Source organism: Hemiscyllium ocellatum, chromosome 3 (assembly GCF_020745735.1).
Source record: "Hemiscyllium ocellatum isolate sHemOce1 chromosome 3, sHemOce1.pat.X.cur, whole genome shotgun sequence".
Classification (NCBI taxonomy): Eukaryota; Metazoa; Chordata; class Chondrichthyes; order Orectolobiformes; family Hemiscylliidae; genus Hemiscyllium; species Hemiscyllium ocellatum.
In genome coordinates, this window is record NC_083403.1 from 22,661,113 (window position 1) to 22,805,291 (window position 144,179).

Below are 144,179 nucleotides of genomic sequence, written 5' to 3' on the forward strand. Positions count from 1 at the left end.
ACATAGCAGGTACTCGTGTGACTCAGCCAATGCTGCCTATCTTATACGTTGCAGGCAAGGATGCCCGGAGGCATGGTACATTGGGAAAACCGAGCAAAGGCTACGACAACGGATGAATGGGCACCTGACAACAATCAACAGACAGCAGGGTTCCTCCCAGTTGGGGGACACTTCAGTGGTCCAAGACATTCAGCCTCAGACCTTTGGGTGACCATCCTCCAAGATGGACTTCGGGACAGGCAGCAGAAGAAAGTAGCCAAGCAGAGGCTGATAGCTAAGTTCGGTACCATAGGGTACCTCAACTGGGACCTTGGGTTCATGTCACATTACAAGTGATCACCATTGCATTACACACACACACACACACACACGCACGCACGCGCGCGCACACACACACATACACACACACACACACACATTCTCACACTCACAACCCCCACCCCAGACAAACACACACAGACAGACAGATAAAGACCCACATGCACACATATATTTTGTGGGGTGAATTTGTATTGCAGAGTTACATTGGACTTTGCTCAAAAACTGCATACATTCATGTAGAACTCTGAGCTCAAAAACTGCAGGAATTTATATAAAACTCTGTTATGTCACTTTTTAGATTAGAATCAATCTAAACATCAGGTCATAGACAGAGAACACAGGGGGCTAACACCTTCAACGTATTGTCTAGCTATCACCATTGTTAACAGCTAACCCGAGAATGCAACTTTTTTAAAAAAAGGTTTTGTGATTTACACATGAAAGAAGTGAAACTATCATTGTATTCTAACAGATGAAAGGTTTAACAGACAATCAATTTTTCAATGTATAATTTCAGTTACATCACACTGCAAATTTTTGCTATAAATCCTGTGTTATGATCGAGCCCTCCACAATCACCTGATGAAGGAGTGTCGCTCCGAAAGCTAGTGTGCTTCCAATTAAACCTGTTGGACTATAACCTGGTGTTGTGTGATTTTTAACTTTGTATCCCCCAACTAAACACACTCTCCACACACGACCATGCCTGACTCTCCAATTCAACCCCCTCCAACCTAGGACTTATAGGCACCATACTCTCCCCCAAACCCTAAGCTGATTTGAACCTAGACGATATGACATCCCGACCTTCTGACCTGACCCCACTGAGGCCAACACTACTGCCTCACCCTACCCCAGCCCCTGACCACCAAAGGCACTCATTCGCCTAATACCCCACACTCTCACCTATCTGCCACCCTAACCCCTTACCCAACTGGCAGTGTAAGCCTACCCCCCACTCCAGTGCCAACCTAAACTCCCATCCTCCTGGCACCATAGCCCCTTACCCACCTGTCAATCTAACCAGTCATCCACCTGGCACTCTAAACTCCCATCCATCTGACACCATAATTCCCATGCACCTAGCACCCTAACCCCTCACCAAACTGCCACATCACACTCTCACCCATGTGGCACCAGAAGTCCTCTCCCACTGGCCACCTCACACTTTTACCCACCTGGCACCATAGCCCCTCACCCAAATGGTATCCTAACCCCTCACTGAACTACCTTCCAAACCCCCTCAGATACCTGCCAACCTATATGCCACACTTAGTTGGACACCTCCTTTCTCTCAGTGCAGTGCAGTGTGACTGCAGGACCCTCAAAATTGCAGAATCCTGCATTTACCGCTGAAAGACGAGTTTCAGCTTCCTCACTGATCCTCTCCTCTCCTGTTTCCATGAATTCCTGGATTCATCGATGCTTCTTCTACTGGCCACAGAATTTACAGGGAGATCAATCTAAAGTTGAATTTATTTTGTTTCTGATCTGGATCAGAAATAAGAAATATCTGGGCCAATATGTATTTGAAACTATGTAAAGCTATGAAGAAACAAGCCAGCTACATTACTTGAGCTGGCAAGCTCAGGATTCATTTTAGTATTTGAAAGAAATTTACTCAGTTAAAAGTATAAATATTATTTAAAAAGTCAAACTACTCCAACTCCCATGACACATTAACATGCAACACAGAACTGATTGAAGGGTAAGGGAGGTGGCGTTGAAATAAAATCAAAGTCGATATCTAAGGCAATTCGATGTCCTTGATGTGATTTTGAGGTTCTGGTGGAGTTGTGGCCAAGGTAAGCTGGTTATTCTCCCACAGACAGTCCTTTTGTAGAGGGAGTGCTGGCGCACTTGAAATTTTAACATTAAATTTGTGAACTCTGTGATGTATACCAACTTGCAACAGAGTTCAACCTTGAGAAACCTGTTGAGAGAGAGCTGCTGTACAATTAAAACTACAGAATATAGGTCATAAGGTCAGAGGGGAAATATGTAAAAGGGATGTAAATGGGACAACCTTTTCAGATAGAGGGTGGTGCATGTATGGAATGGGCTCCTGGATGAGACGTTGGAGGCTGGGTATATGGATGAATATATGAACAGGAAGGGATTGAAGGGTTATAGGCCAAATGCTGGCACATGGGACTGGATTAACGTAGAATACCTGATTGGCATGGACGAGTTAGACCAAAGGGTCTGTTTCCAAGTTGTACAACTCTATGACTCTATTCCATTCTGCATGCTTTCTTGGTGCTTCAGGCAGACAAGCTTGTAATGTGAATTCTTCCCGAGCCCTCAAATCAGGTTTTGATTAAATGGCATTTGTCTATTGGCACACAACAGAGGCAAGCACAGTACTAAAGAGTTCCAACCTTCCATTGTCAAAGCTATCAAGGTCTCATTGAAATAGATGGAGGGGTATTCTCAGACCTCTGTTTTTATAATGATAGATTTTCCTTGTCTCTGATTGCTGCAGCAGATGAGAGATCATTTTCAACTATCTTAATGGAGATCAGTTCTTTAACTGCTATTCACTGTAGATCTTGCAAGTCAAGTGGTGTCGGCTATTTAAAACACAATGTCCTGGTTTATGTATGGATGCTTCTTTCCAGACAGAGATTCAAGCATTAAGTATGTCAATGGAATTAAAAATTAACAGCCCATTTAATATCTCTTAGGCTGCCACTATGAAATGGGCTGAATGGCCTATATATGTGCCATAATTTGGTTAGTTCCATGGAACCACATTTAATGCCTCAGGATACCACAAGATGCATAAGACCATTCAATAGAGGAGCAGAATTAGGTCATTCAGCCCATTGAGTCTGCTCCATCATCCTTGCTACTATGTTTCTCAACCACTTCTATCCTTGCTTCATAACACTTGATGAGCATACTAATCAAAAACCTATCTATTTCTCTCTTAACACACTCAATGACTTGGTCTCCACAATCTTCTGTGGTAATGAGTTCTGTAGATTCAACACCCAATGGCTGGAGAAGTTCCCCTTCATCTCAGTTCTAAAGGGTCATCCCTTCACTCTGAGGCTGTACCCTCAGATCCTAGTCTCTCTGACCCGTGGAAACATCGTCTTCAGGTTCACTTTATCCAGGCCTCTCAATATTCTGTAAGTTTTAATCAGATCTCCTCTCATTCTTCTAAACTCAGTCAAATACAGACCCAGAGTCCTCAACTGGTCCTCATATGAGAAGCCCCTTATCTCCAGGATCATTTCTGTAAACCTCCTCTGCAGCCCCTCCAATGCCAGCATATCCATCTTTATTTACCCCGGACTTCCTCGGAGTGACAATAGCCGACAATCTGTCCTGGACTCCCCATGTAGATTCTTCCTCAGGTGGCTCAGGAAACTTGGCATGTCTATAAAGACCCTCATCAACGTCTACAGCTGCAACACTGAAAGCATACTGTCCAGGTGCAAAAAGACCTGGTACAGCAACTGCTCTGCCCAGGATGGTAAGAAACTACAGAAGGTGGTGTGCACAACCCAGACCATCATGGACGCCAACCATCCATCCATGGACTCCATTTGCACAGCTCGCTGCTGCTGCAGAAAGCTTGCCAACGTATCAAAGATCCATTAAAACCCGGTAATGATCTCCTACAACCTCTTCCATCAGGCAAAAAATACAGAAGCCTGAACACACACTCCAACAGGTTCAGGAACAACTTCTTCCCAGCCATTATTAGACTGACGAATGGACTCTCTAGTCTCAAATAATGCTGGCCTTGCTAACGTTCATGTCGCCTAGGGCACACCCTGTACAATGTAACCTGTATGCCTCTGTCTAAGTCTTTTTGATCTATACATCCTTGCTTACTATGATTTGCCTGTGCTGCTTGTGAACAAAGCTTTTCACTGTACTTCAGTACATGTAACAATAAGGCACAGTAGTAGTGCCTCCACCCCTGAACCAGGAGGTGCAGGTTCAAATCCCACCTGCTCCAGTTGTGTGTAACAATATCTCTGAACAGGTTGATTAGAAAAATAGACATCTGGTGTACTGTGCTCTTTTAGGGCGGCTTGGTGGCTCATTGGTCAGCACTGCTGCCTCACAGCACCAAGGTCCTAGGGTCAATTCCATCCTCGGGCGATTGTGTGGAGTTTGTACATTCTCCCCGAGTCTGCGTGGGTTCCCTCCAGGTGCTCCGGTTTCCTCCCACAGTCCAAAGATATGCGGGCCAGGTGAATTGGCCATGTTAAACTGCCCATAGTGTTAGGTGCATTAGTCAGAGGGGGTGGGTTGCTTTTCAGAGGGTCTGTTTCCACACTGTAGGGAATCTATTCTAATCTAATTCAATCAATCAAACCAGGGTCTTATTCAACCTCAGAATTATATCCCTGCTCTTGTATTCTACCCCACTTGAAATGAATGCTAACATTGCATTTGCCTTCCTTATTGTCAACTTTACCTGCACGTTTATCTTAGAGAATCCTGAATTAGGACTCCCAAGTACTTTTGTGCTTCAGATTTCTGAAGCCTTCCCTCATTTAGAAAATTGTCTATGCCTCTATTCTTCCTATCAAAGTGCATAACTTCACACTTTCCCTCATTGTATTCCATCTGGTACTTCTTTGCCTAGTCTCCTACCCTGTCCAACACTCTCTGCAGCCTCCCATTTTCTTCAACGCTGACTATTCCTCCACCTACCTCTGTATCAAACCTAGCAACAATGACTCAGTTCCTTTGACCAGATCATTAATGTATAATGTGACTGGTTGTGGTTCCAAGACTGAACCCTCCGGAACTCCACTAGTCACCATCCTGAAAATCCTTTTATCCCCATACTGTCTTCTGCCGGTCAACCAATTCTGTATCCCTGGCAGTACCTTGCCCCCTAACACCATGGGCTCTTATCTTTCTTTTAGCAAAATTACTTTTTGTGTGTGTGTGTGTGTATGAGTTCCTAATCCTGCCTTGGTAAATTCAATTCACTTAATCTTCTGATTTATAGTTTACCATGTACATACTCATATAGTTACGAAAAGCACAGCTATTTTGCTAATGGCCTTTGGATAAGAGATCTCGACACACAAAACAGGGTCACTGCCAATATCCCAGAAGCAAGTAAGGTTGGGCAATAAATACAATCTTGCTCATTCTGCCCACAGCCAAAATAATAAAAAAACATGTTATGATTCTGCTGATTAGCTGCACAAGCCTTCCACTTCACATCAATCATGCTGGCTCTCACTCATCACAGACCTGTCATTGAAAGTTGAGTTACAGCAAAAAGAATATTTCCAATGGTAACTTCATCTGACAAACTGTACTGTTTTACACACACAGCACTCATTATCATAATATTATAGTGTGAAGGCAGGCCATTCATTGACTTCAGAAAGAAAGGAGAACACACCCCATTTACCTCAATAAAGTTGGACGTTGAGAGGGTTGAGACTGTCAAGTCCCAAGGAGTGACGATAACCGACAACCTGACCTGGACTTCCCACGCAGATGCAATGGTCAAGAAGGCACAACAATGCTTCTTCTTCCTCAGGCAGCTCAGGAAGTTCGGCATGTGCATAAGGACCTTCACCAACTTTTACAGATGCACTACTGAAAGCGCACTATCCGGATGTATAGCCGCCTGGTATGGCAACTCCTCTGCCCAGGACTGGAAGAAACTACAGAAGGTTGTGTGCACAGCCCAGACCATCACGGAAGCCAACCTCCCATTCATGGACTCCATTTACACTTCTCATTGCCACGGAAAGGCTGGCAACATAATCAAAGACCCCTCCCACCCCACCCCTCCTACAACCTCTTCCATCTGGCAGAAGGTACATAAACTTGAACACATGCACCAACAGATTCAAGAACAGCTTCTTCCCCATTGTTATTAGACTGATGAAGGGACTCACTAACTTCAAATAATGTCAATCTTGTTAATGTTGATCTTGCCTTAAACACCTCCAGTGCAGTATAACCTGTATGCTTCACTCTGTCGAAGCACTTTATGATCTGCATGTCCTTTGCTTACTATGGTCTGCCTGCACTGCTCACTAACAAAATTTTGCACTGTACTTAGGCACATGTGGCTATAATAAATCCAATCATTCAGCCCATGGAGTCCACACCAGCCCTCCAAAGAGCATCCAACCCAGATTCACCCCATCCCTGTAACCCTGCATTTCCCATGGCTAATCCACCCAGCTTACACATCCCTGGACACTATGGGCAATTAAGCATGGCCACTCAGCCTAACTGCAAATCTGTGGATTCTGGGAGGAAACCAGACTACCTGGAGGCAACCCATGCAGACACAGGGAGAATGTGCAAACTCCACACCAACAATTGTCTGAGAGTAGAATCGAGCCCAGGTCCGTAGCGCTGTGAGGCAGCAGAGTTAATATGGTGCATTGATAACAACCTCTCTCTCCAGGTTGGCAAAGTTAAAGAACTGATCATTGACTTCAGGGAGAAAGAAGGAAAGCACGCCTGCATCTACATCAATGGGGTGAGCATTGAGAGTGTTGAGAGCGTCAAGTTCTTAGGGGTGACAGTAACCAACAAACTGACCTGGACCTCTCATGTAGCTGTGATAGTCAAGAAGGCACAACAATGCCTCTTCTTCCTCAGGAGGCTCAGGAAATTCAGCATGTGCAAAAGGATCTTCACCAACTTTTATAGATGCACCATAGAAAGCATACTGTCTGGGTGCACATAGGCCTGGTATGGTGACAGCTCTGCCCAGGACTGTAAGAAACTGCACAGCCCAGACCATCACAGAATCTAACTTCCCATCCATGAACTCCAGTTACACCTTACATTGCTAAAGAAAGGCTGCTAACATCATCAAAGACCCATCCAACCTCAGTAATACTCTGCTCCAACCTCTTCTGTCAGGCAGAAGGTAGAGAAGCATGAATACACGCACCAACAAATCCAAGAACAGCCATTATTAGCCCAATGAATCGACTCTCTAACTTCAAAGAATGTTGATCTTGTTAATGTTGTTCTTGTCTCGCACACTTCCTGTGTAATTTAACCTGTACAACCTCACCCTGTCCAAGTTTTTTTCATCCTAGGTCTGTATGTCCATTCTTATTATGATCCGCTTGTAATGCTCACAAAGCTTTTCACTGTACTTACCTGCACACAACAATTAATCAAATTAATCAATCAATAAATCAACCACTGAGCCATTGCACCACCTCAAGTTTGCCAATTTGTCAATTTTATGTGTTTGATACTTGATGGTTGCTGGACTGTGATGATTATAAAAGGCGAACATGTCATTCCAAAGCACCCCTCGACCAATCAATGTGGTCCTGTGGGAAAACACACACCAAAATGATCGGGATGTTTTAACAAAAATGTTTTCAGGATGTGGCCAAATTGGCAAGGCATTAATTGTCCAGCTGCCACTGATAGCCTCACCTCAACCTTCCTCAACCATTGGTAGTGACTTTGAAAGTTGTTCCCTAGATAGACAGGGTGGTTAAGAAGGAATTTAGCATGCTTGCCTCCATTGTTCAGACCATTGAGTAGAAGAGTTCGGAAATCATGTTAAAGTTGTACAGGATGTTGGTGAGGCCGCTTTTGAGTACTATGTACAGTTCTGGTCACCCTGCTATGAGAAGGATTGCATTAAATTGGTAAGGATGCAGAAACGATTAACCAAGATATTGCCAGCCCTGGAGTCTTTGAATTATAAGGATAGGCTGGTCTTTTTTCACTGGAACAGAGGAGCCTAAGGGGTGACCTGATAGAGGTTTATAAAATCTTGAGTGGCATAGATGAAGTGAACAACGAAGGTCTTTTCTCAAGAATAGGTGAGTTCAAAACTAGGGGACATATTTTTACAGTAAGAGGAGCGAGATTTAAAAAAGACATGGGGGCAATTTATTTTTACACAGAAGGTGGTTTGCATGGAATAAACTTCCTGGGGAAGTGGTGGATGTGGGGACAATTACAACATTTAAAAGATATTCGGATAGGTACATGAATAGGAAAGGTTTGGAGGGATATGGACCAAATGCAGGCAAGTGGCACATGTTTAGTTTGGGAAATTTGGTCAGCATGGACAAGTTGGACCGAAGGGTCTGGTTCTGTCCTGTATGACTCTATGAAGCTACTCATAGTATTCGTAGCCTCTGGCCTGTTCTTGCAGGTGAGTCCAATTGAGTTTCTGATTAATATTAACCCCAAGGATGTTAATAGTGAGGGATTCAATGATAGTAATACCATTGAATGCCAAAGGGAAGACGTTAGATTGCCTCTTATTGGAGATGGTCATTATCTGGTAGTTGTGTGGCAAAACAGTTACTTGCCACTTGTTAGTCCAAGCTTGCATATTGTCCAGATCTTGTTGCAGTTGAATGTGGACTGCATCAGCATCTAACAAATCGCAAATGGTGCTGAACATCGTGCGATCTTCAGTGGACATCCCCACTTCTAACCTTATGATGAAAGCAGCTGGAGATGGTTGGGCCTAGGACACTACCCTGATGAACTCCTACAGAAATGTCCTGGAGCTGAAGTTACTGAGCTCTAACAACTGCAACCATCTTCCTATGTACCAGGTGTGATTCCAACCAGCAGAGAGTTTGACCCCTGGTATCCATTGATTCCTGTTTTGCTAGACAGATATCAGATGGAGATTTTGCCGAATCTCACAAAACTATACAGCCATGTTGATATGGTCAATAGGTGATGAATGGCTTGTGGCTGTTGGCTCCCAAGTGAAGGGGAGTTCAAATATAGAGGGCATGATTTTAAGGTGAGAGAAGAAGTTTTAAAAGGGACCTGAGGGAAAATGTGTACATGGAGCAAGCTGCCAGAGGAACCAGTAGATGTAAGTGCAGTTACAACATTTCAAAGTCATTTAGTCATGTACAAGTCCACATCACCCCTCCGAAGAGTAACCCACTCAGACACATCCCCCAATCCTATATTTACCCCTGACTAATACACCTAACACTAGGTGCAATTTAGCGTGACGAATTCACCTGACCTGCACATCCTTGGATTGTGGGAGGAAACCGGAGCACCCAGAGGAAACCCACACAGACTTAGGAAGAATGTGCAAACTCCACACAGACAGTTGCCCGAGGCTGGAATTGAACCCAGGTGCCTGGCGCTGTGAGGCAGCAGTGCTAACCACTGAGCCAGCATGGCTGAGGACATGGGCCAAATGCAGGTAAATAGGAACATAGAACATAAGAACTAGGAGTCGGAGTAGGCCATCCAGCCATTCAAGCCTGCTCTGCCATTCAGTAAGACCATGACTGATCTTTTTGTGATCTCAGCTCCACTTACTCACCCTCTCACCATGACACGTAATTCCTTTACTGTTCAAAAAAATTATCTATCTAAACTTTAAAAACATTGACTGAGGAAGCCCCAAATGCTTCACTGGGTGGGATTCACAACCCACTGGGTGAAGAAGATCCTTCCCAATTTAGTTCTAAATCTGCTCTCCCTAATTTTGAGGCTATGCCCTCTTGTCCTAGTTTCAGCCGCTAGTGGGAACATCCTCTCTACTTCTATCTTATCTATTCCCTTCATAACTTTATTTGTTTCTATAAGATCCCCCCTCATTCTTCTAAAATCCAATGAATATAATCCCAGTATATTCAGTCTCTCCTCATAAGCGAAACCCCTTAACTCTGGAATCAACCTCATGGACAGCTTCTACACCCCGTCCAGTGCCAGTACATTCTTTCTCATGTAAGGAGACCAAAACTGCATGCAGTACTCTAGGTGTGGCCTCACCAGAACCCTGTGCAGCTGCAAAATAATCTCTGTGCTTTTAAATTCAATTCCTTTAGTCATGAAGGACACATTTTCATATGCCTTCTTAATTACCTGTTGCACCTGCAGACCAACCTTCTGCGAGCCATGCACAAGGATACCCAGGTCCCTCTGCACAGCAGTGTACTGCAATGTCTTACCATTCAAGTAATAGTCCTTCTTACTGTTATTCCGACCGAAATGAATGACTTCATGTTTATTAACATTGTACTCCACCTGCCAAACCTTTGCCATCTCAATGAAACTATCTATGTCTCTTTGAAAAGTTTCACAGTCCTCCACACGCTTTGTTCTACCACTCATCTTAGTGTCATCTGTAAACTTTGACGCACTACACGTGGTCCCCAATTCCAAATCACCTATGTAAGTTGCAAATAACTGTGGTCCCAACACGATCCCTGAGGTGCACCACTGTCACCGATTTTCAACCAGAATAGCACTCATTTATTCCCTGTCTTTATTTCCTGTTGGTTAACCAATTCTCTATCCATGCTAACACATTACCCGTAACGCCTTGAATCTTTAATTTATGCAGCAGCTTTTTGTGCAGCACCTTGCCAAATGCCTTTTGGAAATCTAGATACACCACATCTACTAGGTTCACTGTGTTCATAATATCTTCATAGAATTCCAAAAGATTAGTTAAGCATGACCTGCCCTTCATGAACCCATGCTGCATCTGCCCAATGGGACAATTTCTATCCAGATGCCTTGTTATTTCTTCCAAGATAATAGACTCAAGCATTTTCCCCATTACAGAAGGTAAGCTAATTGGCCTATGATTCCTCATCTTTTGTCTACCGTCCTTTTTAAACAGTGGCGTCACATTTGCTGTTTTCTAATCTGCTAGATCTGCCCCAGAATCCAGTGAATTTTGGAAAATTACCACAAGTGCATTTGCCATTTCTCCAGCCATCTCTTTTCGTACCCTGGGATGCATTCCATCAGGGCCAGGAGACTTGTCTACTCTTACCTCCATTAGCTTGCCCAACATCACCTCTTTCATGATTATGATTGTTTCCAGGTCCTCACCTACCTTCGTCTCTTTGTCAATTACTGGCATGTTATTAGTGTTCTCCAGTGTGAATGTGTTGCTGGTCAAAGCACAGCAGGTTAGGCAGCATCTCTATTCCTGAGATGCTGCCTAACCTGCTGTGCTTTGACCAGCAACACATTTGCAGCTGTGATCTCCAGCATCTGCAGACCTCATTTTTTTCTCCAGTGTGAAGACTGACACAAAATACCGTTCGATGCCTCAGCCATTTCCACATATCCCATTACTAATTCCCCTTTTTCACCTTCTAAAGGACAAATGTTTATTTTAGCCACTTTTTTTTTGTTTTATACATCAATAGAAACTTTTGCTATCTGTCTTTAGATTCTGAGCTAGGTTTTTTTAATCATAATCTATCTGACTTTTCTTTATAGCTCTTTTGTGACTATCTGTTAACCTTTAAAACTTTCCCAATCTTCTAGTTTCCCGCTGATCTTGGCCACTTTGTATGCCTTCTCTCACTCAATGTGATCACCTCCCTTATTTCTTTAGACACCGACGGCAGATTATACCTTTTCATACAGTCCTTCCTTTTCAAAAGTATATACTTTTGCTGACCATTTTGAAAAATTGTTTTGAAATTCTTCAACTGCTCATCAACCATAAAGTCTTTGTTTCCAGTCTACTTTAGCCAACTCCTCCCTCATCCTTTTGTAGTCTCCCTTGTTTAAGCACAGAATCCTGTTATTGGATTTTATCTTTGCACTTTTCATCTGTATTCTAAATTCAACCATACTGTGATCGCTCCTTCCAAGAGGATCCCTAACTATGACTTCACAAATTGGACCAAAGGTCCTATTTCCATGATGTACGACTCCATGACTTAATACAACTGAGTCTGCCATATAGTCATAGAGTTATATAGCACAAAAACAGACACTTTGGCCCAACTCATCCATGATGAAGGGCTTTTGCCCGAAACATCAACTTTCCTGCTCCTCGGATGCTGCCTGACCTGATGTGCTTTTCCAGCACCACTCTAATCTTTGCCAGGCTTCCTAAACAGAACTAATTCTAACTTAATTTGCTTGCATTTGGCCCATATCCCTCTAATCTTTTCCTATCCATGTTCCTGTCCAAAAGTCTTTTAAATATTGTAACTGTACCTGCCTCGACCACTTCCTCTGGCAGCTTGTTCCATGTACTCACCACCTCTTTGTGAAAAAGTTGCCCCTCAAGTCCTTTTTGCTATGTTGATGTTGGACATGTCTCTCAAGGGCTAGTAGGGAAGGACTTCAGCACTGAAGTTAGGTTTTTTTGTGACAATCCTATAACTTCATGGCCACTCTAACAGATAGACTGATATCAATAATTTATTTCCCAGATGCAATCAATGTGGAATTCAAGGTCACTGAATTATTAAGTAAAAGCCTCTGGATTATGGACCCTGGAAACCATGGCCACATCATATGTCCACATGACCCATGTAAGCCAAGTCTAACATATTCTGGAAAGAAATTCTTGCGAGCAGCAATTGAGCAGGCAAGTTCCCACAAGCACTACATTTAGTGGTATCCATGACTCCTCCAGGGTGGGAAATGAGATTTGTGTTGAAAGAATTTTATGCTGTGTATCAAATAAGGAGAATCTCTTTGTTCAGTTCTGTAAGTATGAAACAATTAGCTTCAGAACTATGGCCTTTTGTTTCTGAGTCAGGGCTGTGGTCAAGATATTTTTAAAAAATTGTCCTGCTTTCTGCACAGCTTCAATGTAAGAGACGTTGCTTTTTCTTATCTTCAAAGAGAGAAAGTGGAGCACTGCTGTCTGTCAGACATAGTCAGGTGCTTTGATCTGTGGATTAGTTTAGGATGCAAAAATGTTGGCGACGGTACTAATCCAATTATTCACAGTCAAAGCATTAACAGACTGTGAGGACACAAGGACAAGTTGCAAACAGTGTGCTATCGAGGGATTTTGTGCACAAGTTGGAGTATCATATTCCCATCTTGATTGATTGTGAGCTTTTTATTCAAAGGTTTTTTTTAATATGAGAATATATTAAAGAACAAAGAACAACGAACACGACAGCACAGGAGCAAGTCCTTTGGCCCACCAAGACTGCACCAACACATGATGCCTTTCTAAACTAAAAATCATTTCCCTGAACATGATTTGTACCCCTCCCTGCCTTACCTATCCGTTCTTCATAGAATCAAAGAATCCCTACAGTGTGGAAGCATTCAGCCCATTGAGCCGACACTGACACTACAAAAAGCATTCCCCCCAGACCCACCCTATCCACGTAACCCCAGATTTCACATGGCTAATTCACTTAACTTGCACATCCCTGGACACTATGGCAATTTAACATGGCCAATCCATCTAACATGCACATCTCTGGACTGTGAGAACAAAACTGGAGCACCCAGAGGAAACCCACACAGGCACAGGGAGAATGTGCAAGCTCCAGGCCCTGGTGCCGTGAGGCAGCTATGTTAACCACTGAGCCACTGCGCTGCCCCTGTCATATGAAAGAATGGGCTTCAGACTAAACATTCAGAAAAGGTTCTCTACCAGACTCCTCCTGCCATACGACACTGTCCTCCACTTCTGAACATCTGATCTAAGACAAGCCCCTGGACAACGTGGATCATTTCCCATACCTCGGGAGCTTCCTGTCAGTGCAAAAAGACATTAATGATGAAACCCAATATCAACTCCAATGCAGCTTTTGAATCCCTGAATGCTCAAAGTCAGAGACCTCAGTTGATGGTCTACAGAGCAGCCACGAGGTTACCACCCTCCTGTATGTACCAGAAATATGGACTGTGTAGAGCAGATACCTCAAATCCATGGAGATCACCAGCCCTGCCTTCATAAAATCCATTGGCAGGGTAGTGTCCCAATGTGAGTGTGCTCTCTCAGCCCAGTATCGAGGCACTGTTCACATACAACCAGCTGTGTTAGGTGCATGCCTGACACATGGCTCCTGAAATATGTGCTGTATTCTGAACTCTGCAATGGTAAACGATCTCTAGGAAGACAGAGGAAATATGACAAGGACACCCTGAAAGCCTCCCTAAACAAATACAACATTCCCATTGACAGGTGGGAGTCAGTTACCCTACATCACACAAACTGGAGGAGAAGCATTCGCAAAGACACCAATTACTTAGAGCATCATCACCTGGATCACAGAAGCCAAGTGTAAGTAGCAGAAAGACCGTGCAGAATCCAGAAAGGCCCATCACACCCTATCCCACAAATCCCACTGTGGCAATTCCAGGATTGGAATATTCCACCACCACAGAATGCATACCCAGGAGTGGAAGCAAGTTCAACCTAGGAAGAACTGCCAAAGAAATTCAAATGGACTCATCACATAAACACCGTGGCTATAAGAGAAGGTCAGAGGGTCAGAGGCCAGGAACGTTGAAGCATGTAACTCACCCCTGGCTCGCCTAACCTTTTTCATCATCAAGAAGGCACAGATCAGGAGTGTGCCTGGATGAGTACAGCTCCAACAACACTCAAGAAGCTTGTCACCATTGAGGATAAAGCAGCTTGCTTGGTTGACGCCACATCAACAAACATCCATTCCTTCCACCACCGACACACAGTTGCAGCAGTGTGTACTACTACGAGATGCACTGCTGAAACTCAACAAAGATCTTCAGACAGCTCCTTGCAAAACCATAACCATTTCCATCTAGGAAGACAAGGGCAGCAGATACATGGGAACACCACCACCTGTAAGTTCTCCTCCAATTCACTCACCATCCTGACTTGGAAATATATAACTTGGTCTAACCATAGCAAGTGATTACAGTGATTCAAGAAGGCAGTTCACTCCCCCTTCTCAAGGGCAACTCGGGACAAACAGTAAATGCTGGCCCAGCCCATGATGCCATGTCCCATGAGTGAATCTAAAATAAAGAAAGAAAAGATTTCAAACATATTGCTGAACCATTATCAGCAGTATTGTATGCTTGTGTTCAGTGAAAGTCCATCTCATTGAAAACCAGAGCAAATAAATATAGATAAAATTTGCTATTTTGTTGCCTCAGGCAAGGTACAAGCATGATAAAGTGGAGCAGGTCAGGTAGCATCCAAGGAACAGGAAATTCGACGTTTCGGGCATAAGTCCTTCATCAGGAATTCATTCAGGCTTATGCCCGAAACATCGAATTTCCTGTTCCTTGGATGCTGCCTGACCTGCTGCACTTTTCCAGCAACACATTTTCAGCTCTGATCTCCAGCATCTGCAGACCTCACTTTCTCCACAAGCATGATACCTGTCTCTTGTGAACCCTTTGAAGTTAGATTCATTGGACCTTCTCATGATAAAACGCAATTATATTAATAATGCAGTGAGTACTCCAGACAGTAGAAAGAATCAGGAATTGGCATCATGTCATCAGGTTAAAGAGACATTATGCCAGGGAAAAAGGTCTGGAGAAAAGTGTATTCATGATAATAAAAGCAGTAAAAGGTGAAAGAAAAATATCAGAACAAATTAAGAATGAATAAGAAGTTGTAAATTCTAAAGTTGACCCTCTAGCAATCAGATAGGATAATTTTGAGGTGCTTAAAAGGTTAAACAACATCTTTCAGAAAGTTATCTAGATGACTAAGTCATCAATTAATTTGTGTGAAAAGGTGAGAAAAAAGGTTTTGTCTATTCATGATGTTATCCTGGCAGAGGGTGAATCCACAAAAACAACATCCTTATAGGCCCAATCCAGAGATATTTTCCCAAGTAAGGGAAGAGATTGAGTTGATGATGGCTAATGACATTATTGAACAGAGTCTCAGTAGTTGGAGATCATCTATCATGATGGTGCTGAAATTGGAGATGTCACAATGATTTTGTGTTGTTTGCAGCAAAATCAATGTAGTAACAAGAGTGGACTCATATCCAATTCCAAGATTGGGGCATTACAGTGAATGAATTGGCAGGCATGATTTATCAGAAAATTTGATTTGCTGAAAGGATATTGACTCTATTGATTGATAGAGTCAAAGAAATATCAGCTTTTGTACCATCAGTTGTAATTTATCAATGTAAAATAATGCATTGAAAGGAAAAGTATGCCAGCAACATTCCAACAATGAACCAATAAGGTAATTGAAGATCTTGTATGGTTTACATCAATAATTTGGTTAAATTTTGCCAAATCTTGGAAGAACATTTATAAGATTCAACTGAGATCAAGGGAGTGTTGCTGAACAAAGAGACCTTGGAGTACAGGTTCATAGCTTCTTGAAAGTGGAGTAGCAGGTAGATAGGATTGTGAAGAAGGAGTTTGGTATGCTTTCCTTTATTGGTCAGAGTATTGAGTACAGGAGTTGGGAGGTCATGTTGCGACTGTACAGGACATTGGTTAGGCCACTGTTGGAATATTGCGTGCAATTCTGGTCTCCTTCCTATCGGAAAGATGTTGTGAAATCTGAAAGGGTTCAGAAAAGATTTACAAGAATGTTGCCAGGGTCGGAGGTTTTGAACTATAGAGAGATGCTGAATGGGCTGGGGCTGTTTGCCCTGGAGCGTTGGAGGCTGAGGGGTGACCATATAGAGGTTTATAAAATCATGAGGGGCATAGATAAGGTAAATAGACAAGGTCTTTTCCCTGGGGTGGGAGAGTCCAGAAGTAGAGGGCATAGGTTTAGGACGAAAGGGGAAAGATATAAAAGAGACCTAAGAGGCACTCAGAGGGTGGTAAGTGTATGAAATGAGCTGCCAGAGGAAGTGGTGGAGGCTAGTACAACTACAATATTTAAGAGGCATTTGGATGGGTATATGAATAGGAAGGGTTTAGAGGGATATGGGCCAAGTGCTGAGAGGTGGGATATCTGGTCGGCGTGGATGGGTTGGACCGAAGGGTCTGTTTCCGTTCTGTACATCTCTATGATTATGACTCTATAAGTTGTTGATTGGCTACAAAAAGCCAATTTGATTGTAAAGCTGGTTAAGAGTGCTCTTGCCAAAAAAACCCTATTTAGGTTACATTGTGGAGTAAGGGTACAACCAAAGAAGTGGAACTAAGGGCTATTTTGGAATTTCCCTGATATTGGCATGAGTGGATTTTTTTTTTGGCCTGAACTATTGTTACACCTTTAACAAATTTGTTGAAGAATAGTAGAAAATTTGAATGGACTGAAGATTGTTAGAGTGCCTTTGAAACCTTTGAAAGCCGCATTGATAATCACACCAGTTCTAGTCAGACCAAATTAAGCTGGCTGTTGATACCAGTGACATTAGAATGGGGATTGTTTCACTGCAAGATGACAAGCTGAGGATTGATTGGCTTGTCAATTATTTTTGAAAGAAACTGACCACATGTGTGGCAAATATTTGACGACTAAGAAGGAGACATTGAGTCTTGTACATGCTCGACATCATTTTGAAATAAACTTTACAAACAATATGAAAGAGATCTCGTGTATATGAATCACAATCCTTTGATTTTCTTTGAAACACTTAAGGACAATAATTTACGATTATTCCAAAAGAGTTTAATTATCCAATGGTATAATTTGAAAGTCATCCATGTTCCTGGAAAAGGGAAGTGCTATTGCTGATGCTTTATCAAAGGCATGCATAAAGGACCCTGGATGCTGAGATGCCCATAGACTCACATCAAGTGTGGTTGCTGTAAAACTCTTTGTATATTTTATGTCATTTTAGTATTCATTTCAAGAGAGCTAGAATACAAAAGCAGGGATGAACTGCTGAAGCTGTATAAGGCTCTAGTCAGACCACATTTGGAATTTTGCAAGCGGTTTTGTGCCTTGTACTTAAAGAAGGATGTGCTGGTATTGGAGGGTATCCAGAGGATGTTTGCATAACTGACCTTGGGGATGAAGGCTCGTCATATGAGTAACAGTTGAGGACTCTATGTCTGTACGCGATGCAGTTTAGAAGGGTGTGGGAGTATCTAATTAAAATTAACAGAATACTGAGAGGCCTGAATAGCGTGGATATGGAAAAGACGTTTCAACTGATAGGAGGAACAATGAGAGCACAGCTTCAGATTGAATAGACAATCCTTTACAACTGAGATAAGAAGGAATTTCTTCAGCCAGAGGGTGGTGAATCTGTGGAACCCATTGCTTCGTTGGGCTACGGATGACAAGTCTTTGAGTGTACATAAGACAGAGATAGATGGGCCCTTGATTGGGAAAGGGATCAAGGGTTATAAAGCACAAAGAAAATTACAGCACAGAAATAGGCCCTTCAACCCTCCAAGCCTGGGCCAATCCAGATTCTCTATCTAAACCTGTCACCTATTTTTTAAGGGTCTGTATCCCTTTGCTCCCTGCCCATTCATGTATCTGACTAGATACATCTTAAATGATGCTGTCATGCCCGCCTCTACTACCTCTACTGGCAACCCATTCCAGGCACCTACCACCCTCTGCATAAAGAACTTTCCATGCATATCTTCCCTAAACTTTTCCTCTCTCACTTTGAATTCATGACCCCTAGAAACTGAATCTCTAACTCTGGGAAAAAATTTCTTGCTATCCATCCTGTCTATACCTCTCATGATTTTGTGGACCTCAATCAGCTCACCCTCAACCACTGTCTTTCTAATGAAAATAATCCTAATCTACTCAACCTCTCTTCATAGCTAGCGCCCTCCATACCAGGCAACATCCTGGTGAACCTCCTCTGCACACCCTCGAAGCATCCATATCTTTTCAGTAGCATGGTAACCAGAACTGTACGCAGTATTCCAAATGTGGCTGAACCAAAGTCTTATGCAACTGTAACATGACCTGCAACTGTTGTACTCAACACCCCCGTCCGATGAAGGAAAGTATGCCGTATGCCTTCTTGACCACTCTAACAACCTGTGCGGCCACCTTCAGGGGACAAAGGACCTGAACACTCGATCTGTCTTAACATCAATTTTCTCCCAGACTTTTCCATTTACTGTAGTTCGCTCTTGAATTGACTCTTCCAAAATGCATCACCTCACATTTGCCCGGATCGAACTCCATTCTGCCACTTCTCTGCCCAACTCTCCAATCTATCTATATTCTGCTGTATTCTCTGACAGTCCCTTCTCTATTTACTACTCCACCAATCGTAGCGTCATCTGTAAACTTGCTAATCAGACCACTTATACCTTCCACCAAATCATTTATGTATATCACAAACAGCAGGAGTCCCAGCACGGATCCCTGTGGAACACCACTGGTCTCAGGTCTCCATTTTGAGAAACTCACTTCCACTACAGCTGTCTATCTCCTGTTGCCCGGCCAGTTCTTTGTCCATCTAAATAGTACACCCTGGACCCCATGCGACTTCACCTTCTCCATCAGTCTATCATGGGGAACCTTATCAAACACCTTACTAAAGTCTATGTATATGACATCTACAGCCCTTCCCTCATCGATCAACTTTGTCACTTCCTCAAATAATTCTATTAGTTTAGTAAGATGTCCCTGCACAAAACCATGTTGCCTATCACTGATAAGCCCATTTTTTTCCAAATGAAAGTAGATCCTATACTTCAGCATCTTCTCCAGCAGCTTCCCTACCACTGGTATCAGGCTCACCAGTCTATAATTACCTGGGTTATTCCTGCGACTATTCTTAAGCAAGGGGACAACATTAGCAATTCTCTAATCCTCTGGGATCTCACCCATTTTCAAGGATGCTGCAAAGATATTTGTTAAGGCCCCAGCTATTTCCTCTCTCACATCCCTTAGTAACCTGGGATAGATCCCATCTGGACCTGGGGACTTGTCCACCTTAATGCCTTTTAGAACACTCAACACTTCCTCCCTCCTTATGCCAACCTGACCAAGAGTAATCAAACATCTATCCCTAACTATCCCTCTTAGCTAGTCTCACTATTTCACCAGACATATGTGGATCCATAATCTTGCCATTTATATCCCTCATTTTCACACCAACATGTCTCTCCTGCATTCTAATCAACCTCTCTTTAAAAGCCTCCCACATATCAAATGTGGATTTACCTTCAAACAGCTGCTCCCAATTCCTCAGCTCCTGCCAAAATTTGGTATAGTTGGCCTTTCCCCAGTTTAGCACTCGTCCCTTAGGACTATTCTCATCTTTGTCCGTAAGTATTCTAAAACTTACAGAATTATGATCATTATTCCCAAAGCAATCCCCTACTGAAACTGCAACCCCTTGGCCAGGTTCATTCCCCAACACCAGGTCCAGGATGGCCCCTCCCCAAGTTGGACTATTTACATACTCTCTGGAAAACCCTCCTGGGTGCTCCTTACAAATTCTGCTCCACCTCGACCTCTAACGCTAAGTGAGTCTCAGTCAATGTTAGGAAAATTAAAATCTCCTATCGCCACCACCCTGTTTCTCCTACATCTGTCCATTCTCTGTTTACATATATGTATCTCTATCTCACTCTCGCTGTTGGGATGCCTATAGTACAGCTCTAACATTGTTACCACAATCTTCCTATTTCTGAGCTCTGTCCATATTGCCTCACTGCTCGGTTATAGAGAGAAGGTAGGAGAATGGGTAGACAAATATATCAGTAATGATTGAATGATGGAGCAGACTTGATGGGTCTAATTCTGCTCCAATTTATTTTGGTCTTATTATCTAATATGTTACTAGTGTTAATGTGACATGTAAACAGCGTTAAGGTATTTTGGAGGGTAATGAAAATGCCTCTCAAAAATACATTTTTATTCTTCTTTGGGAGAAGGTGTGATGCAAGATGTATGATGTGTACATATTTTAATATATAGTTTTGAGTTTGGATTTTGAACTAGTGGCATATAGATTTTGGTCTGTTTGTAGGGGAGTTAATGATTAACTCATCAATATTTCTGAAACTTTTTTTTAATTATACCAGTATGAGAGGTAGAGTTCCTGGGTGATAATATGGATTTGTTTACATTGAGAGTTTTCCAAACAGAATAAGCATCAAGGATCGTTAGCTTGCTGCTGTTCAAAAGGATCAGGAATTGAATTCTTTTTGTTTTAGGAAAAACCCATAGCTTTGAAACATTTGCTTGTCAGTTTGCAGAGTTTTTGATTAATTTTCGAAGCATGAAATAGTTTCTCCTGTAGTAAGGAATTAGCTTGAAACTATTAGGAAATAGGTTACCTCTGTGTAATGATTTTAGTCTGAATGTTGCAGACCAGGCATGTTTAGTTAGAGCCCCAAAGGGTTTATTCAAAGCTGGGAAGGTCTAAGCTTGGTCGCATGAATACTCAAGAAAGTGTCTATGAAACTCTCTATGAAACTCTCAACACTTGGAATTGGAAAAAACAGTTAAGTCAAACCTTTGAGACTTGAAAATAAAGGGAATTCCTTCTATTGCTTGAGTCCCGTAATGTGATAGTGTTTGGATATACAAGATTGTAGTTTTGCTGCGCATTTAGAATTTTTTAAATATTTGTTATATGTAAGTATCTTGGGTTATTCTATTTTACCTTTTATTTTGTGCAATAAACTTCTTTTTGATTGTTAAAATCAGATCTGCAGTGTTGTGTGCTATGTTGCACTGAAAGATCACTTTGCTACACTATGTTAAGTAACAAAAAAACAGAATATGACCAAATTTTGGCTTGGGATTTGACTTGTCCAGTAATAACATCAACTGGGATCACAACTGCCTTTAACATAGAAAACAACACAAAGCACTTCTAAAAATGTTTAATATCATTAAATGTTCGCCGCTGAGCAACATGACAAGATATGAGAAGTGGTGATGAAAAGCTTAGGCAAAACATGATAGAGAGACAGAAATAGTTAAGAAGGTCTTTCCAGAGGCTAAAGTGTCTTAAATCCTGGACAGTTGAAGGCATGGCCACCAATAGCAGAAGTGACTAGAATTGGAGGAGCACACAGATCCAGATGAAATCATGGAAGGATTTGAAAATAACTTTGAGAATTGAGGCAAACGTATTGGAGGATTTTACTCAACAACACTTCAGTAGATAGCAATGTGAAGTACTGAAAATACTGCATTTGCAAACTGTGGGCCAGCTGCTTGCAAAACTGTAGCATATAAAAAGCAAGATATCATGAGGTATGTGTTGTTGTTTTAGGTATGACCGCAGGTTATTTTGTGGAAGCACATTTTGTACTTAGAGAGCACTGGAAAAAATCTCTATCTCCAGGCACAATAAAGACGTGAAATAGCTTGTGTTCCTGGCAGGAACCATAGCTCCTACTCTGGTTTGTGACAGCATTTTACATTTCTGTACTATGGGAACGCTCTCTGTTTATAAAGAATGTGGCAGCCATTCAACAAAATCTGCAGTTTGTTGATGGTTTCTATCGAACATGTCAAAGCATGCTACCATACTTTTTAACATAAATCAATATTCAGTTGGGTACCCATCTGATATGTGGAATTCTAATCCATTTAATTTCCAATAATAATCCCTTCATTTCCCGAAAGTCTAGTCTTCCAAGTGATTTTCCAAATTTATTTTAATATCTTTGAATATCACTTGCACTTCCATTGTTATGTATCTTATATATTTTTACATCCTTTACTATTGCATGCCTTTATCTTATACCCTTCAATTTATATGTATACATTTAATATTTTATATGTGTGTTAGGAAAGATTCTAACCAAAATGAGGGTTATAAAGTTAAATGAGTTAAATTCCAAGAAGTCAGGACTTAGAGAAGAATAGTTTTATTTTCCTGAAAGGGCAAAACAAAGTTCATCTTGTGAATTTTGAATAATCATAAGCTCCTGCATGAAAACATTTCTCTTAAAAACTTAACTCTTGATATGATGGTTTCACTCTTAAGCCAGAAGCTTACCATATGTTAAAACATTAATAAAACAGCTGTGGAAGGCTTCATGGCATAATATTTTTAAAACAGTTTTTTGATAATAGTCCTAAATTTGTGGGAACTAACAAACCCAAACTAAATTATAACCAACTCAGCTATCTTGACGTTTTGTATTTGTAGCTGTTATTTACAATTTATATCAGCACTTTAAACTTTGGAATCAGAGACACAATTTCTAATTTTAGAGATGACACCAAAGTGGAGGGAGACTCAATATTGAGAAGGACTGTGACAAATTTCAAGAGGAGGTTTATAAACTCGCAGGATGGGAATAAAATTAGTAAATCAATCCTAATCTAAATGAGAGCATTAAAGATATTTACAGCATAGAAGGAGGCTATTCAGTCTATTGAATCTATGCGGGCTCTCTATGGAGCAGCCTAGTCAGTCGTATTCCCCTGCTCCAACTCTGTCAGCTATTTTCTTTCAAATCTCATTCAATTTCCTTTTGAAATCCTCTATTATGTCCTCAACAAGTACTGGATCACTAACACTGCTTAAAAAGATCTTTCTCACTTTGGAACAGTGGCACAGTGGTTAGCGCTGCTGCCTCACAGTTCTAGGGACCTGAGTTTAATTTCAGCCTTGGATGACTGTGTGTGGAGTTTGCACATTCTCCGTGTGTGTGCATGGGTTTCCTCTGGGTGTTCTGGTTTCCTCCTACAGTCCAAAGATATGCAGGTTAGGTGGATTGGCCATGCTAAATTACTCAGTTGTGTCCAGGGATGTGCACGCTAGGTGGATTAGCCATGGTAAAATGCAGGGTTACGGAGATAGGGTGGGATGCGCTTTGGAGGGTGGGTGCGAACTTGATGGACTAAATGGCCTCTATACAGATTCTACAATTTCCCTGTCTTTCTTGCCTAAAACTTTAAACTTGTGTCTCTAAATTTAAGGTATTACATTTTGGTAAGAAAAATAAGGAAGTCATATATTCCTTGGAGGTCACAAAGAAACCTACTATTCATGAGATGAAAGGCCTTCACTATGAAGAGAGATTGACTAGAATTGATTTATTTGTCTGGAGATTAGAAGAATGAATGGTGATCTTGTTCAAACATATACAATTCTGAGAGTTTTTGACATCGCATTGTTGAAAGGCTGTTTTCCCTAGCTAGAAAATATAAAATGAGAGGTTTTAGACATAAGGTACTAGGATAAGGAAACAGTTCTTTATGGAGCAGCTCTTAAATCATTGGAATTCTCTACCTCAGTAAACAGTGGATACTATGAAATTATCCCTCCATGTTAAAGTAAAGATGCTTAGTTCCAGCTCTATAGGGCATAGCTTGAAAGTCCCACATGTAGAGGGACAACATCATGAGCCTCTGCTGCTGTCTCCTGTCTTTTCCAGACAGTAACTGGGATGAATGGATGTGGAGTTTAGGGGATGCACTTGTGACACACATGGTCTTCTTCTCTTGTTCATTATAGATATAGACCTGGGCATTAATTGGTTTCTTGATATAAAATGTCCTCCTCCCCACCACCTCTCACAGACCACTGCCAAACCACTAGGAAGTGTGCAGTTTCTTCAGGCAGGTCAATAGCATTTCCTACCTCCTCTATTGAGCCCAGGGAGTTGTCACATTCTCCAACAGCCTAACCAATGGTGACAGCTGGAGGAGCCAAAATAAGCATACAGGATACTGTAATAAACTGGTGGGTGGAATCTTATCAGGCTCTAAGTGACGTAGGCTCTGGTGAGATAATTGGTGGAATTAGGTGAGTTGGTCATTTCACCACAACATCCCCTATTTGCTTAAGTCACTTGGGAAGATTCTCAGTAGGGAACAGTGGGTTCCCAACATCAGTGTTTGTTAGACTGCTTGTTCACAGCTGAAATTTCCATTGATTACAATCTAACTAAAACCAGCACACAAAATCAATCTGGTTCAACTTACAATTTGTTTGCTCCAAACAAATCTCCATTTTGCACACTGGGCACCAACATCTCAGACTCTCTCCATGGGCACCAACCACATGCACACCACATCCATGTCCATTGGCATCTGACTTGTTCCAGCCTTTAAGAACCCACATGACACATCTCCATTCCACTCACAGGCTGCCTCTGCACTTCAATCCTGCACCTCGGGCTGCACCAATAACTCATTGTATGCTGCAGCAAGGACACTGTGTGCTCAGGGACACACACCTAGAACTTGGACTGGACCTGACTCTTCACTCACTGTCAAAGAAATTACTCACTCTGAGGCAACCTAGATGTTCACATCATCTCTCCCTTTCATTGCCTACGGGGCACAGGCCCCTCAACCAGATATACCTAGTACTTGTTAGTACCATTTTGCCATGCTGATTAGCACAGGCACAAAGCTTGTCAACAGGCCACATTCCAGTAACGGGGGATAGCATTTGCACAGGGGACCCCAGCACAATAATTCAAGGACAGCCTCTGATAGACCCTGCTTGTGGCAGTCAGTCAGGATCTTCTCATAAGGAGATGAGGAGCTGGATAATAGGCAGCACACCACCTGTCTTGACTCTTTCTGCCCTTCTATAGGCTGTTTTGCACTTGGAATGCACCTGGGGCACGCGGAAGATGAAAGCAGGTAGCACAGTAGGCAGTGCTGAGTGCATGCACAGTTAATGCTGTCAGGTATTGCGTTGGGGGTACTGCAAATGGGTAAGATGCTATAGGTATTAAAGAGAGAAGTTGAACATGAGCCTTGGTAGGAGCTGGGGGCATTAGCAGAGATAAAGTGAGTGCGAGGTATTGGAGAGGAATGGTGGGAGTGGAGAAGGACATTGATCTTCTTCCTGCAGTACTGGGCATTTCTCCAGACATCTGAGAATCCTTCAGCAGAGGTGGCAATCTCAATTCATACTGGCATGATCTGGTGTCATGATCTTTCTCCACTGCTGGCCTTGAGAGGAGGGAAGTCCACATAAACACACCCCATCCAGAAGTATCAAGTGGGTACTGCCCACAAAGTGGGATGCTGATACACCGTGTCTGGAATAAATGCTAGGAACTGTGCAGGGTTGGTTCAGACTGACAATGCTTGTTCAGGTTCACAAATGGCTTTGTTTCTGGGGAACAGTATGTGTTAAGATGGGACAGAAATATGGTATGGCTATCACTGCAAGAACTCAGACAGCAATTAAAATAGTAAATTTGGTTAGATACAATGAGAAAACTCACTCAGCCTCGGGGTGGTGATCGCTTTCCCAAACTCGACACAAAATGGAAAGATTGCACACTGTTTTCTTTCTCGCAAACACATTCAGAGTGAAGACAATTATTGTATCAGTATCCCCATTACAACCTGAGCTTCAGTAAGACATGTGGAACCTTGTTGTGTTGTTTCTCTCTGAATTCTGTTTCCTCCTGAGATAATATCAGAATGTCACTGGATTAGTAAGAAGAGGCTGAACTTAAAGCATCACAGACATGGACTCAAATGCCATCAAATAAGCCAGGATTCCTGAAGAAGGGCTTATGCCCGAAACGTCGAATCCCTTCATGAAGAATATGGTTTCTCAATTACAAACATATAAATGAGGAGCAACAGTCAGCCATTCAGCCCCTTAAGTCTGTTACATCATTTAATGAGATCATGGCTGATCTGATTGTAACAACAAATCTGCATTCCCGTCTACCCTGGTAATCTTGGTTTGCAGTAATGAGAAAGTGAAACCTTGAGTAAGGAAACTGGGTTTCTCTGCAGCCCACAGATCCCACTCCCAAACCTGGACAAAGAGAACAAGTAGAACTTCTCATTGCACCTTGGAGGAGAAACAGTCAGGACCCTCAGAGGGTCGATGCACTTTCAAGCCTTTCTTTTGACTGTCCACCAGCACAGGATTTTGATTACAGGGAATGTATCCAGAGCCAACTCAGCATCACATTCTCTAAAGCACAACACTGACAGAGGCCTGCAGCTAGAATAGTCACTGTGGAGATCGCTGGAATTTGGAGAATTGCTGGAGAGCAGTCCCCTTGTTGAGCTGAATACAGAATATAAGCATCTGGACTTGGCCATTCATGAGCTAACGGAGATCCAGTGGCAGGTAATAGAGGATCTACCGGTAGTGCCAAGGATCATGCATGGAGAGGAGTGAAGGGCAGAGGAGTCTGTTTGATGCCACCATGGACTAGGTGACAATGGTGACCTGTCTTGGAGAGCCAGGTCCAGTCAGCATCTGCTGGATATGCACTTGGATTTTTAATTCATCTATCTACACATGAATTCATTCACTGGCTTTGTAAAAGGGTGACGAGGGACATTAGCCTTCTATCAATTGCCCTGACAGGTGACAGAAGTTCAATTATGAACTGATGTGTCTGCTACCCTTTCTATGTGGTAGAAGTCGTAGATAGAGGTGCTGTCTAAGAATCCTTGGTGAATATCTTGTAGATGGCATACACTGCTGCTAGTGTGCATCAATGGTAGAGGGAGTGAACGTTGAAGGTGATGGAAAGGGTGCCAATTAAGTGGGCCATTTTGATGAGAATGGCATTGAGTTTCTTTAGTGTTTTTGGAAACACAGCTTGGATTCTATTTTCAGGTTGTCGACTTGTATCAGTGCTGGCAATACAACTGTTTACAGTATTTATCAATGACATGGTTGAAGGAAGTGAATGGTGGAAAGGTAGGTTGCGAGAGGGGTACAAACAGTTTGCAGAGTAATATTGATAGGTTTTATGAATGGGCAAAAAGATGGCAAAAGGAATATAATGTGGAAAAACTTGAAATTGTTCATTTTGAAAGGGAGAACATAAGAACAGAATATTATTTAAATGGTGAAAAACTGCAGAAAGCTGCAACACAAAAGTACTTGTGCATGAAATACAGAAAATTAGCATATAGGTACAGCAGGCAATCAGGAAAGCTAATGGAACATTGACCCTTATTTCAAAGGAGTTGGAGTACCAGAGTAGAGAAGTCTTGTGACTGTACACAGTGCTGGTGAGACCACATCTGGAGTTCTGTGAGCACGCGGGTCCCCTTATTTAAGGAAAGATAGCATTTCATTGGAGGCACTTCAAGCAGGGTCACTAAGATGATCCATGGTGTGGAGGGATCATTTTAAGAACAAAGGCTAAAAAGGTTGGGATTCTACTCATTGAAGTTTAGAAGAATGAGAGCTGATCTCATTGAAACATATAGGATTCGGAATGGTCTTGACAAGATTAATGCTGAGAGGATGTTTCCCCTCATAAAGAGTCTCAGACCACAGGGCCTAAGGTGAAGGGTTGAAAATGTGTTGCTGGGAAAGCGCAGCAGGTCAGGCAGCATCCAAGGAGCAGGAGAATCGACGTTTCGGGCATGAGGCCTTCTTCAGGAATGAAGGGCTCATGCCCGAAACGTCGATTCTCCTGCTCCTTGGATGCTGCCTGACCTGCTGCGCTTTTCCAGCAACACATTTTCAACTCTGATCTTCAGCATCTGCCGTCTTCACTTTCTCCCATAGGATGGAGGGGTACCAATTTAAGACTGAGGAATTTCTTCTCTGAGACATTTGTGAGTCTTTAGAACTTCTTGCCACAAAGAGCAGAATCCTTGTGAGGATTTAAGGCTGTGATAGATAGATCCTTGATCAGCAGGGGAATCAAGGGTTATGGGAAAAAAGCAGGACAGTGACATGAAGACTGTTGGATCAACTGCGATTCTATGGAATGGTGGAGTAGGCTTGAGGGACTGAATGGCTGATACCTATTTCTTATGGTATTAAGACAAACATCAGCTACTTGAACCTGATCCATGTGCAGACCTCATTGATACAATTTAGTATGTTAACTGCACAATATTATTTGTGTAATGTGTTAGCTCTAGGTTTGCTTGACATCTAGTCAAGGCAATTGTGTCTTCCACTGCCAGAAATGGACACAGCAGCAAGATCAGAGGAGCTGAGTATAAAATATCCACCTATTGGCTTAATACTAGCATCCACAATACTGTCAGCAGACATCTCCTGAGGCTATGAAGGATGGTAGCATACAAGCCCTTTGTTTTTAATGGAATTAATTGCTACTATCCATATAATTCATGTAAACACTTGAAATGAAAATATTTCAGAATTGGGCACTAAATTAATAATATTGGGTGAATTCAATTTGAATTTTACTAGTTGACACATGAATCTACAATATTTCACAACTGCCTGAAAGTCTCATGGTAAAAGTGAAACCAGATAATTCTTGGCTATTCAATTCTTGGTGTTAAACACTGAAGGTTGAACTTCCTACAGGTATCTCCTGCTACACTGCCATAATTGTGGACCAAAGTTAATGGAGTCCATCACAATTTAACCATTTCAAAACAGGCTTCCCCACCAATGCTATGAGGAAACGGTTGATGCAATCAAAACTCCCGAATCATTAGTAGACAACCAGATTGAAAGACTTGTAAATTAATGCCACTGTTTTAAAAATCAAATGGGCAGGCAGTGAGCCCCGTGGGTTCGTGTGTATGAATCTTTGAATATGCCAGGTTATATTTAGAGAGTCATTCATAAAATATTAGTGATGCTCAGCTTTATAAATAGGGGCATTGAGGACAAAAGCAGGGAAGTTACAATGAACCTTTATAGAGCTCTGGTATTGTGTCCACTTTTGGTCATCACATATTAGGAGGATGATCAGATCAGGGTACAAGGAAGACTAAACTAAAAAGAAACAGAGAAACAGACTTTTATCGATACATAATTAAGAAGGGACAAGTGAAGGTTAGCATATGTTCATTAGAGAAAGACACAAGTGAAATTACAAAGGAGGATGCGGATCAAAGACATGACAAACACATCAAGCAAATACTTTGTATTTATTTCTGTGACGGAAGGCACAAAGTTCCAGAATGAATAAGAAACCAATGGTCTAATGAAAAAGAAGGACTTAATTATATTTTTGCAATGGCTAAGAAATAATACTGAAGAAATTATTTGCACTAAGCTAGAACCTTCTAGCCTCCATCATTCGATTCTAGAAAAGTGACAACAAAGATACCGGGTGCATTTGCTTTGATCTTCAGAAATTCCATTGATTCCATAACAAACCCAAGGACTGAAAAATAACTCCCGGCCGGGGGCAGCATTAAAAATTGAACTGTAGATCATGCGTTTATTCTTTATGATGTATATCCACAAGGGTAAAGGCAGCATTGATTCCTCAAAAATGAAACAATTTGGGTGGCACAGTGGCACAGTGGATAGCACTGCTACCTCACAACGCCAGAGACCTGCATTCAATTCCCGTCTCAGGTGACTCTCTGTGTGGAGTTTGCACATTCTCCCCATGTTTGCTCCAGTTTCCTCCCACAATCCAAAAATATGCAGGTTAGGTGAATTGGCCATGCTAAATTGCCTGTAGTGTTAGGTGAAGGGGTAAATGTAGGGTGGTGGGTTGGGCTGAAGGGCCTGTTTCCACACTGTTAGTAATCTATTTATATACTGTTTTCACAATCAGTGGGCACTTCAAGCTCTTTACAACAAACCAAAGTATTTTTTATTACTATTGGAGGAAAATGTGGAACCAATTTACACACAGCCAGGTCCAAAAACAGCAGTTTGATAGTGACCAGATAACACTTTTTTTTGTGATGCTGCTTTGATGGATCACCATTGACCGGGGTACTAGGAATACCTTTTCTTTGATGTAAAACCAAGTGACATTTTACATTCACTGGATCAGGCAGATGGGGCTTTGGTTTAATATCTCATCCAAAAGGCAGTAAAGCATCCACTAAATATTATACTGGGAATTTTGCCGTAACCTTTGTGTTCAAGCCTCTGAGTAGTAATTAAACTAAGAATGTAACTATTCAGGACACTAGTGCTACTTTCCAACCTAGCCTTTTATTCCTGCATGCATTACACTTACATACCTCATCTAAGTCATTGATATAGATGGTACGCAACTAAGGTCAATGCACAATCCTTACGGAATCCACTAGTTAGAGTTTGCCAGTTCAAAAATGATCAGTTTATTTCTACTTGCTGTTTTCTATTATTCTCAACCCTCATCGATCCATTGCTCCCAACAACCTGAGCTAAAGTTCTTTGAAACAATTTCTTGAACAGTATGCTATTGATCATTAACAATTAACACAATTGGATTGAGATAGAAACCAAAAGATTGTTAACAAACATTTTCTTAAAATACAATTTACAAATGTGGATATCTCTGTCTCAAAATGGAAAAAAAATTGACAGTCCAAGATTCCGAAATAATTTTTTTCAGAGTTAGTGAAGATGTCCAGGACTGTGTCCTGTTAAAAATCCACTTACACCTCATGCATCATTTATTTTACAGCATTAAGCATGGGCGTTCTTGATGGTTCAGTGATTCTTAATTGATTGCAATCTTGAGGAATTTCAACATTCACTGAAAGCAATTCCTGGTTTTCCATGGGATTCTTACACATGTGAGAATAGCTAATGCTGACAGTTTCAGAGTCACTATATGAATTTTAGGTCTTTACCTTGAAAACTTTATAACGGGATCATTTTCATCTTCTCAACCAAGGTAGTTATCACCTACCCACTATAAAACCAGGCCTATTTTGATCCCTACAATAAGCTGACTCTACAACAGATAATGAATCTACCTCCTTAAGTACACAATTGTACTCCACAACCACCTGATGAAGGAGCAGCGGTCCAAAAGCTAGTGCTACCAATTAAACCTGTCGGACTATAACATCGTGTTGTGTGATTTTTAAACTTTGCACACCCCAGTCCAACACCGGCATCTCCGAATCATGACAAAGGAACAGGTTTGTGGCATTATACTGCCATCAAGTGATGTTTGGGAAGTACTGCTTGAAAACCACACAAAGAAAATGACATTTTGCACAGGTTTAGCCACAACATGTTCAAGTTAGCTTAGTTGTGAGTTAAAGAGCAACAAATGGAGGCACAGGCCAGAGAAAGAGGTCTGGATTTTACCTGTAGCATCATTAATCTGACATTGGGGCCATTTCAAAAGCTAATCAAAGTTACTGTGTGACATCTGACAGGATTTAGCTGTCAGTGACTAATTTATAGCTTTCCTCCACAATCATCATCTAACTTGAGATACCGACTGAGTTCAGCTCCCACAAACATTTAAGAAACTCCATACTATCCAGGACAAAGTGTGACTGTCCATCCATCACATTAAACATTCACTCCCTCCAATATAAACACTTAGTGGCAACAATGTGTACCATCTAGAAGATTCATTGCAATACCTCACCGAGGATCCTTAGACTACAGCTTCCAAACTCACAATTCTCACCATCTAGAAGGACAAGGGCAGCAGATGCACAAAAACACCACCACCTACAGGTTCCCCTCCAAGTGAACACACCACCCTACTAGGAAAAGTCAGCACAGTTTTGTGAAAGGGAAATTGTGTTGAAACAATTTATTTGAATTTGTTAGCATGCACTGTGAATAATGGGGAGCTTGTTAAATTAGTGCTTGGATTTCCAAAAGGCATTTGACAAGGAGACACTTAAAATGCTATTGCACAAAGTAGATACTCATGGCATGAAGATAGTATCGTAGCTTTGATAGAAGATTGGCCAGCAGACAGAAAACGGTTTTCAGATTGGCAGGATGTGTTGGTTGGGCTCCCACAGGAGTTTGCACTGGGCCCTCAGCACTTTTTTAATTATATGAATGACTTACATGAGGAGAATGAAGGTAAATGGCTGAAGTTGTAGATGACACAAAGATAGTTCAGAAAACATTTTGTAGAGAGGACATGAGGAGGTTGCAGAAGAACATAGATAGGTAAAGCGAATGGACAAAAATCTGGTAGAAAAAACAGAGGTGGGACAATGCAAGGTCATTCTTTTCACAGGAAAAATACAAAAAGCAGTTATTTGAGCAGAGAATGACTGCAGAATTCCAAGGTGCAGTATAATCTCCCAAAGGTAGTAAATGAATATTTTACATCTGTCTTTGCTAAATTAGAATATGGTGACAATAATCTAGTTGAAAACATGGGTTGAGTTACTGAACAGTACATTGATAGATAAGGAAGAGGTGTTAAAAAGGCATCCATGTTGAGACGTTGCCAGGCCCAGATGGGATGTATTCTAGATTACTGAGAAAGTTAAGGGAGCTAATCATAGAGCCGTTGACAGAAATTTTCAAGGCCTCTCTAAACACAGAATTAGTCCCAAAGGACTGGAGGTTTGCAGATGTTACACTGCTGTTAAAGAAATGGACAATGGATAACCCAGGAAACTACAGACCTGTCAACTTGACGAGTTGGAAAATGGATGAAGGTCGTAACACAGGATAAGGTAAACGCACACTTAGAGAAACATAAGTTAATACTAGACAGTCAGCATGGCTTTGACAAGAGCAGGTCATGTCCGACAAATTTAATTGAGTTCTTTGACAAAGTGACACAGGCGCTAGACAAAGGTAGTTGAGAGTGTGTTGCTGGAAAGGACAGTAGGTCAGGCAGCATCCAAGGAGCAGGAAAATCGACATTTCGGGCCAGAGCCCTTCATCAGGACCATTCAGAGACTTGTTGGGACCATTCCTGATGAAGGGCTCCGGCCTGAAACATAGATTTTCCTGCTCCTCGGATGCTGATTGACCTGCTGTGCTTTTCCAGCAATACACTCTCAACTCTGATTTCCAGCAGCTGCAGACCTCACTGTCTCCAACTGGACAAAGGTAGTCCTGTGTAGGCTGTATGTCTGTGGTTTCAGAAAGCATTTAATACGGTGCCACATTGTAGGTTGTTTAGCAAATTAGAAGTATTTGAGATTGATGGGTCCTTGGCAGCATGGATTATAAGTTGGTTAAATGATAGGAAAGAGAGGGTAGGTAGAGATAGTCATTTCTCAGATTAGAGATGAGGTGAAAGTGCTGTTTCCAAGGATCAGTGTTGAAATCCTTGCTTTTTCTGATTTGTATAATTGATCTGGAGTTGGATGTTGAAAGCAAAATATATAAATGTGCAAATGCTGCTAAGCTAGGGAAATAGTGAATTGTGAGGATGATGCTGACTATCTTCAGAGGGACATTGACAAGTTGGCCAAATGGGCAGAAACACAAAGAAAATACAGGCTTAATGGTGCAAATTTGAGGGGAGTACAGATACAGAGGGAAATCAGAATCAAGTGCATGTTTTTTCTGAAAGTGGCCAGGCAAATTGGAACTGTTGTTAAGAAGGTTTTATAATATAGGACTCTTGGGTTTATAAATAGATGCATAGTGTGTAAGGGCAAGGAAGTGATGCTACATCTCTATAAAGCATCGATGAGACCACATTTAGATACTGTGTTCAGTTCTGGGTGCTTTTTTAAGGAAGAGTTCAAAGTAGATTTAACTGCTGATGAATGAATGAAAGACTTTAGGTACAGGGAAAGAATAAAGATGTTGGGGTTATTCTCCTTGGACAAGATTAAGAGGTGACATTACTGAGGTGTTCAAAATTGTGAACAATTTTGACAGGATGAAGAAGGTATTCTGTTTCCACTAGTTTGTATGTAATCAACTAGGGATCACAATTTCAAGAATGTCACCAAGCGATCCAGGAGTGAGATGAAGAGAAACTTCTTTAGTCAGAGACTTGTTAGGATTTGAAATGCACTGCCTGGGAGAGTGGTGGAGGTGGATTCCACGGGAAGCTTCAAAGAGAGCCAGATATATATTTGAAAGTGATGAAATTAGAGGGCTACGAGTGGGACTTGCTGGGTAGTTCTTTCAGGGACTGGTACAGACATGATGAGCCAAATGGTCTATTATTGCACTGTAAAATTCTGATTCTATGACTGTTCTCGTGTATGGATCACAAACACTTAATATGCAGTTACAAGAAGTGATTAAGAAGGCTGATGGAATGCAATCCCTTAATCCAAGAAGAAGTGAAAATAAATATAAGGCGGTCAGATTTTGGATATAGAGGCCATTGGTGAGATCACACCTCGAATGCTATGTGCTGTTTTGGTCTCCTTTTCTAGGTCACAGTTGAGAGGAATTTCTTTCTTTCAAGAACAGCTTTGCAACTCTCTGCCTCAGATGACGATGGAACGGGCTCACTGAATATTTTTAAAGCAAAGGTAGATCAATTCTTGTGAGACAGGGGAACAAAAGATTATTGGCAGTAGATGGAAATGTAGAATTTTGAGCACAAACAGACCTATTGAATGACAAAGAAGGCTTAAGAATGGTAAATGGTACACTTCTACTCCTGATTTGTACATTTGTGGGTAACTATGTCACCGTTCATCCAGTGTCACTGGGTCAAAGTTCTGGAAATCCCTCTGTACCAGCTCTGTGGGTCTCCCTACACCAAATGGAGTGCAATGGTTCAAGAAGATGTTGCACTACTAAGGGCAAATAGGGACCTATCACAGAAGGCTGGTGGACTCTGCAAACCCTTCACCATGGATGCAGATGTAACCACAGAAGAGGGGTAGACAATCAAGTGTTACAATTCCTCCATGGCCTGCTACTTTTACCTGTTGATGCCCACCTTGGCCAAGGCCAGGAGCAGGTTCACAGGGAGGTTCTCTGATCTGCCTCCTCGCCCTCTGCATGGGATGCCCATCAATCATGGAGACAGGCTGAAGTGCAACAAAAATTTAAAAGCAGCCTCTTCAAGGAAAAAAAAGAGAAGCTGCAATTGAAAAATACAAAATTGTTTCTTTTCAATTACAACAACTTCATATGGCTTAGAACCCAGTAAGCCTATTTCATGCTTAATTGCATGGGATTGTTACATGTAACATTATCATTATGAAAAGAGGGAAGACACCTTTCTAGAGAAGCCACCATTGGGGATCTCCATCACTGGAAGGTAAAACATTACGCTGATACATATCCAATGAGCAAAGGTGAGGAGGTATTTTTAAAATTTATTCAGTTTGTTCTCAAGAATGTGGTGATGATCTGCCATCTTGAACCACTGCAGTCCATGTGTTGTACATACACCCACAATACCCCTGGGGAGAGCACTCCAGTATTTTGACCCAGCGACAATGAAGGAACAGATACATTTCCAAGTCAGGCTGGTGAGCAGCTTGGGGGGGGGGGGGGGGGGGGGGCGGGGTGGGTGGGGAGGGGCGTGTGGATCTTGCAGGTGTTGGTGCTCCCATGTATCTGTTGTCCTTGTCCTAGGTAGAAGTAGTTGTTCATTTGGAACGAGCTATTTGAGGAGAATTTCTGCAGAGAATATTGTAGATGGAACACACTGCTGCTGAACATTAATGGTACATTCCTAGACGTGATGGTACAGAGAACACCGAACGGAGAATTCACCACAAAGGTATACAGGAAAGCAACACACACAGACCAAGTCCTGAACTATGAAAGCAACCACCCCAACACACACAAAAGAAGTTGCATCAAGACACTGTTCAAAAGGGCCACAACACACTGTAGTACACCAGAACTGCAAAAAGAGGAAGAAGAACACCTCTACAATGCATTCGCCAAAAATGGATACCCCTGCAATTTCATCAACAGGTGCCTAAGGGAAAGACAACGGAACGAGGACATGCCGCAACCCAAAGGACTAGCCATACTACCATACATCAAGAGCATTTCCGAACTGACAGCCAGACTGCTGCGACCACTAGGACTCATAACAGCACACAAACCAACAGCCACTCTCAGTCAATAACTCACCAGGACAAAGGATCCAATATCCAGTATGAGCAAAACCAACATAGTGTACAAAATCCCATGCAAGGACTGCACAAAACACTGCATAGGACAAACAGGAAGACAGCTAATGATCCGTATCCATGAACACCAACTAGCCACGAAACAACACGACCAGCTATCCTTAGTAGCCACACACGCAGATGACAAGCAACATGAGTTCGACTGGGACAACACTACTATTATAGGACAAGCCAAACAGAGAATAGCCAGGGAATTCCTAGAGGCATGGCACTCATCCACAGATTCTATCAACAAACACATCGACCTGGACCCAATATACCGGCCACTGCAGCGGACAGCTGGAACTGACAACCGGAAGTTGCAGATTCAAACCACTACAAATGCCGGAGGAAAGATCACAGAAGTGCTTCACAGGAGGCTCCCAAGCACTGAGGATGTCACCTAGACAGGGGACAAAACATCTGCAACACAAATTCCCAGCTCGGCGAACAGAACCACAACAACGAGCACCCGAGCTAGAAATCTTCTCACAAACTTTGAATTAATGGTATGGCCCTGGGAAGAGTTGCCGAACAAAGGGACCTAGTGGTGCAGGTTCAAATTTTCTTGAAAGTGGAGTTGCAGGTAGACAGGTTGGTGAAGAAGGCATTTGGCATACTTACTTTCATTGGTCAGTGCCAGCAAGTGTGGCACTACAAAAGCACAGCAGATCAGGCAGCATCTGAGGAGCAGGAGAGTTTCAGGTATAAACCCTTCATTGAGAATGTTGGGGGAGCCCAAATGGGCTGAGAGATCAATAGGAGAGGCGTAGGGCTGGACGGTGGCCAGGAAGGCAATAGGTGGATGTAGGTGGAAGGTGATGATGATAGGTCAGAGGGGAGAGTGGAGCGGATAGGTGGGAAGGAAGATGGGAGAAGTTCAAGATGGCAGTACTGAATTGGTGGGCTGGATCTGGGATTAGGTGAGGGAAGGGAAGATAAGGAAACTGGTGAAATCGACATTGGGTGCCGTGTGATTGGAGGGTCCCTAGGCTGAAGATGAGGCATTCTTCCTCCAGCCATCAGGTGATTTGGATTTGGTGGCGATGGAGGCCTAGGACGAATGTCCTTGGTGGAGTGGGAGGGGGAGTTGAAGTGGGTTGTTAGATGCGTGAGTCCCAGAGATGTTCTCTGAAACGTTTCGCTAGTTGGTGTCCTGTCTCCCCAGTGTAGAGGAGATCACAGTAGATGAGGTGCTTGGATGTGCAGGAATATCTCTGCCAGATGTGAAAGGATTCTTTAGGGCCTTGAATAGAGGTGAGGGGGGTGATGTGGGTGCAGATTTTACACCTTTTGCGGTGGCAAGGGAAGGTGCCGTGAGCGGAGGATAGGTTGGTGGGGGGGACCTAATGAGGGAGTCACGGAGGGAATGGTCTCTGCTGAATGCTGATAGTGGTGGGGAGGGCAACATATCTCTGGTGATGCGGTCTGATTGTAGGTGGCAGAAATGGCGGAAGATGATGTGCGGTATCTGGAGGGTCAGTTGGTGGGGGCTGTGGACCTAACAAGGGTGTTATGCAGGAAATGGCCTCTGCGGAATGCTGATAGGGGTGGAGTGCGAAATATATCTCTGGCGATGGGGTCTTACTGTAAACAGCCGAAATGGCAGAGAATGGTGCATTGTATCGAGAGATTGGTGGGGTGGAAGGTAAGGACCAAAGGATTTTATGCTTCTCAGAGTTGGAGAAGTGGGATTCAAGGGTGGCGATTTGGAAAGTGGAGAAACGTACTGGAAGGAATTGTTGACCAGATGGGAGAGAAAATTGTGGTCCATGAAGTAGGAGGCTATCTGGGATGTTCTGGAGTGGAATTTCTCTTCCTGGAAGCAGATTGGTAGAGGGGGAGTAAGGGATAGTATTTTTACAGGAAGGGGATGGGAGGAGGTGTAGTCTAGGTAGCTGTGGGAGTCAGTGGGTTTGAAGTAGATGTCTGTGTTGAGTCGGTCTCCTTCATCGGTCAGTGACTTGAGATAGGAGTTGGGAGGTTATGTTGTGGTTGTACAAGACATTGGTTAGGCCACTTTTAGAATACTGCATGCAGTTCTGGTCTCTCTATTATAGGAAAGATGTTGTGAAACTTGAAAGGATTCAGAAGAGGGTTACAAGGATATTGCCAGGTTTGGAGGGTTTGAGCTTTAGAGGTGACCTTATTGAGGTTCATAAAATCATGAGGGACATGGACAGGACAAACAGGCCAGGTCATTTTCCTAGGCTAGGGGAATCCAAAACTAGAGGACATAGGTTCAGGGTGAGAGGGTAAAGATATAAAAGGGATCTAAGGGATAAAGTTTTCATGTAGAGGAAGGTGTGTGTATGAAACAAGTTGCCAGAGGAAGTGGTGGAGGCTGGTAAAATTACAACAATTAAAAGGTATCTGGATGGGTACATGAATAGGAAGGGTTAGAGGGATATGGGCCAAGTGCTGGCAAATGGGACTAGATTAACTTAGAATATTTGGTCAGCATGGATGAGTTGGACAAGAGTCTGTTTTTGTGCTGTATAACTCTGAATCTAGTGAACCAAGGTGTGACTCCAGATTGAGCAATTCCTTCTCCAATTCCTCAATCCTACATTTCTGCCTTTCTATCGAACCCTCTGTGTACTTTTGACAGAAGATGCAGATGTCCATTTCCCCTAGCCGCAAGGAGGGGAGGTCCCTCTCTGCTTCATTCTCCAGCCAGCCCAGCAGCGTCAGAATGAGCCCTGCAACCACTTACTCTCCAGCAACAGGTTCTTAAAGAGTACGCTCACTCTGCCAGCGTGCAGAATGGAATTAGGTCCACCCATAACGAACAGCACCAGCCGAATGGAGGCTTCCTGAACAGAAGAAACATTTTCTTTTGAAATGAAAGAGCAGTTAACCCTAGACACTTCGGCTCCATCCTTTCCAAAATTGAATGTCATGGAGCCAAGATAGAGATTCCAGGTGTGACAGACACTCACCTGCCTCTGTTCCAATCTAGTTTACTGCATCAGATGCTCCCGTTGTATTCTTCCTCAACATCAGGGAGACCGAACATAAACTTAGGGAACAGCTCACTGAGCATCACAGCTGGGTCCCCAGAGCCCGACCGGACCTCCCAGTCACTGCCCATTTCAATTCACCCAACATCTCACTTTCTGACATGGCCATCCTTGACCTCCTCCATTGACAAAACAAACCACAGCTCCTATTGAAGGAACAACACCTTATCTTTCACCTGGGTACCCAACAGCCCCAAGAACTTCACACTGAATTCTCCAATTTCAAATAATCTCCCTCCCCATCCCCTGATTCCATTCACAGACCCTACCCCTCTCTGCCACTGCTCCCTGCCACCAACCGGATTCATTCCTCCCATTGACCAACCAGGTCGTTACCTCTACCTGTTGTCACCTATCCCCACTTCACCACCCTGCCCCCGCGCTCCTCCCTTTATCTGTAGCTCCCCCCAGTCCTGAAAAAGGGCTACACCTGAAATGTCAAGTTCTGCACCTCCTGCAACCACACGGGATTAATGTGGATTTCATCAGTTTCATTTCCCCTCACCCTATCTTATCCCAGTCCCAAGCTTCCAACTCGGCACCTTCCTCCTGACCTGTCCATCTTCTTTCCCATCTACCCGCTCCACCCTCCTCTCTGACCTATCACCCACTCCCCCACCTTCATCTACCTATGCATTCCCAGTAGTCCCACCCCCATCCCATTTATTTCTCAGGCCGCTGTAAACCCACAAGCCTCATTCCTGATGAAGGCCTTATACCCGAAACATCGATTCTCCTGCTCCTCAGATGCTGCATGACCAGCTGTGCTTTTCCAGCACCACACTCGTGACACCGATCTCCAGCATCTGCAGTCCACACTTCCTTCTACCTCCTGATGCTGCCTGGCTTGCTGTGTCCTTCCAGCCTCCTGCCTGTCTACTTTGGATTCCACCATCTGCAGTTTATTTTGTTTCTAATCAAGACAGAGATTTTGCCAGATATCTACCAGCTCAAAGAAATTGATCAAATCCCTCAACTTCTCTGCCGATGCTGATCTAACTTGAGTCGCTTTCCTCAAGGATGCAATTAAAATCCCCTGAACAAAATGCCTTCATCCTCATCATTAGTGTATCTCATGATAATTCTGTCAATATCATGTATATCTTTAGAATTAGATAGTGTTTGAATCCCTACATTCACAGTCATTCCAGTTGGGAAGTAGCAACATTGTGCTATGTCCCAACATCAAAGAATCTTCATGGTATCATCACTGTAGTCAGCATCTGATCTGAGGATATAAAGGTCTCATACTTCATCTTGCTGCAGATCACTTGAAGCATGACACTCTGCTGGAAGCATACTCTTCCATTGTAAACATATTGTTTAATATTAACCCAGAAATTTAGGTGCCTTAGGAATCTTCCTGCCTAATAGTTAGTTGTAATAAATGCATTTGAATTCTTCAATACTGCAATATCCATTGCCATTTTGTTTTTCTATTTTAAGGGAGATACTAGATGCGATACCGCTTCATTCAGGTAAAAAATCCTGCTGAAGGCAAACTTCCATGAAGCAAAAGCAGCATAAAGTGTATGAGTAAACTGAGAATTGCCAGAACCACACTGTGACAAGTGGAAAGTGTTGCTTAATGGATACTGTATACCATGAGACGTGTTTGTGGTGTTGGATCAATACTAACAGCGCACAAAAAGAAACATGCAGGACCTGACAGCCTCAGAAGATCACCTGGATCAGGCCTCCCTGCAAACCTGGTAGCTTTTTGCTTCCTCACCCTATGCTCTAAATGATCATTTGTGGCAATGGTTTGCCTAAATCACCAGAGTCAACGGCTCCCTCTCAATCCCCACCCACTTCAATCCCACAGTTGGTTGTTCCGTTTAGGGGCAACTCTTCACCTTCACTCAGTGCCTCCCAAATTTTGTTCTGGTATGACCCTATTTTCATGTCCAGACTTTGGGCACCCTGCGCTGGGGGGATTGAGAGATTAACTGCAGGGTCTAGGATGGGATGGACAGGATGTGGGGCTTCAAAGTATTGAGAATCTTTTAAACAGTGAACATTTTTTAAAAAAGAAACACATAATTTTCCCCAAGTCTTTTTTGCAGCAGCACTCAGGCCTCAATTACCTGTCTATTAGGCTGTGCCCACTAATAGAAAGATAAGGTGAAGACTCAACAGCCAGCAGAAACCATTGCTCCCTCAGAGCTCAGAAACCTGCTGATCCATCATTTGGGAAGAACTGTCTTAATTTATTTCAGTCCCTCTCTTCTCCAAATGCACTGGTCTCCTGTCCTGTTTAAATCTCTCTGTCCTCACAAACCCACACTCATAACTATCGCTGCAATGTGACATTTTTCTCTGGCCACCGTTACTGAGTCATCCATCGTAGTTTCTCTGTTTGTTTGATTGTTGTATTCCTTTGAACCCTTTAACCCCTCTTCCACTACAATCAGTCAAAAAGTCACCATCTCTTCTCCAAATTAGTCTCCTTGATGCAGCACTCTCAAATCCTCAAATTCCAAGATTATGTTGAGCTTATTTCATCACAACTGGATCAATCACACATTGTCTGATCTGGATAGACCATATCAATCTCCATCAACGCTTCTCTACCAAAATGAACCTCATACTGAAGTATAAAGGTAACCCCACTTTTTTCTCCATCATTAGCCATTTTGCTTAAAAAAACCCTCCTTGCCCCCGCGCTCTAAACCTTTAACAGCAAATATGAGCAGCTCATGTATTTCATCATCTCCAAGATGAGTTAGTTAGTTCCCTTTAAATCCACCCCACCTTTCCCGCTGCCTTCTTAAAATTCATCTAGAGCATGAGACCTACATCCTTCTCTCTTAACTCCCACCCACTACAGTATCCACAGAATTGCTATCTGGCCAACTTCCCTGCCTAGCTCTGAGTTAACTGAGAATGTAAATGGTTACCTCTTCTCAAAAATCAGCTCCTCAAATCATACATTATCGATCCATTTCCCTTGCAAAATAGTGTCCTACCTCTAATCCTCTTTTTCATTCCGAAGTTCTTGAACATGTCAGGCTCCCTTCAATGTATTCCTCACACAATTCCAATCAGGTTTCCAAATCTGCCAGTGTTGAAAGCACTCGAATTAAAGTCACAAACGACACCATGTGACTGATGCATTAGCCCTCTTCAATCTCATTGACCTGTGGAGGCACCGAAACAATTATCTACACTGTACTGCTTCAAATCTTCCAGAAAATTCCAGGCAGCAAAACTGAACTGAATTTGAGGAAAGATGATGGGGACATAGAATTAATTGGATAATTCTTTCCATGGCTTGGCATATACACATTGAGCTGAGACCCACATTTTGTCTTAGAGTGTTCTATTGTTTTTCTCTGTAGTCATTATGGGTTTTATTTGATTCCTTTCTTAACTTCTGGCAGCTTGAAGTCAATGGAAATCTGGAAAAATTTCTGGCTGCAACAGGCTGCTCCTTTTTGAGGTGTCTTAGGTGTTGGAGGTGATTTCCTCAAATTCCAGGAGCAGCAATTACTGTTTTATATGCTGTTGCAATTGTTTAAGAACTTTAGAGAAAAAGAAGTCAAAACAACAGCACTTTTAAAAGGGAGAAAGACAGACAAAGAGGCAGCAAGCATATGGTCTATAAGGGAGAGAGAGAAGAAACCGACATGCTGACACTGTAGTGAATCTGCGCAGTTACTGCCTTTGCTGTTTGAATTCATGTACCGCTGAACATCAGAGTGCGTCTAGGAAAACCTACAAACAGAGAAATTCACAATTGATCTTGGAGGAACCTGTTTGGGAGAGGTCACAGCACTGAAACAGATAACTAAATAATGTTAAGTATAGCCTTGCTGTGAATCTATGTTGCGAAGTAGAGTGGGTTCTTGCCTGATTAAATGTTTTTGTTGAGATCTGTCTCTTGATTAATTTTTTTAAATGTAAGCCATAAGTATTAAGTTAGCCAGGAGCAGTGTTTCATGGAGCATTAAGACAATGCTATTTTCTGGGTCTATAGATTGGAAGGAGCAAAATGGCCTTTAATGGAGTAATGTGCTCTTCTTGTCGGATATGTGAGTTTTGGAAGAGTTTAAGGATTACTGAGGATTATACCTGCAATAAGTGTCATTGGTTGCAATACCTGTCAGATCAAATAGATAGGTTGGAGTGACAGTTAGAGGCAATGAAGAATTTACAAGTGCTAGGGGGGGTGATAGGAAAGGAGAAAAGCCACAGATATAGTCAGGTGGATGGGTTAACTCTGAGAAAGGTAGATGGGTAGTATAGGAGTCTTCTGTGGCTATCCCCATTTCAAAAAAATATGCTGCTTTGAAAAATGTAACAGGGGATGGACTTTCAGGGGAATGTAGCATGAACGAGGAGAAAGTGAGGTCTGCAGATGCTGGAGATCAGAGCTGAAAATGTGTTGCTGGAAAAGTGCAGCAGGTCAGGCAGCATCCAAGGAACAGGAAATTCGACGTTTCGGGCATAAGCCCTTCATCAGGAATGAAGGGCTTATGCCCGAAACGTCAAATTTCCTGTTCCTTGGATGTTGCCTGACCTGCTGCGCTTTTCCAGCAACACATTTTCAGCAATGTAGCATGAACACCAAGTTTCTGGTATCAAGACAGGCTCTAATGTAATTAAGGGTACGTCAGGTTCCAAGAGATCAATTGTGTTAAGGGAGTCTCTAGTCAAGGGCACAGACAGGCAGCAGTAAAAAATCACAATGGTATTTTGCCTCCCTGGTGCCAAGATCAAGGATGTCTCAAAAAGTGTGCAGAATGTTCTTAAAGAGGAGAGTTACCAGCCAGAGGTCATTGTACACATTGGTACCAACGACATAGGAAGGGAAAAGGATGAGATTCTGAAGGGCGAATATAGAAAGATAGGCAAGAATTTAAAAAGGAGATCTTTGAGGATAGTAATATCTGAATCATTTATATAAATGACAAAAAGTAGTGGACCCAGCCCCGATCCTTATGGCACTCCACTGGTCACAGGCCTCCAATCTGAAAAATAATCCTCCAAAACCACCCTCTGTCTTCTACCTTTGAGCCAATTCTGTATCCAAATGGCTAGTTCTCCCTGTATTCCATGAGAACACACCTTGCTAACCAGTCTCCCTTGGGGAACCATGTTGAACGCCTTATTGAAGTCCATATAGATCATGTCTACCGCTCTGCCCTCAGCAATTCTTTGCTACTTCTTCAAAAACCTCAATCAAGTTTGTGAGACATGATTTCCCACACACAAAGCCATGTTGACTATCTCTAATCAGTCCTTGCCTTTTCAAATTCATGTACATCCTGTCCCTCAAGATTCCCTCCAACAACTTGCCTCATTTGTCACTATCAATGATACAAAAATCTCAGCAAGGGGTCCAGCAATCATTTCCCTAGCTTCCCACAGAAGGCTACACCTGATCAGGTCCTGGGGATTTATCCATCTTTATGCATTTCAAGATATCCAGCACTTCCTCCTCTGTAATATGGACATTTTTCAAGATGTCACCATCTATTTTCCCACATTCTATATCTTCCATGTCCTTCTCAACAGTAAAAACTGATGCAAAATGCTTGTTTATTATCTCCCCCATCGCCTGCGGCTCCACACAAAGGCTGCCTTACTAATCTTTGAGGGGTCTTATTCACTCCCTAGTCACCCTTTTGTCTTTATGTACAGAGAAACCTCGATTATCCGAATATCAATTATCCAAATATTGGATTATCTGAAGGAGATCTCGAGGTCCCAATTGAAACATTACATGAAAGAGCTGTTTCAACCCTGATCATGTGTTTTGTTTGCATTGGTTAAAAATAATCTTGAGTCCCCTTTTTTCCCTCCTGATTTCCCTCTTTAGTATACTCCTACTGCCTTTATACTCCTCTAAGGATTTACTCAATCTCTCCTGTCTATGCCTTAACAATGCTTCCTTCTTTTTCTTAAGCAAAACCCTCAATTTCTCTAGTTATCCAGCATTCCCTACACCTACAAGCATTTCCTTTCACCCTGACAGGAATAAACTGTCTCTACATTCTCGTTACCTCATTTCTGAAGGCTTCCCATTTTCCAGCCATCCTTTGAACTGTGCACCTCTGCACCTAATCAGCTTTTGAAAGTTCTTGCCTAATACCATCAACATTGGCCTTTCTCCAATTTAGAACTCGATGTTGATGCCATGCAGTTGGAGGGTCCCAAGATGGGAGTTGAGGCGTTCTTCCTCTAGGCATTGGGTGGCTTGGATCTGGTTGTGGAGGAGGCCCAGGACTTGCTTGTCCTTGGCGGAGTGGGAGGGGGGCTTGATGTGGTCGGCCGCAGGGCGGTGGGGTTGTTTGGTGCATGTGTCCCAGAGATGTTCCCTGAAATGTTCTGCGAGTTGGCATCCTGCCTACCCACTGTAGAGGAGACCATATTGTGAGTAACAGACACAGTAGATGAGGCATTTGGATGCACAGGAAAATGGGGCCTAGGACAGAAGTGAGGGGGGAGATGAGGGCATAGGTTTTACACCTCTTGCAGCCACAGGGGAAGGTGCCAGGAGTGGATGGTAGATTGGTGGGGGACGTGGACCTAGCAATGGAGTTGCAGAGGGAATGGTCTTTGCAAAATGCTGATAGGGATGGGAAGGGAAATGGATCTCAGGTGAAGGAGTCTAACTGCATGTAGCGGAAATGGTGGAGAATAATGCTCTGTATATGGGGTGGAAGGTGAGAACTGTGGGGGGGGGGGGCGCTCTATCTTTGTTGCAGTTGGAGGGGTGAGGTTCAAGGGTAGAGGTGTGGTAAGTGGAGAACATGCACTGAAGGGCAACATTGACCACATAGGAGGGGAAATTTTGGTCCTTGAAATAGGAGGCCATTTGAAATATCCTGGAGTGGAATTGCTCTTCCTGGGGACAGATACAGCAAATTGGGAGTAAGGGATAGCATTTGTACAGGAGACGGGGATGGGAGGAGGTACACTCCAGCGAGTCGGTGGGTTTGAAGTAGAGGTCTGTGCTGAGTCGGTTTCCGGAGATGGAGACTGTGAGTTTCAGGAAGAGGTTTCCAAGATGGTCCAGCTGAATTTGAGGTCGGGGTGGAAGGTTAAAAATCACACAACACCAGGTTATAGTCCAACAGGTTTAATTGGAAGCACACTAGCTTTCGGAGCAACGCTCCTTCATCAGGTGATGGGGTGGAAGGTGTTTGTGAACTTTATGAACTGTTCACCAATCACAAGTCATCGATGTAGCGTGGAAAAGGTGGGGAACGGTGGCAATGGAACTGTGGAAGATGTACTGTTCCATGTATCCGAGAAAAAGGCAGGCATAGCTGCGGCCCATGACAATCGCTTTGGTCTGAAGGAAGTGGGAGGATTCGAAGGAGGCATTGTTAAGAGTGAGGATCAGTTCCACCAATCAAATGGTTGGTGGTTAACCTGGTCCAACCAAGGAGCCCTGGCGGACAGAGATACACAGGAATGTTTCCCTCCTCCTGGTTTTGTCGCTGACATCCAGAGGTCAACCTCTTCTGGGACAAAAAGATGCACTGGGTCACTGCGCAGGTTCTGAGTCTCCATATTGAGGAGGGCTGTCAGTCGCTGGTGTGTATCCGCACCCAGGTCGCAATGCTCCGCCTTCAGACCTTGCAGTGATACTTTTACATTGAGCTCCTCCTAATGGGTGCGCCCTGGTGACGTATCTTTTCCCCCCAAGTTTGCAACCGCAATTACGACACGCAGCTCCTGCTCATCGACTGTGATGGTTTGGAGGTCGCCCTCAAGACGCTGCCTGTCTTTTACCAAGACCTGATCACTGTCTGGAACATGGTCGAATCGCGTCGCACCTACCCCCCTGGCTGGAGTAGCAACTGTCATCATGGATTCATTGCTCAGGTATCTGCACCTCTGTACTCGCGGGTTCGAGTGGCTGTCGGAGGGGACGGCCGTGGTGGAGAGGGTGACCAGGGTCAGGGACGTGCTGGGTCCCTGGGCTAGACGCTGCCGCAGGACATAGCGAGCAGGGCAGCGGTAGACGTCCGGTACGTGGCCAACGCCCTCCGATGCCTTAAAACACCGGCGCTCGGACCCGACATAGTGCACCAGTTGGAGGATGCTCAGGCGTGCGGTGGAATCCTGTCTACGCTCACCCCAGCACGGACGAAATTCCACATTGGCCCCAAGGTCCCATATTTCCCACGGGAGCATGTGCCCCACAGTCTGAGCTGCATCCCGAATTTTAGTTTTGTCCCTTTTAAGGACGTAAAAAGGCAGGCCCGATATCGACTGCTGCTGCACACCGTCCACCTCTTTTCCCTCATCCACTGTCCGGACATGCCTTGGCGTGCCTATTTGCCACCGGGCGGTGGGGATCCCCAGTGGAGGGCTCTCTACGTGGGAGTCCTCCCCCTTTCTCTCGGGGATCTGGGGTGGAGGGGGCTGCATGCAGCGGTCCCCTGCAACAGCAGATTGTGGTGGTTGGCGGACTCCCAGCCCAACTGCTTGTTCTGTGGCGCTGTGGAGTCTGTGGACCACGTGTATATTGGGTGTGGGCATTTGCACTCCCTTTTTGATTTTCTCAAAAACTTCTCCTCTGCTTTGGTTGCACTTCAGTCTCACGCTCCTGATCTTCGGGCACCCGGTACGGAGGAGGGAGGGCAGGTCTGAAAACCTCCTCATTTGTCTGCTCCTGAGCATGGCCAAACTAGCCATAAACAGGTCCAGGCAGTGGGCTGTGGAGGGGGTCGTTAGGGCCGACTGCCTGCCCCTCTTCCGCGGTTACATTAGACCCCGGGTGTCCTTGGAGAAGGAGCACGCGGTGGCCACCAACACCCTGGAGTTGTTCAGGGAGAGGTGGGCGCCACAGGGAGTGGAGTGTGTAATTTCCACCTCCAACTCTATTTTGATTTAATCCCTGCCCTCCCCTTCACTGTTTGATGACACAGCATTGCCCTTTGATGTGAAGGGCACTGCTTGTCACTGGCCACTTGGGTGTTTTTCTATCTTCCTGGTGGTGGAATTTGAGTAAAGATTCATGCACCTTGTGTCTCGCTGTGTCTCACACCAGTACACACACAACATGGGTGCTGGGGAAAAAATAAGCACTGTGGCAGTTAGGTGGTAATGTGGGGGTAGGGGAATAAAAAAATAAGCAGGAGTGTCAGGCATCCTGTCCACTCTGAGAGCAGGCTAAAAAAAAACAGGAATGTTCAGGAATCCGCACCTCCACACTTGCGAGTTCGAGTGACTGTCAGAGGGGAGGGCCGTGGCAATGAGGGTGACCAGTGTCGGGGTCATGCTGGGTGCCGGGGGCCTGGGCTGGACGCTGCCGCAGGATATAGCGAGCAGGGCAGCGGTAGACGCACCGTAAGTGGCCACTGCCAATCGACGCCTTAAAACGGCGGTGCTCGGACCCGACATAGTGCACCAGTTAGAATCTCGTCTGCGCTCACCCCATGCCCGGACGGAATTTCACATTGGCCCCAAGGTCCCGTACCTCTCGCGAGAGCCTGGGCCCCACAACCTAAGCCGTCTCCTGAATTTTAGTTTTGTCCCTTTTAAGGATGTAAAAAGGTGGGCCCTGTATTGACTGCTGCTGCACACCGTCCATTTCTTCTCCCTCATGCACTGTCCGGACATGCCTTGGCGTGTTCATTTGTGCCCGGGCAGTGGAGAGCCTGGGAGTCTCTGGAAAAGGAGCACGCGGTGTCCACCAACACCCTGGAGTTGTTCACCATCCAACTCTATTTTGATTCAATTTCTGCCCAACCCTTCACTGTTTGATCACACGGCATTGCCCTTTGATGTGAAGGGCACCGCTTGTCACTGGCCACTCGGGTGTTTCTTTACTTCCTGGTGGTGGAACTTTGAATAAAGATTCATGCAGCTTGTGTCTTTAACTGTGTCTCCTACCCGCACACACACAACATGGGTACTGGGGGAAAAATAAGCACTACCGCAGTTAGGCGGTAGTGTGGGGGTAAAAAACAGCGAGTAAAGAAAAAAAGAAAGAAAAAAATAAACAGGAATGTTCAGGAATCTGCACCTCTGTACTCGCGGGTTCAGGTGGCTGTCAGAGGGAATGGCTGTGGCAGGGTCGAGGACGTGTTGGGTGGCGGGGGCCTGGGCTGGATGTTGCTGCAGGACATAGCGAGCAGGGCAGCAGTGGACATCCGGTACATGGCCACCACCATCTGACGCCTTAAAACAGCAGTGCTTGGACCCGACGTAGTGCACCAGTTGGAGGACGCTCAGGTGTGCAGTGGAATCCCGTCTGCGCTTACCCCTGCCCAGACAGAATGTCACATTGGCCCCAAGGTCCCGTACTTTCGCTGGAAAACTGGGCCCCACAACCTGGGCTGCATCTGGAATTTTAATTTTGTCCCTTTTAAGGACGTAAAAAGACGGGCCCTGTATAGACTGCTGCTGCACACAGTCCATATCTTCTCCCTCATCCACCGTCCGGACATGCCTTGGCATGCCCATCTGCCACCGGGCGGTGGGGATCCCCAGTGGAGGGCTCTCTACGTGGGAGTCCTCCCCCTTTCTCTTGGGGTGGAGGGTGCTGCACGCAGCAGTCCCCTGCAACCACAGATTGCAGTGGTTCGCGGACTCCCAGTCCAACTGCTTGTTCTGTGGATTCCATGGCCCATGTGTATATTGGGTGTGGACGTTTGCACTCCCTTTTTGATTTCCTCAAAAACCTCCTTCCTTGTTTTTGGTTGCACTTCAGTCCCATGCTCCTGATCTTTGTGCACCCGGTACAGAGGAGGGAGGGCAGGTCTGAAGACCTCCTAGTGGGTCAGCTCCTGGGCCTGGCCAAACTGGCCATAAACCGGTCCAGGCAGCGGGCCGAGGAGGGGGTCGTGAGGGCCGACTGCCTGCCTCTCTTCCGCTATTACGTTAGAGCCCGCGTGTCTCTGGAGAAGGAGCACACGGTGTCCACCAACACCCTGGAGTTGTTCAGAGAGAGGTGGGCGCCGCAGGGAGCGGAGTGCATTATTTCCCCCTCCAACCCTATTTTGATTTAGTCCCTGCCCTCCCCTTCACTGTTTGATCACACAGCATTGCCCTTTGATGTGAAGGGCACTGCTCGTCACTGGCCACTTGGGTGTTTCCTTTCTTCCTGGTGGTGAAAATGTGAATAAAGATTTGTGTACCTTGTGTCTCTCACTGTGTCTTACACCTGCACACACACACCATGGGTGCTGGGGAAAAATTAAGCACTACCGCAGTTAGGCGGTAGTGTGGGGGTTAAAAAAGGGGAAAAAGAAGAAAAAAAAGAAATGTTCTGCTCCTGGGCCTGGCTAGGTTGGCCATAAACAGGTCCAGGCAGCGGACCGTGGAGGGGGTTGTTGGGGCCAATTGCCTGCTCCTCTTCTGTGGTTATGTCAGAGCCCAGGTGTCCATGGAGAAGGAGCATGCAGTGTCCACCAACACCCTTGAGGTTTTCAGGGAATGGTGGGCACCGCAGAGAGTGGAGTGTATTATTTCCCTGTCCAACTCTGTTTTGATATAATCCCTGCCCTCCCTTTCACTCAGCATCGCTCTTTGAGAACGGCACTACTTGTCACTGGCCACTCAGATGTTTCCTGGTGGTGGAATATAGATCCACACTTGTTGTTTTTCACTGTGCCTGACACCTGCACACACGACATGGGTACTGGGGAAAATAAGCACTACTGCTACGAGGTGGTAGTGTGGGGGAAGATAAAAAAGAAAAAATTTAAAAACACAGGAATGTTGCCACTCTGGTGTTTCCTTCCTTCCTGGTGGTGGAATATAAATAAAGATTTATGTGCTTGTTGTCTTTCACTGTGTCCTGCACCTACACATATGTGACATGGGTGCTGGGTAAAAATAAGCACTACCGCTGTTAGTGAGGGGGAAAAGAAAAAGAGAAAAAAACAGAAGTAACAGAGGGAAAAAAAATTGAACAGGAGTGCCAGAGATTCCGTTCACTCTGAAAAAAGGAGAAAAAACTGGAATGCTGGGAGGGGGGGTGCCTTTGAGTGGCCGGGAGGCGGGAAGGATGGGTGGTTTGCTGGGTTGCCAGGGATGTCTATGTTATATGCATCGTTTTATTCTTCGGTTTATTGGACTGTCTGTATGTGATTGCATTTACTGTTATTTTCTTGATAATGCAAGATGAGACTCAAGTCTGTCCTCGCTTCCCTGCAAACTGGTTGTATGGTAGCGTTTGGGGTCTGGCCTTGCCATCCCTTTGGGTAAAAAATGAGGTCTGCAGATGCTGGAGATCACAGCTGAAAACGTGTTGCTGGTTAAAGCACAGCAGGTTAGGCAGCATCCAAGGAATAGGAAATTCGACATTTCGGGCATAAGCCCTTCATCAGGAAGGGCTTATGCCCGAAACGTCGAATTTCCTATTCCTTGGATGCTGCCTAACCTGCTGTGCTTTAACCAGCAACACATTTTCAGCTTGCCATCCCTTTCCCCTGTAATTGCTGTTTCGTGTTTACGGCTGTTAATGTGAATTGTTTGTGAGTAACTTGTGCTGTTTAATTTAAAAAAACAGTAAAGAGGAATTTCAGGGGCATGGGGGCAAACTGGCTTTCAGTGACCAGAAGGTGGGAGGGACAATGGTATGCTGGGTTGCCAGGGGTGTCTGTGTTATATACACTGTTTTATTATTCGCTTTATCAGACTGCCTGTATGTGATTGTATTTATTGTTTCCTTTTTGATAATAAGAAGGTGGGATTTGAGGTTTGTCCTCTTTTCCCTGTGAACTAGTTGTATGGTGGGGCTTGGGTCTGGCTTCGCCGCCCCTTTCCCCTGTGAATTGATGCACCTTGTAAACTGCTGTTCATTGTTAATTGTTTGTTTATAACTTGTACTGTTCAATAAATTTTTTTAAAAACCAGGACTGTTGGCCTCATTTGGCTTTGCTTGTTAATAGTCCACTGGTCACATGGGTGTTTTTATTTAGTCTGGTGGTGGAAGTATAGAATAAACAGGAGTATCAGAGGTTGTAGGTAAAAAGCAAAAGAACTGCACGTTATAAATCAGAAAGAGAAATCAGAGTTTATGTTTCAGGTGCAGTGACCCTTCCTCAGAACTGCACCTCAATTCTGAGGGTCACCGTACCCAAAAATGTTAACTCTGATTTCTCTGCATAGGCACTGCCAGACCAGCTGAGCTTTTTCAGCAACTTCTGTTTTTGTGTCAGAGATTCTGTTCACTCAGAGCTGGTTCTGAGAAAGGTGGACCAGCGTCACGTACTATGCACATGTAAATAGAGGGCGACTTGGCGACAGAATACCAGCCTCTATGGAGTTATTATTTTTGTAATCACCTCTACCACGTTCTCTGGCACCTCATTGCATATATGCACCTGTCTCTGCGTGAAAAGATTTTCCTCGGGTCCCATTTAAATCTTACTCCTCCTCTTCTCTTAAACCTATGCCCTCCAGTTTGGACTCCCATGCCCTGGGGGAAAAAGTCTTTACTATCCACTTTACCCAGGCCTCTTGTGATTTTATAATCCTCGATTAAAAGTCAAACTGAAAGAAAAAGAGAAAGAAAGAACAATAAACAAGAGCATCAGACATCCTGTTCACTCAGAGTTGACTTTGACGAAGCCAGACTAGTGTCAAATGCTATGCATGAGTAAATAAAGTGTGAATTGGTGACAGGATACAGGCCTCTGTGGAGTTATTTCAAGCAGCACTCTTAGTTGACTTTGCCAAGGGGAGATGGCAGGTTTGGTGGTGGCAATGTCATTGATCTAGTGATCCAGAGCCCCAGGTTAATGTCCTGGGTACACAGTTTCAAAACTGTCGATGGTGAAATTGGAGTTCAGTTAAAATTTAAATTGAATGCATTTTTTTAAAATTCTGGAATTAAAACAACAAGCCTAATGTATCATTGGATGACGCCTGCAGACCACTGGAGAAAAGTATGATAGCAAAATCTTACTGTTTTGGGACAGAAAACATTCTACGTTTGGTCACAGACAACTGATTGATTGAGCTGCTTACCATGATTCCTTTTTTAAATTAGTTCTCCCATGCTTCGCACACTCCCTCTGATTGTACATCTACGAATGGTTGTCTCAAGTTGAGTAGACAAAATGCACCAAGGCAATTTTCAGCACACTATACCCAGAACAGTAGTTCAGCATGCAATCTAACGATTCAGTGGAGTGCTGATGGAATGCAGCTTTATAGGCAGAAATCCATTAACTTAGGGTGCAGTGGTTAGCACTGCTGCCTCACAGCACTGGGGACCCAGGTGTGATTCCAGCCTTGGGCAACTGTCTGTGTCGAGTTTGAAACACTCCCCGTGTCTGCGGGGGTTTCCTCCAGGTGTTCCTAATTCCTCCCACAGTTCAAAGGTGTGCAGGTCAGGTGAGTAGGGCAGAAGTGGTCAGGTCCGCACGCCCCCAACAACCCTCCTGGCACCTTCCCCTGCCACCGCAGGAATTGCAAAATCTACGCTCACATCTGCCCCCACCCCCCCCCCCCCCCCCCCCCACCTCACCTCCACCCAAGGCCCCAAACGTGCCTTCCAGATCCAAAGTTTCACCTGCACATCCACCAATGTCATTTATTGTATCCGTTGCTCCTGATGCAGTCTCCTCAACAATGGGAGACTGGACGTCTCCTCACAGAGCACTTTAGGGAACATCTCTGGGACACCAGCACCAATCAATCCCACCACCCCGTGGCCCAACATTTCAACTCCCCCTCCCACTCTGCTGAAGACATGCAGGTCCTGGGCCTCATCCACCATCACTGCCTCACCACCTGGAGGAAGAACGCCTCACCTTCCGTCTCGGAACACTTCAACCCCAGGGCATCAATGTGGACTTCACCAGTTTCCTCCTTTCCCTTCCCCTCACCTTACCCCAGTTCCAAACTTCCAGCTCAGCACCATCCTCATAACTTGTCCTACCTGCCAATCTTCCTTCCTAACTATTCGCTCCATCCTCCTCTCTGACCTATCATCCCCCCTCCATCCATCTACTATACTCTTGGCTACCTTCTCCCCAGCCCCACCCCCTTCCCATTTATCTCTCCACCCTGGAGGCTCCGTGTCTTCATTCCTGATGAAGGGCTTTTGCCTGAAACATCGATTTTCCTGCTCCTTAGATGCTGCTGTGCTTTTCCAGCACCATTGTAATCTAGGTCAGGTGAATTGGCCGTGCTAAATTGCCCATAGTGTTAGGTGCATTAGTCCAGAAGGAAATGGGTCTGGGTGGGTTACTCTTCGGAGGGTCGGTGCGGATGTTGTGGGACGAAGGGCCTGTTTCCACATTGTAGGGAATCTAATCCAATCTAAAAACGTTAAACTTAGGCACAGTCTGCTTGATCAAGCGGACAAGGATTCCACAGCACAATTCTATGAAAACTAGCAGAAATCTCTCCCCGTTCCAGCTGACATCTATTCCTTACTAACAACAATGAAAAAGCCTCAATTTGCTTTTCATGGCATCTTGCTGTATATAAATTGACGCCTGTATCAACTGGCATAACAACTATGACTACACTTCAACAGTAACTCACTGACTAAATGATTTGCGAAGTCTCGGGGAGCTTGAAGATGGCAGTTCTTTCTTTGTTTCTTTCTAATCACCGCTGGTTGAGGTTGAGCGTTAACTGGCAGATGAAACCATAGGGTTAAGAGACTCAGCAACCTTCACCATGGTGCAGACTTTTGCAGCAATTGCCGTCCTTGCCCTGGTAAATCAAAATCTCAAGATCAGATTTGTTTGTTGGAAAATATTTTGGTTTTAAGGAAGGCTTTAGTGTTAAATATAGTAAAATCTACAGCTCTCAAATATTTACTTCCTACTTACTCCAAAGAATTTATAAACTGGTCCTCATATCTAATCATTAAAATCACCAGATAGTCTTTAATTAGCACTGTTTATTAAGTTCCATGTGTTACAAATGAAATCGACTGACCAAGCCTGATTAACCTGATAAGCTTAAAATCTTATTCTTAGAAGCAAGGCAGGTGATGCATTTAATCCAAAGGCTCTGTGTCGCGAAGCTGGTGAACAAGGGTTTCAGCACATTTAAAAAAAAGATAGAGACCCCTGAATCAGCCTGGTCACTGGAATGGTTTTATTATGTTTTAAAGAAGGACCGAAGTCTCGAAGATCTGTCAAATTCCAAACTTTCAGGTGGCCGTGAATGATGATTGAAGTCAAACCAAGCAAGAGCATCTGGAGGTGACAGGACGAGCTGCTGCATAGTGCTGACATTTCTGTGCCGATCGGGTTGAGGTTGTCGGCTTTGAAAGCAGCAATGGGGTGTGCGCCATCTCACAGTGAAATAATCCAACACCTTGCAAAAAACACCTTGAGGCCTCTGAAGAAATCCGCAGCCCAAGGGTTGGCAGATAGGACACACACTGAGACCCAAACCCACTCGGTCAGTGGAGGGTCAGGCAACTCTGACAGCGACTCCTTTGAGAATGGTCAGGAAAATGCCATCCAGCTGAGAGGTGAAGAGGACCAGCATAACACAGAAAGGAGCTATTGCCAGAGCCTGCCTGACTTGGCAGTGCCTGCTCGATCACCCAAACTTTACAATGGAGAAACAAAGAGAGAAGAATTGGCAGCTGGTACCAAGGTGGCAGTGCCAGAGGTTCCAGTTTCACAGAAGTATGTACCTTGGGAATTTGCTGATCAGAAACAGCACTCACAAAGCGATAGCAACTCAGCTCAGCAACCCAGGAGAAGCAGGAAACAAAAATGTCGTCAGGCCCCCAAGCAGGTCAAGAGCACCAAACAGAGGGAAAAGAGTCGTTCTCAATCAGTGGATGAAGAGAAAGTAGATTTTCCCAGCTCCATGGTTAATGCCCACCAAGTCGTGTATGCTTACCTTAACCCCAGCCTTTCCAAATACGATGCAGTTTTGCGTTTAATTGAGCAGGCCGCACAGACTCAATTCATCCTCCAGCAGATGGTGAGCTTCCAGACACTGCGCTTCGAGGAGGTAAACTGCATCCTACGGGAAATAGCTGGTGAAGGTGAGAGGCTAGTGAAGGATGTTGGAGCACAGCTCGCGTGGCCTGCTGGAATAGGAGCCCCACAAGACCAGCCCGATCTCCTGCAACAACTGCTGTTGTACACTGTCAACAAGATGCAGGCAACCAATGGGACAGTGACCTCCCTGACGACCTCAGCCCTGCAGGAAGCATGCAGATACCTGCATTCAGCCACGGACACTTTCCAGAACAGATTAATGGTAAAACAGGGAGTGGATGAGCGGTTGCAAAAAATGATAGTTCAATTGGAGGCCTGCGCAAGGCAACAACCTCACAGCAAACCCAGGGACACAGCCCTTCATTCAGAGGATAGTGGCATTGGAGGAGATACTGATTCCATGAAAGAATACTGGAACCCTGAGAAATGTGGACGGTGTACAAGTTCAGATTCCAATGCACATCTCTTAAGCAGAGATGCTCATCAGCACCCTTCATGTATACAAGAAACCCTTTCTCACGTAACAGTCTGTACTTCAAAATCATATGATACTGCAGTCGATCATCAATTTAAAGGCAACTTTTACTCAACTCATGAGGAGAAAGTATCATCCTCTGTGTCAGTCAGTACATCTCAATATGCACAAATCCAGAATAGATCATTCGGCTCTTTTGAGTCACTAACAAGCACTGAGTGTGAGGCCCTTATTCGGACAGAGTCAATGGATTTCTGCTCCCTGGGTGAAGATGAAGAAGAAGAAACTATTTCAGACATAATTGTCAATGGGACACCCCAACGGCCCTGGTCATCCCCTCCAGAAAGTGAAGCTCTGCGGTCTATTCCAAAAAGGATGGACATCCCAGAGAATGAAGAAATGACCATTAAGATGAAAGACGCCATTAGTGGCAAAATCCAGTTCGTCCCAATCAACCCGGGGTCAAATGCTTGGTCAGATGAAGAGGGCAAATTGCGTCCAGTCAGACCAAGTACTGCCAAGGGTGGCAAAACTCGTGTTGTCAAAAAGCGGCGATCAAAGTCCGCTGAGTCACTCAAAAGCAAGGCAGAGGACCCAACCCTGCTGGAGCTTCAGAGAACCCAAAAGGATCTGAGCAGGCGGCTGGAGAAGATGCTGCAGCCCAAAAGTGAAAACAGCAAAGGAGGCCTTGAACAGAGGAAGATGCCAGCAATGCCAAAGCTGCCAACCAGTCTGCCTGGCACAGGCCAGACAGTGCCTAGCAACAAGCTGAAAGCCTCCCTCCACAGCAACTTCAGTATTCTGCCCAGTCAAGAGAAAATGCACCTCAGGAAAATCCCTGCTGGGTCATGCTACCAGACCCAGACCCAAAACCAAACTGAGACTCAAAGCCAGGCGCTGCAGACACAGAATCAGAACCACACCCAGGCCCAGGCCCAAGACCAAATCCAGAACCATGCTCACATGCAGTCTGAGGACCAAGCTCAGGATCAGAGCCAGGAGTCCCAGACCCAGACCCAGACTGTGGCTCAGGTTCTTGCTGAAGAAAAGCAAGTGGCTTCCTGTCCTACTGCCATTCGCAAGCAGCGGACAGGAGTGCAGGAACTGATTACCACCTTCAGCCAGAGAAGTGCTGGCCTAACAACCAGCGATGCTCCTCTCCCTCCCCCGACTCTCGGGCTGGGACAGGCCCCGGCCCCAGCAGGAACCGGTGGGAGAGGTCCCTTCACCAGCGGCTCCCGCAAGCTGCAGGCTGGCGACCAACCCTGGCCACAATACAAAATCATTAACCTCCGTTACGCTGGGGCCTCTTGCAGCCCCCAGGAAAACAGAACGACCGAGTGCTCTCCCAAGCCCAGCAGACCAGGGCCCTCCACTGGGAAAGAGGCCGAGGCCAATTCATCCATCGATGAAGCAGCAGCTCCAGCCAAACTCTCCCAACACTTCTCCTCCTCCCAATCCTGCCGGGCCGCACCGGGAAGCCCAGCTCCCAATCCTTCAACCCCCACCTCGAGGAAGGCCTTCCTCACCACCACCCTGCCGTCCCGAAATCTCTACCTACCGGCAGGTTACACCACACCCTCTGCCTCCGGAAAGAGATGGCCAAACATGATCAGGGGCTCCGAGCAGCCGAACCTACCCGCCGCTCAGGACGAACTGAGCTCCCTGGTTAGCCCTCCTCCTGTGTCCATTAAACCGCCTGGCCTCGCGACAGGCATTCTCCCGCCCAGCCTTGTGATGGGCACTCTCCCGCCCGGACGCCCGATCCATCACCAACCGCCCAGTCCCCCGGTCCATCGTCAACTGCCAAGTCCCCCGGTCCATCGTCAAACCCCGAGTCCCCCAGTCCATCGCCAACCGCCCAGTCCCCCGGTCCATCGTCAAACCCTGAGTCCCCCAGTCCATCGCCAATCGCCCAGTCCCCCGGTCCATCGTCAAACCCCGAGTCCCCCAGTCCATCGCCAATCGCCCAGTCCCCCGGTCCATCGTCAACTGCCAAGTCCCCCAGTCCGTCGCCAACTGCCGAGTCCCCCGGTCCATCGTCAAACCCCGAGTCCCCCAGACCATCGCCAACCGCCGAGTCCCCCGGTCCATCGTCAACCTCCCAGTCCCCCTGTCCGTCGCCAACTGCCCAGTCCCCCGGTCCATCGCCAACCGCCGAGTCCCCCGGTCTATCGTCAAACCCCGAGTCCCCCCGTCCATCACCAACTGCCCAGTCCCCCAGCAGTGATCAACAGCATTCCTCCGCAAAAAAGACCCCTTGACCGCCCAGAGAAACCTGGATCCAACGCCTCATCCATCTTCTGCCCGCTCTCCGACTCTATTTTTGAATCCCAGCCGCCTTCTCCACTAGTGGACAGAGTGAATACAGTAGCTCAACCGCAAAGCATCATTCCGGGGGACATCAGCCCACTCACATCTAGAGTTGCATGGAAGAATAATTTCACAGTCAGGCAACCGAGCGACAGGCCGAGAAGGTTGGCCTTGAGTGGTGTCCACCCACAACCTTTTGTGAAGAAGAATCACCTTCTTGACTTTAAATCTGGGATTCAGAACCGACTCTCTGCAACTAGTTCAGCTACAAGTGAACCCACTCTACAGAGCATTGGGTAAGCTTTGTAATGCCTTCAGTCTACACTGTACAGGATTTCCTTGATGCGCTAGTCTGCGGGATATGAAGTTGGTAGTAGGCTGGGAAAAGAAAGAAACTGCATCCATATGGCACCTATCATGATCTCAGGACGTTGTAGAATGTTTAAGAAAGAACAAGTTGTAGGCCATAGGGCTGTTTGAGCATCCAACATATTTTTTGATCAACCTGTTACACAACTCTGCATAGGGTAGGAGTGGACCTCAGGTCTCTTGGTTCAGAGGAAGGGACACTACCACTGCACCACAAGAGCCCCTTTAATAAAAGTGCGGCTACTAAGCCACCAACCCAGTCACTTGCCAAATCCTTTGATTTCCATTATACCAAAATTTTATTTGCTGCTAATTATATACTTTTGAAGTTGCACCATAGGAAATATAATGACCTACAAATAGCAATGTGGTAATGGTCAGAGAATGTGTGCCTGTTAAAATGAAATTTGCCATTTTGAGGGTGCACACCCAGACACTGATATAACTGCAGGAGTACTCCGCTCCCTTGTCATTGTCAGATTGCAGGACCACGGTTGACTAATTGAATGAGTCGTAAACTTGCTGGATGGGATTACTTACAAATTTAAGAAAGAAGCTGAGTTCTCAGCCTACTCCTGGTCCTGGCCATTCATAAGTTTAAGCAGCGGACTATGGATGATTCAAGATTTTAGATGTCCTGCCTGTCTTTTGTGACTATGTTCCTGCTCAGGCGTCCTTGGAGTGGGAGCATAACAGTGTCCAGCAGTACCCATGAAGTCTTTTGGGGTGAGTGGTCACAACAAGGGCTGGAGTGTATCATCTTCCCCATCCAACACTATTTTATGAGCAAGTTTTGTTATTTGTTGAAAACATAAGATCTAGGTTCTTCCGTAGCACTCACCCAGCAGTCACCTTGCAATGGTACAACAGTATAGTGTACATGATGGGTCACTTCTAATTTGGGCTTATGCCCAAAACATCGATTGTCCTGCTCCTCGGATGCTGCCTGACCTGCTGCACTTTTCCAGCACCACACTTTTCAACAATGCCACTGTCAATGACTCGTCTTAATGCTTCTTTAGAAAAATTCAGTCAACTTAGGTATAACTTTCTATTCACAATCCCTGCTGACTGTTTTTGATCAATTTAGGCCTTCTATATGACAATTAACACTGCATCTCAAAGTTTTTACCAATAATTCACTCACCAGTGGAAATTAGGTTGACTAGTTTATAACTACTTGACCTACTCTTAACTTCCATTTAGGAGTAACAGCGTGACTTTAGCTGTGCTCTAGTCTATGGTCAGAGAGGATTAGAAAATCATGGTTTGCAGTAATGACTTCAGAGGTTTTTTTTGCAATTCCATTACACTATTCAAAAAATGTTTTCCAGGTATCAGTTATTCATTCGTGAAGAAGTGCTTCCTGACAAGAGTCTTCAACTTGCCTTTTGTAGATCTTGTTTGCAAAGGCCTCAATGAGAGTGAAGCATTTAGTATTTGGCACTGCATGTTATACGGGATCTGTGACAGTGCAGATTCATCAAAACTATACCAGACTTGTAAGGGTTAAACTATAAGCTCAGTTTCAGATGAACCTGACTTGTGTTATATGTTAGAACAATAAATTAGTTGTCTCCTTTTCATCCACTCAAGACCATCAATTCTGCCAATGAAGGTAGATCCTTCAAGGAATCATACAGGTGAAATGTGGACATCAGCATAGGTTAGATTCCTTACAGTTCGGAAACAGGCCCTTCAGCCCAACCAGGCCACACCGACCCTCCGAAGAGTAACCCACCTAGACCCATTTCCCTCTGAATGATGCACCTAACACTGCGGGCGATTTAGAATGGCCAATTCACTTGACCTGCACATCTTTGGACTGTGGGAGGAAACCAGAGCACCCGGAGAAAACCCACACAGACACAAGGGGAATGTATAAACTCCACACAGACAGTCACCCAAGGTTGGAATCGAACCTGGGACCCTGGTGCTGTGAGGCAGCAGTGCCAACCACTGAGCCACTGTGCCACCCCCGATACTTAGCATTTTAATGAAATGACAATCGACTGCAGGAAATTTACCTATGCTTGGATTTTGGCATAACTGCAATGAATAATCAGAGACAAAAGGAACATGGACAGCTCAAAAGATTTAGACCTGCTGAGTACAGAAACAAACCTATAAAATGTGCAAATAAAGATACAAAAAGCTGGAAGTATATAGCATACCCAGACCTCTGTTGAGAGAGCAAGAGGGTCTCATGATTAGGATAATGACTTCTCATCAGAATGGCAGCATGCCCTTGCTCCCCCAGAGATTTTCTGTGGCTCAGTACACGTTCCAAAAGGCTGGGCCTAGCCAGCGATAGCTCATTGTAGATTTGATACTTTGCAAAGTTCACAGAGAAAACCAATCAGAATCTGGTGCCTATGAAAAAATAATAACCTTTATGTAATATCAAAAGATGTGCAGGAAGGAAGAGTAGGAAGGAGATAAAAGAATTAGTGAAGTTAATGAAATTGAAGTCATATAATGTTGGCAATAAGGAGTTACCTATTCGTGAAATTCCTCTTTGCTTTTGTTTGAATGAACTTGGTTAGAGACAAAAAAAACTGTAGATACTGGAATTCAAGGTAGACAAGCAGGAGGCTGGAAGAACACCCCAGCCAGACAGTATATTGAGTTCTCCAGCTGCTGATGCTGCCTGCCTTGCTGTGTTCTTCCAGCCTCCTGCTTGTCTACCTTTATTTGAACAAAGGCAAAGCTTTAAATAAAGTGTATAGCTTAATGACCTTAGTCAATTTCATAAAAGTTGTACTTTAATGACTATGGTTTTGTAATACTAAAAATACCTGATTACATATAATTAAATTGATCACTAATATTTAATATGACAAAAACTTAAGAAGTATTTCAATGACTGAGAGATGTGGGATGTGCTGAAATAGTAAAGGATGCTATACAAATGTAACTCCTTTCTTTGTATTGGGTCCTCATCATATTTTGTTACTGTAATATCTGCAATTTCTTTGGAAAAGGATCTCCAACTCTGCATGGGCCAAGAAAGGAAAATATTTCCATTTAACTTATTCTGTAAATATCTTCCCAGCTGCTTCCCATTATTTTTCCATGCTATCTCCCTCCACTGTCCCTCTGGACGTCCATTAAACATCTTCACCCATGCTCTGTAATAGGTAACTAAATCTAAACTATCCATGCATCATCTTATCTTCCCTCTTATTTACACTGCTTATGATATTTGCTGTTTATGACAATTCAAATATTATAATGGTATTATTGTTCCCATAAGAATCTTAAATGTGCAACTACTATCTCCACTCAGTCTTCTGTTTCCCAAACTGAACAGTCCCAGGAATTTTAGGCTGTCCTCATAACTTAGCTGGATTGAGTTGGAATTAAATGGTTGACGTTATTTCATACTGCCTCCAATGTCTGAATGTCCTTGAAAGTGTGGCATTGGAATATGCATTAGATTAATTAAACCATTAAATAAGTTGAACTGTTAAATGAAGAGCTATGAATAAGATGAAATAATTATTGAGTATTTCTGTACTGAAGGAGATGGAAGTGATGGAGAAAGTGAAGTTTAGGAAGTTGCATGGTCGTACAGAATTTGAATATTATTGAAAACCAAAGATGTTGCTGAAGCTGTCTGTTCACCAGTGGTATAAATTGTTGTGATTGTTTGAAATTTGGCATTTTTGCTTTTATCCTCAAGTCAGAAAGCTTCAACAACATGTATTGCTGTTCAGTGCCATGAAAATTCTACAAGTTCAGAATTGTCTTCTCAATGTAGCAGTTTTAGCTGTATTGTTTGATTGCTTGTCAGTGTCATCATCTTCCCACAAAGTTGACTGCCATGGATATCTATCTCTATCTCTATCTGTCCTGTGCTTTTCCTGGACATTTTATAGGCCAGCTGCATCCAATCCATTAAGTCAATCAGCTGCCTCTTCTTCTGCTTCTCTTACTTACACCTTCATTGTCTTCCACTTGCACTAATGATGTAACCAAATATTTTATCTATCTTACTTAGTGCATACTATCAAAGTTCCTTTTCACGCCAGTCATTTCTACCAGTTTCACTTACTTTTATCTTGTTGTCTATTCTCCCCAGTTTCAAATAATATTGGCTATATAAAAGCATGATACACCTAACATATTTTCTTATCCCAAGACATCCAACCCTTGCAGAATCAATACAAGGTAGTTACCAAAACATCAAATTGGGAATTCTCTCTTCAGAATGGAGTGAATGAAGAACATTCTAGAAACAGGGAGAATTGCGTCAGAGAGTCATACAGCATGGAAACAGACCCTTCGGCCCAATTAGTCCACCCCAATCAAGTTTCCCCAAACAACTATTCCCACCTACCAGTTTTGGACCATATCCCTCCAAACCTTTCCTATTCATGTATTTGTCCAAATGTCTTTTAAAGGTGGAATTTGATAACCATATGAAGGAAATGAAAAGGGAGTAAAGATAAAAGAAGAAGAATGGGAGGAGACTTGAGTGGAGCATAAACTGCTTGGGCCAAATCCTTCAGCTTAGTCACTGCTTTGGAGGAATCACTTTCATCACTGGAATTCAGATCACTTCGATGTGTCTCTTCTGAACTGTGTGTACTATCTACAAGATGCATGGCAGAAATTCACCAAAGATCTTCAGACAGCACCTTCCAAACCCATGACCATTTCCAGCTAGAAGGACAAGAGCAGCACTACCTTCAAGTTCCCCTCCAAACCACTCGCCATCCTTTCTTGGAAATGTATTACTGTTGCTTCAGTTTCACTGGGTCATAATCCTGGAATTTCCCTCCCCAATGACATTGTAGGTCAACCCACAGCAGTTAGATGACAGAAGTTCCAAAAAGATAGCTTATCACCACCATTTCAAGGGCATCTGGGAACGGGCAATAAATGCTGGTCAGCCAGCTGTGCCCACATCCCCCACAAATAAATAGAATAAAAGTGTTTTCTTTCTCTGTAAGGAGAGTTCCTGCCACAATGAATCATCTCAGCTGCTTTCCCTTTTCACTGTCCCAAGAACAACAATATTTCAAGAACAAATACTTCAAATGAGTTCTGCGTAAAGGCTGGATTTTGGAACTGTTTGATCTTCTGCATTGAGCTTAACTCCGTGGTTCATAACAATTCACCAACTGGAGACAGTTGCGAGGACAAGATAATGGAAGGAGAGTCCAGTGCTCGATATAGGGAGGGGGGAAACAGGGCAGGGAGGGGAAAGGGCAAGATACCAGGGAAAGAGGAGTCAAAGGAAAGATACCAGGGAGGGAGGGGAAGAAGCCAGGGTCAGGGAAGGGAGAATCAGGACAAAGAATAAAGGGAAGGGAGAGGGGATGAAGGCAAAGTAGTGGGGAGAGAGGGGACAAGGAAAGGTCCAGGGAAGGGAGGATCAGGACACATAAAGGGACTCAAGGTACAGGAAAGGGAGGGGATGATGGTAAAGTACATGAGAGGAAATGAAAGCAGATTACAGGGGATGGAATAGATGAAAGGGTAAAGGAAGGGATGGGCAAGGTGGAGATGTTGGAAGAGGAAACGTAGGTTGATATTCTGGGGGTGAAACATTGTGAAACCGGAGGCTGAAAGAGTCTAGCTATACAATGTAGCATGATATTCAGTGGTGAAGGAGTTAAAATCTGTCTTGTGTGATTGGTATTATCATTAGCTTCTTACACTAATCCCACTGAACTATTTTTCTTCTGTCAACAGTTTAGATGGGAACTTTGAGAAAGATGATGATCCATGGACAAGGCGTTGTATGTCAGAGATGAGAGGGGCTAGCCGATCGATCTCCCACCCAGAACTGTGTATCGTTGGCCAGGGGCTTCAATGAGCCTTCCAGACATAACAATGTGCGATTTTCAATTCTCCCTGTCCAGGATGACCTCAGATTATCTGGTTATATAGTAGCGTGACAAAAATAATCCTATCTGGCATCTACTTAGGGAAGTTGACCTATTTAAAATAATATGCACAACATATGGGAGAAGTGTGTACACGTTTTATCTTCTCAAGTGGGACTGGATGACTGTGAAATTTTGTGAATTTCTTCATTCACTATGAGAACTTCCTTGGAATAGAATTGAAATGAAACAAATGGAATGAAAATCATCTGCTGGAGATTGAAGAGACTTTTATTAGTCACACTCGAGCTCAACAATCTGCAGCATTGGTACAAAGATAAAAGAATTATGAGGATTAATTTAAGTAGAAGTAAACATTTGTCGTAGAATTCCCCTGAAAATGGAACAAATTGGGAACCTTTAGTTTGTGAAGGATCCCAAAATGCAAAACCTTACCAGTGAGAATGAGTCATCCACTGACTGTTTCTTGCAGACGCTGAAAGTCCTGGAAAGACAATCTGGTGACAAGTTTCATGATCCACTGTTCTTTCCAATGATCCAAACAATTTTTTTGTCAGCCTCTGGTATTGTCTGTAATGAAACAATGAAGGAGTACAACTGGTATGATTGGAGAGTTGGACAGATAGGTTGAATCCTCCAACCTTTTTGATGCAGAGCATTTAAAGATTTCCTCATTATTAGCCAATTTCATTAAGGATCACAGATTTTCCTTGCTTTTTCCCATTCTCTGTGGCAAACGTCCTTGGTTTCCATGTGGTTGTCAAGCCTTCATTTGGAATTGTTCCATGATGGCAATGAAGCATTGATGAATGTAGAAACAAAACCCTATTGAATACTCGATATCTTATCGCAGTAAACTCAAGCTTTTCCCTTGGCGTTTAAAAGTGCTGGTTTAATTAGCTCCAATTTGGAAGAACGATTTGATAAATCTGTTTGATTCCTCTATCAAAATCTGCTTTCAACAGAGAGCATATAAAATCTGTAGGAAGTGGGGATGTGGGGTGGGGACTAGGACAAGTTAACTGGTATCACCTTCAGAATCAGCATAAGTGAAGGCCAAGTGCCACCATACAGGATACCACCATGAGTATAGAGTGTAAAGGCAAAAATATGTCTCAGTCATAAATTTAAATGAATATTTAACCTGTCTCTATTTTGCATTATGTTCTTTAAGAAAATAAAATCTCCATCCTGTTAAATACATACTGGGAATGGAAGAATATTTAGGACTGTTGGAGAAGAGTGGTGAATGGGACTAATTGGAGAGCCCCTCCAAAGATCTGGCCTCGGCACAATGGATAAAGATAACTGAAATCACACAATGCGGCAGGCTATGATTTTTCCTTTCTCATAAAATAAAATCAAATCAAGAATTTTGTGAATGATTGAGTCAAACAGAAGTTGCCTCTCTCTCTCTGCCCCAGAACAAACAGTGACCTCCAGAAAAGGCAATTGATTAAAACTGGGATCTGATTCACTTCAGCCAAAATTATAAATGTCCACTACAATACTTATAGCTGCAGAATTAGGTGTGAGCATTTGAAAGATCAGCAATCTGCCCAAATCATGGTTAATTAATGAAGGAGTGTCTGGCATAGAAACCCAAGTGCAGGAAATTATAAAAGAGCCTTTCCTGCTCTTACTTGAAAAACCACCCACAAATAAGATTTATACAAAATAGTAAGCATTTCAGGTCATTTCTTGTCATCAAATATGGATTAAACTCCAGTAGAAAGGTGTGCTTGACTTTCAGGAGTTGCCCGGAAAACCATAAGACATAGGAACAGAAGTGGGTCACTCGAATCATCAAGTCTGCTCTGCAATTCAATGAAATCATAGCTAATTTGATAGTCCTGAACTCCACTTTCCTATCTAACCCTCAATTCCCTTGCTAGTTAACAATCGGTGATAAAGACTTCGACAGATTCACTACCCTCAGATAAGAAACTCAGTCTTAAACGGGGAGCCCTTTGTACTGAGATTATGCCTTCCGGTTAGACTCTCCCACATCTCTCCTGAATGGTTTTGTGAAAATCTTGTACGTTTCAATAAGGTCACCTGTCATTCTTCTATATTAGAAACAAGGCCCATTATTGCCTATAATATGTAACATTTGAAAACTAAGAATTAATGGGTACAAAGTTTAAGGTGCTAAAGTGTTACATACCCCATTGAAATAGCCCTTAACTACTAACTACACATCAAGTGTTTTAGAGTCTCCAGATGAAATGTTAAAATATAGTTTAGCATTTAAAAGTAAGATGTTTTCAAAACATATAATATTGTATTATTTAATACCAACATATGAAATACTGTACAAGGCAATATTTATTTTAAAAGGAAAATATAGATTGTTCTCCACAGACAAAAATCATTTGTAACTGCTTGTTGGCTCTCTCGAGTACTAATGCAACATGTTTGGTTAATGTAACTTTGTGCAATTGTATAAACCAGGTGAAATATGAAAAATGTAAAGTTATCTATTCACTATTTATTGAGGTCAACTCAGCAGAAGTTCTGCTTGTGTTATTTTAATTGGTTTAAGGAATGAGTTAAACAAATAATTCAAATATCAAACAGTAGAAATTTCATCCAGACCTTGTTAACCAACATCTACACAGAAGTATCTCAACACTGTTATCTTTGTAAATTCACTCACAATTTACATAATTTAATCAGGGTCCTTCGACCAAAAATAGGCATTAGTTTAAAATTGGATGGAACGTTGAGTATTGTCAGTGGCTTATCCTGAGTTCCATGAAATACAGGCATGACCTTCTGTATTTGCTGATCAAGAGGGTTGTAAACTAAGAAGTATAATGGTCAGATTGTGAGAACACATATAGGGGATAAATTGGGCTACTAGGTTTCTTACACGGCTTTTGCCTGAAACGTCGATTTCGCTGCACTTTGGATGCTGCCGGAACCGCTGTGCTCTTCCAGCACCACTGATCCAGAATTCTTACATCACATGACAGCATTTTAAAAATACTGACTCAGGGTTCATGTGGCACAATGAGACTGTCATTTCCTCTGGCTTAGAAGTCCCACCTGCTTAGAGCTGTTGTAACACATCTGAACAGATTGACTAGAAATATCCAAACCCCACTGGTTGCAAAGTTTTTGTGACCTCATGAGATTGTGAATGGAGTGATATAAATTGCATGCACACAGCCCACAGGTGGTGACGAGACAGAATTACATTTCAGACATACAGAAATACTTTTAAGCAATAAGAAAACAAACCATTTGGCCTCAACATGGAAACAGCTGTTCATTAATCTACCTTTTTCTCATTTACCTTCATCGTCTACATTTATAATCTCATATCCAATACAGTAAAAGGTATTTGCCTCAAACCATGAACATGGAAGTTAAATCCATAATCTACAATTCTTCTGCCTTCAGTCACATATTTACTCTTAGAACTAAGGTTCATTTCACATCAGGAACTCCTGGAAACTGTCAGCTTCTATGCTCATGTCAGATAATTTGATATTTTTAACCATTCTTTCATGTTAATCATTACATGGTTTGTTTAACCAGAAAAACAAAATAAAATATTTAAAAGGTATACCTCAATCATAATCATTTATTTACAATAACATAAGATAGTAGTGCACAGATGACAATTTTAGTCTGCAAAGTTACAAGTTGCTATTAGTTACAGCTTTTTCTATAAAGCCCGTCTAACAAAGAAGTCAGACATTACTTACATTATACACAGTCCTTTATCATTAACAAGTGGTTCTGCAGTGCCAGTGAAACATTCTAAGTAAAACCAAGAATGGGGGACATTTTAATTCTGTTAAGGAAACAATTGGAAAAACTGCTTTATTTTGGGGGGGGGAGGGGGGGCACATTGTTTACACACATGTTAACAGAGCAAGTTTCTCCATTTGTATTTATGAAGAGAAGTAAGGCCAAAGTTCGAACATTTTTATTAGTTTCTTTCACTGGATAGGAGCACCACTAACAAACCTCGGAACTGTCATACATGTCAAAATGCATTTGAGAAGGTGATGGTTGGCTGTCTTCACGAACCGTTGAAGCTCATGCTGTAGGTACACAGTTATTGGAATGAGAGTTCCAGGATGTTCATCCTTTTGCAGTGATAGAACAGCAAAATACTCTCAAGGTGGTGTGTGGCTTGAAAAGAAACTCGGAAATGATATAAACTGCCCTGGTGTTATAAGGTGTGGGGTTTGAAATGTGTTATAAAATATAATTTCCTGTGCATTGTGTAGATGTTTAATGTGTGGTTCAGATGCTAATCAAGCAGGATGCTTTATTCTCAAGTCTACCTTCCTGAATGGAGCTGCACTCATCCAGGTAAGTGGACAGCATTGCAATACATTTGTGACTTATGGCTCGTAAAATAGTGGACAAGCTTTGGGAAGACAAGAGTTGAGTTACATACCATAGAACTCCCAGTCCCTGACATGCTCTTGTAGCCACAATATTTATATGGCTTCTTCAGTTTAGTTTCTGATCAGTGATAACTCCAGTGAATTGATAGTGGATGATTCAGCCATGAGAATGCCATTGAATGTCAAGGGGCAATGGTTAGGTTCCTTTTTTGGAGGTGGTCATTGTCTGCCACTTGCATGGTACGAATGCTACTTACTTGCCAATTGTCAATCCAAGCTTGAATGTTGTGCGAGTCTTGTTGGATTTGGACATGGACTGCTTCAGTATTTGGAGTCATGAATGGTACTGAACATTGTGCAATTATCAGTAAACATCCCCACTCTGACCTTATGATGGAGGGAAGGTTATAGATGAAGGAGCTGATGATGTTTAGGTCTACCCCAAGGAACTCTGCAGAGATGCCCAGGTACTGAGAGGAGTGACCTCCAACAACCACAACAATCTTCCTTTATGCCAGTTTAAAAAAAAATCTATGGATGCTAGTGATCTGAAACAAACAGAAACTGTTGGAGAAACCCATCAGGTCTGGCAGCATCTGTGGAGGGAAGAAGGTTCACAGGACGCTAAAGTTAAATGTATTTCTCTCCATAGACACTGCCAGACCTCGGTTTGTCCAGCAATTTCTGTTTTTATTTGTTCCTTTGTATTAGATATGACTCCATTGAATGGAAAGTTTCCACAATTCCAAATAACTCCTGCTTGGGCTCCTTGATGCCTTATTCTGTGAAATTCTGCATTGATGTCAAGAGTAGTCACTCCTACCTCACCTCCTCAGTTCAGCTCTTTGTCCTTTTCTTTATTGGTCTGGAGCCAAGTTTTTTTCTCTAATTCCCCACAATGTCCTGGGATACATTGGATCCAATCCCGGAGATTTGTCCACCTTTATAATTTTTTAAGAACTCTAGCACTCCTTCTCTCTAATGTGGACTGTTTTCAATTAATTAGTATTTGTTTCCCCAAAATCTTTAGCCTCCATTTCCTTCACCACAGTAAAAACTGACATGAAATATTTGTTTAGTATCTCACCCATCTCCTGTAGTATGATACATAGACAACCTAGTTGACCTTTAAGGGGCCCCATTCTTTCCCTAGTTGCTCTTTTTCTTTAATATACTTGTAAAATCTCTTTGGAGTATCTTTGATCTTACATGCCAAGGCTATCTCATATCCCTTTTGTGTCTTTCTGATTTCCTTCTTAAGAATTCCCCTTATACTCTTCAAAAGATTAATTGGATCCCAGCTGACTCCCTCTTATTCTTGATCAGAGCCTCAATATCTTTATTCTTCTATTATTCCCTACTCTTACCAGTTTTTCCCTTCACTCTAACAGGAACATAACGCCTCTAAACTCTTGTAATCTCACTTTTGAAAGCCTCCCACTTGCCAATCATCCTTTTACCTGTGAACAATCTACTCCAATCAACTCTTGAAAGTTCCTGCCTCATACCAAAATTTGCCTTACTCCAATTAAGAACTTTAATTTTTATACAAGAGCTATCCTTTTCCACAATTATTTTAAAACCAATAGAATTATGATCACTGGTCCCAAAGTGCTCCTTCACTTATGAACACTATTGCAGTTATTGAGCCTGGTTCAGCAAGCTTGCCTCCAGTCAACCCCCAAATTTATTGGGCTCAATTTTAAAGTCAGCGAGGTCTTTTCTGGGACTCTGTTGGCAGATGTCTTCAGTAGTTAGAGATCCAACTGTGCTATCAGTAAAGGAGATTCATGTACTTCCCCAGGCTACATCTTGTAGCAACATGCATGGGTTTCTGAGAAACTTACATCATTCACTTTCCTTCCTCTTTCACAGGCCCCTTGCCATTCAGGGCTGTACAAAGGTTGGGTTCCTTGGGCAGGCCAAAGACAGGAAACATTTTTCAGTACCTGCAGTCCACCTAAATGGAATATATCAAGTCCATCAAATAAAAGCAAAATACTACAGATGCAGGAAATGAGAAATGAAAACAGTGTAACGGAAATACTAAACAGGTCTAGCAGCATGTGTGAAGAGAGACACAGGGTTAATATTTTGAGTCCAACTTGACCCTTCTTTGGAACAGCAAGCTGGAAAACCTCAGTTACTCAAAACATTAACATTGTGTGCCTTTCATCTTTAGTATAGCTCTGACAGTTCAACACCGAAAGCAAGACCCTCACGTGTCGCTTAAATTTGGACAATAGTGTAAAGGTGGTTTATTGTGGTTTGTGATAAATGCAATATAACAATATGAAGTGCAAAGTCATCTTGACTAAGGAAATTGCATTAAGTGCACCAATAATAAGGTATTACAAAAAAGTAGAGACCTATTAATGTCTCACAAACATCAATGTTCTCGAGCACACTAAAAGTTACCCTTTTTCGAAATAAAAGGTTAAGTTGCCATAGTCCCAGAAGATGATAAGACGCTTTCTCATTAGAGAGATATGACTAGTGGTAGTTTAACCTGAGGGTCACCACACCTCAGGCAGGGGGAGAAATTGAGAAGAGGAATCCTTCATGGTCGCCTCAGCCAGCGCTGGAATTGAACCGATACTATTGGCAACACTCTGCATTTCAAACCAGTCATCTGAGCTAATAGAACATTTATATTTACTTTTAATAAAAGGTAATTTCTGTCCTTTTTACCCAGATTCAGCTCAAGATACACAGATCATGCAGTCTGGCAGGAACTGGTGATGACAGTTTTACATAATGCACCTTCATGAACATTGATTGAAAGCCACAGCAAGTCAAGAGTGTGTTAGAGAGGAAAAAACATGTTTTTCAGAGAGACTAAGATAAAGTGTGTAAGATTTTGTGTGTCTGTGTGCTTGTACAAGAGAGTGTGTGCATGAGTGTTAGAGAAAGTGCAAGAGAGTGACTGTGTAAGTATAAGAGAGAGAGATTATGTTTTTGTTTCCTTGAATACATGTCTGTATGCATGTGTTTGCATATTTATGTCTATTTGTGTGTGTCTGCATGCACAATTTTCCCAATGGTTTGATCAGATTCCACTTCTGGCTAGTTGTATTCTCCACATCAAAAGAAAAACAACTGTCCACCTTGAACGTCCCAGTCCCATGCTCCTGTCATCGGCCACCCTCTCATGATGGATCGCTTCCAAGGAGAAAGTGGATTTTTCATTTGGTCAATACTCAAACGACCTCCAACCTATTCTTCACCTTCAGCCATGAATTAGCAAATAAAAGCCTTCAAAACATTCTTGTTAAAATAGTTTCTTTTAAAAGAAAAAAGACCTTGTGATTTTTCTCTAATCTTTCCCAGGACTGTCTCCATGAGAATGACAATTAATTCCTGCAAACACCAGGCTAATCCTGAAGGCTTGGCATTCCCAGATTCAAGATGATCCTGATGTGATGGGCTGAGAGATTAAAGCTCCTTCTCAGTCAGTTCTCGCAGTGTTTTGATGACATGTGCTGGCTGGCTCGCTGCATACTCCTGAAGGCCAGTGCCCATCTGTTGATGCAGGCTGGTTGCCAGTTTGGCCGTCACTGCCCGCACATTCCCGCTTCCGCCCTTGATCACTCCGTTCCCAGTCATATTGCCCAGCAGGTACCAGAGTACAGGCAAAACGTACCGCTCCACTGCTTGAGGCTTTCGACGATACACAGGCGGCACAAGGACTGCAGTCAAGAAAGAAAACCAGAGAATCACCACTGTGGGTCTGGACTGCATCACAACCTACAATCACTTAACCTGGAAGTGGGTCTGTGCGAGTATCAGAGCAGACTGTTCAGATTTAAACATCCACCAACATGAGGTGAGGTAAAAGTGGAAGCCCATGTCCACTGGTTACTTTGCCCTCAAGGATGAGGGAACAGTTTCTCTCCTTCTCATTCTCTTGTTCTCTGAAGGAACACACAGGACCGTGAGCTCCATAAATCCATCCCCAAATCTCTCCACCTCACTATCTCTTGTACTTTAAAAAACTGCTTATCCTGAATAGACAAGCATTTGCAGAGCTTCAGGGCATATGGGACGAGGACATTTACTCCTGCGGAAAGGTGGCACAGCGACAATAGGCTGAATGATCTCCTCCTGTACCATAAACATTCAAATGATTCTTATTAGCAATAACTAAAGATTCATTTTAAAGTATGAAAAATGTAAAGGTCACATTTAAGTTTAGAATTCACACTTCGTTATGTTGCACCTTGATTCTGTTTCCCTAAATATTATGTTATAATTATCTCCTTATCCACAGGCTCACCTGACAGTCGCTCTATGATATCCTGCATTGCACGGCCACTGATGAACTGCACTCTGCTGGCGAAAGGCTGAAGGAGTAGTAAGTTGTCTTTTACAGGGAGAGTAAAGTAATAACAATTAATGTTCCAGGACACAAGAATCAGATAAATGATCAATAAATAGAGAAAAGTTAACTCCATCTGTCCCATGAGTGAGATATCATTTACTCTGCGTCATTGTGACTCCAGAAGGTTGAAGTCTGTAACATTTATGATATCATCAGTTATTGATGCAAAACTCTGTTGGATGGGCTCATTGCACACCCATTTAAAAAAATACACTCTTTCCCCTTAGATATTGTCATGGAATTGATGGGAACTCTGAGGGTCAATCCCTCATATGTTTTGTCTGCTTAATTTTATTTTAAAATCTTATCTGTTCACCTCTAGCAGTTCTTGTCCTATTGAAGTAAAAAGTGAGGTCTGCAGATGCTGGAGATCAGAGCTGAAAATGTGCTGCTGGTTAAAGCACAGCAGGTTAGGCAGCATCCAAGGAGCAGGAAATTCGACGTTTCGGGCCAGAGCCCTTCCTGCTCCTTGGATGCTGCCTAACCTGCTGTGCTTTAACCAGCTTGTCCTATTGAAGACAATAATGCAGATTGAGTGCTTTTCACTTGTGGAGACCATATTGACAAAACAGGTACATTAATCCAATTGGTACCAGTAAAGTCTTTAAAGTTGCTGTGGTAAGGTAACACTTTTAGAACTTTAATCTCCCAGCTTTGTTAAGGGATGCAAACGGAGAGTACAGACACAGACAAGTTGGACCGAAAAGTCTGTTTCCATGCTGTATGACTCTATAAATCAGTTATACAGTGAGTAAACAAACCGTGAGGGAATGCTAATGAATAAATGAATGAAACGAACCACACCACAAAACTTCACCTCAGTTATTTCTGAACTTGTTTTGATTTACGCATATACCATAACAAGAAACAAACTGGCATTCAAACATTGAAATAAATGTTCAATGAGCACATAATCAAGACCTGTGTCAGAACCTGAGTTTAAATTAAACAAAATAGAGAGGTCGTGAAAAATGTATGAACTGATCTGATGACCAGATTTTTGATTGGAATTGGAATGATGCTCTTTTAAGTTTGTCTTGGGAATTCAATGGATTCATGACCTCACAACCTGTGGTAACATATGCCAGTGGTGTATCTGGTTAATGATAGCGCTTGTGGGCCCAAGGCCTACCTGTATGATCTATCAACGTATCGAGGACATGCACAGCTGCAGTGTAAATGCCTGTGTTCTTTGAGTTCAAGTTGTCAGTTACCACAATGACTATCGAATGTAAGACACGGTGCAAATCATCCTTCAGCACTGGGATCATGGTTGACATGGACTGCAGTGCAAACTGATTCACTTTCTTATTCGAGTCCTGGAGTCTTGGAATGAATACATCAAATATCTGAAACATGAAGACACCAAAAGACTGAGAACCAGAATCAGAGAACCCAGGATACTTTAGCCAAGGCCAATCACTAAAGGGTAATTATATTCCACATACTAATCATTATATTATCTTATCCCATTATTTTATCTTATACTATCTTATCCCAAATTATTACCTTTCTGGTACTTTATTATATTCAATACTGCAACAAAAGAATGTGCTTCATGGGACTGGAGTAATATAATAACTTCAATTAAATGTTGGTTAATAGATGAAAAACAGAGAATCGAAAATAATTTCAAAAGCCTAAACAATTGGAGAGGGTTCAGTACTTTGGGTTGAACTTAGATGAAGGTGTTTCACAAACCAATATCCATATACTGATTCAGGTAGAGGAAAACTTTCTGAAATTTACAACCATTTTATTGTGAAAATACAGTTCAGTACAAACACTGGTTTTCATTCATTTCCCTTCTGCATACTCTTCATATCCAGAAAATCCCAGCTCCTTTTCTTTTAATGATCTACCACCAAATCACCCCACTAAGTGTTAAGCAACTAACAAATTATAAGGAGTGTCCACCTAGGCCAGCTTTCCTTTTTTAAATAATCTACTACTAAATCAATTAAAAAATTAAATGAAATAACAATTGACAAACCCTGCCATGAGGGCAGTGCAACAATAACAAAAGTGAAGGAAGGGAGGATCCGAGGGAGTGGGACAAAATTAAAATGTAGTTGGAGGCAGACATAATGCATTCCAACCCTGTGGTGCCCACCTCCTCTAATTGCCTCAAGGGTGTCAGTAGAAAAAAATCGCGGCTCTTTTTATTTTAATTTTTTTTAACTCAACCTGCTCAAAGATGTTATCGCACACCTCTCGAGTAGGTGGGACCTGAGCCTATGCCTCCTAATCAGGGATAAGAAACTACCATTCTACAACATGAACTCTCAGGAATAAAATGAGTTTTTACAACAATTATATGGTCGTCATTTCACTAAGTTTGTATTCCAGAGTTTATTCAATTTAAATTTCACCATCTGCCCTGGTAGGATTTGAACACATGCCCTAGAAGATTAGCCACTGGTGGAGAGATGTGGATGTGGTGCCAATCAAGCACCCTGCCTTTTCCTGAATGGTGTCAAGATTCTCAAGTGTTGGTGTATCTGCACTCATCCAGGCAAGTGGGGAGTATTTCATCATACTCCTGATATATGCCTTGTAGATGTTAGATATAATTTGGGGAACCAGATGGTGAGTTACTCACTGCAGTATTCCTTATCTTTGACCTGCTCTCATAGCTACTGTGTTTTAATAACTAGTCCAGTAGAGTTTCTGGTCAATGGTAACTCCCAGGATGTTAACTGTGGGTGATTCAGCATTGGGAATATCATTGAATGTCAAGGAGGGATAGTTAGATACTCTGTCAGAGATAGTCATTTCCTGGCAATTGGACTTGGATTTTGTACAGGTCTTTCTGCATTTGGAAATGAGCTGCTTCAGTATCTGAGGAATTACGAATGGTGCTGAATATTGTGCAATCATCAGCAAATAACCCCATTTTAATCTTTGGAGGGAAGGATGGGTCAAGTTTTCCCACAGTAACAGAACTAGGAAGGAGGCAGATGTAGGTATTTACCGTCTCACAGCCTGAAAGTTTAAAGTAAACCCTGAAATGATGAACTTTTTGCACCTCAAGATTTTATTTCAGCTCAGTGATCAGGCAGAAAGGTCGAGACCTGAATGGGACTGAATTTCACATTCCTAGACTGAAAGGCCTTTTCCTGGTTTTATGTTTCTGAATGCCCTTACATATAGGCCTTACATTCACAATGTTGGAGGTGACGAAGCCTGGGTTGGTCTCACAATGTTGGAGCAGCAGTGAGATGCCCTGTGTCCTCTCCTGGAACTCTTTGGAAGACAGCAATTTGTTCATTTGCTTCACCTGCTCCACTGCTTCTGTAGCCCGAATGATTGATCGACGTGGCGTCATTGCTTGCTGTTGTGGTGTGTCCAGCTCCATCCTGACAAAGAGCAAGTATCATATTACTGCAGATCTCAATTTGGTGAACAAATTAGAGCCTATTCACCAAGTCTGTGCTCCAGCTAGTGAGAGTCACGACCTATATTTCTGCGGCACTTCTGACTCGGTAAGTCATTCCAAAGCATTTCAAAGATGCATCTTCAGACAAAAATTGACACTGAGCCACATGATAAGACAGTTAACTGAAAGCATGTTTATATAACAACGTAAAGATTGAGAGAAAGGCATCGTCAAGAGAGGTTCAGGGATGGAATTCTGGAGCACAGAGCCTGTATTATTGATGACACAGCTGCCAATGTTCAGTGAAAGATGTTGAGGTTGTGCATGAGGTCAGATTGAGAAGAGTGTCCAGTTCCTGGAGGACTGTCAGAGGGTGTGGAGATGAGACCATGAACAATTTGAACATAACCAATCAGGATCAGGTTAAAAATGGGTTATGCTACAGGACTCAATGATCACAGCACTTGTTGAGTAAATCTCCATGCTTGATTCTAAAATTCAGATTTTCATTTTTTGTACTCCAGTCCACTGCATCTCTCAGAAATCAGCATTCAATGACTAAGCTGTAGTTTAGATTCCTGCCATTCAAGTTGGGAGAGTGGTTGTGGCAATTTGGACCAGGCATTCTAAGTCTGGACACCCTGTGTACATGTATTAAAATTTAAGGGGAAAGGTACTTCTGTGTCTGTTGATATTGTAATTTAGGAAGAGAGGGGAGTACATGTCTGAATTTCTGACGTTTATTGAATGATGAAGGAATAGAATATATATGTTCATGATTTTCAACTTGCTCTGTAGATATTATAGGTTACCCACCCATTATCACAACTATCCAACTCTCATTTCGTCAAGAGTGGAAGCTGCTGTTGCCTATGTTACACTACCAAACAAAGTCAAAAATGCCCCCATTGGAAATGGAAAGGGGGATAATTCAATGTAAGGTTGACAATCCACAAAGACAATTTACAGATTTAAAGTCTTGTTCTGGATGGTCAGTTTGGCAGAGTTGTTGGACTCTTATCTGTTACAAGATTTATGGCAGCACCAATTTATTTCTAGAATCACTCCTCCATTGGTTTAATTTAACCAGGCTGATAATATGGGGGCTGAAAATGTGTTGCTGGAAAAGCGCAGCAGGTCAGGCAGCATCCAAGGAGCAGGAGAGTTGACGTTTCAGGCACGAGCCCTTCTTCAGGAATGAGGAAAGTGTGCCCAGCAGGCTAAGATAAAAGGTAGGGAGGAGAGACTTGGGGGAGGGGCGTTGGAAATGCGATAGGTGGAAGGAGATCAAGGTGAGGGTGATAGGCCAGAGTGGAGGTGAGGGCAGAGAGGTCAGGAAGATGATTGCAGGTTAGGAAGGCGGTGCTAAGTTCAAGGGATTTGACTGAGACAAGGTGGGGGGGAGGGGAAATGAGGAAACTGGAGAAATCTGAGTTCATCCCTTGTGGTTGGAGGGTTCCTAGGCGGAAGATGAGGCGCTCTTCCTCCAGCCGTCGTGTTGCTATGGTCTGGCGATGGAGGAGTCCAAGAACCTGCATCTCCTTGCACTTTCCTCATTCCTGAAGGAGGACTCATGCCCGAAACGTCGACTCTCCTGCTCCTTGGATGCTGCCTGACCTGCTGCACTTTTCCAGCAACACATTTTCAGCTCTGATCTCCAGCATCTGCAGTTCTCACTTTCTCCTCCAGGGTGGTAATATGGCCAATTATACAGGTCTCTGACTGCATCAGGTTCAGTATTATGACTAAATCAACCAAGTTCCTTTATTCAAAAAATAATGAATGCATTACAAATAAAACGTACTCAACAAAGAGTAAGCAAAGCTCATTGAAAGACAATTTGGACAGTATATGTAAAACTTCTCTGCCAACACATGCATACAAGTATGAGAAAGACAATATAATAAGATAACTACACAAAGTGTTAATTTAAAAGTATTTTTGTCAAGTGCAAGTTAAACTTAGTAGAAAAGAGTAAGTTGCAGATTGTCCCTGATCTGTGTTGAAAGCTATTCTGCTAACACAAATTGTTGGCAATGGACTGTCTGCCTACAGATGTAGATAGCTGAGTTCCTTTTGTTGGAGAGTAAAAAAAATCATCATCAGGAACTTCAATGAGTGGTAAAGATGACTTCTAGTAGGTTTCAGCTTGTATACTTTGCTGAGTAGCAAAGAAAGAAAGAGTGAGCAAATGTCTTTTATTCTTTCAGCAACATGCCTCAAAATCTTTCAAACTGATTTCAAAATGCCACCTACAAAGCGGACCGTCTGATCACTAAAAAATCCAATTTCTCCATCTGACCCTTTGCTTCTTGCAAATGTAACATTGCTGCTGCTGGATCATGTGCCTTTCTCCTTTGCAAAGTCTCCTTTGTTAAACATTCAAGGTGTTTGTATTATAAGAGTCCAGTCAGTGTTATTATAAATTAATATTTGGATCCCACCTCTTCATATAACATGCTTCATAATATTGTACTTTCAAATCCGATTCTAAGACTTGAGTATATCATCTTGGCTGACAGTGCAGTTTAGTCTTGAGAAATTGCTGCACAGCTAAAAGTGTTGCTCTTTGCATGAATTATTAAACTTGTCTGGTGCAGTGGCTTACTTGCTTGCTAAAGATTCTACAACATTATTCAAACAGGATCAGGGATTAGTTATTTATCATTAACCCATCAATCAACAAAAACAGAGGCTAATTAGTCACAAACAATGACCTCATAATATGCAAAATGGCTTTTACAATCACCTCCTTCATAACAGTGACTGCACTCATTACTCAATTTAGGTAAATTATGAGAACCCTTTTGATAGTGAAACTCTTTTCTGTGCCAGTTCCACTTGTGGCAGTGAAGGCAATGACAAGGATGAGTTGAAGAACATTTTGATGCAATCAGACATTCTTAATTGAGGTTTACCGGAAAAATGAGTCTAATGCTTATTGATTTGAGGGCAAACATTTCCATCTCTCTGGACCTTTTCAGTCATGGAGCGATCACAACTGAATTAGTGACCTTGTGACCTGTTCCCAGGACTCCCATCAATACCACTGCCCAGATGTCAATAAGTGGAACTCAATGGAATATTTCTCTCTCATCTTTCTTTGGAGCTTCTACAGATTCACTGGGTCAAGTTTGAGAACTCAAATGACCATGTAGGTCATGGAATTCTTGCTGGCCAACGCGGTTCATATATGATATTTCTGTCCCTTTATTGAATTATTGCTAAAGAGGAAAGCTTAACAGCTTGCAAAGCACCACCAAATGAAAATGGGGAGTAGGGCAGAAGACAGTCCATCAAGGAGGATTGCTTTGGAAATGTGGATTCTGTTTCAATCAAAGTTCAGAACTCTGAAGTACAGCGGAAACTTTTAACACATCATTCCAAACTGTGCTTCTTTGAAGATACAAACTGACTGCAGACATAAATTAAATGGCTGGCTTGAGACAGAGACCAATGGAAGGTAACACCTGAAACATCAAAGAAACTTCACACATACTGGCCTATGATTTCTTTTAACTCCAAAGACAACTGGAGGCTGATAATCCCCTGACCAACAAGTAGCCAGCCTCTGTGATTATATCCCAATGTGAGGACACATTGTGTTTTACTTTTGGAAGATTACATAAGAGCAGGGGATAAAAAAGCTATTTCAGTTCTACTGGAGTTGTTTCCTGGGACCAAATGCCATGGGGAGCACAGGGGCTCAGTGGTTAGCACTGCTGCCTCACAGCACCAAGGACCCAGGTTCAATTCTCGTCTCAAGCGACTGTGAAGTTTGCACATTCTCCATGTCTGTGTGGGTTTGGAGATTTGGAGATGCCGGTGTTGGACTGGGATGTACAAAGTTAAAGATCACACAACACCAGGTTATAGTCCAACAGGTTTAATTGGAAGCACACTAGCTTTCGGAGCGACGCTCCTTCATCAGGTGATTGTGGAGGTCTCAATCGTAACACAGAATTTATAGCAAAAATTTGCAGTGTGATGTAACTGAAATTACACATTGAAAAATTGATTGTCTGTTAAGCCTTTCATCTGTTAGAATACAGTGATAGTTTCACTTCTTTCATGTGTAAATCATAAAACATTTTTTTTAAAAAGTTGCATTCTCAGGTTAGCTGCTAACAATGGTGATAGCAAGACAATATGTTGAAGGTGTTAGCCCCCTGTGTTCTCTATCTATGACCTGACGTTTAGATTGATTCTAATCTAATAACTGAGATAACAGTGTTTTACATAAATTCCTGCAGTTTTTGAGCTCGGAGTTCTACATGAATGTATGCAGTTTTTGAGCAAAGTCCAATGTAACTCTGCAATACAAATTCACCCCACAAAATATATGTGTGCATGTGGGTCTTTGTCTTTCTGTGTGTGTGTGTCTGTGTGTGTGTGTGTGTGTGTGTGTGTGTGTGTGTGTGTGTGTCTGTCGTGGATGCAGAGTGACTTAAGTCTGCGAGGGGGTATATGTGTGAGCATGGGAGTGTGTGTATCCACACACACCCTTATAGACACACACTCCCACGCTCACACATGCACCCCCTCACAAGACTTAAGACACTCTGCACACACACACACACACATACACCCACACACACACACACACTTTCTCATACTCACAACCCCCACCCCAGACAGACACACACAGACAAAGACCCACATGCACACATATATTTTGTGTGGTGAATTTGTATTGCAGAATTACATTGGACTTTGCTCAAAAACTGCATACATTCATGTAGCACTCTGAGCTCAAAAACTGCAGGAATTTATGTAAAACACTGTTATCTCACTTATTAGATTAGAATCAATCTAAACATCATGGCAGAGACAGAGAACACAGGGGGCTAACACCTTCAACATATTGTCTTGCTATCACCATTGTTAGCAGCTAACCTGAGAATGCAACTTTTTTAAAAAAAGGTTTTATGATTTACACATGAAAGAAGTGAAACTATCACTACATTCTAACAGATGAAAGGCTTAACAGACAATCAGTTTTTCAATGTATAATTTCAGTTACATCACACTGCAAATTTTTGCTATAAATTCTGTGTTACGATAGAGCCCTCCACAACCACCTGATGAAGGAGCGTCGCTCCGAAATCTAGTGTGCTTCCAATTAAACCTGTTGGACTATAACCTGGTGTTGTGTGATTTTTAATTGGGTTTACTCCGGATACTCTGGCTTTCTCCCACAATCCAAAGATGAATTGGCCATGCTAAATTGCCCATAGTGTTAGGTGCATTAGTCAGGGTTAAATATAGGGTAGGGGAATGGGTCTGGGTGGGTTACTGTTCGGAGGGTCGGTGTGGACTTGTTGGGCCAAATGGCTTGTTTCCATACAATTGGGAATCTAATCTAAAAAATGCTCTTGTATGTACCTGCCTGGGTTCAGAGTATTAGCGTGCCATGAGGTTACAGTCAAAGAATCATCCCCTAGTTACCTCTATGTCACATACAAAAACTCTCTCTCACTTCAAATGCTGCAAACCAGTTAAAACAGAGTCATAGAGATGTACAGCATGGAAACAGACCCTTTGATCCTATTCGTCCATGCCGACCAGATATCCCAACCCAATCTAGTCCCACTTGCCAGCACTCAGTCCATATCCCTCCAAACCCTTCCTATTCAAATACCCATCCAGATGCCTTTTAAATGTTGCAGTTGTATTAGCCTCCACCACTTCCTCTGGCAGCTTATTCCATACATGTGCCAACCTCTGTGTGAAAAAGTTGTCCCTTAGGTCTTTTTTACATCATTCATCTCTCATCCCAAACCTCTCAGCCCCCACCCAGGGAAAATACTTTATGCTATCCATACCCTTCATGATTTTATAAACCTCTATAAGGTCACTCCTCAGCCTCCGACACGCCATAGAAAACAGCCCCAGCCTATTCAGCCGCTTCCCTATAGCTCAAACCCTCCAACCTTGGCCACATCTTTGTAAATCTTTTCTGAACCCTTTCAAGTTTCACAACATCCTTCTGATAGGAAGGAGACCAGAATTTCATGCAATATTCCAAAAGTGGCCTAACCAATATTCTGTACAGCCACACACAACCTCTCAACTCCTGTACTCAATATTCTGACCAATAAAGGAAAGCATACCAAACACCTTCTTCACTATCCTGTCTACATCTGACTCTACTCTCAAGGAGCTATGACCCTGCACTCCAAGGTCTCTTTGTTCAGGAGCGCTCCCAAGGACCTTTCCATTAGATGTCTAAGTCCTGCTAAGATTTGCTTTCCTAAAATGCAGCACCTCACACTTATCTAAATTAAACTCCATCTGCTACTCCTCAGCCCATTGGCCTATCTGATCAAGATCCCATTGTAATCTGAGCTAACCTTCTTCACTATCCACTACACCTCCAATTTTGGTGTCATCTGTAAAATCATTAACTATACCTCTTATGCTCACATCCAAATCATTTATATAAATGACCAAAAGTAGTGGACCCAACACCAATCCTTGTGACACTCCACTGGTCACAGGCCTCCAGGCTGAAAAACAACTCTCCACCACCAGTCTTGTCTTCTATCTTCTAGCCAGTTTTGCATCGAATTGGCTAATTCTCCCTGCATTCCATGAGATCTAACCTTGCTACATGTTACTGCGGATTATATCTGCAACAAATGCCATTGGTTACGAATCCTATCAGATCGAATGGATCGGTTGGAGCAACAGATGCAGTGAGGAATTTACAAGAGCAAGGTAGTGTGATGGAAGGCAGTTATAGGAAGGGAGAACAGCTGCAGGTACAGTCATATAGATGGGTTAACTCCAGGATAGGTAAGAGAGATAGGTAGGTAGTGCAGGAGTTGTCTGTGGCTATCCCCATTTCAAACAAGTATGCTGTTTGGAAAATGTAGGGGGTGATGGATTCTTAGGAAAATGCAGCACAAACAGCTAAGCTTTTAGTATCAAGACTGGCTCTAATGCAATGAGACGTCGGGTTCCAAGAGATCGATTGTGTAAGGGGGACTCCCTAGTCCCAGGCACAGACAGATGTTTCTATGGCCAGCAGCAAAACATCAGAATGATCTGTTGCCTCCCTGGTGCCAGGATCAAAAATGTCTCAGAGAGGGTACAGAATGCTCTCAAGGGGGATGAGGGCCCAGCAGGAGGTCATTGTACACATTGGAACCAACGACATAGGAAGGGAAAAGGATGAGATTCTGAAGGAAGAATATAGAAAGTTAGGCAGGGATTTAAAAAGGAGGTCCTCAAGAGTAGTAATATCTGGATTACCACCGGTGCTACTAGCTAGTGAGGATAGGAATAGGGAGTTAGAGCAGATGAACACATGGCTGAGAAGCTGGCATTTGGGCGAATGATTAATGTTTTTGGATCATTGGAATCTCTTATGGGGTAGAAGTGACTTTTACAAGAAGGATGGAATGCACCTGAATTGGAAGGGGACTAATATACTGGTTACTAAAGTTGCTCGGCTGGATTTAAACTTGTAAGGGGTGGGGGGAGATCCCTGGGAGATAGTGAGGAAAGAGATCAATTGAGACTGGTACAGTTGAGAGAAGAAACAAGCCAAAACAGTCAGGGCAGGCAGGAACAAAGCGGAGAACAAGATAGGATTGATAAATTAAACTGCATTTATTTCAATGCAAGAGGCCTAACAGGGAAGGCAGATGAACTCAGGGCATGGTTAGCAACATGGGACTGGATATAATTGCAATTACAGAAACATAGCTCAAGGATGGATGGGACTGGCAGCTTCATGTTCCAGGATGCAATGCTTCAGGAAGGATAGAAAGGGAGGCAAGAGAGGAGGATGAGTGACATTTTTGATAAGGAATAGCATTACAGCTGTACTGAGGGAGGATATTCCTGGAAATGCATCCAGGGAGGTTATTTGGGTGGAACTGAGAAATAAGAAAGGGATGATCACCTTATTGGGATTGTATTAAAGACCCCCTAATAGACAGAGGGAAATTGAGAAACAAATTTGTAAAGAGTTATCGTAAGAATAATAGGATGGTTGTGGTTGGAGATTTTAACTTTCGAAACATAGACTAGGACTGCCATGGTGTTAGGGGTTTAGATGGAGAGGAATTTGTTAAGTGTATACAAGAAAATTTTCTGATTTAGTATGTGGATGTACCTACTACAGAAGGTGCAAAATTTGACCTATTCTTGAGAAATAAGGCAGGGCGGTGACTGCGGTGTCAGTGGGGAAGCACTTTGGGGCCAGCGAACATAATTCTATATGTTTTAAAATAGTGATGGAAAAGGATAGACTGGATCTCTAAGTTGAAGTTCTAAATTGCAGGAAGGCTAATTTTGATGGTATTAGACAAGAACTTTCAAAAGCTGATTGGGGAAAGATGTTCGCAGGTAAAGGGACTGCTGGAAAATGGGAAGCCTTTAGAAATGAACTGGCAAGAGTGCAGAGACAATATATTCCTGTCAGGGTGAAAGGAAAGGCTGGTAGGTATAGGGAATGCTGGATGACTAAAGAAATTGAGGGTTTGGTCAAGAAAAAGAAGGAAGCTTATGTCAGGTATAGACAGGAGAGATTGAGTGAATCCTTAGAAGAGTATAAAGACAGTAGGAGTATACTTAAGAGGGAAATCAGGAGGGCAAAAAGGGGACATGAGATGCTTTGGCAAATAGAGTTAAGGAGAATCCAAAGGGTTTTTACAAATACATTAAGGACAAAAGGGTAACTAGGGAGAGAATAGGGCCCCTCAAAGATCAGCAGGGCAACCTTTGTGTGGAGCTACTAAATGATATTTTGCATCAGTGTTTACTGTGGAAAATGACGTGGAAGATATAGAATGAAGGGAAATACATGGTGACATCTTGAAAAATGTCTATATTACAGAGGAGGACGTGCTGGATGTCTTGAAACGCATAGAAGTGGATACATCCCCAGGACCTGCTCAGAGACAGGACAACAAAGCACTCTCTCTGGCTCAGGATACTGGAACTCAATCACAGTCAAAAGGCATCAGAACTACAGAATCTCAACCAATCTTCCAAAGTAAGGATTGTTAAACCGATTGTTCACCTTCCAACATCAATGCTACCAGTAACAGCCACAATGTTAAATTATCCACTCTTCACAAACAATTCAGAGACTGGTCCATATATCTGTTTCATTTTAAGTTTTCATATTTTTGAGCTCACCTCATTTCTAGTCAGTATATGTACATTGTGCCTGTATTCTCCTCACTATTAATAATTAATAAAGTTAACTCAACTATGCCTTCTTAAATTGTCTTCTTTAAAAATGCAAGTTAATTTGGTCCTGTAAGAAAGGCATCCACATAGGAAGGCACCCTTTTGCATTAACCTTGTTGCAGCCAATCTTAGGGAGTGTTGAATAAAGGCGGTGAAGTCAGTTCTTTCCTGCTCACTCAGAAGCTTCACAGTTTGGACTATCCTGTCTAGAACAATAATGATTTGGGAAAGGTCATCCAGAGTCTGGTCATCACAATTCATTCAACCCAATCATCTGAATGTCTGCAGCTCTTTGTAGGATCAACACAGTTCTGCTGAACAGGGATGTTTTACAAAAGGCGAGGAGCTGAAATGATGGAAGATCCATGTCTCTAATGCCTGGGGATGCATAATTTGATCGCTGTTATTAAAAGTGATTGATTTGCATCTGTGTGTACAGTCTGTAAGGTTAATGGTAAAAATTTACAGTGAGTTGCATGTTTAATAATAAATAATCAAATTGAATAATTTTGTAGGATTTGACAAAGTTGTCTAATATGAGCTGTTTTAAAAACAAAGATCAGTCTGCAGTTGCTACAAATGATGTCTGTGTTTAATGTAACAAAAGAAAATGAGTAGTCCAAAGACATCAGAATTGGGGTTTGGAATAATAAGCCAACAGAAAAATAAATGCAGTAAATGTCATTTTACTGAAGCAATATATTTGGTCAATACCAAAGTTAGAATTTTCACCTTCCAGTGTTTGGTATATTCTCCTGACATTTTAAGGAGCTGTTGACCCTTGAGTTTCTACCCTTCGTTGAATAAGGATCTGAAAAGGCATCTCCCTGAATAATAGAAATAAAATATGCTTAATAAATGTTCAACAATTTGCCACTTTTCACTTACCAATCCAAATCTTCTCTCTCTAAGTTGAAAAGCTGTCCCTTACTGACCAAGTAGGGAATAGTGTGGACTTTTCTGCTAGCTTGACACTTGTACCTTAGAGGGTAAAAACAATGACTGCAGATGCTGGAAACCAGATTCTGGATCAATGGTGCTGGAAGAGCACAGCAGTTCAGGCAGCATCCAACGAGCAGCGAAATTGACGTTTCGGGCAAAAGCCCTTCATCAGGAACTTGTACCTTAGAGTTGATAACTCAAGGTATTGGGAGAAAAACAAACAACAGGAGCGTGCTCAGAATCATCCAGGATGGTCACTCTCTTCATATTAAGGCCTAAATGTGGTCCAAGGAAATCTGGATTATTACTTTGTGCCATTTCTTTGTTAGATCACAGAATGATCCTTGGATTGTTTTGCAGGAAATTTGCAATTGAGATTGTTTCAGAGGATGCAACAAACTTTTGACTTGAGATGGGACAAAAAAAAAGAGAAAATAATTCAGCTAATCTGGTCTCATACACACCTCCTGATACATCAAAACCAGCACCGTAGAACTGAAGAGCAGATTCCCACTCCACTTTCATTGATGGGATGCTGGCTGCTGGGGAGACATCTAGAAGGGGAAGCCTTGCTCATGAGTTTCCACGCAGCAAGTTGACAATCTTATCAATAATTGGACGACATAGATAAGAGGGCCAACTTCATACTAGAGAATGGTCACAATCAAAGACTTCCATTAGCCAGGCTCCTGTCAAGCTCCAACCAATATCTTATCTGAAATAACACTGATGGAGAAGGGAATAAACCATATTCTTGGTTGCCAATTCCAGATGATATTTTCATTGCTGTAAACAATTAAGTCACTCAGTGATTATTTATTAAGATTGAATAATATGAATTGACCATTTATCTGGACACTGCCACTAGTTAATTCATTCTCAGAGTGTGAGATGAGGTCAGTGCATGTTACCCATTCTCGACTGCTTTGAAAGGTCATAATTGTTTTGTTAGGTCACTTACTAGGGAAGCTGAGTAAATAATGTTATATGGTACTGGAATAAGAAAGACTTGTAAAGCACACATAACTGGATGTACATAGCACAGTACAGCAGGAATACTTCCCTAAAAGGATCAACATTATATTGGCTTGTAACAACAATCCGGTAACAGCTTTATGTCATGGGTTTGTCTTTTAAGCTGTATAATCATGGTCAATCAGCCTGCAATGCTCTCTCTCATTTGTTGTTCAATATTTCCTGATCAACCTGTTCATGCATGTCGTGACAAACAGCTGAAATGAGTGAGACTTCTGACCCAGAGGTACAGACACTACCGCTGCACCACAAGAGCCCTTTCCTCGGGGAAGTGCCTTGGACCCAACCATCTTCAGCAGCTTCATCAATGACCTTTTCTCCATCGTAAGGTCAGAGGGGGTATGTTCACAGATAACTGCTGAATATTCAGGATCATTCATGATTCCTCAGTTTAGAATGGCATCACAGTTGGGACAGACATGGTGGGCTGAAGGGCATATTCCTGTGCTGTATTGTCCTATGATACATATGCAGTCACAAATACAGCAAAATCTGGATTATTGAACTGATAAGTTGCAAATACAATTCACCCCACAGTTTCTCTAACAAGTGAAATTCTAACCATGTATCCTTGATATTCAATAGCATTCTCATTGCTAAAATTAAAATTCTGTGATTTATCATTATGAGGAGTTATCTTTTAAAATAATTCTGTATGTTTTAGAATATAAATTAAAATTTGTGTCTGAGACAGACTCTATCCTGAGAACAGAAGCTGAATTGAAAATGAATCTGAAAGAGAAACAAAAAAGGTAAATGCATCAATGAAACTAAACTTACCATTTTCTAGGAAACAAAAAAGCACTGAGGTTGGGAAATCAAAATGTAAACCTTAGTTAAAGGTATAGGACACTGCTCTCAGTTCAAGCTGAATAGTAGTAGTTGTCGAGTCCACTAAAACAATACAAACAAGCTGATGGTGGTAGTCCAAATCCAGAAGCTGAGAATACGTTATTGTAAACCCACTAGTAATGTTAAGGGGTCGAACCGATCTGGACAAAACATTAGCAGATGTTGGTGAAGACTATGTTCGTGGACCTTGGATTGGTTGGCATTGCTATAAACTGGAGATTAGGTTAGTTCCCAGAAGGAGAGAAACTGAAATTCCTTATGAGGAAGACAGAAGTTGATATATTTTGTGTCTCATCATACAAATCTGAGTGGAGTGCTGAGCCAAGTCACAAGATGTGCCTTACTTGATTTTGCCATTTAAGACCTAATGTATAGCTTACATATTACCACAATTTGCCTGTTAGTTCATGCTTAGCTCATAAATTCTGGATGTTAAGAGCATAGGAAAGATAGTATTCTGTGGATGCTTTGATTACTCTGGTCGAGCAAAAGCCATTCTTAAACGGACTAGTCAGATTTCAAATATAATTCACAATGCAAAAACTCAAAATTAGTAACTGGAACTGAACTGGACTAGCCACATATATATGATGGACACAAGCTCAGATCAGCAACTGGAAATTCAGAGGAGAGATACCCATCTCTGAACCACTCCAAACACCTGCCTACCATCTAGATTGCAAAAGTCAATTCTGTGATGGATGATGCATCCAGGACAAAGTCTTCCTTCTTCGATTGGAAACCTATTCAAAACCTGAAGCGTTCACTCCCTCCATTACTGATGCACTTTGGCAGCAAGGTGCACCATCTACAATATGCACTGTAATAAATTACCAAGGTTCATTTTACAGAACCATCCAAACCCATGACATCCACCACCAAGAAAAGCAAGGGGAACAGATACATGGGAACACCACCACTTGCGAGATCCTCTTCAAGCCAAACACAGTCCTGACTTGGAAATATGTCACCATTTCTTCACTATCAGTGTGTCAACATTGTGAACTCCCTCCCTACTGACACTTTGGGAGACCCCACCTCAGACAAACAGTGCCCCACCATCACTTTTTGAAAGGTAAATAAGGATGAACATTATATGCTAGCCTTGCAAACAACACCCACCTCTCTCAAATTATATTAAATATGTTTTATAAAACCACTTACAGATCTCTAAATACTGATCGAAAAGAAAACCACTATACTATAATAATTTCCATTGTTTACAGGTCAGCCAACACAGTAGCAATTTATTAAGCCATTGACTTGTACAAAGATGATTGTCAAGAGCTGACTAGTAATGATTTGTTAAGGTGCGGATGTCATTGTTACTTTAATTAAGATAAGAAGAGCCATGGTCCTGGCACCGACCTTTGAGGAATCTTCCCTGTGCACCATCCTGCAGTTGAAAACAGCCATTCCCACCAATTGGCTCTTTCTATACTTCAGACAATGTTTTACCCAATTGAACACTGACCCTCCTTGTCTACATGTCCCTGTTGGTTAAGCTATTATGTTGCACTTTGTCAAAAATGCAGATAAACCACATCCATCACATTTGCTTCATCAACCTGTTTTATTCCTTCAACAAAAAATTCAAACATAATCTGCATTTTATAAATCAGTGCTGAGTCCCCTTCCTGAGCTAAAACCTCTCCTATTGCCTGTCAGTTTTTTATCCTGTGGTTATTGTTTCTAGAACCGCCCCCAGTATTAACATTTATTTAAAGTCTCTGTAAATGTTTAAAACTAGGAGTTAAGTAAGAAAATGCAATAACTGGGTCAGAATTTAGGATAGCCATATACTTCTTACCATTTCCTGAGCTATCTTTTGAAGTAGCCCAAAGATGTCATCTTACACTGATAAACATCATCTTGTTACTGAACTTTAATCCTGATAGCTACACCACAGTGAAAGTGAAGATTAAGGTTATTCATTAAAAAATGCCAGCAGGAGACTCACCCGTTGTTTTATAGCTGTGATGATGTGGTGAAATTCCTGAGACAGAAGTGAGCGTTCCATGTATCTCTCAAACTCTGGGTGGGACACCAAAATGTTCAGTGCCTTCCGACCATAAAACCTATCAGACAATGGACAACAAATGTGACATTTACACCAACTGTTTGGCACCAAAGTTCTCTCTGAACCAACCAAGCACACAGCAATCTGAAAGTGCCCATGCAGAGCACACATGATAACCCTTTTATCAAACATGCATGTCTGATATATAAAATGAAAGATCCTGCGCATTTATTACCCATGCACTATAAAACAAAGATAGTGTCCATGTAGAATGTGGCCTCTACAAAGCTGAGAAAATTAACAGAGAGAAATGAGTATTTAGGTTAAGGAGGTTTTCAGCGAATCCACCATTCCAAATCTGAATGGACTGTTCACTTAGATAGCTGCTGCAGTTCTGAGATTGAGGCACTCAAACCTATAATTCCCACAGAGATGAGATTTATATTCCCCAGAATAACCCGGACTCTCTGCACTATCCAACAAATCACACATCACTAAAAATGACAGCATATTCACAACAGTGCTGGAGCTTTAGAAATTACTTCTCAATATTTAACAAGCAAATGCTTTGTGAGCACTTTCTGTGTCTGGATTAGAATGGTGCTGGAAAAGCACAGCAGTTCAGGCAGCAACCAAGGAGCAGGAACATCGACGTTTTGGGCAAAAGCCCCTCATCAGGAAGAAGGGCTTTTGCCCAAAACGTTGATTTTCCTGCTCCTCAGATGTTGCCTGAACTACTGTGCATTTCCAACACCACTCTAATCTAGAATCTGGTTTTCAGCATCTACAGTCCTTGTTTTTAACTGAGCATTTTCTGTGTACTTGTTTAACGTAGCAGGAGCAAGTATTGTTAAGGCTAAGGAGCCTTGTTTAACAGCAGAGATTGACAGGAGAGTGTTAAGCACTCATTTGGAAGTATCACCAGCAGTAATTCTAGATTGCGTAATCCCCTTTTGAAATAGACCACTTTAATCTTTAACAATAACCTCCACAAAGACTGACAAAAGAACTGAAAATGTGTCAATTATATGACTGTTTCCATCAATACTGCAAGGTATTACTATAGAAATCTGTAAGGAGAAGAGAGGAATCAGCCCATAGAGCACAATATTCTTTACCTTTACTGGTCATAGAATCATAGAGATAGCAAAAAGAAAGGCCCTTTAGTCAATCACATCTATGCCAGTCAAAAACAACCACCTACATATTCTAACCCCATTTTCACTTGGCCCATAGTCTAGTTTTGGCATCACAAGTATACATCTAAGTATTTCTTAAACATTATGAGGATTTTTGCCTCTACCAGCCTTCCAGGCAGATTCCCACCACCCTCAGTGAAAGAAATTTTCTTCACATCTCTTTTAACTGTCCTCCCCCTTAACTTAAATCTCTGCCTCCTGATCATTGATCTCTCCATCAAAGGGAAAAGTCTCTTCCCCATTTACTCTATTTGCCGCTCAATCACATTACTCTCAGTCTCTTCTGCTCCAGGGAAAACAACCCTAATCTATCCAATCTCTCTTCATAACTAAAACTCTCCAGCCCAGGCACCAGTCTGATAAATCTGCTCTGCACCCGATTGGATGCAATCACCTCCATCCTATAAAGTGAATTCCAGAACTGTACACGATGCTGCAGCTAACCAACATTTTATATAGTTTCAGTATGATCCCTTTGATTTTAATCAATGCTTTAACTAATAAAGGCAAACATACCACATGCCTTTTTAACCACTTTATCCACCTGTCCTGATGCCTTCAAGCACCAGTGGGCATACACACCAAGGTTCTCTGTTCGTTGGTGCTTCCCAGGGCCCTACCATTCATCACCACCTCCTTGACCTGCAATCTTCTTCCCAACCTCTCCGCTCCCACCCCCTCTCCGGCCTATCACCCTCACCCTCACCTCCTTCCACCTATCATATTCCCAGCGCCCCTCCCCCAAATCCCTCCTCCCTACCTTTTATCTTAGCCTGCTTGGCACACCCTCCTCATTCCTGAAGAAGGGTTAATGCCCGAAACATAGATTCTCCTGTTCCTTTGATGCTGCCTGACCAGCAACACATTTTTAAGTTCCTATCATGTGTAACCTTGTCTTGTCGATTCTGGGTTTGTCCAGGTTATCTGTTTGGATATGTACCTCACCTTGTTCAAAGCCAATAAGCCAGGTGTTTGAGATGACCAACAAAGATTAAACCTCAAAGACAAGTGAAACAATTATTTAAATCTTTATTCTATCCCTAAAACCCTTCCCGTTGCACTGCAATCTCATCTACTATCCTGCTTGTGCCAACACCTGCTCACACCTGGTTTCCTGATTCCCATCCTGGGAGAATTTCACCATTGTTTGGACAATCTGATCCAGATTCTCCTTGGTCCCCGATAAGAGTCTCTCAGCTCCAAGATGTTCAACAACACTCAGCAGATTTTCAGCGGTACATTTCCGAACAGTGGTGTTACGATGTCTGCATAATGAGAGAAAAATAAAATAAACAACACCTCCACATTTTATTATACACATTTATTCATGAGATATGGAATAGCCCAGCATTCCTTGTTCTTCTGCAGTTGCCCTTGAAAAGGTGCTAGTAAAGTGCCTTCTCGAACTGTCGCAGACTATAGAACGTAGGTTCAACCAGCAATGCTGTTAGGGAGAGAGTTCCAGGATTTTGACCCGGAAATGGTAAAGGAACAACAATACAGTTTCAAGTCAAAATAGTGTATGGTTCAGAGGGTGAATTTGCAGCTGGTGGTATTCCTAGGACTGTCTGCTGCGCTTGTCCTTCTTGGTGACAGGAACATTGACTTGGAGGGTGCTGTCAATGGAATGTTTCTATTGAAGGGAAGGTCATTGATGAAGCAGCTGAAGACTACTGGACCTAGAGCAATATTCTGAGGAACACTTCCAGAGATGTCTTGGAGCTGAAATAATTGGCCATCAATGACCACAACCAGTTTTATTTGTACTAAGCATATCTCCAGCCAGTGGAGAGTTTTCCCAGTGATTCCCAATGACTTTGATCTTACTAGGACTCCTTGAAGTCATACCCAGTCAAATGCTGCATCAATGTCATAAACATGCCATTACCTCTTTTAAAATCATACAATGCAGAACAGGCTATTGAGCCCATCGAGTCTACACTGAGAAAAAACTCAGCACTTGACCCAAAGTCTTGAATGTTATGACATTTCAAGTGCTTATCCAAACATGTTTTAAAGATTGTGAGGTTCCCACCTCAACTATCCACCCAGTCAGTCCATTCCAGATTCCCACTACCCTCAAGGTTAAAGAAAATCTCAAATTCCCTCTAAATCTCCTGCCTTTCACCATAAAATTATGGCCCTTGTTATTGACCCTTCAACTAAGCTTAGCAGCCACTTTTGATCTACGTTCTCCAAGTCTCTCATCTCATGCCCTTCAATCAGGCCCCCTCTCAACCATCTCATCTCTAAAGAAAACAACCTGAGCTTATTCAGATTTTCTTTATCCCTACACCACTCCAGCCCAATCAACATCCTAGAGTGATCAGAACTGCACACAGTACTCGAGCTGTGGATGATGTTTGGGCCATGGCTTTAATCAAGTCAGGAGCTAGTGGAACCCAAACTAAGCATCAGTACACAATTGCTGTCTAAGTGCCAGTTGAAGCACCACTGACACCTTTCATCACTTTGCTGATGATCAAAAAGTAGACTTCTGAGGAGGGAATTGGCCTAAGTTGGATTGCCCAGCTTTTTTTGTAAACAGGCACACCTGGACAACATTCACATTGTCTGCTTGATGCAAGTATTGTAACTGCACTTAAACAACTTGACTAAGGATTTATGTCTTTAATGCTATTGCTGAGATTTGTCAGGGGCCATAGCCTTTGCAGTATCCAGTGTTTTCAACCATTTCTTGACATCACACAGAGTGAATTCAACTGGTTAAAGACTAGAATCTCTAACGCTGGTGACCTCTGGAGTAGGCCAGGATGGATCAGCCACTCAGTCCTTCTCGCTGAAGACTGTTGGAAATGCCTTATCTTTTGTATTGATGTACCGGGTCCTTCTAGGAGGGTGGAGATATATGTGAAACCTTCTTTTCCTTTAGTGTTTAATTGTCCATCACATTCATGAATGGATATGGCAGGAGTACAGAGCTCAGATCTACTTTGATGGCTTTGGATTCATTTATGATGATACTTCCAGTGCATCTCCTCCACGTCTCGCACCACCGCCCTTGAACCCACCCCTCCCAAAGCAACAAAGACAGAACGCTCCTGGTCCTTACCTTCCACCCCACCAACCTCCACATACATCACATCATCCTCCATCACTTCTGCACCTATACATGGGCCCTACCACCAGAGATATATTCCCCACTCCACCCCTATCAGCGTTCCGGAGAGACCCATTCCCTCTGCAACTCTCTCATCAGGTCCACACTCTCCATCAGCCCACACCCCACTCCTGGCACCTTACCCTGCCACCCCAGGAAGTGCAAAACTTGCACCTACACCACTCCCCTCATCTCCATCCAAGACCCCAAAGGATCCTTGCACATCTGACAGAAATTTACCTGTATCTCCACCAATGTCATCTACTGTATCCGTTGCACTCGACGTGGTCTCCTCTACATCGGTAAGACAGGACACCTACTTGCGGATTGTTTCAGAGAACATCTCTGGGACACCGGCACCAATCAACCACACCGCTCCATAGCTGAACACTTCAACTTGCCCCTCCCAGTCCATCAAGGACATGCAGGTCTGGGTTCTCCTCAATTGCCAAACCCTTACCACCCAACTCCTGGAGGAAGAACACCTCATATTCCGCCTCAGAACCCTGCAACTACATGGGATCAATGTGGAATTCAACAGTCTCCTCATTTCCCCTCCCCCCACTTGATCCCAGTCCCAAGCCTCCAATTCAGCACCGCCCTCCTTACTTGCCCATCACCTTTCCCATCCATCCACTCCACCCTCCTCTCCGACCTATCACCTTCCCCCTCACCTTCATCTACCTATCGCATTTTCAGCTACCTTCCCCCTCAAAACCACCCTCCCCCCTTATTTATCTCTCAGACCCACCTCCCAGCCCAAAAACCTCATTCCTGATGAAGGGCTTATGCCCGAAACCTCAATTCTCCTGCTCGTTGGATGCTGCTGACCTGCTGTACTTTTCCAGCACCACACTCGCGATTCTGATCGCCAGCATCTGCAGCCCTCACTTTCTCCTTCTTTGGTTCATTTAGCTCTGTCTATTACATGTTGCTTCTGCTGCTTAACATGCAAGTAGTAATGTGTTGTAGTGTTTCCAGGTCGCACCCTCACTGTTAGAGATGCTCCTGGCTTGGCCAAATGCACACTTCATCAAACATGATGGATTCTGAAGTGTTTGAGTCAGGGTAAATTGGAGTGTTGAAGAGGGCACTAGACGGTTACTTTAATAAAATTAATATTCAGGACTATGCAGAAAAGTCAGGAGAATGACTATAAGGCAATGCTCATGCAAAGAGCCAGTGTAGACATAATGGCCTGAACTGCCTCCTTCTGCACTGTAACAATTTGGTGGTCCCTTGACTTGTGATGCTACAGATTGGGAATCAATGCAATTCTGTTGCAACTAATGGTCCACAACACTTCATAGACGCCCAATTTTGATATCCTCCATCTATACTGAATCGATCTCACTTAGCAAGACGGCAGTGCCAGTTTTATTTTTATTCTATAGAAGCTTGGTACATTGGAATGGTTGGCCAGGCCATTTCAGGAGATAGTTGAGAATCAACCACATTGATTTGCACCAGTTTCAGCTATCCTCGCAGTTGAGCTCTCAGTACAAACATGAGGGATGGACAATAAACAGAACATTCCTAATGGGGTCCAAATATCAAAACCAAAATTACAAAACATCCCAAAGCCAAAGGGAAAAATGCAACATCAAACCAAGGAAGAATTATTGGTGTTGGCTGGCAATCCATGGTATTAAGGACAAAGAGGCTTGAGGGTTTGAGGAAGGTTTTAGCAGAGAAATAGCAAGTGGAGAGAGTTGGGGGACCACGAACCTGAGCAAGCAGATAGAGCTTTACTTTAACATCTCATCCAAAAGGCAGCATCTTCAAAAGTGCAGTACACCTATTATTGCATTGGAGTTTGTCTTCAAGACATTTCTGCATTGTTGTATTCAGGCACCGGAGTGGAACTTGAACTTAGGACCTTGTTATTCAGAGGCAAATGTGGGCCAACTATAGGATTTTAACTGTAGCCTACAGAGGGAAGAGAGACTTAACAGTGGAAAGATTTAAACAGAAGCTTTAGGAAAAGTGATGATCAAGTAGCATTGCTACTGGACTAGTAATTCAGAGACTGGGTAATGTCCTGGAGACAAGGTTACAAATCTCACCATGACAGATGGCAGAATTTGAATTCAATAAAAAAAAATCTAGAATTGAAAGTTGACCATGAAACTATTGCTGATTGTCAGGGAAAAACCTATCTCACATTCACTGACATCTTCAACCTCTCCCTCTTACATGCTGAAGTCCCCACTTGCTTCAGAAAGACCACCATCATCCCAGTACCAAAGAAAGCATACACAACGAACCTTAATGACTACCACGCAGTGGCTCTGACCTCCATAATCATGAAGTGCTTCGAAAGGCTGGGCATGGCCCACTTCAACTTGACCCTCCCAGCCTGCTTCAATCCTCTGCAATTTGTCTACCAATGAAACAGGTCCAAAGTGGATACTATTTCCCTAGCCCTACACTCATCCCTGGAATATATGGATAACAAGGACACTTACATCAGATTACTAGTTATTGACTACAGCTCCATCTTCAATGCCATACTCCCCTACAGACTAACCTTAAAACTCTGGGACCTAGGTCTCGGCTCTGCCCTCTGTAACTGGATCCTCAGCTTCCTGACCCATTAACCACAGTCAGTGAAGATAGACAACTGCATCTCCTTCACAATAATCCTCAACATTGGGGCCCCCAAGGATGCATTCTCAGCCTTACTGTACTCCCTGTATACCCACGACTGTGTAACCAAATTCTAAATGAACACCATTGACAAGCTTACTGACAACACCATTGTGGTAGGACCAATATCAAATAATGATGTGTCAGAATACAGAAAGGAGGTGGAGACCTTGGTGTTGTGGTACAATGATAACAACCTCTCTCTCGCAATGTCAGCAAACAAAAGAACTGATCATTGACTTCAGGAAGAAAGGAAGAGAACACGTTCCCATCTACAACCAATGGAGCTAAGGTAGAAGGGGTCAAGAGCATCAAGTTCCGAAGAGTGAAGATAACCAATAACCTCTCCTGGACTTCTTACGTAGATGCAACAGTCATGAAGGTATAACAACACCTCTTCTTTTGGTGACTTAGAAAATTCAGCATATCTATAAGGATCCTCACCATATTTTACAGATGCACTATAGAAAGCATATTATCTGGACGCATAATAGCCTGAAACAGCAAATGCTCTGCCCAGGACGGGAAGAAACTACAGAAGGTTGTGTGCACAGTCCAACATCTCATCCATGGACTCCATTTATATTTCTCCTTGCTGCAGAAAGGCTGCTAATGTTATCAAAAACCCCTCAAACCCAGTAATCTCTCCTCCAACCTTTTCCAACAGGCAAAGATACAGAAGCTTGAATACGCACCCACAGGTTCAAGAACCAGGTTCTTCCCTGCTTAATAGACTCCCTAACTTCACATAATGTTGATCTTATTAATGTCAATCTTGCTTTGCACAACTCCTGTGTGGCGTATCCTGTGGAGGGATACAGATCCTTAGAAAATAGGTGACAGAGGATAGAGGATCTGGATCGATGCGAGCTTGGAGTGCCAAAGGGCCTGTTCCTGTGCTGTAATTTTCTTTGTAATTTGTATGCCTTGCTCTGTCTAAGCACCCTATGATCTGTAGATCCTTGTTTACTATGTTCTGTCCGTACTTCTCGCAAAACAAAGCTTTTCACTGTACTTAGGTACGTGTGACTGCAATAAATCAAATCAAACCAAATCTGATTCATTAAGTCCTTTAGGGAAGGAAAGCTGCTGTCCTTGTCTGATCTGTCTTATATCTAACTCCTGACACACAAGAAAATAACTGACTCTTAACTGCTCGGATGCTGCCTGAACTGCGGTGCTTTTCCAGCACCACTCTAATCCAGATCTGGTTTCCAGCATCTGCAGTCATTGTTTTTGCCCCCGGAGACAGCCTGAGCAAGCCATTCAGATGTATCGACCTTTAAGGCAACAAGGGATGAGGAATAAGGACTGGCCAGTCACATCCCTTGAATGAATTGAAAAAGTTATAAAAGTTAGCTGTAAAAAAAGTCTAATTATAGGCAATTAGATGCATTTCCAGAGAGTAAAAGAAAGATAAAGAGAATTACATTTCATCAATTGAAAAGTTTTTTTAACATTCTGGCCTACTCTTAAATGTTCATGCATCCTACAAGACAGATTCTATGAAGCAGGTAAAGGCCAATTAGCAGTTAACAGGATCCCCCAACCCCACACACGAGGCAAAAGAACATGCATTTCCAATATTTCTCTGGAGGAATGGTCCCTGAGTTTCCCTGTCCTAGATGGTCACCTCAGGTCAGCTGGCCATGGAGAGGACTGGTTGAAGAACAGCAAGGAGTTCAGGACTATTTCAATACCTGGTGGATGAAGTAGAGAGGTAGTGAGAGGTGGAAAAGGGAGGGTTGGAGAATATGCCTTGCACCAAATCACAATGATATTAATACACAAACTCAGCTCACGAAGTGAGTAACCGAGAGGTTCCCTAAACTCTCCATAAACGATCACACATTTCTAAATGCTGCTTGCATATTTCCTTACTTTACACCGCCTGCGATAAGGGCAGTCAATGCCCGTGATGGGCTCACGTTCTCTGCCATAACAGCCAGCGCCTTGACTGCCTCCTCCCGGATGAACTCATTGGAGTCGCCTGTCTTGTGAAGCAGTATTCTGGTCACTTCATCAACTTCCTGATCCATGTTTCTCTTCAGCTGAGAGAACAGTTCACTGAGAGACAAGATCGCTGAGCGCGAAACCTTGGAACGTAAGTTACTGACCTGGAGAAATCAAAATATTTTACCAGCATATAACAAGGATCTGCCAGAACCCATTCGTCCATTTGCAACGACCATACTTTCAGAGTTAAAGGAATGAAAGTAACAGTGAATTTGCATCATAAAATTTGGCAGCAGGAATTTTATGTACTATCAGCTTACCACAAAACACAGACTGGGATCTGCATAGCTTAGTCAAGGTGCTCATCATCTGCCTTAGGATTTGGTCTGAATAGATGGAAATTGTTGACAATAATTACAGGGGAGAGCTGTCTCAACATATCACTGATGTGGAGGTGCTCGTGTTAGAGCAGGGTGGACAAAGGTAAAAAAAATCACAGAACATCAGGTTATAGTCCAACAGGTTGATTTGGAAGTACAAGTTTTCACAGCACTGCATTTTCATCAGGTAGCTATGGAGCAGTAACGTAAGACACAGAATTTATAGCAAAAGATCACAGTGTCATGAATTGAAATACTATATTGAACAAACCTAGATTGCTGTTAAGTCTTTCATTTTTTAGAATGGATGGCAGGTTTCAGTTCATTAATATGTAAATCCCAGAACTTCTTTTAAGTCACATTCTAGGTTTGTTCAACGTATTGTTTCAATTGCATGACACTGTGATCTTTTGCTATAAACTCTGTGTCTTATGATCCTGCTCCACAGTTACCTGATGAAGGAGTAGCACTCTGAAGGCTAGTACTTCCACATAAACCCGTTGGAATATAATCTGGTGTTGAGTGATTTTTTTTAACTTTGTCAACATATCAGAACCAGATGTAGCTCCACTGTCCTTTTGTCCAAAGCAAACAGGTAAAATAAGCACCCAACTACGCCTAATTTGCCTCCCTCAATAGGCGTGGATTTGGTATAGAAAAGTACGGCTCAATCCTGAATCGACAACGATTGGAGTCACACTACCATTTCTATTGTTAACGTACTACATTTCATTTTTTTTTGTAGCCCATCAACTATCTAAAACATCCTTTTCCTTCACTACAGGGGCTGCACAGGGTGTTATTGACAGGATGTACGGCAATCTCTCTTCACGGCATTTTCAAAAGCAACTCTCCAAACTTTCAGTCTCCATTTCCTAAAAGAACAGTGGCAACAAGGAAAGGCCATAGAAATAAGAACAGTAGACCAGTCAGCCCCTCAAGCCTGTTCTGCCATTCAAGAGAATCATGGCCTGGTCTGACATTCCTCATGTCCATGTTCCTACACTTTCCCCATAACCCTTGATTCCCCTACTAATCAAGAATCTATCTATTTCAAGGGAGCAAACCAACTCAAATTTCTAACATCACGCACCATCTCAATTGAGACCAAAATAAGCATTATCATCATCACTAGGTCAAAAATGCTGGAACTTTCTAACGAACAGAATTAATGTAGTACCTTCATCAGATGAACTGAAGAGGTTCACAAGGAAGATTCATCATCAGAGATGAGCAATTAATGTTGGTATTGCTAGCAACTGTCCATTTTCCAAGGGTAGACAAATACAGAACATAACCCACAGGCTAATGCCTGACTACTGATTTTGCAGTTGCCAGATAGATGGGCATGAGAAAGATATAGCAACACACAGAATCCCTACAGTGTGGAAACAGGTCCTTCAACCCAACAAGGCCACACCAACCCATTCCTACCACTCTACATTTTTACTTCTGACTAATGCACCTAATCTACATATCTCTGAACGCTAGGGGCAATTTGGCATGGCCAATTTACCAAACCTGCACATTCTTGGATATGGGAGGAAACCAGAGCACTCTGAGGAAACCAACACAGACACGGAGAGAATGTGCGAACTGCACACAGACAGTTGCCCTACGCTGGAATCGCAGCCAGCTCCCTGGTGGCGTGAGGCAGCAGTGCTAACCACTGAGCCACTGTGCCGCCTATTCCTGCTCATTCCTCTACCACATATTCTTACCACGTGCCCTACCACATATTCATATCCAACTAGGTAGAGGATTCTTCAGGATCCCCAGTCCCACTTCCCCATCCAGAAATCCATATTCCAAACATGGACTTGCTTCTACATGAGAGGCTTTCTGTTTTTCCACAATGGAAATTAGCATCTGGTTACTCCATTGTCATGGCTCTGTGTGAAGGAACATTCCAGATTTACATTAACAACATTCATTTATCTAGTACCTTTAATGTAAGGAACATCTAAAGGTGCTTCACAGTTAGTTGCAAGAAACTCTATTCAACTTTCTATATCGCGCTATGCCATGAACTCTCACTTCAAGTTTTCAGCAAGTTCAGATCTTAACTGCCCCACAAACCTGAAAGTTTCTATCTTTCACATACCACCTCATGCATGTCAATTTCAGAGCTGTTTCTATTCCTTGACTGCTTGTTTCAAAATTTATTCATAGGATATGGACTTCTGTTGTCAATTAGGAGAAAGTGAGGACTGCTGATGCTGGAAAAGCGCAGCAGGTCAGGCAGCATTCAAGGAGCAGGAGAATCGACATTTCGGGTATAAACCTTTCCTGATGGGAATGCTGCCTGACCTGCTGTGCTTTTCCAGCATCACACTCTCAACTTCTGTTACCAATTGCCAAGTGCCTTTGAGAAGGTGGTGGTGAGCTACCTTATTGAACTATTGTAGTCTATTTGGTGTAGTTAGATCCATAGTGCCACTAGGGAGGAAATTCCGGGATTTTGACCCAGATTTTTAAGGAAAGGTGATATATTTCCAAGTGAAGATGGTGAGGGGAACTTGCAGGTGTTGGTGTTCCCATTTATCTGCTGTCTTTATCCTTCAAGATGGTAGAGACTATATAGATTTCTAATGCATGTTTCACAGCATGCCAGAAATGGCCTTTATATCTATTCTTAACATTTACACTTATAATCCTATCAAGCAGTGCAATGTCATTCAGCCCTTTATAGCTTTGAAAGAACTAACCAGTTGGGACCTTGCCTTTTCCCCTCCCAGTTTATAGTGAATGCCTTTTAAAAGTAATGATGGAATCTGCTGCGTCTACATTTTTAGGTAATGCATTCCAGATCATAAGACTATTCAATTAATTCTGCTTATTTCTTTCCTCAAACACTCCAAAGTTTTCCTTTTTGAGTGTTTAGTTGTTTTCATCACAGGGAAACAAGTCCACAGATTGTTGGCCATCTTTACCAATGAAGTCTATCAGATTTGTACTCTTTACCTTTATCAGGTTTGTTTTGTGGAAAAGGCCTTTCTTGCCTCCCTATACCAGTGCCAAGGAATGGACTGATCTAAAACATAATCTGTTTCCATTTCTCAGACATTTACCAACCAGCAACGCCTCCACTCTTATGGTTCAAATTTGGGTTAGGCCTTCCTGTGCTGGGGTTTCAGAGAATAAGGACCCAGAAAGCCGAGCTTCCACATAGCCCACCTCCTTTGTCACTGCCAAGCAGACAGCATGAAGCTTCGTTAGGAGAACTTCCTGATGGTATCGAGCCAAGCGTCGAACACTTGACAATCCCTTCCTCTTCATCTCCCTGACACGACAAAACCGAAAAGAAAAACCATTAGTTTTTTTTTCTTTTTAACACAAGAGGCAATTTTTATGTTTCTTTTTAAGGGGAACTGAATGCAAGAGGAAAGAAGTTATGCTTCAGCTATAGAGGGCATTGTTGAACTCACATCTAGAGTACTGTGCACTAATCTGCTCACTGTACTTATGGAAGGATGTTAATGCAATGGAAGCAGTATCAAGAAGGTTTACTAAACTAATGCCTGAAATAAGTTGATTGCTCTGAGGAAAGACTAGAAAGGCTAGAGTTGGTATCCTCTGAAGTTTAGTAGAATTAGAGGTGACTAAATTAAAACATTCAAGATCATGTGGGGACTTGACCGAGGCATGTTGAAAGGATGTTTCCACTTGGAGAATCTAAAACTAGGAGTCATGATTTAAGAATAATGGGTCGTTCATTGAAGACAAGAGATGAGGAACCAATTTTTCTCTCATTGGGTTGGGTTTCTTTGGAATTCCCATCCTCAAAAGGCAGTGGATGCACAGTCTTTATTTTTTTTTAAGGCGGAGGTAAATGCATCCTTGATTAACAAAGAGACAAAAGATTATCAGGGATGTGTAGAGCTCAGGTTAAATGCAGCTGAGCCACGATCTTATTGAATAGTAGAGCAGGTTCAAAGGGCTGAGTGGCCTACTCTTGTTCCTTATTTGCATGTTTCACATTCTATTCACTCAAGTTAGTTAAATATTTCACTGCACTAAATGTATGAACACAATGTATAAAGGTAACTGTTACATATACTGGCTTTTGGAATACTTCATCTCCATTGAATTCTGTGGAGAGATAATCAGAGATACTATATCCAGAATTTCCTACTTGGAACTAGTTGAGAGGAAACATTCACCAATGATACAGGACTCTGGTAAACTTAACCACGACCATTTTGACAATCCTATCAAATGTCCAATGAACTGGACACTGACTAGAGTTAGAGAGAAGAGGGGCTAAATCAGATCATAAGTTAAACAATGCCAAGCCTATGTTTTTAAAAAGCCTACAGATTGCAGGAGCAATGGTAAAACCAATTAGTATTAAGATTCTGGGAAGGATCGAGTTACCTCATGGAATGGGATCAATTTCATCATGTCGGGATGTAGGACTTTGTAAAAGGGCTTCATCCACTAAATGTTAATAGCAAGAACTTTAGAATGAAGGTGGATGCATCCATTCAATTAATGTCCAGGCAGTCTGTAACTTCACAATGTGTGCTTCCTGGACATAAAGCCCTGTGACGACATTGCTATTTTAGAGACTTCCTTCCATTCTGTATGCAGCAGAGACTCTACAATCCAAATTTCTACTTTGCAGTGTGCCTCACAGGATCTTCAGTGCTTCAATTTTAATAACTATAGAAATATAGCAAAGGGCCAGCAATATCAGGAGATGCAATTTCTCCTGGGAATCAAATCTTACCTAATATCCAGACATTATAACTACATGTCTAGTGAAGATTTGTCAATTTCTTCAAGCAGAGTCATTCAAATCAAATTACCTGACAATCCCTATATTTTGGTACCGGGTTCCTACTCTGTTCGATTATTTCTGCTGCTTAATTCAAGTAGTGAATATTGCACACTCTTTAACACAACAAACTATTCTGAATGATCAAGATTTCAGTATGTTGCAGTCTCTAAAATCACCATGACACATCTCCGATCCTCTATCATCTTCTGCACTGTGGACCACACCAACTCCTCTCATTGCAAGGCCACTGCAACATCTCAGGGACATCTCACAGATTGAAGGATCTCATGGCTGCTTGCTCACTCTTTTAGGACGCCTTGCCTTGTGTTATAGCACTTTGTGCCCCCCTGCCCACCCAGCTACACCTTAAAGGCTGACAGTATTTCTGTCTTGCCTTACAGTTTAGTGCAATCACAAAGCCAGGCAGCTTGTTATGCAGGCTAGCAGTCATCAGTTGAAGGAGATGGTATCTTGCCATGTGGCAGTGTGCTATGTCAATCTCTTGTCTGTACTACATGATAGCTCTGTATGTGGTCAACACAGGGCACATGCACAAAGCCAGCAGCTGTGTCTCAGTTGTCCTCAGTTTAGTCCAAAGAAGCTCAGCACAGTAAGTCAAGGGCAGCCTCTGGTATCAGTCCAGGAGCTTGGGCTAAATCAGTATCTATGGACCTTTGAGGATGTGACCACAGTCAGTCCTGTGGGTCGAGTGCAGCCAGCCCAGGGAACGAGAGGACAGTCGGGGAGATGTACAGATATCAATCCAGTGTCTGCTCAATCATTGTGCAGCTAGGTTGCTCCAGTTAGTGGGCAGTGTCACTCCTCAGGGTCAGTCTGCTGAATGTGAAGTGGAATATAGAACAATACAGCACAGAACAGGCCCTTCAGCCCACGATGTTGTGCTGAACATTTGCCCTAGCTTAAGCACCTATCCATGTACATATCCAATTGCCGCTTAAAGGTCACCAATGATTCTGGCTCTACCACTCCCACAGGCAGCGCATTCCATGCCCCCACCACTCTCTGGGTAAAGAACCTACCCCTGACATCCCCCCTATACCTTCCACCCTTCACCTTAAATTTATGTCCCCTTGTAACACTCTGTTGTACCCGGGGAAAAAATCTCTGATTGTCTACTCTATCTATTCCCCTGATCATCTTATAAACCTCTATCAAGTCACCGTCATCCTTCGCCATTCCAATGAGAAAAGGCCTAGCACTCTCAACCTATTCTCGTATGACCTATTCTCCATTCCAGGCAACATCCTGGTAAATCTCCTCTGCACCCTCTCCAAAGCTTCCACACCTTTCCTAAAATGAGGCGACCAGAACTGCACACAGTACTCCAAATGTGGCCTTACCAAGGTCCTGTACAGCTGCAACATCGCCTCACGATTCTTGAGATCAATCCCTCTGCTAATGAACGCTAATACACCATAGGCCTTCTTACAAGCTCTACCCACCTGAGTGGCAACTTTCAAAGAGCTATGAACATAGACCCCAAGATCCCTCTGCTCCTCCACCTTACTAAGAACCCTACCGTTAACCCTGTATTCCGCATTCTTATTTGTCCTTCCAAAATGGACAACCTCACACTTGACAGGGTTGAACTCCATCTGCCACTCCTCAGCCCAGCTCTGCATCATATCTAAGTCCCTTTGCAGCCGACAACAGCCCTCCTCACTATCCACAACTCCACCAACCTTTGTATCTTCTGCAAATTTACTGACCCACCTTTCGACTCCCTCTTCCAAGTCATTAATAAAAATTACAAACAGCAGGGGACCCAGAACTGATCGCTGCAGAACTCCACTTGTAACTGGGCTCCAGGATGAATATTTACCATCTATCACCACTCTCTGACTTCGACCGGTTAGCCAGTTCTCTATCAACTGGCCAAACTTCCCACTATCCCATGCCTCCTAACTTTCCGCATAAGTCCACCATGGAGAACCTTATCAAATGCCTTACTAAAATCCATGTACACTACATCCACAGCTCTACCCTCATCCACACACTTGGTCACCTCCTCAAAGAATTCAATAAGACTTGTAAGGCAAGACCTACCCCTCACAAATCCGTGCTGGCTGTCCCTAATCAAGCAGTGTCTTTCCAGATACTCATAAATCCTATCCCTCAGTACCCTTTCCATTACTTTGCCTACCACCGAAGTAAGACTAACTGGCCTGTAATTCCTGGGGTTATCCCTATTCCCTTTTTTGAACATGGGCACAACATTCGCCACTCTCCAGTCCCCTGGCACCACCCCCATTGACAGTGAAGATGAAAAGATCATTGCCAACGGTTCTGCAATTTCCTCTCTTGCTTTCCACATAATCCTAGGATATATCCCGTCAGGCCCGGGGGACTTGTCTGTCCTCAAGTTTTTCAGAATGCTCAATACATCTTCCTTCCTGACAAGTATCTCCTCTAGCTTACCAGTCCGTTTCACACTCTCCTCTTCAGCAATACAGTCCCTCTCATTTGTAAATACTGAAGAAAAGTACTCATTCAAGACCTCTCCTATCTCTTGCGACTCAATACACAGTCTCCCACTACTGTCCTTGATCGGACCTACCCTCATTCTCGTAATTCTCATGTTTCTCACATACGCATAAAAAGCCTTAGGGTTATCCTTGATCCTACCCACCAAAGATTTTTCATGCCCTCTCTTAGTTCTCCTAATCCCTTTCTTCAGCTCCCTCCTGGCTATCCTGCATTCCTCCAACGCTCTGTCTGAACCTTATTTCCTCAACGTTATGTAAGCCTCCTTCTTCCTCCTTACAAGACATTCAACCTCCCTCGTCAACTAAGGTTCCCTCACACGACCATCTCTTTCCTGCCTGACAGGTACATACATATCAAGGATATGTCGTATCTGTCCCTTGAAAAAGTTCCACATTTCAACGACATCCTTCCCTGACAGCCTATGCTTCCAATTTATGCTCCTCAGATCCTGTCTTGTAGCATCGTATCAGAGTCCATCAATATCCTTTTGTAATTTTATGCTATCATCTATACTATTTGCAATGACACCTAACTGTGTCATCAGCAAATGTGGATATTTGACTTTCTATGGCATTATCGAAGTTGTCAATAAATAATGTGAATTATTGAGGCCCTAAAACAGATCCTTGTGGGACTTTTTGGTCACATCCTGACAAGTTGAGCACCAATCCATTATCCCTTCTTTCTATTGCCTGCCACTCATCCAATTTCCCATATCAGTAATTTGCCCTCAATTCTACGGGCTTCTACTTTAGTTAACAGTGTCATATGTGGGATTTTATCAAATGTCTTCTGGGGAAGTCCATATAAACAACATTTCTGTTCACAAACTCCCCTGTCCCCTCTTGGTCCCCTCTTCAAAGAATTCAATGAGGTTTGTCAGGCATGAACTGTTATGAACCCCTGATTAACTGAAAATTTTAAGGCATTCAGTTGCCCATCCTTGATTATAGACACCAAAATTTTCCCCACCACAGATGTTAGCCTAACAGGTCTGTAATTCCCTTGGTTTCCTTTCTCACCGATCTTAAAAAGAGGAGTGATTCGTGCAATTTTCCAATCCAGATGGATAACTCCTATATCAAGGGAATTCTGAAAGAGCACCTTCAACGTGCTCCCCTAATTCCTTTAACCCCCTCAGATAGATTAGATTCCCTACAGCATGGAAACAGGCCCTTCGGCCCAACAAGTCCACAACGACCCTCCAAAGAGCAACCCACTCAGACCCACCTCACTCCGACCAATGCACCCAACACTATGGGCAATTTAACATGGCCAATTCACCTGACCTGCACATCTTTGGACTGTGGGAAGAAACCCACGCAGACACGAGGAGAATGTGCAAATGCCACACAGACAGTCGCCCAAGGCTGGAATCGAACCTGAGACCCTGGTGCTGTGAGGCAACAGTGCAAACCACTGAGCCACTGTGCTGCCCCTAGAAACAGTCAGGTCTTGGGGTTTTTTCACTCTTTAATTCCATGAGTTAATCATTACTAGTGTTTTCTTTCATTAATTTTATTCAGTCCCTCTTTCTGATCTACTATTAATTTTCTCAGGACTTCCAGAAAGAACCACAAGTATGCTGCTTGAAAGTAGGTCATAGCCAAAACTGGCATTAGAATAAAGGCCTGGAATTGTTACATCAACAAAGGTTGACCTCAAATAACAAAATGCAGTAACTCAGAGCTTAAGACAGGGTTGTAATTTTTAAAATGATCAAACAGATTGCATACATTAATAATGAATTTACCACTGTAAGTATATGAATAAGGATATAAAACTCTGATTTAATAACGATACAGTCAGCATTATATATGGTTTTGTCCACTTCTTTCTATCTCTTTAGACCTCAGCTCTGCTGATGTGGAGCACATATATTGAGACACCAACTGGTGACTGTTCCATTTCTGTGCTGTAGATTCAATGTAATGCAAGGGAGTCAGGACTTATTGCATTGGCAGAAATCTCAGCTCTGGTAGAGCAGTGCTCTGTAGGCCAGGCCAATGTGCCAGGATCAGGCTGATGATTAAGACCATCGAGGACTTTTGATGGATTTCTGCACCTATTATTGGGAAGTTGGATAGAAAGTAGGCAAATGGTAGCATTGGGTCTTTAGGAAGTTCCTGAAGAACTGAGAGGCTGGCCCATTCCTCACATTCTGCCTTTTATCTGGTTTAAAATGGAGACAGAGCCCACACTATTGATCACCCTGTGATCAACATGACCTATCACTCTGTACCTTGTTCTTAACACTGCAAGGATGGGAATTATGGGAAATAGGTCATATAATGTATTCACCTCATGTGCATTTTATTCAAATATACTTGCCCATATTAGAACAAAGATATTGTCATCCGCTTACTTTCCTTTGCAGCTGATAGCTCTATAACTAACAAAGAATTGGCAGAATGGCACCCCAAACCACATTCTGCCTATGCAGGACAGATATGATGAGGGGGAAATCCTGCCTGGATTCTTTGATTCAGGTTTTCACAGCTGCCTTGAAGTAAAGAATATTTTAAATCCAGAAGTCTGACCAGTCACTGTTAGCCAGGAGTTTCAGTGCCTCGGTCAATCCTTGCTCCTGCCGGGTGAATGAGTGCATCTTCAGGAATTCTTCATCATCCATATCTGCATCTCCTTCTGAGGAATCCAAAGGGAAGCCAGGCAGTGACTGAGCTGGAAGAGCAGGCATATAATGCAGCGAAACATCAGTCTCAAAGGAAATGAAACTTTGTACTTGGGTAGATAGCAATTTTGGTAACTAAACAGACCAATGGTCAGACAATCTAACTTATTATCTACTATTTTGGTAGTCGCGTGATACAACAATAATGGCATTTTAGACAAAACAGAAATTCATCTCTATCAGTTAGATTAGATTAGATTAGATTACTTACAGTGTGGAAACAGGCCCTTTGGCCCAACAAGTCCACACCGACCCACCGAAGTGCAACTCACCCATACCCCTACATTTACCCTTACCTACGGGCAATTTAGCATGACCAATTCACCTGACCCGCACATCTTTGGACATCATTGAGTTAGTCCTCAATAAACCCAGACATGAGGCCCATATGCTGGAAGGGTTTTGAAAATATAGGTCCAGATTCTCTATTCCTCTTAACAGCATCATACCTACCACACAGAACTCAATGGTGTTTAGCATGCAAGTTCCATTTGCCTCACCATATTTGTGCTGGCTCTCTGCAACTTGGCTAGTCCCACACAATCAGCCTTTCTCTGTGACTGCAAGTTTTATCTTATCCTTCACTGTATTAAAATAACATGCACTTCTTGCCTTTCATCCTTTTGTTAATCACCTTAAATTACTGATCTCTGGTTCTTGACCTTTACACCAATGAGAAAGGTGTTTATCCACTTGGTCCCAATCTCTCTTGATTTTGAGCACCTCCATCAAACTTGCTGCTCCCTAAAGAAAACAAGCCAGCTTCTCCAATTTATTCATGCAACTGAAGTCTGCCACCCCTGGAAACCTTATAAATCCTACCTGGAGCCTTCACATCATTTCTCAACCATGGTGTCCAGAACGGGACATAGTATTCCAGTGGAGGCTGTACCAGTGAATATATTTTTAAGGGGTTGATGTAACTTCCTGGCTTTGATATTTCATGCCTCTACTCACAAAGTCCAGCACACCAAAGTTTTTTTGCACTGCTTTTTCAACTTTCCTTGCTATCTTTGACAACTTATGTACATGCACCCCCAGGCTTTTCTACTCCAGCAACCTCAGCTCCTCAATCTAGAATCTTACACTTTAGTAATATTGCCTTGCATTTTTTTCTACTAGACTGCATTTCCTCATACTTCCTGGTATTAAACTTCACCTATCATACCAATCTATAGGTGACCTCTTCATCACTATGATTGTCACACTTCAAAACATTTTCAAATTTTTTGTCAACATGCAAATTTTGAAATTGTGCCTTGTTCACAACAGGTCTTGTTCATTAATATATATCAAGAAAACTAGTTGTTCTAATACCTGCTACCTCACAGTGCCAGGGACTTGGGTTACCGTCTATGTGGAGTCTGCACGTTCCCCCACTGTCTGCATGGGTTTCCTCCGCGTTCTCTGATTTCTTCCCATAGTCCAAAGGTGTGCAGGCTAGGTGGATTGGCTATGGAGGGGGGCACTGTGGCACGGTGGCATAATGGTTAGCACTGCTGCTTCACAGCACCAGAGATCTGGGTTCAATTCCCGCCTCAGGCAACTCTCTGTGTTGAGTTTGCACATTCTCCCCGTGTCTGCGTGGGTTTCCTCCCACAATCCAAAAATGTGCAGGTTAGGTGAATTGGCCCCCTCACCTAACACTATGGGTAATGCTAAATTACCCGTAGTGTTAGGTGAGGGGGTAAATGTAAGGGAATGGGTCTGGGTGGGTTTCGCTTCGGTGGGTCGGTGTGGACTTGTTGGGCTGAAGGGCCTGTTTCCACACTGTAAGTAATCTAATCTAATCTAAATTGTCCGTAGTGTCCACAGATGTGCAGACTAGGGCAGTTAGCCAAGATAGATGTGGGGTTATGGAGATAGGGTGGTGGACTGGGTCCACGAGGGATGTTTTTCAGATGGTCAATGTGGACTCAACAGACTTAATGGCCTCTTTCTGCACTGTAGCAATTCTATCTTAGAGTCATAGAGTCATGGACAGGTACAGCATGAAAATGTTGCCCCTTAGGTCCCTTCTATATCTTTCCCCTCTCACCCTAAATCGCTGCCCTCTAGTTCTGGACTCCCCCACCCCAAGGAAAATACTTTGTCTATTTATCCTATCCATGCACCTCATGATTTTGTAAACCTGTATAAGGTCACCCCTTAGCCTTCGACGCTCAGGAAAAATAGCTCTAGTCTATTCAGCCTCTCCTTATAACTCAAATCCTCCAACCCTGGCAACATCCTTGTAAATCTTTTCTGAACCTTTTCAAGTTTCACAACATCCTGCTGGTAGGAAGGAGACCAGAATTGCACACAATATTCCAAAAGTGGCCTAACCAATGTCCTGTACAGCTGCAATATGACATCCTAATTCCTATACTCAATGCTCTGACCAATAAAGGAAAGCATACAAATAAACTTCTTCACTATCCTATGTATCTGCAACTTCCCTTTCAAGGAGCTATGAACCTGCTCTCCAAGGTCTCTTTGTTCAGTAACACTCCCTAGGACCTTACCAATAAATGTATAAGTCCTGCTAAGATTTGCTTTCCCAAAATGCAGCACCTAGCATTTATCTTAATTAAACTCCATCTGCCAATCTTCAGCCCATTGGCCCATCTGGTCAAGATCCCGTTGCAATCTGAGGTAACCTTCTTCGCTGTCCACCACACTTCCAATTATGGTGTCATCTGCAAACTTACAAACTATACCTCCTATGTTCATATCCTAATCATTTATATAAATGACGAAAAATAGAGGACCCAGCACCAATCCTTGTGGTACTGCACTGATCACCCCTCCCCACCTTACTAGTTTAAATCTTCCCAAGCAACTTTAGTAAATCTCCCTGCCAATTCAGGTGCAATCCTTCCTTCTTGTACAGGTCACTTCAGCCCCAGAACAGATTCCAATGATCCAAAATTGTGAATCTTTCTCCCATACCCAGCTCCTCAGCCACACATTCATCTGCTCTATCCTATTTCTACTCTCACTAGCTCATAGCATCAGGAGTAATCCAGATAACGATGTGTCTTAGTTTCTCATGACCTGTCAGTTTGGATTATATTACGATCCCTTTCCCAGTAAGAATGTGTCTAAACTGTGCCTTGAATGATAGACATGGATATATGCGTTAAGGAGCAAGTCATATACTTACGAGAAGGGAAAATTCTCCATTTTGGATGAGTTCTATAGTGGATGCATAAAATGGTCCACCATGTCAGACTCGGGCAGCAAAAAAATAATTTCATAACATTATCCCTATCTCCACTCGTGACGTATTTGAAGAGGAGCTGGGAGTTACCCTCCAATATTTTACTCATCTCTGAAAACCATGATTTCTATCATTTTGAAGGACAAGGGCAGCAGATACATGGGAATACAAACTCGGGGCAGCATGGTGGCTCAGTGGTTAGCACTGCTGCCTCTCAGTACCAGCGTCCCAGATTCGATTCCAGCCTTGGGCAACTGTCTGTGTGGAGTTTGCACATTTTCCCAGTGTCTGCGTGGGTTTCCTCCGGGTGCTCCGGTTTCCTCCCACAGTCCAAAGATGTGCAGGTCAGGTGAATTGGTCATGCTAAATTGCCCACAGCATTAGGTGCATTAGTTGGAGGGAAATGGGTCTGGGTGGGTAACTCTTCAGCGGGTCAGCGTGGACTTGTTGGGCCGAAGGGCCTGCTTCCACACTGTAGGGAATCTAAACATCTAATCTAATCATGAATAGAAAATTCCCAACTATCTTCCAAGTTGAAAACCTCAACCACCAAGAATGACATGGGCAGACAGAACATTGAAAATATCACCACTTGCAGGTTTTTCTCCAAGTCAAGCATCACCCTGACTTGGAACATACTCTTGTTCCTTCGGTATCACTGGATTGAAGTCCTGGACCTCTCTTCCTAGCAACATTGGCAACGTAACTGCACCGCATGAACTGCAGCAGCTCAAGAGGATAGCTCACCACTACCTTCTCCAGAGCAAGGAAATATAGGCCTTGACAGTGATGCTCTGATCCCATGAAAGACTAAAAAAAAATTAGGCAGAGTGCAGCCTTATGTTTAATCTCCCCTCTCCACCCTAGTCTCTTACCATTCTCCACAAACCTCTCACTAATTAAAACAAGCAGTGCTATAAATGAATCAACAGCAGTCAGGCACTATTCCATATTATACTGTTTCCTTACCTGAGAAACGTCGAGCCACATTGTTGGTCTGAATAATATTTGGGATGCTCGGCAGCGAAGGATGATTGATTCGTTTACGCAACGAACTGCCATTATTAAGACTAGAGTTAAGACTGATGTTGCTGAATTCCCTGCAGTTCAACAACTCTGGAACTGCACAAAAAAGAAACACAGGCAGCTGCAATGTATCTTTCTATGAACCCCAACAACAAATTGTATTCATATAACACACACGATACAAAATACGCCTCACAGGAGTATAAATCAAACTGAATTGACTCCTAGCACACACCAGGTCCGCGGTTAGTTCAAATAAGTAGAGTTTAAGGAACATCTTTAAAAGACCTGAGTTTTTTCAGAGGAGATTTTTCCAGAGTTTAGGGACTTGGCTACTGGAGGCACCACCACTAGTGATAGAATGAAAGAAGTGGGAAACACACAAGAGAAGCAACTAAATTCACATAATTCTATGGGACACTGTCTCTGATCTTCATCCTCCAGTTCACAAGAGCCAATGTCTCTCCAAATGCACGGGCAGGCTTGTCCTCTGTCCAATCTCATTATGTTTGTTAACACGAAAAGAAAGTTGTTTTTTTCTCACCATTCATAGCAACTTTAAGTTAAAACACTTAATACACTGGAAAAGTACAAAATGCCTTTTCCATTTTCTATCAGTTCAAAAGGCAAGATTCCTAATGAGTTCATTCTATTTTGAGCTTGGCAACATCACTCTCCCCATGTCTTTAGATGGCAGCAGTGTACTAGGCATCGTCTAGACTCAAACCGAGGCTCGGTCTTTCCATCTGCTTCTCTTTTGTCCCCATTTTCTTGTTCTTCCCTTTTTAAAGTGTTTTTCAAACTTACCTTGTGGAGGGAGTAGCAGTGATGGCATTGAAGCGTCGCAGCGTCTGAAGGCCCAGAGTGGGATACTCTCAGCCCAGGGCAGAGAGGAACAGTTAGCAGTTGGCGGGCCAGTCCACAACGGGACAGCCAGTGGTCAGCGGGCTCAGAGCAGAGTGGGAAGGGTAGTGGTCAGCGGACTGGTGTACAGTGGGGCAGCCAGTGTTTGGCAGGCACGGAGCACAGTGGGATAGTTAGCGGTTGGTGAGCTGGTATGGAGCGGGAGGGCCAGCGGTTGGCAGGCCCAAAGAACAGTGGGACAGCTAGCAATTGGCAGGCAGGTATAGGATGGAATGGCCACTGATCAGCAGGCCTGGAGTACAGCGGGACTGCCAGTGGTGAACAGGCCTGGAGTACAGCAGGATGGCCAGTAGTCAACAGGCCTGGAGCACAGCAGGATGGCCAGTAGTTGGCAGGCCAGTACACAACAGGACAGCCAGCAATTGGTTGGTAAGCTCAGAGCAGAGGTGGAGAGCCAGTGTTGGCAAGTTAGTACAGAACAGGACAGCCAGCAATCAGCAGGTCCACAGCAGAGCAGAACGGCCAGCGGTCAGCAGACCAGTACAGAGTGGGATGGCCAGTGGTCGTTAGGCCCAGAGGAGAGCGGCAAGTGGGATGGTAGCCAAGAGCGGGGCAGCTGGTAGTCACAGCCTGTCACAGATGGCAATCAACAGCTTATGAACCTGGCTGAAGTTGGCCCAGCACAAAGGAGAGAGTGACCACATGTGAAAAGCCCCCAGCATACAATGACTGCAGGCTGTAGAAGGACTGTGATGTCTATCTTTTAACTTTATTTCTTATTTTCCTAATTTATACTAAGAACTATAATGTAGAACTTTTAGCTTCATTTTACTGTCTCTATTTTTGTACCTAACTTATTTTAGTACATAAGATTTGTAACTAGGTACTTTGTACCTAACATGGCACCACGTATGGTGACATTATATTACACCTATTTCACTGTACTCCTGTACTTTTGTACTTGAATTGTGATAATGCTGTCACTTTAAAAAAGGTTATTTTGTCCTTGGGTTTTTTGAAGAGGGGTCTAAAGGCAGAGGTACTGAGGAGTCTAGGGAGTTTAACAATGGAAGGGGATCAGCCATTTCTCCCAGTTCAAGTTTTTCTCTCGTTTGGTTTAGCTGTAGCAGCCACAGGGTGCTGTAGTCCAGAAGAGTTGCAGGAAAGGATTCCTCTGACTTTCTTGGAAATCTCTCTTTGGATGTTGTATCCTTCTGCTTGTAAGAATCTTTGTTTGAACTTACTTTTTTGACAAGGGGTGTGTTTATGGAATGTTAGTGTATTGGAACAGTTAATTACTAATAATTACTGATTATTGGATAAGTTAAGTTTTCCAATCGTTAAGGTAATCGAAATTCCACTTTCTTCTGTTCATGTTTAAATAAATTCTGTTTTGCTTAAAGCCTGCATCATACCTGGAAAACATCCACTTTGCATCTGCCTTTAAAATAAGAAAAAGTTAGGGTCTAGGCTACTTTCTTAAAATAATTTGAAGGGCTCTGATCTGGTCAGTAACAAAGTACACATAATAATAAACCTAATTCTAAGTCTATTCATCACCAATCCAATGTTTCTTCTTTGAATTACTAAAATACAAAATATAAACTAACAAAATGGTTCTTGCAAACATTTTATTGAACACAAAGCCTAGGGGCTACAGGTTCAAATGCCAAACTGGTAAATTTAAATTGCATCAATAAATCTGATAACTTGTGGGTTAGCAAGTCACAAAGTTAAAGATTGGAGTAGCATCTTTCCATCCTTGTCCATACCTATAGTAACATTTTAAAAAGATACATCAGATGTTTTTGTATCTGTACTTGGACACACATCCACATATTCCCTTCATATTGAAGTAGATATGATTTATTTTGCATATAGAAGTAAAACAATCACAGCAAATGTCTTCAAGCAAAGGTGAGGAGAGGAGATGGTGGTGTAGTGGTCATGGCACTGGACTAGGAATTCGGAACCATCTACTCACATTCAAGATTCGAATCCCACCACAGCAAATAGCAAAACTAAAATGAGGCAAATATGATAGCAAAGGTGCAGAGGACACATTTAGACGGACACATCAGCAGGAAAGGAATAGCGGGATACAGACTATGTGCAGGCACGTGGGATTAATTTAGAATCATCATGGTCTGCACAGATATGGTGGGCCATAGAGCCTATTCCTGAGTACTGTTCAATACTCTAAGAAAAGGCTGATCATTGAATTTCCAAATACTCCCCCGTTCCCCCAAATAGCAGCATATCATAATTGCCCTCCCCTCAAAACATCAACTCTCTCCTTCCCAATAATCTTTATTTCCTCCCCTTACCCCATGACATCTGCTTTGTTACCTGGGACAGTGTCCCTATGGGGCGTGATCTTCTGCAGGCGCTCTTCCAGCTGCTGTTTCAGCTTTCTTTCCTTCCGATGTTGTCGCTGCTCCATCTCTTCCCTCCTTTTCTGATGCATCTTCTCCTGCACTGACTTTGAGATTGTCAAGTGACGCAACTGTGGAAAATTTGAGGGATGGGGGAGCGTGGAAAATAGATTTAGCATTGAAGTACTGATACCCAGATTTTCAATTCCTGCATAGAAGTAAAGAAATACCACACTCCAGACAAAGATATGAAAGGACATCTGTGTAACACCAGAAACATTGATGGAACAGAGTAGCTGATGCACTGACAGTTTACTGTACTTGCTTATGTACTTATAGATATTTTTAATCAACCTATTCAGTGATGTTTTTATATTTCTATGGAACAAGTGGGACTTGAACCCAGGCCTCCTGGCTCAGAGTTAGGGACAATAACGGTGCTACAATTTGGATTAAAATATTGGAGGCATCAGACTCTTCCTAAATTAATTTTTTTCTGTTTGCATCTTCTTATCTCCTAGGACATCATGCTGCTAGGTAACACTAATTTTATTTACTCTGTTTTCTGCAGGATTAAATATACATGAATACATTTCTCGACAATCCTGAGCCAGTATTGGAACTCAAAACAACATGAAAACTACGTCTCTTCTTCTTAACACAGACAATATAAAACTTTAAGCCATACATGACTCTGGCCACTTTGGAATCCAAGTGTGCAAATAGCAGTTGTATATCATATCATGAACCTACATCATGACCTGCTGTTCCTATGCCGTAAGTCTCTTCCGATTCCAACCACTTGACTTCAGGCTCTCAAAGTACCTTCGTCTTCCCTTCTGAATATACCTATCGAGTTTTTGAGAAACATAACCATTTCCAGTGGAGTAAGTTCCACATTCAACCTGTTTTCTGAGGAAGGTAATTCTCCTGGCTCCCATTTGGATCTATCAGGAACCATCATATTTCCTGGTGTCTGACTGTGAATTCTCCAAAGCATTTTTAGCATTTGCATTGCTTTACTGCCCTCCAATGTCATTTTTAATGATTTGTTCAGCTAGATCCAGAAATTCCTTTGTTCCCCTATTCCTTTCAGTTTTTTTCTCTTATTTTGCAAGGCACGGTTAATGTTTTTGTTTTTCCCAATCTGATAATGCATTGCCTGAACAGGTGAAGGAAAAAAATTCAGTCGTAACTTAACTTGAAAGTGAAACGTTTGCAGGGTTATGGTTAAAGATCAGAGAAGTGGAACTAATTGAGTCTTAACTTTTAAAGAGTTGGCACAGTCTTCTGTGCTAATTGGTGAAACAGGCAGATAAAGTTCAATGCAAAGCCATGTGAATCGAAGCATTTTGGTCAGAAGAGCAATGAAAGACAATACAAAATGAGGGAATAATTCACCAAGGGTGCAGCAGAAGAACCTAGGTGTTTATGTACAAAGATCAGTTAAGGTGACAGGAAAGGTGGAAAGAACAGTAACTAGAGCATATGGTGTCCTCAGCTTTATTGGAACACAAAAGCAAAGAGGTGATTTTGAACTTGTACGAGACATTGTTAGACCTCAGCTGGAGCATTGTGTATATTTCTGCCTGTCAAATTATAGGAAGGATGTGAATACACTGGAAGTTGCAATGCCATCATCAATACTCACTCTTTCTTCATTCTCCGTTTCCGCATCCCCCACTGACTCCTGTTTATTCATTTCTGGACCAGTTTCTGTACTCAGTCTGAATGAGATGATCATAGTCTGGTTCAGCGATGACCCCTCACTTTTGTCCTTCTTAGCCAACAATAATGTGCTCTGGTCTGTACAATGTTCTGTTGGAGTGATGGCAGAAAGGTTCAGTTTAGCTCTGTGTCACAACAATCTGATCAGTGAACAGTGAACGACATAGAGCACTTAGAGTCATAGCACTTAAGTCCTTTTCAGTTTTCTTTTGTGTTCTAAGTTAAAAATAGCCAGCAGCAAAATTTTGGTTTTAAAACAAGGTCAGAGCTTAGTGAATTGATAGCTATTGATAAAAGTTGCAAAATAAAAACTTGATAAATCAGATAAAATAAAGATAAAATTATGAAAGAAGATAGATAAAAGACACTCAAAGGTGAAAATCAGATCTGTCCAGGATTGGATTGCTTGAAGTTTCTTTTTCTGAAGATGCAGATATTGAAAAACTTGAAGTCAGAACTCAACAGTTCCACTGCTTTCTATAGTTGAATATTTAGAGGTTGTTTGCACAGGTAAATTCAGTAAGTAGAGTAGGCATTGAGAGAGAGAGAGTGGGTAAAAACAGAGACTGCAGAAGCTGGAAACCAGAGTCTAGATTAGAGTGGTGCTGGAAAAACACAGCAGGTCAGGCAGGAAAATCGACATTCGGACAAAAGCCCTTCTTCAGGAATAGAGAGAGTGTGAGAGAGATTTATAGATTGCCTGGACTTTTTATACAGAACTTTGGTTTATTCCTGAAAAGACATCCTCTTTAGCTGTGATCTTTCCTCTCTGAGGACATTGCTTGTCAGAATACTTCCTGAAGAACTTTTTTTTAAAACATCAAGCTTCGTAGCCTTCCACTGATTAAACTTAAGAATGATTGCTATGTCAACTTTTGATAATCATTGTTCCACAAAGTACATTTCTGGGTGTCACATTATATGAAGGATATAGTGCATTGAAGAGAGAGAGAGAGAAGTATTATACAAGAGTGGTTGCAGGGATAAGAAACTTCAGTTCTCAGGATATAGTGAACAAGTTGGTTCTGATCTTGGAGAAGAGGAGGTTAGGAGAAGATTTTATACAAGTTTTCGAAATCATGAATGGGTTGGGTAGAGCAGTGGGCACAGATCTGAAGTGACCTGCAAAAGAAGCAAGGCTGAAATGAGAACAAGCTTTTCCAGTATTTAGGGTATGAAATGCACTAACTGGAAGTGTGGTGATTTCAAATTCAATTGAGACAGTCAAGAGGCTTTTGGATGAGTATTTAGATAAAAAAGTAGAGTGCAAGTGTTTGGGGAGAAAGCAGGAGATTGGTGCAAGGTAATAGAACCAATGCACACGTCACTGGCTGAAGTCTACACTGTAAAACCTCCCTGATTCTGTGAAGGTAAAGTTAGTTATGTTTGAACTCTGGGGGTTTCTACTTTCTCTCATCTAAGAAGTTCTGAATTTTTAAGGATAACTGTGTCTAAGTTGAGATAATATATCAGTCCCTCTGCTTTTGGTTGGCAATGACTTAACAATACTCAGCTGCATGACAATGACTTTTGTCTGTGTCTGTTACTTAAAAGTAAAATTAGCATTTGTTACAAACTATGCACTACTAAAATAACACAGTCATAACATATGGAAAGGACAAGGAGAAACTTAGAGGAACTGCTCTTCATGGGATGGTCTGAGAGTGGGCATGATGGTGATAAAAGGTTGACAGACAAAAGGCAATTCCAAGAGGTCTGAGTACTCTGGCAGTCATTTCCAAGATGCCTTTTATGTAGGGAAGAGTGGTTCGGGTTTTTGGACACATTTTGTCTGCTTATTGCAACAAAGTCTTGGCTTCATGGTAGCCCACAAACCCACCAACATACTAAAACAGCAGCTAATGAACTTGAAAGACCCATACAGACAACAAGCAAAACTAATGTCATTTACAAATACCTTGCAAGAACTGTAACAAACACTACCTTGGACAAACAAGCAGAAAACCAGCCACCAGGATACATGAACATCAACTAGCCACAAAAAGACGTGACCCACTCTCACTAGTATCCTTACATACAGATAAGGAAGGACAGCACTTCAACTGGGACATCGTCAATCCATGGACAATCCAAACAGAGATACACACAAGAATTCCTAGAAGCATGACATTCCAACCGGAACTCTGTCAACAAGAACATCAACTTGGTTCCCATTTACCACCCTTTGAGAAAAAGAACAGGAAATTACATCACCATAGGAACTGACATCACTACAGGAAATGACATCACCAACCCAAGGAACCCTAAACACACACAGAAATTGGGTCACTAACACCAGTGCTTCACTGGAAGCTCATTGATGATGTTACCTAGTATGGTGACAAAACGTCTGAAAATGAACCTTCTAGTTCAGCAAGCAAACTTACGTTCATATTTTCAGCCCGCTTGTGACAATGGAGATAGAGAATAATAAGAAGAAAACGTGGATGCAAGGCAAGGATCAAACTGATATCACAATTGGAAACTAGTCTAATATAGAGGGGAAATGAAAAATGAGAACACCACTAAGAAACTAACAAAATTGAAAATTACAGTCAGTAAAGACGCAGATGCAGGGCTCTTCGTTTAGTACACTAACATACAAAAATGTTTAATTGGAAAAGACAAAGGACAAGCTCACAATGTCACAGGATGTGGATGCTGCTAAAGCACGTGAAGCCAAGAGCAGAGAGATGAAGTTCAAAATCACACAACACTAGTTTATATTGCAACAGGTTTATTTGGAAGTACAAGATTTCAGGGCGCTGCTCCTTCATCAGGTAGCAAGTGAAGCAGGATCATATGACATAGAATTTATAGCAAAAGATCATGGTGTCATGCAATTAAAACGCTATATTGAACAAATGTCAATCTAGTTTTGTTCAATATATCGTTTTAATTGCATGACACCTTGATCTTTTGCGATAAATTCTGTGTCTTATGATCCTGCCCCACTAGTTACCTGATGAAGGAGCAGCGCCCTGAAAGCTAGTGCTTCCAAGTAAACCTGTTGGACTATAACCTGGTGTTGTGTGATTTTTAACTTTGTCCACCCCAGTCCAACACCGGCACCTCCACATCATAGAGAGATGAAGACACTGACTAACCACATAACTAGCTTTCAATAAGAGAAAGATAGACACGTTGATGCAACAATTGAATACATGCCAGACAGAGAAAAAGGTGAGTGTGCATTGTGGGCAACCACAAATCCTACAGACAAAAGGAAATAAACTGGATTCAGATCAAAGGGTCAAACATGTAGAGAGTTGAATCACTGAGAAATGATGTGCAGTACAAAGCAAGGAGATGGAGGTCAAGTGATGAAATCATGATTATAAAGGTCACTTTTTTTATTTTTGTGTTTGTTTAAATTGTGGGCTGAAATGAGTAAAAGACCGTTTTACAACAAGGGTTTGTAAGTGTTGTTGCGTGTCTTGAAAGAAATTTGGTACTTTCAAGTTGTGAACATTGTTTGCACAGGTGTGGGTTACAGCTTATGTTTGTAGATGAACTGGATCTAAAGGGCTGTGTATAGGTGGAGTTTTAGTTAGCAACAAGTGGCAGATTGATAACTGGACACCAGTCCACAAACAAATGATAAAGGTCTTCTGAGAGAAATAGAGATAATGTTGGAGAAACTCAGCAGGTCTGACAGAATCTGGAGAGAGAGAGAAACGGAGTTTACATTTTGAGTCCAGTATGATTCTTCTTCAGAATTCTGAAGAACCTGTGCTTTCTAATGAACACTCATGCCAGACTCAGAACGTTAACTCTGCTTCTCTCTCCACAGATTACCAGACTTGCTGAGTTTCTCCAATATATTCTGCTTTTTTCTAAGATTTCCAGCATCCATAGTGTTTACTATCCTTTTAGACAATTATGCAACTGGTTTTACAGGTGGCTGAATACTGTAGGGCTGTGGACAAGATAGAGAGACACTTTTAAACCACAACCAGCTTAGAAACTCTCTATTCTGCAGTAAGCCACATTAAGCCTGAACAAAATTAGTTGATCTTTCCTTCAGCAATTTCTGTAAGATGTGATGTTTAATTAATAAGTCAGAGATAATTACATAAGTGAACCAGCCACCCTGCACCTCTCGCTGACAAGTGGAAGTATCCAGAGAAAGATGACTGAGAAGCAATATTCAACCTGCACAAAATTCATAAGAACGATTTCAACAGATCCAGTAAACAAAGGAGGAGGACAAAGTTGCTCTGGAACAAGTAGAGATAAAATTTACAAGAATGTAACCAGGGCTGAAACTTTCTGAGAAAAGATTGGATTAGCTAGGGTTGGTTTCCTTAGAACAAGGGAGGCTTATGAGTGACAAATTAATGAGGCATCTAGATAGAGTAGACAGGAAAGAACTGTTTCTCTAGTGTAGAGATCAGATACTGGGGGCACAAATTCAAGGTGATTGGTGGAAGGATTGGAGGGGATTACAATGAAAAACCTTTGCCCCAAAGGGATGGCCTGTGTCTGGGATTCACTACTCAGTAAAGTAGGAGGTCATGATGTGGAGGTGCCAGTGTTGGATTGGGGGGGACAAAATTAAGGATGAAGGAGCAGCAGTCCAAAAGCTAGTGCTTCCAAATAAACCTATTGCACTATAACCTGGTGTTGTGTGATCTTTAACTAAAGTAGGAGGCAGAATCTCTCAACTCATTTAAAAGGTACCTCGATCTGTGACTGAAGCATTGTGACCTTCAAGGATGTGGACTTTGCACTGATAAGTGAGGTTAGAATAGAAGGCTTGCTCGAGTGGAAATATTGGGAACTCATTTAGTGTGGGAGTTTAGTGAAGTGGGTGAAGGTGGTATATCTTTTCCTAACTGCTTTGGAATGCACCAGTTCAGCTATTAGGGACCAGCCTGCATGCTCAGGTTAAGAAAAAATGGAAAAAATACATTATGAATCTAGTAAGCTGATTGGTACTTCTGTTAGAGATGGTGTAAATAGCCTGCTTAAGGACACCTCAGTTATGGAATATCTATAAATAGGAAGTAGTAAATATTTCATGTAGATACCTGTTTAATTATTAGGGGAGTATAATTTTCAGCTGTAAGCAGAATCAGCATTTGTAGAAACAGCTATAGATTAATTAAAATTGTTATTAATTTCACATGACTGATTTAATTAATTAACATTTATCTAGTTAGTACCACTCTCTGATAGGACGAGTATTGTCCTGTACTTGTAGAGATGTGGGAACCTCTGGTTCAGAAGTGATTCAGGGCAAACAATCTGGAGGAAATGTTTAGAATTGCAGGAACTCCAACTCAAGAATTTTTGAATTGGAGGTTGAATTGAAGTCATTTCAGTGTACCAAAGGGAGAAATACCTGAACACTTTGTTCCAGAAGACAGTCAAATTAGGACAGGGAGGTCCAGTTCCAACTGTAGCAAGGGACTGGAGTGCGCGACCAGAGTGTTTCAGATAAGCTGTCCCAGAATACTGTAGAACAGAAGTTGCAGTCCTTGCAATTATCTAACAAGGTTGAGGTGCTCAAATGTTTGGATAAAAGCAAGCTCTGTAAGATGGAGAAGCAGAATAATCAGAGCAACATGATTCAGGATGTTTTTTAAGTGAGGGGAGAGAAATAGAGGTTAATACAGTGAGGGGAATGGACTCGGTTTTGCACAGCAAGGAAAATGAGTCTAGATGGCTATGTTGTCTATCAGGTTTCAGAAAACCTGGACAGGAACTGGAATGGAAGGAGGAGGGTCAATGGACATCGTGCAAGTACTAACGACACTGGTCATGTTTCACCTCACTGGAGTACCACGCTGGAAATCAAACCTAGTTATTCTCAGAGTTATCACAAATAACAGCTTTCATGAAAGTACATACAATGCCCCAATGTACCTGAAGTTGAGACCCAGGTTGACCAAAATCACAGACTGAGTTTCTGTACTTAACGAGAATTATTATTTATTACTAATTCCAGCTACTTAGCTTGTGTTACAAACAATTACAAACCGTTGACATGTAACTACTAGTTAAAACTCTAACCCTCTTAGAAAACTAATTTTACACACACATATAAGCTGATAGAAAAAAATGGGTGTTATATGTAGTTGGAATGACTGGAAAAGCATTTCAACATTTCTGCCCATAAGGCTCTCCTTCTGGCTTTCCACAATCTGCTACAACTAGACTTCTCCTGAAACTTTCACTAGCATGCAAGAGGCACAGGAAAACTGATTTGAAGAGTTAAGGAGGAAGTATATCCACTGGTCTGGTCTGGTTTCCACCAGGACTTGAAGCATCATCCCGGCATACCTCAGAAGGAAAAGTTTGATAGGGGTATTGGCCCAACTTTCAATGAGAGGACTATTCGCCAGATCTATACCCATTGTCAAAACATTTCCAACACACAAGGTACAGCAGGTAATAAAGACAACAAAAATTTTGGCAGTTTTTGCTAAAGGAATGCAGTGTAAAAGTAGGGAAGTGTTGCAGCAACTGTGCAAGGCATCGGTGAAAGTATCTCTGGAGTAAAGAGACCTAAGAGGCAACTTTTTCACACAGGATGTGGTACGTGTATGGAATGAGCTGCCAGAGGATATGGTGGAGGCTGGTACAATTGCGACATTTAAGAGGCAATTGGATGGATATATGAATAGAAAGGGTTTGGAGTGATATGGGCCAGGTGCTAGCATGCTTGAAGGGCTGAATTGCCTATCCCTGCTTCTAGTTCTTTTCTTTGTGCTTTGCCTATGATATGGTGTGCAGTGTCAGCCAACATAGCAGTAAAGATGAAAAGCCAACCTGTTCAGCAGTCCAAAAGCCTGGTTCCCTATATAAATGTAGAACTTATCTGTGACCAGAGGGGTTGTGGATTGAGGAATGCTTGTGTCTTCTCTCACTGCCATTCTCCCAGGTATAGGGGTAGATTTCACTTGGTTCCTGCTCTGTTTAGCCTCTGAGTTGTGTGCTGCAGTCATCTTTAATGGTAACTGCAGTTAAAAATAACTTCTCCTCCTGAGCCAGTATCTTAAAGGGTCAAACGCCAACAAGCTTTAAGATTTAAGCTAGGATGAAAGGATGAGGCGGTCAGTGTACTCTGACAACTGAGCAGCAACATACAATGACATGGAGCTTCTGTACCAAACCGTGTCTAACCAGTCTCCTGGTCTTGTTATTAGTAACTAGCTGGTTGAGGTCTGCTTGGGATGTTAAGGTGGCATGCTGTTTAAGATGGTTCAATTGCCCCTTGAAAACAATTGGCAGGCAAATGATTTAAGGCGGCCAATCCTGAACGTAATTGCAAACCTCTGCCTGCCCTCTACAAACTGTCAAAATTTAGGGAAAGAAAAATATTTCTTACTTTTGTTTGATATTTAACATTTAATAATGGAAGAGGCAGTGACTTAACGATAATGTCATTGAACTATTAATGTAGAACACTAAATTTCTGGGATTTTTTTCTATGCATTCACAGGATGAGGGCATCACTAGCTAGGTAGCATTTAATGCCCATCCCTAATTGCGTAAAGGGCAGTTAAGAGTCAACCATATTGCTGTGGGTCTGGAGACACATGTAGGGCAGAGCAGGTAAGGATGACAGCTTTCTTCCCTAAAGGACTTTTGTGAACCAGATGGGTTTTTCCAACAATCAAAAATGGATTCATGGTCGTCATTAGATTCTTAATTCCAGACAGTTCATTGAATTTAAATTCCACTATCTGCCAAATCCCGGTCCCCAGAATGTTATCTGGATCTCTGGATTAACAGTCCAGCAATAATACCTCAAGGCCATCGCCTCCCTGGGTCATGGGTTCAAACATCATCATGGTGAAATTTGAATTCAATGAAAAATCCGCAATATAAAAATTACCATGGAGGCCCCAACTGTGTAACCGCTGTCAATTATCATAAAAACCCATCTAGTTCACTAATATTCTTTAGAGAAGGAAATCTGCCATCCTTACCTGGTCTGGCTGGCATGTGACTCCAGACCCACAGCAATGTGGTTAATTTTTAACTGCAATTAGGGGTAAATGATGAATGCTGGGTCTAGCCAGCAACAGTCACATCCCATGAACAAATAAATAAAATGCCTTTGAACTGGACACAAGTATTTGTGATACAGGTAAATTGATTGTTTATGCCTCAGTTGCATACAGCCTTCCTTTGATTGCTTAATTCTGAATTGAGAAATTGTCCATTTTTCATTCCCAATGACACAATGTGACCAAAGTGAGCAGCCGATCTAGAAAGTCACTTAACACACAAGCGGCAAATCAAAGTGTGGTCTCGTGGTTTCTGAAAAGAGATGGAGGAGCCCTTAATGTATGCATGTCTACTTCCCTTCTCAAAATCTGTGCTGACATGGCAGTTCTAGGGGTCAGAAACAAGACTAACACACCAATGGAAGTGTCTCACTCAGAGGATTGTGATTACAAATTTGACAAGTGTATTCAAGGCTGGGATTAACCCAATTTGAAAGAATATTAGAATTAAGCAATATAAGAATTGGGAGATGAAATTGTCTTGAGGTAGAAAATCAGTCATGATTATATTGAATGACAGTAGAGATCAAGGGGGCCGGACCACTACCTGCTCCTGTGTTCTCATGTCAAAATATAAATGAAGGTTGGGGATCCTACCTGGAGGTTGTGGCTCCTGCTTTTCAGAGTCTGAATGCAACCCTTGGGTGACTGATTCTCTCTTCAAAGGAGTCCTAACAAGAGTCAAACAGAAGATATTTACTCAAATGCATAAAAAGCATAAATATGCAAAAGTGGTGCATATACACTCACCATCATAATGAGGAAAACACAGTGGGGAACTAGTGATATTTAGTCTTGGAATGACTCGTACTGACAGTGGGGAAGGAGGCAGAGGTAGTTGCAGAAGGTTAGATATAACTTAAATAGTTTTAGTTCCAAAAAGTGATTGGACTCAAAATATTAACTTTATCTTTCCACAGGTGCTGGTAGACCTGAGTTTCTCCAACACTTCAGTGTTTTTATTTAGACCGCCAGCACCTACAGTATTTTGCTTTTTAGAGAGGTTTTAGATGGATGGGTGGGATGAACAGAGTTTCCATCACAGTCTCTCTCCCATTCAATTCGATCCTGGTCTCTTAATCTGGGGCAAAAACTGTTCCACTTGACAGAAGTCAAGATCAAGAGAACACAAATTTAAATGATTAACAACAGAATTGAAGGCAATATGAGGAAAACTCTTTTTAAACAGTGCATTGTTAGGATTCAGAATCCATTGCCTGACAATGTAGGAGAGGCAAATTCAATTCTGGCTTCCAAAAGGGAATTGAATGTTTATCTGAGAAAATAATTTAGAGGGGATATAGAGAGGTTGGGGTGGGGGTGGGGTGGGGGAGGGCGGGTGGGAGTGGTGGTGTTGGGATTGGTAGAATGGCTCTCCGACAGAGCAGCCTGGCACTTCCCACTCTGACAGGTTTGACTGAGTCTGAATGTCATCCCATCTCCGCTGTCACCTGGCTGTGTAACAGTGAAGGGTGAATAAAGCAGCATCAGCAGTGATTCACAGCAGGCAACCTCAACAGCAGACAGAGCCCATAGCACGCACAACAGGAGTGCCCGCATTGTGGAAGCATAAAAGCTTGATTAGGCCACGGTTGGAGTATTGTGTGACAGTTCTGGAATCCATTTTACGGAGGGATGAGATTACACTGGAGAAGGAGCAGAGGAGATTTACCAGGATGTTGCCTGGGCTGAAGAGGTTTAGTTATGAAAAAGAGATTGGGTAGACTAGGGTCATTTTCCTTAGAGCAGCAGTGACTGAAGGGAACATGATGAGATGTGTCAAATCATGAGGGACATAGTGTTGACAGGAAGGAACTTTTCTACCTGATGGAGAGGTCAATGACCAGGGGCATAGATTTAAGCAAAGGGGCGGGAGGTTGAGAAGCAATTAAAGGACACATATTTTTCATGTAGAGGGTGGTGGAAATCTGGAACTCACTGCCTGTAAGGGTAGTAGAGGTAGAAACCCTCATAACGTTAAAGTAGCATTTACACTTGTGATGCCAAGACATATGAGGCTTTGAGCCAAATGCTGGAAAGTGCAATTCGAATAGTTTTTGACCAGCACAGACTCTATAGACTGGAGGGCCTTTTTTCTGTGCTGTCGACCTCAATGACTCTATTTATCACCAAGACACAGTGGTATATGACACCCCAAGGTTGGCATTAGAGCAGCTGAGAATGGGCTATGCATTGTGTCTGGTTCAGTCCTGTCCCGCCCAGTGCCAGAACACCATTTCGATGTTGATTGTGGCAGGATGCCCATTCTCTAAAGGTAGTCTTCACCTTGATTAGCACAAAGATTGACCATGAGAAAGGAAATGTAAAATATGGTGGGGAACAGTTTGCAAGTCATTACCGTTTGCAAGAGTATGGTTAAGCATTGAGGGGGAACAGGACACCCTCACACAATACCCGGAACAACAAGAAACTAATATCTAGACAGCTGGTCCTCAGTCACTTACATGATGGTATGAAGGCTTCGCATGTCTGGTTTTACAGGTATGGAAGGTAGCAGCTGAAAGGTGCTCTCATCTGAACATGGCAACTTAAAAGATGACTGAGATAAACTGGCGCCCAGTAATTTCCGCTTCTTCTCAGCACTGCTGCGCAGTTGCTGAAGGGAGATCTTAACCTGGGAAAAGAATCGAGAATAATTGATCCCCAGACAACAGGACTGCAATCCAAGTGAGGGGGCGGGGGGCGCGGCGGTTCTGGATGGTTTACATACAAACAATGGATAGATGGGAGTATTTACAATCTGGAATCTAACCGATGGGTTCAGGGTGGTTTGTACAGAATAGTGATTACTGACGTGAATCTAATTCCGATCACCTCGTCAGGGACTGTGACAGATGCAGCATGTCCGTCTTCAGCTTCCATCAGTGAACATCCTGAGAACTCGCCAACAGGAGCTTCTTCATTCTTGTCATCCGAGGTAAGGTCCGTATCGTGGGCCTTGTTAGTTGGTGAGCTGGCCTTCCCCTCAATCGGTGGGATGGGTCGTGTGGCCTTCAGGACGCGCTGCGAGGCAGACCGCGAGAGAGGTGGCTTCAAAGGATGTACCATCTCAATCGGACCTAACAGAGAATTTCATGACTGATCAATCTACAGGATTTTAATTTGCAGCTTCCAAAAAAAGAGCTCATACGGCTCCTACCTGTGCAGTTTTGGAAATTTCGAATGTGAAGGCCAGGCAAAAAGTAATCTAACTTTAAAATTTGAGTTTTCTTTCACAACTCTGGATTTTGTAAGATGGAGCCATGGCCCATTAAAATTTTCAATGAGCTAAATCATCTTTGAAAATGGCCTTGGATGTGAAGATCGGAGGTATGGTTAGTAAGTTTGTAGATGACACCAAAATTGGACAGCAAAGAAAATTACCTCAGTACAGCAGGATCCTAGTCATATGGGACAAATGGGCTGAGGAGTGACAGAAGAAGTTTAATTTAGATAAATATGGGGTGCTGCATTTTGGAAAGGCAAATTAGGACAGGACTTATACACTTAAAGATAGGGTCCTGGGGAGTGTTGCTGAACAAGGAGATCTGGAGTGCAGGTTCATAGATCCTTGAAAAGTAGGGTCACAGATAGATGGGATAGTGAAGGCATTCGATATGCTTGCCTTTATTGGTCAGTGCATTGTGGATAGGAGTTGGGAAGTCACGTTGCCGCTGGACAGGACATTGGCCATTATTGGAATACTGCGTGCACTTCTGGTTTCCCTGCTATAGGAAGGATATTGTGAGACATGAAAGGGTTCTGAAATACAAGGATGTTGTTAGGGAGTGAATTGTAGAGAAAGGGTGAATACACTGGGGCTATTTTCCCTGGAGTGTCAGAGACTGAGGGGTGACCTTAACGAGGTTTATAAAATCATGAGGGGCATGGATTGGGTAAATGGACCAGGTCTTTTTCCTGTGGTAGGGGACTCCTAAACTAGAGGGCATAGATTTAAGGTGAGAGGGAAAAGATTTAAAATGAATCTAAGTGGCAACCTTTTCACTCAGAGAGTTGTGCGTGTATGGAATGAGCTGCCATTACAGGAGGTTGGTACAATTACACCATTTAAAAGGCATCTTCATAGGTATATGAATAGGAAAAGTTTAGAGGGATATGATCCAAATGCTGGCAAATGGGACTAGATTAATTTAGGATATCTAGTCAGCATGGACAAGTTGAACCAAAGGGTCTGTTTCCTTGCTGTATATTTCAATGTGTCGAAATGTGTGGTACTGGGAATACACAGCAGATCAAGCAGCAGCCGAGGAGCAGGACAGTCGACATTTTGATCATAAGACTTTCATCAGCAGTGTGGGGTTGGGGGAAGGGGTTTAGATGAACTGGGGGGTGCAGTGAAAGGGAGACTCACTGTGGAAGGAGGAAGAGAACTTCTTCAAGGTGGGCATCGTTGGGAGAGGCTACTTCTATATATTTCTATGACTCTAAACATTGTACAATGCTATTCATGTGTAAAGAAGTGGCCAGAATTTAAAATCCTCATCTGTATGTTCAAATTCCTCCACTCCTTCTTTGCTCTGTGATTATTTCTAGTCCTAAAACCATTCAGGATATCTGCGCTCTTCCAATTCTGGCCTTTTGAGTATTTAACCTTTCCGTCATTAGTGGCCACTTCATCAGATGCCAAGGACCTACATTCCAGAATTCCCTTCCAAAATCTTCCAGCACTCAGTCTCCTTTTTCTCCTTTTAAACATAGCTTAAAACCTCTCCTCTGGACCAAATGTGCCTCAGCATTAAACGTTGTTCAATTATATCCTATGATGTGTCCTGCTTTCTCCATCACCATGCTCAGGGAATATCATGTCATTCCCATGCTCACTGCATAAAAAATGATCTTCTTCACGGCTCCCAGGATCTCTTACCTACAACTTAAAGCTGTGTTCCCCAGACTGCCTTATTGAAAGCTGTCTTACATCACAAAATCTGGTGCTTGACCTTGAAATTTTCCCCAATACATATCTTTCTTCCAGGTGTTAATTTGCTCTTCATGTTGAACTCTTGCTGTAACATCCCAGCATCTAGCCTCTTTTCCACCTCTGCCATTGCTACTTGCCACTTTCTGACCAGCAGTGAACCATCCTGGACACCAGGGTGAACTCCTTTGCTCTTTTCTGTAGCAGGATCATTTGCATCCACCTGAGAGGGTAGACTGAACCACAATCAAACATCCCATCCCAAAGACAGTGCTTCTAACAGCACAGCTCTCGTGCAATACGCCAGGAGAACTGGTTGAGATTCTCTGCTCAAGTACCCAGATCTGGATTCAAATCTCCTAACTCGTAGGCAAAAGGTGCTGCAGTCTGACACTCACGTGCAGCAGGAAGCTACCAGGTACACAGTCCCATTCCACAGCACTAGTATAGGAAATGCGTAACTGGAAGCTGATGACTTCAGCCACACGGAGTTGCCAATGTGGCCTCAGGCCATGTTTGACAATTGCTGGAGCATATAGGTCCTAAGAAGGATTACCGTCACACTTTGTTCAGGATGCTGCGCTACTTTTCCATAAAAGTAAACATGCAGTGAGCAAAGAAAATCAAAAAGCAAAGCAAGCACCAGCATATCACATTCTGATTGTATTCAGGGAAGGCCAGTGAAGGGAAGGGGTCATAAATTTAAGGTGAAGGGTGGAAGGTATGGGGGTGATATCAGGGGTAGGTTCTTTACCCAGAGAGTGGTGGGGGCATGGAATGCGCTGCCTGTGGGAATGGCAGAGTCAGAATCATTGGTGACCTTTGAGCGGCAATTGGATAGGTACATGGATAGGTGCTTAAGCTAGGACAAATGTTCGGCACAACATCGTGGGCCGAAGGGTCTGTTCTGTGCTGTATTGTTCTATGTTCTATGAAGGTGTGTTCATAGAAGATAGCGTAGCAGTGAAAGAGGGCTTTTTGGAATGGAGATCACTAACTAGTGGTTTTCCACAGGGATCAATACTGGGACCTTTGTTGTTTGTAATATGTATAAATAGTCACAAGGAAATTGAGAAACAAGTTTGTCAGGAGATCTCAACTATCTGTAAGAATAATAGGGTAGTTATGGAAGGGGATTTTAACTTTCCAAACAGACTGGGACTGCCACAGTGTTAAGGGTTTAGATGAAGAGAAATTTCTGAAACATGTACAAGAAAATTTTCTGATTCAGTATATGGATGTAACTTCTAGAGAAGATGCAAAACTTGGCCTGCTCTTGGGAAATAAGGCAGGACTGGTCATTGAGGTGTCAGTGGGGGAGCATTTGGAGCTAGTGACCATAATTCTATTAGTTTTAACATAGTGTGGGAAAAGATAGACCAGAGTTAAAAGTTGAAGTTCTAAATTGGAGAAGGCCAATATTGAAGGGTATTAGGCAAGAACTTTCAAATGCTGATTGGGGGCAGATGTTCGGAGGTAAAAGGAATGGCTAGAAAATGGGAAGCCTTCAGAAATGAGATAACGAGGATGCAGAGACAGTATATTCCTGTCAGGTGAAAGGAAAGGCTAGTAGGTATAGGGAATGCTAGGTGACTAAAGAAATTGAGGGTTTGGTTAAGAAAAAGAAGGAACCATATGTAAGGTATAGACGGGATAGATCGAGTGAATCCATAGAAGAGTATAAAGGAAGCAGGAGTATACTTAAGAGGGAAATCAGGAGGGCAAAAAGGGAAAAAAGCTTTGGCAAATAGAATTAAGGAAAATCCAAAGGGTTTTTACAAGTACATTAACTATATTAGTTACAAAGAGTAACTAGGAAGAGAAGAGGGCCCCTCAAAGATCAGCAAGATGGTCTTTGTGTAGGACTGCAAAAGATGGGGGAGCTACTAAACGAGTATTTTACAACAGAGTTCACTGTGGAAAAGGACATGGAAGATATAGAATGAAGGGAAATACATGGTGACATCTTGAAAAATGTCCATATTACAGAGGAGGAAGTGTCGAATGTCTTGAAACGCATAAAAGTGAATAAATCCCCAGGACCTGATCAGGTGTACCGTAGAACTCTGTGGGAAGCTAGGGAAGTGATTGCTGGGCCTCTTGCTGAGATATTTGTATCATCAATAGTCACAGGTAAGGTGCCAGAAGACTGGAGTTTGGGTACTATTTAAGAAAGGTGGTAAGGACAACCCAGGGAACTATAGACCAGTGAGCCTGACATCGGTGGTGGCTAAGTTGGAGGGAATCCCGAAGGACAGGATGTACATGTATTTTGAAAGGCAAGGTCTGATTAGGGGGAGTCAACATGGCTTTGTGCATGGGAAATCATGTCTCACAAACTTGACTGAGTTTTTTGAATAAGTAACAAAGAAGATTGATGAGGACAGAGCAGTGGACATGATCTGTATGGACTTTAGTAAGGCGTTCGACAAGGTTCTCCATGGGAGACATGGTTAGCAAGGTTAGATCTAATGGAGTACAGGGAGAACTAGCCATTTGGATACAGAACTGGCTCAAAGGTAGAGGACAGAGGGTGTTGGTGCAGGGTTGTTTATCACATTGGAGGCCTGTGACCAGTGGTGTGCCACAAGAATCACTGCTGGGTCCACTACTTTTCGTCATTTATATAATAATTTGGATGTGAGCTTAAGAAAGTACAGTTAATAAGTTTGCAGTTGACACCAAAATTAGAGGTGTAGTGGACGGCGAAGAAGGTTACCTTGGATTACAACGGGATCTTGACCAGATGGGCTAATGGGCTGAGGAGTGGCTGATGGAGTTTAATTTAGATAAATGCGAGGTGCTGCATTTTGGGAAAACAAATCTCTGCAGGACTTATACACTTAACGGTAAGGTCCTGGAGAGTGTTGCTGAACAAAGAGACCTTGTTCATAGCTCCTTGAAAGTAGAGTCACAGGTAGATAGGTTAGTGAAGAAAGCGTTTGGTATGCTTTCCTTTATTGGTCAGAGTATTGAGTACAGGCATTGGGATGTCATGTTAGGACATTGGTTAGGCCACTGTTGGAATATTGAGTGCAATTCTGGTCTCAATCCTATCGGAAAGATGTTGTGAAACTTGAAAGGGTTCAGAAAATATTTACAAAGATGTTGCCAGGGTTGGAGGATTTCAGCTATACGGAAAGGTTGAATAGGCTAGGGCATTTTCCCTGGAGCGTCAGAGGTTGAGAAGCCTTATAGGGGTTTATAAAATCATGAGGGGCATGGATAGGGTGGACAGACAAGGTATTTTCCCTGGGGTGGGGGAATCCAAAACTAGAGGCACAGGTTTAGGGTGAGAGGGGAAAGATATAAAAGAGATCTAAGGGCCAACTTTTTCACGCAGAGGGTGGTGCATGTGTGGAATGAGCTGACAGAGGAAGTGGTGGAGACTAGTTACAATCGCAAGATTTAAGAGGCATTTGGAGGGTATATGAATAGGAAGGGTTTTGAGGGATATGGGCTGGGTCCTGGCAGGCGGGACTAGATTGGGTTGGGATATCTGGTTGGCATGGATGAGTTGAACCGAATGGTCTGTTTCCGTGCTGTACATCTCTATGAGTCTCTGTTTACACACATGTACACACACACACCTCCATTATCTGAAGGGCACAGGCGGGGAATATTTCATTCGGTTAATCAAATACTGGATAACATAGTTAGCCAAACATCGGGATCTTGTAATCTTATTCGGATAATCTGAAATTTGGTTAATCAAGTGCCAAATAATCAAGGTTCCTATGTATATAAATGATGTGGATGAAAATGTAGGTGATCTGATTAGTAAATTTGTGGATGACACCAAAATTGGCAGAGTTGCAGATAGTGAGGAGGACAATCAAAGGATACAGTGGGATAATGATAGATTGCAGATTTGACAGAAAAATGATTGATGGATTTAATCCAAACAAATGTGATGTGATGCATTTTGGAATAACAAATTCAGGTGTGAAACGTACAATAAATGGCAGAACCCTTAGCAGCATTGACATACTGAGGGATCTGGGTGTACAGGTCCACAGATCCCTGAAAGTGGCAACACAAGGAGATAAGGTGGTCAAGAAGACATACAGCTTTCATCGGCCAAGGCTTGGAATATAAAAATTGGGAAGTTGTGTTATAGCTGTACAAAACTTTAGTTAGAGCCATTTTTGGAATGTTGCACACAGTTCTGGTCACCACACTACCTGAAAAACATGGACGCTTCAGAGAGAGTGCAGAATGATTTACCAGGTTGTTGTCTGGTCTGGAGGGTTTCAGTTATGAGGTCAGATTGGATAAATTTTGATTATTTTCAATGGAAAAATGGAGGTCAAGGGACAACCACAGAGATCCACAGAATTATGAGGTGTACAGATCGAGTGGAAAGGTCATCAAGAGGACACAGGTTCAAGGTGAGAGGGGGAGTGTTTGGGGAGAAGTACGAGGAAACTGTTCACCCAGAGGGTGGTGGGTGCCTGGAATGCACGACCAGTGGAGGTGGTGGAAGTGGGCACGGTAGCAACGTTGATAGCGTATCTTGATAAACATGAACAGGAGACAAACAGAGGCCAATAACTAGTGGGTCAACTAAGAAATCAGAATTGGCACAGGCTTAGTGGGCTGAAAGACCTGTTCCTGTGCTATTTTGAATTGTATTGTATAATTGTATAACATTGGGAGGGTGCAGGTTCCAGTAAATGAGCAGAGAAATTAAACACATTCTCTCGGGTGAAACCAATCTGTTCATACAGCTGGGCTGGGAAAGGCATGGAAACCAATCTCGCCACTACCCATGACTTCTGCCCCAAACCAACTACCCTTCAATGTACTTCAATACCCCTGTGAAAAGATTTCGGTAAGGAACTCCTCTTAAAGCTGCAGATCCACAAACATGTTACACCATTACATGGTGCAAAACTTTGAGTGTAGTTGGTAAGGGAAGTTGGAGATTGCCAGGTAGATGTATATTCTAGTCAGAGAAATTTAAAGAAAAAGAGAGAGAGACACTTTGTATTGAGTAAAGGTTCCTGAATGCATCTATATCACAATCAAAGTTGGATTTTTGTAGGAAACACAGCAGGTTCCTGCAAACAGTATCCGTCTTTTTCTCTTTCTTCATAACAATAATTACTTCTCTATCAATGATTTGCACTACCTAAAATATAGGAATATATTTTTAAAATTTGTTCAGGATATGGGCATTACTGACAAGCTTCTACTTGCCTTTGAGAATGAAATAGTGAGCTAGTTTTTGAACCTCAGCAATCCATGTGATGTAGGTCTACAAACAATGCTGTTGGGGAGGTAGGAGCTTTGACCCAGCAACAGCGAAAGAGTATCAATATATTTCCACATCATGTTGAGAGTTGGAAAGTGCTGTCTAAGGGACCTTGGTGAGTTGTAGATTTACTGCTGCTGCTTCTAAGCATCAATGGTGGAGAATTTGGATGTTTACAGATGTGATGCCAATCAATCAGACTTTGCCCTGGATAGTGCCAAACATCTTGAATGTTGTTGGAACTGCACTCATACAGGTTTATGAGGGATATTCCATCACACTCCTGACTTGTGCCTTGTGGACAGGTTTTGGGGAATCAGGAGGTGAATAACTCACTGCAGGATTCCAAGCCCAAGTTAAACAATTCACTGGAGGAGAAGTCCTACAAATATCCCCATCTTCAATAATGGGGGAGTCCAGCACATCAGTGCAAAGGAGAAGACTGAAGCATTCACAGTAAATTTCAGACAGGAGTGCCAAGTAAACTGATGGAAGATGCCGTCAGCACTGCTATCAAACAGTGCTTGGTCAGCAAACATGTGCTCTTTGATACTCTGTTCAGGTTCTGCCAGGGCCATTCAGTTCCTGACCATGTTACAGCCTTGGTTCAAACTTGGACAAAAGAGCTGAGATGAAAGTTACTCACTTACTGGAGGGCAGGCTCCACAGACATCCCACACTCAATGATGTCAGATTGGACGATCCATCTCAGCTCCCTCCTGAGATACCAAGCAATTTTGCAAGAATTCCTCAGCCCAACCACCTTCAGCTGCTTCATCAATGACCTTCCCTCCATCATACGGTCAGTTCACTGATAATTGCAGAACATTCAGCACTATTTTCAACTCCACAGATACTGATGGAATCCATGATCAAATGCAACAAGATCTGGACAATATCCAGGCTTGGGCTGACAGATGGTAAGTAATATTCACACCATACAAATGATCATCTTCAATAAGATGATATTAACAATCTTCAATAAGGGATAATCTAAACACTGCCCCTTGACAATCAATGGTGCTACCATTACTAAATCATCCACTCTCAACATCCGGGGTGGGGGTGGGGTGTTACCATTGGCTACAAATACTTTGGCGACAAGAGAAGGTCAGGGGCTAGGAATACTGCAATGAGTAACATATTGCTTGCCTCCCCAAAGCCTGACAAGACACAACTCGGGAGTGTGATAGTATACTCCCACTTGCCTGAATGGTTGCAGCTCCAGCAACACTCAAGAAGCTTGACACCATCCTAGACAAAGCAGCCCACTCGATTGGCATCAACAAACATCCCCTCCCTCCACCACCAATGCTCAGTAGCAGCATCTAGAAGGACAATGGTGATTCATGAAACACCACAACCTGCAAGTTCCGTCCAAGTCTCACACCATCCTGAATTGGAAATATATCATCATTTCTTGAGAGTCGCTGGGTCACAATTCTAGAATTCCCACCCAGAGGGCATTGTGGGTCTACCTACAGCACGATTTCAAGAAAGTAGCTCACCACCATCTTCTCAAAGGCAACAAGGGAGAGGAAATGAATGCTGGCCAGCCAGTGATGGCCCATGTCACATTAATTAGTTTTTTTTTAAAAATAAGTACAAAACTTCAATATCGATAGAAAAACCTTGGTCTGTATTCAGATAGAGGGCTAAGCTGGAGAATTAGTTGGACATTTTGAGAAAAGGCAACTTCTGTTTGACACAGGGTCTAAACCAACACAAGAAATAAATATCCAAGACAGAATATTGTCCCACTTGCATTTATTTCTCTCTCCCTCATTGCACAAAAGCGATTTATGAAGCCTGAAAAGTTGGACATTAATTTACAGAATCGAGCCCCTTCTTTCAGTGAAACACAGGTCCCGTTGTGTAACAGGATCAGAGGGTCAGAGAGTTTGAGCTAAAGGCAGAGACTGCATAGACTAGAGCTATTTTCGCTGGTGCATCGGAGACTGAGGCTTATAAAATCATGAGTGGCATGATTAGGATAAATAGACATGGTCTTTTCCCAGGGGTGGGGGAGTCCAAAACTAGAAGGCATAAGTTTAGAGTGAGAGGGGAAAGATTTAAAAGGGATCTAAGGGGAAACTTTTTCATGCAGAGAGTAGTGTGTGTATAGAATGAACTGCCAGAGGAAGTGGAGGCATCTGGGTGGGTATATGAATGTGAAGGGTTTAAGATGGATATGAGCTAAATGTTGGCACATGGGACTAGATTTATTTGAGACATCTGGTCGACATGGAGGGATTGGACCAATGTTTCCATGCTGTACGTCGCTATAACTCTCGGATGTAATGCTCCAGCAGGTACTAACAGTCTTGGCCATGGGCCATACTGGTTCTTACAGGCACTGAAAGCATATTGTGATTCTTTACAATTATGTAGAAACTGTTTTGCAGCTTATGTGGAAAGACGTGAGAGTAAAATCAAAGGGATGGAGGGAAACATGATGAGAACTGCAGTAGATAGGGATGGCAAGGAAGAAGGGAAAGGAAGCGAGAGTGGCAAAATGGAAAGAGGTACTGATAAAGGGAATGAGAGAGAGGAAGAAAGAGAAATGTGGAAAAGCAAGAAAGCAAAAGAGAAGTCACAGAGAGAGAGAAGGAAAATGAGGAAAAGCAGGAAAGAGAAAAGGAATTATGAAAAAAAGAGGGGAGAAAGGAAATGAGAAACTCAGAATGAGGTAAAGGAAGGTGAAAAATGGCCAGTGAGAAAGAAGAACTAGAGGAAGTGCAACGTTGGGGTAAAATAAACAAACGTCAGTAACAGTGAGCAGAGAGGGAGAGAGAAAAAGCGAGAGGAGAGAGAGCACAGGGTGGTGAGGAAAGGGGCAGTGAACAAAGAGAGATAGAAACTTATAAAGAGGGCAGGAAGATCAAAAACAGAGGCAGAGTGAAGGAGAAGAGACCGTGAAAAACTGGACAGAGAGGGTGAGGTAGTGAGCTTAGAAATGATGCTGAGAAGAAAAGTGAGACTAAGGGCAAAATAAAGGGAAAGAACAAAGGACAGGAGGTGGTGAGGACCAAAAAGAGGAAAGAGAAATGCCAATCCTTGCAGATGGAACTTACTCTTTTGTGGCAGGATTTCAGACATTCGTCGTTTGAGTTTGTTTTTAAGTTGAAGCGTATCGAGGGAGGGATGGCCACCGTCTACCTCTGTCTCAGCCCAGTCCAGCTTCACACTGTAGCCATGAACATGAGAAGCAGCCTGTAATCTGCTGCCATACAGAAAGTGATAGAAATTATTACTGTCCAAAAGCCAGCCACCCACGGACTGCTGACCTCCCTCAGTGCTCTTTACAAAACAGGTTTTCTTTAGGGGCAAGTTCAGACTGGACTGAAGAATGGCTGCAGAAAACACAAGGGTTAGTAGAGTCCACTGCTCTTAAAGAACAAAAGCTCCATCAGTAAATACTGCAAACAATTCCCATCAACTTTCATATGGAAAATAAAATGCTAGAAACGCTTGGCAGGTTAGGCAGCATCGTGAAGCGAGAACAATATCACATAATCTGAAATATTAACTGGTTGACTTTCTCTGGCATTCAAAATCATGAAGGGTTTTCATAAAATAGATCAGGAGAAGCTGTCTCCACTAGCAACAGGGTCAATAACGACACGGGTTTACGATCATTGGCAAGAGAACCAGAAGTGGGGGAGTGATAAGATGTCAATTTGTTCACAGTGATTCTCATTCTTCACTTTCTGGCCTCTTGAACATTCCTAATTTTAAATTCCACTAATGATAGCCATGTTCATAGCCTACCCTCCCTCTTTCTCTCTGCCTTTGTATCTCATTTTCTTGCTTTAAGATACTTCTTAGAACCTCTCTCTATGACCAAACTTGTCAAATATTGTGATTTGGTGTCAGATGGTTTTCACCACCTCACGAGACTTGGAAGATCTAATTCCATTAAAGACACTATATAAATGCATTGTTGTACTTAAGTTACAGAGTGGAAGCAGACTATTCAGCCCATCGAGTCCACACCCAGGTGCAAATATCATCCCCACCCTGACCTACCATTCTACCCTGTCTCTGCAACCCTATTTCTCATGGCTAGTCCACCTAGCCTTCACATCCCTGGACACTATGGGCAATTTAGCATGGCCAATCAACCTAACCTACACATCTTTGGATTGTGGTAGGAAACTCACTGGGAGAATGTACAAACTCCACTCAGACAGTCACCCGAGGCTGGGAATTGAACTGGGTCTCTGGTGCTGTGAGGCAGCAATGCTAACCACTGAGCCACAGTACCACCCCCACAAGATGCATTGCTTCCACCTCTTTCAGGCAAATTTGGAGATTCATTACAGCACGGAATGAGGCCATTCAGCCCATTGAAGCCCTTCAGACTTACTGTAAGTACAGCAATCCAGCCAGTTCTGCTTCTCTCACCTGCAGGTTTATTTCCTCCAAGCACACAACAAATTTACTTTTAGAAATTAAAAAAAATATCAATGTCAGATTTTTAAATTACCATTTGCACTAGCTATCATGCATCCAGAGAGCGAAAACGTATCAAAATAGGATGAAATGATGTTTATGCTCAGCAAGATGGGCTTGAAGGTACTAAAACACTGACACTTTCCTATTTATAGCACCTAGAGCATGTTCACAGGTCAGCTTTACCTCAGCTTATGATGCAGAGGAAAGTTCTCTCTACTCAGCCCCCAGCAATGTGTTTTGACCTCAGCCCTGATGAAGCTCAACCTACTGCATCTCGATCATTTCAGATGATCAGACTAGCCCCATCCCGCAGTCTCTCCCTGGCTGACACTTGCTTTACACAGGACGTCTCCCGCCAGCAGAGCAGGTTGGTAACCTGGTACTTAACTGACAACAGAAATTTGGAATTCCCTTTCTCAAAAGACTGTGTTAGCTGGAAGTATCTAAGCTTTCGAAGACCGTACTCACTAAATTGGTGCGAGATTACGCTGGCAGAAGAGGAGGTAAGTATAAAGTGGAGTTCCAGATCAGATATGGTCTAATTGAATAGCAGAGCAGGTGAGGGCTTAAATGGCTGACTCCTCTTTCAAATTTTCCTATATTCCAGACAGAACAGACCATTTCCCATAAGGATGCATTAAACACAGGTTTGCAGTAGTGAAGGAGTGTCTAACCAACAGCACTACCTTGACCCACAAAAATTTCCATTTTTACCTTTGCCTTTGGAGAGCCAACCTCCCGCCTGTAAACGGAGATTAGAATCCACGCTGTTGCTGCGAACAAGACTGAACTCTGCTTCATTATTCCGTATCTTTCCACAGTACACACTCATGGGTGCCCCATACTTGCCTGATTTGGGTGAGAATATAATAGTCACGGTTAGTCTTTGCTAATAGTTAAAAAAATTCACTCCAAATAAAAACGAAGTATTGGAGATGCTGTTCCGAGGAAGAGTCATACCAGACTCGAAATGTTAGCTTGCTATCCCCTCTACACAGAATTGCTCCAGAACCTTCCGTTTCATACACCTCTGTTACAAAAGAAAGTTAGCATTGACCAGGGCATGATCTAATCCTGCAGTTGAGTTCTTGTTATTCATATATGTCTGAATAGAATATACCACCTTATACAGGGTTACAGATACAGGCCATTCAGCCCAGCCAGATATGTTCTACTTCATGTTCTACTTGAGCTTCTTCATTTAAATCTGTGGTTGCATCTCCATTCCCTTCTCCCTCACTTGTCTAGTTTTTCCTTAAAGGCAGCAATATTTGCTTAAAAATTCAGCAGTTTCCACATTTTTGCCATTCTAAGTTTCTTTTGAATTCTCT

General features: G+C 42.7%; 2 protein-coding genes across 2 annotated transcripts; one reads left to right on the forward strand and one right to left on the reverse strand.

Annotated features, from left to right (window-relative positions):
- Nucleotides 1-55,809: 55,809 nt before the first annotated feature.
- Nucleotides 55,810-65,476, forward strand: LOC132835137 (photoreceptor cilium actin regulator-like). The gene is made up of 2 exons (XM_060854461.1): nt 55,810-59,576; nt 65,353-65,476. The coding sequence occupies exons 1-2, from the start codon at nt 55,810-55,812 to the stop codon at nt 65,474-65,476; spliced, it is 3,891 nt and encodes a 1,296-aa protein (XP_060710444.1).
- Nucleotides 65,477-73,312: 7,836 nt separating this feature from the next.
- LOC132835144 (TOG array regulator of axonemal microtubules protein 2-like) lies at nt 73,313-118,540 on the reverse strand. Its single transcript, XM_060854475.1, has 12 exons — nt 118,423-118,540; nt 115,153-115,305; nt 110,830-110,971; nt 104,176-104,281; nt 100,544-100,779; nt 93,999-94,157; nt 91,634-91,751; nt 87,577-87,671; nt 77,419-77,617; nt 75,391-75,607; nt 74,154-74,240; nt 73,313-73,566 (listed from the first exon to the last, which is right to left on the reverse strand). The coding sequence occupies exons 1-12, from the start codon at nt 118,538-118,540 to the stop codon at nt 73,313-73,315; spliced, it is 1,884 nt and encodes a 627-aa protein (XP_060710458.1).
- Nucleotides 118,541-144,179: the final 25,639 nt, after the last annotated feature.

Bases quoted from the DNA above. Each gene is read 5' to 3' on its own strand.
- LOC132835144 (XM_060854475.1), bottom strand. From the start codon at position 118,540: ATGCATCAGAAAAGGAGGGAAGAGATGGAGCAGCGACAACATCGGAAG. The intron at 75,608-77,418 runs GTAAGGCCTATA...TTCATGTTTCAG, and splicing joins TCACCTCCAACATTGTGAAT to ATATTTGATGTATTCATTCC. The intron at 74,241-75,390 runs GTAGGCCTTGGG...TCCCTGTAAAAG, and splicing joins TACGTTGATAGATCATACAG to ACAACTTACTACTCCTTCAG.
- LOC132835137 (XM_060854461.1), top strand. From the start codon at position 55,810: ATGGGGTGTGCGCCATCTCACAGTGAAATAATCCAACACCTTGCAAAA. The intron at 59,577-65,352 runs GTAAGCTTTGTA...TTCTGTCAACAG, and splicing joins CCCACTCTACAGAGCATTGG to TTTAGATGGGAACTTTGAGA.